At 36.8% G+C, this 108,602-nt stretch overlaps 3 protein-coding genes and 2 long non-coding RNA genes across 6 annotated transcripts; all 5 read left to right on the top strand.

The window, feature by feature from the left end:
- The first annotated feature begins 32,673 nt into the window (after window positions 1-32,673).
- On the top strand, window positions 32,674-68,653 carry LOC121253399. Of its 2 annotated transcripts, none has more exons than XR_005938400.1 (10): window positions 32,674-32,959; window positions 34,339-34,529; window positions 34,631-34,691; window positions 34,848-34,896; window positions 39,434-39,488; window positions 39,565-39,652; window positions 42,702-42,820; window positions 44,893-45,011; window positions 51,672-51,761; window positions 68,193-68,331. XR_005938400.1 is itself a non-coding variant. In XM_041153419.1 (10 exons), exons 1-10 carry the CDS (start codon window positions 32,758-32,760, stop codon window positions 68,357-68,359), a joined length of 1,152 nt encoding a protein of 383 aa, XP_041009353.1. In that variant the 5' UTR covers window positions 32,675-32,757; the 3' UTR covers window positions 68,360-68,653. The 2 variants fall into 2 exon arrangements, 1 of the variants encoding a protein (XP_041009353.1); XM_041153419.1 differs by having other exon boundaries at window positions 32,675-32,959; window positions 44,893-45,022; window positions 68,193-68,653.
- LOC121253419 lies at window positions 52,282-53,548 on the top strand. Its single transcript, XR_005938402.1, has 3 exons — window positions 52,282-52,470; window positions 52,835-52,844; window positions 53,537-53,548. It is a non-coding gene; the product is annotated as an uncharacterized LOC121253419 (long non-coding RNA).
- Window positions 62,831-64,274, top strand: LOC121253409. Its single transcript, XM_041153426.1, has 2 exons — window positions 62,831-63,669; window positions 63,987-64,274. The coding sequence occupies exons 1-2, from the start codon at window positions 63,276-63,278 to the stop codon at window positions 64,019-64,021; spliced, it is 429 nt and encodes a 142-aa protein (XP_041009360.1). The 5' UTR covers window positions 62,831-63,275; the 3' UTR covers window positions 64,022-64,274.
- Window positions 68,654-68,706: 53 nt separating the features above from the next.
- On the top strand, window positions 68,707-69,419 carry LOC121253414. The gene is made up of 2 exons (XR_005938401.1): window positions 68,707-68,792; window positions 69,223-69,419. It is a non-coding gene; the product is annotated as an uncharacterized LOC121253414 (long non-coding RNA).
- Window positions 69,420-89,997: 20,578 nt separating this feature from the next.
- LOC121253390 (protein SHORT-ROOT-like) lies at window positions 89,998-91,905 on the top strand. The gene has a single exon (XM_041153412.1). It carries the CDS (start codon window positions 90,189-90,191, stop codon window positions 91,506-91,508), a length of 1,320 nt encoding a protein of 439 aa, XP_041009346.1. The 5' UTR covers window positions 89,998-90,188; the 3' UTR covers window positions 91,509-91,905.
- The last annotated feature ends 16,697 nt before the right edge of the window (window positions 91,906-108,602 follow it).

The raw sequence follows: 108,602 nt of genomic DNA, 5'->3' as shown, positions 1-108,602 counted from the left end.
TGTTGAATCATTTGAATGATGGCTAGCTTTATCTCAAAATTATTGGTTTGTATAGCTGGCCGCCTTATACTAGATGTCACCCCATTGACATAAGGCATCGCATAGTCTCTTAACCTCTTGTGCTCCTGGTTGACCATATTAACTTAGGAGGTGACGACTTCTTTCTTCTTCTCTTTATTGATCCGATGTAAAGATTCTTTCAATCTCGGGATCGAAAAATGTATGCTCTAATGATTTAGATCGGCGCATGCCCTTCTGATTCCTGAAAACAAAAATACCAAACTGAGATATAATTTAAACCAAATATTATTTTTTAAAACTAAAATAAAATCCAAAGTAGTAAAAATCTAGCTAGTATTAATATCAATAACAAATAACTAATCCCTAACAACAGTGCCAAAAACTTGTTCTTATAAAAATATATTTGCAAGTGCACAGAATCGTAACAAGTAATAAAGTATTTTTAAGAAAATGGATATCTAACCCACAGGGAATATTTTTACTATTGAGTATTGAAATTTACTAAATTAATTACTATTTGGAAAACTGAAATTTGAAGAATAGATTATCTAAATTAAACTGAAGAAAATAACATCAAAATTTAGATTTTAAAGATAATAAGAATAGATCTAGAGCGTTTGATTTTACCTAATAAATCTCACACAATTTATTCTTCGAATTCCAATTATCCCAAGTTGATGATAAAAATCTCTTAACTATTCAATATTTTCTCTCAAAGAATACCAAAAATATCTCAAACTAATAACTTTATATCTCTATGTGAATTTAACTAATTAGAGACTCATTTAGTCATTTGGATTTGTATTAAATATCACACTAATCGCGGTAAAGTATCTCTACTTTTACTCAACTAATGGTGCTTAATCCTAAAGTTTTAATCACAAATCACCTCTAGGTCTCATTATGATTCAATCGATCAAACAATAATTAGTTAGACAATTGCAAGCATTAAGAACAAGGAATAAACACTCAATCATGGAAATATTAAAAAGAAATAACTTAGAATATAAATTGTGTGTTCAATGCTAGACTACATAAAAACTCTAGAAAATAGAATTAGTTCATAATGAAACTGAAAAGAAAAAAAATAAAACTAATGTTTTCGTTGGAGTTAGTTGATAAAGCATGCGGCTCTCACCTCTGCTCCCCAGATTCGCCTCCTTGAACGAAACACAAATGATAAATTCTAGATTATTGAAATCTAAAACTTAGACTCTCTAAAAACTCAGAACCCCAAAAACTCAGAACCCTTATTCATCCCACAAGACGGGATTAAATAGATATCAAAATTCAAATCAGGAAACAAGATAAATGCGGCTACATTCTAGCTTAAAGATCTGGAAAATAGTTTCTAAAGATAAACGTTAACATAAAATAAATTATCCCAAGAATAATGAGATTATCTAAAATGGAAGATTTAGTGATATGCGGCTTGGATTGCGAAGTTCGGGAGGATTTGGTAGTCAGCAGATTTATTGCGAGACTCGGAAGGGTCACACCGAGTAGATATTGTGTGTGCTGACTATAACTAGTATTCTCGCCTACGGAGTGGAAAGACTCCCAATTGGGATGATAGAACCCTCTCGCCAACCTACCAATCGGTAAAGCTGCTCGCCTTTGCTAGTTGTTGCCCACGATGTCGTTTAGGTTAGTCACTTAGACTAGTCGCCCAATCTAGTTGCCCGGAACCTTGCGCCAAGTCTTCTCACCAAGTCTTCGCGCCCAGGTTTTCTTCTTTTGTACCAAAATGCCATCCTTTTACACCAAATTTTCACATTCCTTCAAATCCAAGAAAATAAAGAAAAATATATAGAAATAAAATAAAATCAATTATATTGAAGGAAAAATGATGCTTTTCATAAATAAAAGGGTAATAAATATCACTTAAAAATAACAATATCACCACTCATCATATCCAATCTCAGTCTTGAGCCAATTCATCCATTCTGACAACTCTTTCTGTACCTATGGATTAAGATAATCAATGTCAAGTGCAGGGTTATAGCCCTCTCCACCGTCAGAATTCCCATTACCATCCGAATAGAGTGTGTCATCCTTGCAAATGAAGGATGGGCCCTAGTCAAGATGTGCATCTGGAGTCCCACCTTCAAAGATGCACCAAATTCCTATGCCATCTTGCTTCTCAGCAGTTCTATGATTTATCACTATTTAAGCAACAATTTTAATTCCCTTCTCATGTAGAGCCACAATCAGTACTTTCAGCTCATCCTTATATCCATATTTTGAGGCACCAAGATCATATCGCCTTCCCGACAAGTATCCTAGAATATAACTATTTAGATTGGGCATCTCTTAGCTACTGTATTGTCAAAAGACCTAGCTCAAGATCATATAGATGATAAAAATAAACATTTAATTTTTGGCTGTTTGTAGCTCAACATCTTATTTATATGCACGTTGTTTTTGTTTGCATGTTACTTGAACAATCATACTTCCATAAGAATCATATATAAGTCACAAAGCAGATTGGAAAACCATCAAGTAGGCCAACCCAAAAGCAATTAACCCAACCGTCAACCCAAATTCAGACCACATACTCTATTTTCTAGCTAGAAAAACAGATTGAGACAACTAAACATGGCATCATTTATAACAATATGTGATCAAATAAACCTAGGCCAAAAAAGTGAGGCCAAAATCTGACTAATTATGAAATGATCTTGGCAAGAACAAGAAATTGGAGATACCCTGGGAAGCAACAGATTGAGAGGGAAGAGGAAGCCAGACATGAGTGATTTTAGCATTAGCTAAATCAAGAACAGAGTTCTTCAGTGAATTGTACCATCCTCCTTTATTACTCAATTCCCAATTGAACCCCTATCATACCATATGATTATAAACAATTATTACAATGCAAGAATGTAGATACATAGAAAATACAAAAAGAGAGAGAAAGTGGGTTGCATGCCATGCCTGAAATAGCAAGGTTAGGGCTGTGAAGGAGTGACATAGAGAGATAAAGTGACAGAGGAAGCAGAGGAAAGTTTTAAGATTTTATTGTTTCATACTCATCATCATCTCACCATTTTTCATCTCGTTACATCCATATCTTCATATCATCATGATCTCATCATATCGTCATTGTATCATCTTTTCATATTATCATCATCATTAGTTTTGAGATTATACTCATTAGTTTCATTATTATTATCATTATTGATATTTGTTGTTTTATACTATTATTTTCCTCACTGTATTTTTAATAATTACAAGAGATTTTGTGATGACAGGTTGTTAAAGGATGAAGTTATCTCAAAGTTATAAAATTACAGGTATGATACATACCATTTATTGCTTTTATCCAATAGATGTCTATTTTTATTATTTTTTCGCATTCTCTATTATTACCATTATTGGTGGTTTACTGTCTAAACATCATATATATACAAAAAATATGTTGTATCTTATTTGTGATTTGAGAGATAGGCTAAATAATTAGAGAGAAATAGGCATGGGGGGCTTTTACAATCATTCTGCAAAGTATCCACTCTTCACTAGAATTGTTACATGCACCTACCCTCGCATGGACCGAGAAGGGGGGGATTGGAGCCACCGCCGTCTGGATACTGGGAGGCGGATTGGAGCCACCACCATTAGACCACCCCGTTCAACATCAGATTTTTTACAAAAAGAGTCCAATAAAAACCCAAACAACCAACAAACTTACGGATAAAAAAAAAAACTTAGTCCAATAATAACCCAAACAACCAACAAACTTACGGATAAAAAAAAAAAACTTAGTCCAATAAAAACCCAAACAACCAACAAACTTACGGATAAAAAAAAAAAAACTTACATATCAGAAAAATATCACAAATTTAACAAAAAACCAAAACAAACTTACAAAATTACAGATAAAACGAAACAAAAAAACGAATCCAAGTAATAATTGTGCACAAAACCATAGGTTGCTGTCTTGGGTTACTAATCTTTATTCTCCATGGTCATGATAGTGGATTGTTAAACTTGCAGACTCGTCACTCATAGTCACAGTGGGTCTCTAACATACAGACCCATGAGAAAAATTGTGGTATTGAGTTGTTGAGACCCACAACCAAACTGTGGTCTTACCGTCATAGACTATGGTTTGGCCATGAGTACCCACGATAATGGAGAGAACTGAGAAGTTGGTTTAAAAGATGAGGAGATAAGGCAAATGGGGAGAAGAAGAAAAAAGAGAGAGGAGAGGAAATGGTTGCTATTGAGGCGTGAAAGTCCTAAAGAAATGAGGAAAGGAGAAAGGGGACGGGGTTGGCCTCTGGAAAGGAGAGAAATGACGGTGGAGAGAGATTGAGAGAGAGAAAAATGGTATTTGTAGTTAGGTTTTTTTTTTAATATATATGATATTATGATTATATATATATATATATAATCGGCCGGGACTTGGCACCCCTTGCTGGACTTTAAAACGTGAGAATTAAAGCTCATTCCCCTATGCGACATGCTCTCCATCGCATTGTAGGCCAATGTGTTGAGTTTTACCCTTACCGATTTGCTCGGCTTAGCTCATCATCTTTTCATATCATTTATCATTACATCATCTTTTAATATCTCATCTTCATAAACATAACAATTCATCTCTTTACATCACCATACTCATCATCATCTCATCGTCTTTTCATATCATCATGATCTCATCACGTCATCACTGTATCATCTTTTCATATTATCGCCGTCATTAGTTTTGAGATCTTCCTCATTAGTTTCATTATTGTTATCATTATTGATATTTGTTGTTATATATTATTATTTTCCTTATTGTATTTTTAATATTTGCAAGAGATTTTGTGATGATAGGTTGTTAAGAGATGAAATTATCTCGAAGTTATAAAATTACAGGTTTGATATATGCCATTTATTACCTTTATCCAATGGTTATTAGGATAAGTATTTTAAAAATATTTGTATTTTTTTTCACATTCTCTTTTACTACTATTATTGGTAGTTTACGTTGTAAACATCATATATATGCATAAACTATTATGTCTCTTATTTGTGATTTGAGAGATAGACTAAATAATTAGTGAGAAATAGACATGTGTTTTTACTATCATTTTGCGAAGCATCCGCTCTTTATTAGAATTGTTTCATGCACTTGCCCTCGCATGTATGGGGAGTGTGGGGCTTAACCCAGTGGGTGGGTGCCCCCATCTGGATACCGGGAGGCAGATTGGAGCCAACCACTGTCAAACCACACCATTCAACATCACATTTTTCACAAAAAAAAAAAAAAATCCAATAAAAATTCAAACAAAAACCAACAAACTTATAGATAAAAAAAAAAACAAACTCACATATTAGAAAACTATCACAAAGCAAACAAAAGACCAAAAAAAACTCACAAACTTATAGATAAAATGAAACAAATAAACGAACCCAAGTTATAATCGTGCACATACCCACAGGCTGTCGTCTGGGGTCACAAATCTTTATAGCCTATCATTGTCGTAGTGGATTGTTAAACTTGAAAATTCATCACTCATAGTCACGGTGGGTATCTAACATATAGACCCATGACGAAAATCGTGGTATTGAGCTCTAGAGACCCATGACGAAAATCATGGTATTCAACTGTAGAGACCCATGACCAAACTGTGGTCTTATAGTCGTAGACTGTGGGTTGGCCATGTGTGCTCACGATAATGGAAAGAACTCAGAAGTTGGTTAAAAAGAAGAGGAGAAGATGGGAAATATGGAGGAGAAGAAAAAAGAGAGAGAAGATGGGATGGTGGCCATTGAGGCGTGAAAGTCTGAAAGGAATGAAGAAAAAAAAAGGGTGAGGGGGTGAAGAGCCAGGGCTGGGGGGCATGTCTGGCAGAAAGGAAAGAAATGACAAAAGACAGATTGAGAGAGAAAAAGTGGTATTATAGTTAGGGTTTTCTTATTTTAATATATATGATATTATGACTTATATTTATATATATTAAAGGCCGGGTAGGCCAAAGGCCTAATTTAGCACCTGCTCGCTGACTTTAAAAGGGCGAATTAAAGCTCGTCCACTTGTGGAATGCAGGCGGGTGCAGACCTGCTTTCCACCGGATTTTAGGCGAAGGTGTTGGGTTTTACCATTACCGATTTGCTCGGCATAACTCATCATCTTTTCATATCATTTATCATCTCATCATCTTTTTATATCATTTATCATTACATCATCTTTTCCTATCATTTATCATTATATCATCTTTTCATATCATCATGATCTCATTACATCATCTTCATAACCATCATGATTCATATCTTTTAAATCAACATACTCATCATCATCTTACCATTTATCATCTTATCATCTTTTCATACCATCATGATCTCATCACATCCTCATCTTCATGACTCTCATGATTCATCTCGTTACATCCAAATCTTCATATCATCATGATCTCATCATATCATCATTGTATCATTTTTTCATATTATCATCATCTTTAGTTTTGTGATCATACTCATTAGTTTCATTATTGTTATCATTATTGATATTTGTTGTTGTTGTTGTATACTGGTTTGATATATATTATTTATTTCTTTTATTCAATAGATGTCTATTTTTATAAAATTAAGATAAGTATTATAAAAATATTTGTATTGTCTTTCGCTTTCTCTATTACTACCATTATTGGTGGTTTATATATATATATAGACTATATTGTCTCTTATTTGTGATTTGAGAGATAGGATAAATTCTTAGAGAGAAATAGGCATGGAGGACTTTTACTATCATTTTGCAAAGTATTCACTCTTCACTAGAATTGTTACATGCACCTGCTCTCGCATGGATTGGGAGAGGGGGGGGGGGTGGGGGCTTAATCCCATGGGTGGGTGCCCCCGTCTGGATAACAGGAGGCGGATTGGGGCAACCACCTTTAGACCACCCCGTTCAACACCACTTTTTTTACCAAAAAAAAAAAATTCCAAACAAAAACCAACAAATTTATGGATCAAAACAAACAAACTTCTTGATCAGAAAATATCACAAATCGAACAAAAAACCAAAACAAACTCACAACATTACTATTAAAATGAAACAAATAAACGAATCCAAGTAATAATTGTGCACAAAACCACAGGCCGTGGTCTTGGGTCACTGATCTTTATAGCCCATGGTCATGATAGTGGATTGTTAAACTTGAATGCTTGTCACTCATAGTCACAGTGGGTTTATAACATACAGACCCACAACGAAAACCGTGGTATGGAGTCATAGAGACCCACGGCCAAACTGTGGTACTCATAGTCACAGTGGGTCTCTAACATTCAGACTCACAATGAAAACCGTGATATTCCATGTCCAAACCGTGGTCTTACATTCGTAGACTGCGGCTTGGCCATGAGTACCCATGATAATGGAGAGAACTAAGAAGCTGGTTTAAAAGAGGAGGAGAAGAAGGGAAATAGGGTGGAGTAGAAAAAAGAGAGTGGAGAGGGGGTGGTGGCTATTGAGGCGTGAAAGTCCAAGGAATGAGGAAAAGAGAAGGGGGAGGGGGATGGCCGCTGGAAATGAGATAAATGACAGTAGAGAGAGATTGAGAGAGTGAAAAATGGTATTTGTAGGTAGGGTTTCATTTTTTTTAATATATATGATATTATAATTTATGCTTTTATTTATATATATATTTATATATATTAAAGGTCGGGTGGGTCATAGGCCCAACTTGGCAACCCCCGCTTGACATTAAAACGAGAGAATTAAAGCTCATCGACCATTGGAATGCAGGCGGGTTGCAGACTTGCTCTCCATCGTATTGTAGGCCAAGGTGTTGGGTTTTACCCTTACCGATATGCTCGGCTTAGCTCTAACAATTTTCTTTGGTTGAATATCTCCTCTTGTTCCTTCTCATCCATTAAATAGCAACAAATAGATTACATAGATCAAAAATTCGAAATCTGACTTCCTATCCTAAAGGGATTCAAATCTTGGACAAGATATGTTTCCCATACTTATCTACTAATCTAAATATTCAAATTATAAATCCTATACAGCTGTACAAATCTATTTATACCAGAAATACATAGATAAAACATAGGAATTAATTCAAATAAATATAATCCACTAATACCCCCCTCAAATTGATACTGGTGTATCTACTAGCATCAATTTGCTAACTAGGAATTGATGTCGTTGTCTAGTCATCGCTTTTGTAAATATATCAGCTACTTGAAAATCCGTAGAGATATAAGGAAGAATAATAGACATAGCCTCAAAGGCTTGACGAATATAGTGACAATCCACTTCAATATGTTTGGTACGCTCGTGAAATACTAGATTGGCAGCAATTTGAATGGCACTAATGTTGTCACCATGAAGAGGAGTTGGCTTGTCTTGCAAAAAACCAAGCTGTTGAAGAATGCCCCGCAACCACATCACCTCATAGCAAGCTGCTAACATAGCTCTATATTCAGTTTCAGTAGAAAACTTAGAAATACACTACTTCTTGCATTTCCAAGGGATGAGTGAATCTCTAAGAAAGATGCACCAACCAGTTGTAGAACGCCTAGAATTTGGGCAACCTGCCGAATTGGCATCACTATAAACCATAAGTTGTAGAGAAGTGCTAGCAGGAAAAAAATAACCCACAGTTAGGAGTCCCAATCAAATATATGATAATACGATGAACAGCCCCTAAATGCAAGTGTTGAGGAGTGTCCATAAATTTACTGACAATATGGACAACATATGAGATATCCAGACATGTGATAGTGAGGTAGATTCGACTCCCAACAAGCTTTCTATATAATGTAAGATCAAAAACTAAATCACCCTCATCCTTCCGATACTTCACGTTGACTTCCATAGGAGTATCAACTGAAGTAGTCTCCCCCAACCCAGCCAACTTAACAAGGTCCTGGGTGTATTTATGTTGATTAATAAATAACCCATGTGGTTGATTATGAACTTCCAGCCCCAAGAAATAAGTCAACAATCCTAAATCTTTCATATGAAAGACCTTATGAAGATGCATCTGAACCTTTTGAATAAATTCAATATCGGATCCAGTAATAATGATATCATCCTCATAGACCAACAGACAAACAAAACCAAAATCACTCTTATGAAGGAACAAAGAAGCATTATACTCACTCTGAGTGAATTGAAACTCAAGTAAGGTATTGCGGAACTTCTCAAACCAAGCTCTGGGAGCTTGTTTTAGACCATACAATGACCTTTTCAGCTTACGAACATCATTAACTGAGGAAAGGAGCATACCAGAAGGAAGTTTCATGTAAGTGTCCTCTTTTAAATCACCATGAAGGAAAGCATTCTTCACATCCATCTGATGCAATCGCCAAGACTGAGAAGCGATAATGGCAAGAAGGAGACGAGCAGTCGTCATCTTAGCAACAGAAGTAAATGTCTCGTCATAATCAACTTCATATTCTTGTCTATTTCCCAAAGCTACCAAACGAGCTTTATATCTCTCAAAGGACCCATCTGATCTAAGCTTCACAGAATACACCCACTTACTACCAATAGGTGTCACAGAAGGACAAGACACAATATCCCAAGTGTCATTGGCCGCTAGTGCATCCATTTTTACTTGCATGAAATTCCTCCAACACTCATGTTCCATAGCCTGCTTATAAGAGGAGTGAATAACAATAGAAGAGAGCGTAGCAAACATAGAAGAATGAGATGAAAAACCATACCAATTAGGGGGTTTGAAGACTCTAGAAGTCTGCCAACAAGATAGTGGATCATAAGATGTGTCAAGAGATTGATCAGGAGCCACGGGTGGATGCTCAGGAAGGGCCGAAAGAGCGGTCAGATATGCTCGATGAGATGGTTTACGCCTGATGTAAACACAACCCGGTTTAAATCCAGCGGAATCTGGTGTAGAAGTTGTATCCTCATCTGAAAAATTTGGCAAAACACAAAAAAGAGTAAGGTCTAGATGAGTATGAAAAAATTGTTGTTTGTCAAATAACACCACATTGCAAGAAACGAAAATGCGTTTAGCCTGAGGATCATAACAAACAAAACCCTTTTGAAAAGAATTATAGCCTAAAAAGGCACATTTGACTGATTGAGCAAAAAGTTTGTGTCTTTCATGAGATGGAAGATGCACAAAACAAATACAACCAAATGAGTGCAATTGAGAATAGTTTTGGGAGTGCTCAAATAGCAAAGAATAAGGAGAAACATTATTTAATACTGGAGTAGGTAATCTATTAATTAAATACATAGCAGTAGACAAAGGTCTCGTTTGCATTCAAAACCCACCTCAATTCATCTCTTCTCATCATTACAATTTTCTCAAATTCCCACACAAAATATAATACACAATTTAACTTTTTCAAATCCCAAAACAACTTTCTCAAACTCCTACACAAAATATAATAAATAATTTAACTTTTATTCTACTATTCACAAACCTTCTCAACCCATCTCAATTCATCTCTGAATCCAAACCACTCCAAAGTTTCACACCAAAAGCTAGAGGGCACACACGAATCAATTAGGAGAGCCCGGACAATATCAAGAAGATGACGATTCTTTCTTTCAACTACTCCATTTTGTTGTGGAGTATATAGACAAGAACGTTGAGAAATAATTCATTGATCTTGAAGGAACATTTGAAAATCAGTAGATATATATTCTCCTCCTAAATCGAAGCGAAGAACCTTAAGAGAGGCAGAGACTTGATTAGTGAGATAAGCCAAGAAATGCTTGAATACTGGAAATACTTCATTCTTAGTGCGAAGAAAGTAAATCCACATAAAACGAGTATAATTATCAATAAACGTTACAAAATATTTATAATGATCATGAGATTCTTTCGGGGCAATATCCCACACATCACTATGAATAACATCAAAGGCACGAGTGGCATGAGATCCTTTTGAAGGAAAATGCAAAACTTTACTTTTAGCTAACTTGCATGTATCACAATCAAAATTTGATTGATCAAGAGAATAGGAATATTATTGCCAATTAAACTAGAAGATAACTTATGAAGCATGTGAGAATTGGGATGGCCCAACCGCCTATGCCAATCCTTCATAATCAAAGTACCAACATTATAAGAAATGAAGATACAGACTTTGACTCAACAGATTTTGAATCTAAACATAAAGGAAATAGCCAACCCTCTTTTGGACCCCTTGCGATCATCTTCCCAATCACCTGATCCTGTATGAGACAACCAGAAGAAGTGAATGACACTCTACAATTGCTATCAACTAATTGTCCAATAGAAATCAGATTGATATTTAATGAAGGAGACACCAAAACATTATTTAAGGAAAGCGAAATGTCACCTACGGCAGCGATAGGTAGGGAACTACTATCTGCCGTGTGAATTTTAAGTGGACCAGCATACGGTGAGACATTAACAAGAGTGAGAGGCACTTGTCATATGGTTGGTGGCATCGGAATCAAAATACCAAGGTTTATAGGCTAATTTGGTATTACCTGAAATACCAAAAGCTGAAAGAGCTGAGATGATCATTTGTTGGACCATTTCTGATATAATGGAGGTGGCATTTTGAGAAGTGGAAGCTAGAACATGAGAAAAAGTGGCCAAGGTAGAGTTGGCAGCACTAGTAGCCTCAGCAGCAGCTAAATAAACAGTTTCTTGGCGATGTGGAGGGTGTATCAGGCAATCCTTGATGGTATGTCCTTGCTTTTTGCAATAGTTGCAAGTTTTCTTACAGCAATTTGCAGCGAGATGCCCATAACCTTTGCAACTATAGCATTGAGTAGTACTCAAATCCTTCCCTTTGGTTTTTCCTTGGGCTGCATATGCCACAGGAGCTGGAGTAGCTTGTTCCATGGTTGTTTGGGTCATCATTCTTTGCTCCTCTCGAAACATCTCTCCCAAACACATATCAAGTGGAGGCACATGATCTCGGTTCATTAGATTAGCATGAATAAATTCAAATTCAAGCCTTAGTTTCATAAGACATTTTGCCCACATACTTGCTTCATGAACAACTTGAATATCGGCCAAACTTATTACTGGAATTGAAGTGTATACAATATCTGTATACTTAGCCCACAAGTTACAAAAAGCAAAATAAAACTCCTCCACAGAGAGAGCTCTTTGAGAGAAATTCGACGTCCCTAGTTCGAGTTGAAATCTCCTAGTTGCGTTATTCTAAGTATACAGCTGCTTGAGATGACTCCACATATCACAAGCATTCTTGAATGAGCGTAAATTCAAGATAATATGAGGATCAACAGATCCAAGAATCCAAGACATGACTTGGGCATCCTTGCTTTCCCATGAAGCCTGCTGATCTTTGTCCTGTGGTGCCACACTACTCCCATCAATATGACCCACAAAGTTCCTTTCCTTTCACCAATAGTTGAAATTGAAAAGACGACGCAGCATAATTCTTTCCATTGAGTCGAACCAGAAAAGAATCTCTAATTTCAGAAGACATGATAGACAAGAAACCCTAGCCGCAACCCTTGAGACTAGAGAAAAAAATAGCCGCAACTCTGGAAACAGAAAAACCCTAGCCGAGTATCTGGAAACCAGAAAAAAAACCCTAGCCGAAATCTTAGACTTAGAAAAACCTAGAATTCTTAACCTTTCTCTGAGTGCCATAACAATTTTCTTTGGTTGAATATCTCAAAGGGATTCAAATCTTGGATAAGATATGTTTCCCATACTTATCTACCCAATCTAAATATTCAAATTATAAATCCTATATAACTTTACAAATCTATCTATACTCGAAATACACAGATAAAGCATAGGAATTAATTCAAATAAATATAATCCACTAATAAGCTCATCTTCTTTTGATATCATTTATCATCTCATCATCTTTTCATATAATTTATCATTACATCACCTTTTTATATCATCATGATCTCATTACATCATCTTCAAAACCATCATGATTCATCTATTTACATCACCATACTCATGATCTTCTCACCATTTATTATCTAATCATCTTTTCATATCATCATGATCTCTTCACATCCTCATCTTCATGACTATCACAATTCATCTCGTTACATCCACATCTTCATATCATCTTGATCTCATCACATCATCACTGTATCATCTTTTCATATTATCATCATCATTAGTTTTCAGATCATCCTCATTAGTTTCTTTATTGTTATCATTATTGATATTTGTTTTTGTATACTATTATCTTCCTTAATGTATTTTTAATATTTGCAAGGGATTTTGTGATGACAGGTTGGTAAGAGATGAAGTTATCTCGAAATTATAAAATTACTGGTTTGATATATACCATTTATTGCTTTTATTCGATAGATGTCTATTTTTATAAAATTAAGATACCTATTGTAAAAATATTTGTACTGTTTTTGGCATTCTCTAAAATGACCATTATTGGTAGTTTACCTTGCAAACATCATATATACATAAACTATGTTGTCTCTGACTTGTGATTTGAGATAAAGGCTAAATAATTAGGGAGAAATAGGCATGGGGGCTTTTACTATCATTTTGTAAAGCATCCACTCTTCACTAGAATTGTTACATGCACCTACCCTCGCATGGACGAGGAAGGGGGGCTTAACCTCGTGGGTGGGTGCCCTCGTCAGACCACCCCGTTCAACACCACATTTTTTACAAAAAAATGTCTAATAAAAATCCAAATAAAAATCAACAAACTTACAGATCAAAACAAACAAACTTACATATAAGAAAAATATCACAAATCCAACAAAAAACCAAAACAACCTCACAAAATTACAAATAAAATGAAACAAATAAACGAAACTAAGTAATAATCGTGCGTAGACCCATAGGCCGTGGTTTGGGGTCACAAATCTTTATAGCCCATGGTCGTCATAGTGGATTGTTAAAATTGCAAATTCGTCACAGTGGTTCTCTAACATACAGACCCACTACGAAAACCGTGGTATTGAGTTGTAGAGACCCACGACCAAACTATGGTCTTACCATCCTAGCTTGTGGGTTGGTCATGAGTATCCACGATAATGGAAAGAACTAAGATGTTTGTTAAAAAGAGAAGGAGAAGATGAGAAATATGGAGGAGAAGAAAAAAAAAAGAGAAGAAGGGATGGTGGCCATTGAGACCTGAAAGTCTGAAAAAGTACTCTCCAAATAATAAACTAAACAATAGCCTGAGCAATTTGCTCAAAGACCTAGGAGAATACATAGAAAATAGAAACTCTCCTAGAACAACTCATATCATCTTTTTTCTGGGTTGGGTTTTCTTCATGTGCATAAAAAACCTTTAAATAAAGTAGTAAACAATTGAGCAAGTTGAAAGCCAAAGAAAATCCTTTTTGGAAAGTTTTCTTATAGCCTGTTCAGAATCCTAACATTTGGTGCTTTGTTCGGAACATTTTGCATGAAATTTCATTGTCACTGTTTGGACCTCCAAATGCAGCAGGTTCATTTGATCTATTCTGTCCAATTTTCAAGCTTGTCAAAACAATCCATTTTGGCCTACTAAAAATTGGAATTAGAAAATGTTCATGAAATACAACGTTGTAAAATTTTGAAATTAGCTATCAAACTGTTATGGGCTTAAGAAGCTGTGCAGTGAAGGGGTGCAGTGGGAAGTGAAGAAGGTTGGCTTTGAGAAAGGAAGGCTGACTGTGAAATAGCAAAATCGTGAGTGGTAGTTTTGTTAGTTAGAAGCATATTGATACGAAGTCGTTTTAATTAGTGTTATTTTGTAAGTCCATGTCGTTTTGTATGTGTGACTTACGAGTGATAAGTAGAACGGTACCGTTGGATGAATTGTGTAAGTAATGGAGTGATGTCATTTAGTAGAAATCAGGGGAGTTTTTTATTGTATACAAAGCATTGTCGTTTTAATACATATAAAAGCATCCATGAGTTGGGAAAGAGATCAACTCTGGAACTCAGTGCTTACACACACACTCTCTCTCTCTCTCTCTCTCTCTCTCTCTCTCTCATTCTTGATCAAGTTCTTGGAGGGTGACCACCTCAAATCAGTCATTTGCAAGGTTGAATAAGAATGGCCCATTACAATTACGATTGCTATCAGCAGTCAGAAGGGATGGCAGAAGATACACAGTCCTATGCACAAATTGTAGACTCGATGAATCATATTGGACAGCAAAAGTAGATAGCCATTTTGGTGTAACAATTGGAAGCTGCAAGATTGGAAAGGGAAAATCAAGATAAAAGGTTCTCGAAATTGTTGCAGCATATTTCCAGGATCTCATGTAATTTGTTTGAAGCTAATGGAAAAACTTTGAGAAATCTTCAAGAAACTCAACCATTTGTTAGAAATGATGTTAATGAAGGTGTTGGTGAAGTACAATGTCGTGACATGGGTGAAAGGGCATTCACGAAGGGTATCAAGTTAGATTTTCCAAGATTTGTGGGGAATAATCCATCAGCTTGGATTTAAAGAGCTAATCAATATTTTTTGTATCAACAAGTACCACCTGGGCTGAGGATATTCTTGGCTTCATTTCACATGGATGAAGAGGTTTCAATACGGTTTCAAGATGCAAGTGAAGTTGGAACCTTTCATTCATGGGAGGAGTTCACTCAAGCTCTGCAAGTCAGATTTGGATCATCAGCATATGATGATCCTATGGAGGCATTGACATGTCTGAAGCAGGTTAGTTTTGTAACTTCTTAAAAGGTAGACTTTGAGTTACTATCGAATAGAATTAAAGGCATTTATGAAAAGAATAAATTGAGTTATTTCTTGAGTGGGTTGAAAGATGAAGTGAGATTGCCAGTAAGGATGTTGAATCCCACTTCTCTAAACGATGCTTTTGGGTTAGCAAAAATCCAAGAGCAATACATTTGGAGCACTAGGAGATCATGGAGAAATAATTCTGCCGATTCTCATCAATAATTCTGAAGCTCAAATGCAAAAAAGAAGGAAGAAGGATTTGTGTTACTTTTGTAACGATAAGTGGCATCATGGCCACATGTGTGTAAAGTCAAAGGTGTATTTGTTGGAAGACATGGATGTTGGTAGCAGTAGTGAGTATGGGGTGGAGCAGGAACCAATAATGGATGATTTACATGGGGAATGTGAAGAATATGAAGACATTGCTTCCATTTCATTGCAAGCTATTGTTGGCACCCCCAAGTCCTAAAATAATGAGGCTTGTTGGCCGAATTAATAAGAGAAGGGTTGTGATTCTAATTGATACTGGCAATACTCACAACTTTGTGGATACCGCAGTGGTTGATAGATGTGTGTTGGTTGTGCACAAGGATCAACCTATTCAAGGGTTGCTAATGGAGAGGTTTTGAATAGTAAGGGCATGGCTACCTCAGTAGGAAGACAGATGTAGGGTACTAAGTTCATTGTCAATTTCTTTACACTCACATTGGGGTGTTGTGATGTTATTATGGGAGTGCAGTGGCTATTGTCACTCGGCCTTATATTTTGGAACTTTGTTAAGCTTAAGATGGAATTTTCTTATAATGGGAAGGTTGTTTGTATCAAAGGCCTTACATCCTCTACTACTGAGTTGGTTGATGATAAGGAGATATCTCTACCATTTCTAAGGTAGGATCTAAAGGATTGAGGTTGCAGTTCATGTGTGTGGAAAACAGTCAGGTTTAGAATCATTCTTGTGTCAAAATAGCTGAATTGTTACAGAAGTATAATAAGGTTTTTAATGAACCTACTGACCTTCCTCCTCATAATCTCAAGATCATCAAATTGTGTTGAATAAGGATTCCTTACCTATAAGTGTAAGGCCATATATATACCCTTATTATCAAAAGACAGAGATAGAGAAAATTGTTAGTGAGTTGTTGAAATCTAGTGTCATCAGACCAAGTCAATCTCCATTCTCCTCTCCTGTGTTGTTAGTAGGAAGTCAGATGGGTCTTGGAGAATGTGCATTGACTATCGGGTGCTTAATGAAGCTACTATTAAGGATAAATATCCAATTCCAATAGTTGATGAGCTTTGGATGAGCTATTTGGCTCCACTGTTTTCTCTAAGTTGGATTTCAAATCAGGATATTATCAAATCTGTAATTGGATTTCAAAGATGTGTAGAAGACAATATTTAGAACACGTGAGGAGTATTATGAGTTCCTTGTCATGCCATTTGGACTCACTAATGCCCCCTCAACATTTCAGGCTCTCATGAATGATGTCTTTAAACTATTCTTGAAGTAGTTTGTAATCGTGTTCTTTGATAATATCCTTGTCTATAGCAATGATTTGTAGTCTCATTTATTACATATGGCCACTGTTTTGGAAACATTATATAAGAATCAGTTATTTTCAAAGAAATCAAAGTGTCAATTTGCATGTGAGGAAATAGAGTATTTGGGCCACTTGATTTCCAAGGAAGGGGTGAGAACTGATCCAAGGAAGTTAGACTCTATGGTAAGCTGGACAATTCCACAAAACCCTAAGTCTTTGAGGGGTTTTTGGGATTGACAGGTTATTATAGAAAATCTATTCGTGGTTATGCCAAATAGCTGCTCCATTGACTACTTTGTTAAAAAATGATGCTTTTCATTGGTCTGCAACAACTACTGATTCCTTTATCTCTGCCAGATTTTACTAAAAAAGTTGTGATTGAATGTGATGATTGTGGGGTTGGGGTAGGAGTTGTATTGATACAAAACCAAGATCCACTAGCTTTTCTTAGTCAAGCTCTCAAAGGTAAGAATTTGTTGCTTTTTACTTATGAGAAAGAGTTGTTAGCACTTCTGTTAGCTATTAAAAAATGGAGGCCTTACCTTGTAGATGATTGATTCGAGGTGGTCACCCTCCAAGAACTTGATCAAGAATTGCACAGAGAGAGAGAGAGAGTGTGTGTGTGTGTGTGTGTGCGTGCACTAAATTCCAGAGTTGGCCTCTTTCCCAACTCGTGGATGCTTTTATATGTATTAAAAAACTTCTTTCTACTAAATGACATCACTCCATTACTTACACAATTCACCCAACGATGTCATTCTACTTATCATTCGTAAGTCACACACATACAAAAAGACAAAAAGATAGGGGTGAACACCAACCCTATTGGTGCAGATTTTGACCAAAATCGATGCCAACCGATGGAGGGGATTTGCATAGAACAACCGACCGTACCGACAGATGGGGAGGGGAAATATTGGCCATATTGACTCTGGCAGTTCTCGGTTGGTTCTCTGTCCCCCTAGAGACAAGGTTCGTCTGAGAGAGTAAAGAGAGAAAGTGTTGTAGAGGAGAGAGAGAGAGAGAGAGAGAGAGAGAGAGAGAGAGAGAGAGAGGGAGAATGAGAGAAACTGAGAAATCGGATAAGAGAAAGGAGGGGAAGAAGATGAGCTCAAATAAAAATGAAATCGTTTGGTTTAAAGTCAAATGACGTTGTTTCACTCGTATGGTTTTTTAAATGTGTTATGTGTAAAACGATGTCGTTTGGTTTATTTCACTTGTATTTTTTTTTTTTTTGTATACTTTAAGTCTAAAACGATGTCATTTCTCTTAAACTTAAGTGGAAATACGTCGTTTAATTACAATATATATAAATATATATTTATTTAATTGGCCAGTTCTGGGATTTGAACCAAGTTTAAACCGGAACCGAACCAACCAACGTAGGTTTTAAGGAATTTCTACCGCTAGCCTACTGGTTTTGGCCGGTTCCGTGCTCTGGCGGTAGGTTTGTGTCGGTGCCAGCCAGTTTTCGATTGTTGTTCAGCCCTACAAAATGAGACAGCTTTACAACATTACACTAATTAAAACATCTTCGTATCAATATGCTTCAAACTAACAAAACTACCACTCATGGTTCTACTATTTCACAAAGTCAGCCTTCCTTGCTCAACGCCAACCTTCTTCAGTTCCCACTGCACCTATTCACTGCACAACTTCTTCAGCCCATAACACAAACGACACCAAGCTTGTCTTAAATATCAACATATATGAGTATTTTATTAAGACGAGATCATTCATTCTTCAACTTCAAAAATAAACTTAAAACTTTCTTGTTTCATGCTAACTTCATCACCAACTCAACACTAATCCTTAACTCAATACTTATTTTTACAACTAAAAATAAATGTTTTAACACATCTTTTTGCAACCACAAAACCATTGATCTAAAACCAATTACAGGAAATTTCCTTGTCTTAAAGTAAATTCAAAGATACAATTGAAATTTGATGAAAAAACCGACCAATACAATTTTTTCAAAGCATGGTGTAGAATGCACTGGGATGGTTTATGATTTCTTGAGTAGATAAATAAGTATCCACCATTTAGCTCTCTCTCTCTATCTCTCTCTCTCTCTCTCTCTTAATGGTTGTTGCTAGTTTTTTTCATCATCGTTGTTAGCTTTGTTAAAAGAGCTATTGCAAACATTAGGGATATGATACTAGAAATTCGTTTTGTGAGAGTAAGAAATATTTGAGCTTCTTTTGAAAGATGGTCGACCAGTGCCTACAGAGGATGCAAAATTCGTTATTGGGATGGGCCGCTAGGGAGGGATATTCATGTTTCCCTCTCATGCTGGGTTGAGACCGTGCGGAGGGCCATCACACATCAATCCCCCATTTTGTGCACTACCCATGGGTTGTGCAAAGGATAAAAAGGGACCTAGGGCCAGGAGAAAATGAAGCCCAGAGCCCAAATAATATAAGGGAAATCGTAGGGTGATAGGGAGCCGATGGTCCTGATGCCACTCTGCACATACGTGCAATGATGGAGCCATATCATTGTCGGGCTGACACATGCGCAGACAGGGGGTCACAGTAAAGTAGTTTGTCACCAATGGTACAGGCGGTGCGACCCCTATCACTAGTAGAGGCACGCAACAGAATCCTAGCCCACCAACCAGCCATAAGGACGTGACCTGAGAAGGCAACACCCCGTCAGAAGTAGCAGAGCAATGTCCCATACGAAAGACAGATACCTCTGACACGAGATACAAGGGACCACCTCGACTAGTGGTATAAAATTCGAACCTCAGGTCAAAATTGGCCCATGTGCTCTGAATATACTGAAATTCTTCCAAGTAAGAGGAACACAGACTTAGGCATTGAAGGTTGCCCATAACCCCAAGGCTCAACTTTGCTTGTGTTGCAGGTTGTTGAGCTCACTAACTAGTGTGCGAAACATGTTGTTAACATTGCTCATAATTGAAAGAAGCATAAAGGTCATAAAAGTTATAGCTTTGGGTGTTTCCACTATGAAATGGCTAATGCAAACACTAGAGGACAACACTGTAGAATGGAAAGAAAGATTCGTTTGAACTTCCCATGTTGGTAGCAAAGCATTCATCACCCAAAAGTGCTCGAATGCTCATGGGAGATCCATGGACATATACCCCCGGATGGATGGTTGAAGAAGTTTTATTTTCATCCCAGAAATGGAGGGAAGGGTATGGAAGAGATTAGCCATGGAGCTTCGAGAGGCATGCAGCAACACAGAGTCCAGCTGAGTTAAATGCTAAAATGGTGTTGAAGTCCCCAAATAGAAATTGCTAATGATAGATGTCCCTAAGAAAAGGGTTGCGAAGCCGTTAAGGATACAGTTTCATCAACATCCTCTTTTTTGAAGACCAAAACAAGGGATTGAAGAGGATTTCAAAGCTCTTCTCAAGTCACTATAAGGAGACAATGTAGAAATCCTCTCAAAGATTTTTGTACACCCAAAAGGGAAAGAAATCGTCTCGAAGAGCTTTGGAGTCCAAAGGGGAATGAAACAACTGTTGTGGAGATGTGCCAAACAAAGGGGTTTATTGCGCCACATGCCTACAAAGGTTACATGAGTAAGGAAGGTGGCTCTCCTCTACCGCACGGTCTATATAAATAAAGGAAGGTGGCTCTCCTCCATCGCAAGGTTTATACTTAGGCCTGATTTGGATAGTGAGTTGAGATGGTTTGTGAATAGTAATGCAATATTTGAGTTGAGATAAGATGAGTTAGAATTTGTTTGAGTTAAAATGTCTTATAGGATTTTGGGAAAGGAGAGAGATTAGTCTGACGTAATAGTCACCAACAGCACACAGTAAGTTCTTGCCACCAAATTCAATACAAAACCATATTACATACAACAACCAAAGTCAATACAATAACTGAAGACAATACAACAATCAAATTCAAAATAACAACCAAAGTTGATATATGTCCAGAAAATTACATTAACCAATCTTACGCTAGCATTAAGTTCTTGCGACCTTCATCACCTTCCTAGGACATAACTATGCGTATAACAGCATAACCAGAACAATTATAGTGACACCATACCATATGCAGTTATTGTATTTCTTGCGCAAGTCTTTAGATTTTTCCTTTTCCTTATCCAATAACTCTTGGATATGCTCCATATGCTCCCTCTCCATCACCAAGTTAGCCTCCAATTCTGACTTCTCAGTCTTCAACTCACGACCTTGTATCTAGAATCTATCTAGTATCTGGCCAACGACATCTCCGCACGTGGAGCAAAAATATCATCTACCCCTCCAATTCCGACTTCTTTGTCTTAAACTCACGACTCTGTATCCGGAGTCTATCTCATATATGGCCAATGACATCCCTGCACATGGAGAAAAAGTATCATCTACCCCATGTTGACAACCATGAGTCCAATATAGGCATCTGTAGAACTTCATTTTTTAGTTATCGTTTGTAGTTAACACTTTTAGACGTTCTCGTAGATTGCAACGACAAAATGGGTCATCCGGTGGTGCTTTACCACCCCAGGTTTTTTTTTTTTTTTTTTTTTTTTTTTTTTTTAATCCAAGAGAAAGAGGTCACATGTACAAGAGTGACCTCCTCCCAATTTATTAAAAAACACCCTCACTTATGGCGAAAGAAAACCGTGGTAACAATCAAACCAACCAATAAACACCAAGAAAACATAATTAAAACACTAAACAAAACTAATAAAGAAATCAAAAACCAGAAACCATCAAACCCAAACAGCTTAACGGCGAAGGTAAGGTAAGCCTAATTTATCCAAACGAATGATACCCCTCAATTGCCTAGGCATTGAAGCCTCTCCCTCAAATCTGCAGCTTGGTTAACTTCCCGAAATTGATGCCGAATTGAGAAACTAACACCCTGTAATTCTTGACAAACTTCCTCCGAGAAATCCCAAAGGTACCATACGGAACAACTCCCAGCAAGGACCCAATCCACCACAATTTTTGAGTCACACTCAATCTTCAAAAGAAGATAACCCAGCGATTTACATAAAGCCACCCCCTCTTTAAGGGCTCTAAGTTCAGCCTCATTATTAGTCCCATGACCAAAACAAGCTGAAAACCCCCCTAAAACAGCACCCACACTATCCCGAATCACCCCTCCTCCACCACAGGTTCCTAGATTACCTCTGCAGCTACCATCAACATTTAATTTTACACAACCTGATGCTGGCTTAGACCAAGAAATTGCTCTAGAAATTTTGTGAGTAATGGGTTGTAAGGGCAGATCTAACCTCTGTAAAATTCGCTCATCCGAAGCAAAAAGGAAGCCCACCTTATTATACGTGCTGGACAATAATTTCAGCCAATATTTTAAAGACCACCAGACACTATCAACTGCCACCACACTACCCTCCATGCGCGCACGATATCGTCAATGCCATAACTTCCAGGTAATAAGGCAAGGCAAAATACCAAGGAGCATACCTCTCTGTGAATTTCTCTTTGCCAGCGAAACCATTGAGAAACACATCCCCACCAAGTTCTCGATGTCAAAACCGATATTCCCACTTCCCTTGCTGCTTTGTGCCACAGCTGAGATGCAAACACCCCTGAAATAATACATGATCTAGTGATTCAACCTTCCTATCAGCACAACAATCACATCGGGATGCCATGGAAATCCCACAAGACTAGACCCGTGCATCCACTGGTAAACACCGAAATCTGGCCTTCCACATACAGACCGAAATCTTTTTCGGTAGCACTCTATTCCATATCCATTTCAGAGATGAGTCTCAATCCAATTTAACTCGGATCAAATCCCAAGCACTGGCTGACGAAAAACAACCATCTGTGGAAGGTTTCCACACAATAATATCCTTCCTCTCTTTCCCAGCAGGAAACGAGGACACAATTTCTCCCATAATGCCTGCACCCACCAAGTTTTCAAGAAGCTCAACATCCCAAGTATTGTCAACCCAGCACTCTCGAATTTGAATCAAAGGATTCAAAACTTCTGGTACTCTTAAACATAGCGGACCATTTTCCATCCATCGATCAAACCAGAAAGAAATCTTACCAGTTCTAATCTTCCATATTACATTATCACACACATCCGGCAAAACAGACATAACAGACTTCCAAAATCGAGAGCAAGATACTGTATTTTTAGCAAGTAGTAAGTGCCCACTCTTCGCATACTTAGCCTTGAAGAATCGGGTCCATAGATTATTAACTGCCAAAAGACGCCATGCGAATTTCATGTGTAATGACCGTTCGACCTCATTGAAATCCCGAAGCCCCAAACCACCCTCCAACGTCGGTCTACATACTTTGGACCAAGAAATCCATTTTCTCTTAACATTACCATTAACATCACCCCAAAAGAAAGAGGACAAGATGGAGTTTAACCTCTTCAAAATCACTTTAGGCACATTTAGCACAGATAAGAGATGTGTAGACATGCAGGAAAGTACATGTTTTAGCAAAATCAATCTCCCACCTTGTGACAGTAATTTAACACCCAGCCACCTTGTCACAAATTTTATGTACTATAGGTTCCAGCGAACTGGCCATGTGACGACTAGAAACCAACGGCACTCCCAGATAATAAGTCGGAAACGATCCTTCCGTAAAACCCGATACTCTCAGAAGACTACGACGCCGTGCAAGACTGATATGTTTAGAAAGAAAAAGAGCCGATTTCCCTTTATTAATAATTTGGCCAGACCATTTCTCATACAGATCAAATATTTTAATCAACTTCTTAACCGCCCTAGAATTTCCGTTAGCAAAAACAAGAAGATCATCCGCATAAAAATGATGGGAAATCAAAGGCGCGCCCACCGGACGATAAAATTTCCCAATACTCCCATCCTCAAAATTCCGCTTGATTAATCTCAATAATACTTCCTCCATAAGAATAAACAAATACGGAGAAAGAGGATCACCTTGTCGCAACCCCCTAGAGGACTTGAAAAAACCTTTGTACGTCCCATTCATCATCACAGAAAACCAAGGAGACCTCACACATTGCGCAATTAATCAGCAAAATTTTCCGTCAAAGCCAAATCTTTGTAGGACATCTAAAAGGAAATCCCAGTGTACTCGATCATAAGCTTTAGCCATATCAATCTTCATAATAATATTCCCTCCATGATTTTTCCTATGAAGCGAATGAACCATCTTCTGGGCTAAGGTAATATTTTCAAAAATACTTCGCCCAGGTATAAAGGCTCCCTGTTCCTGAGAAATTAATCTAGGCAGCAACGTCGTTAATCGTCTCACCAAAATCTTGGTAAAAATTTTATAAGCCACCGAACAAAGACTTATCGGTCGGAATTTGTCAAAACTTTTAGGATCCGGAACTTTAGGAATGAGTACAATATATGACGAGGAATAATACCTGGGCAATTCCGTCCCATTAAAAAAATCACACGCCGCCTCAACCACATCCTCCTTTACAATACCCCAACACTAAATAAAAAATTCTGAACCAAAGCCATCCGGACCAGGCGAGCTTTGTCTTGTGATTGAAAAAACAGCATCTTTAACTTCAACTTCCGTCGGGGATGCACAAAGCATCTCATTATCTTCCTGCATAATTTCATATTCTACCAAGCCAGAAAAATCTGTAGCCTGTACCAACGGCACCGTGGAAAGAAAATCACGGAAGTAATCCGTAGCCCCTGCATGAACTTCCTCAGGACTGTCCTGTACAGTACCATCTTCCAGCTGCATCTTAGAAATGAACATAACTTTCCCTTTTTGGTTGAAAAAATTTGTTGTTTTGATCCCCCTCTTGGAGCCATTTTTTCTTTGCTTTTTTGTGCTAAATGAATCTCCTCCCTATTCTCCCATTCAGCAAGTTCCATTCGGGTACTCAGAAATTGCTCTTCTACATCAGGAGTATACTCAACTTGTAGCTGATGTTCCAAGACTTCCAACTACTCTTCAAGTGATTTAATCTTTTGGTCCACTCGACCAAATACTGGGAAATTCCAAGAACGTAAAGCCACCTTCATTTTCTTAAGCTTAGCAGCCAGCCTAACTAAACCAGTTCGAGGCTCTGGTTGCTTCCATATGGCTGCCACACATGGCAGGAAATTTGAGTGAGAACACCACATGTTCTGAAATTTAAATGGCGAGGGACCATAGGAAACTCTCGGCACATCAAAGAAAAGTACCATCGGACTATGATTAGAAGTTTTCCGAGGCAAGTATTCCACATAGGAAGCCCCGTATAAATTAGCAAAAGCGATGTTCATCACCGCCCTATCCAACCTAGCCCACTTTCGAGACCGCCCCTCCTGCCCATTGCACCACGACATTGAGCGACCTAGAAATCGCATGTCCATAAGTCTGCAAGAATCTAAACAATCATTAAAATCCATCATAGACGATAAAGACCTAGGATTACTGCCAAGCCTTTCAACATCAGACCGAATAACATTAAAATCTCCAATCACCACCCATGGATATTCCTCTGTCTGAATGTCATTTAATTCCTGCCATAGCTCCCTACGATCTGCCTGAAGACATTTTGCATAAACAAATGTAACTAACATTCGCGTATTAGCCACACATAACCAACCAGAGAGTGATTGACTCGTGAAGCTGGAACCCACAAAATCAAAACCGTCCTTCCATAACACCCAAACTTTGCCACCTACGACTGCATTACTACAAAAATTTGGTAGACCCAGAAAAAGTGCCAGTTTAGGCATATTCGCCTCCTCCTGAAATGGTTCTAGGACCACTACAACAGCAACTTTTTTTACCCTCACTAAGCTTTTTATTCTCCTTCTAGAATGTCTCAAACCTCTGATATTCCAGACCAAAAAAGTGTCAATCATAGGTCCAGTTTTGATGAGCGAGTTGACACCCGCTGTGATTTTCGTACACTACACTGCAATTTATCCGGCCGTTGAGAATCATTACCAAGCTTCTCTGGCTCTGAATCATAGGCCTTTTCTCTACCCAGGTTTGGAAGTTGTCCCTCATCTTCATCCGAAACATATGTGATGGCTTTCTCAATTCCACGCCCACATTCCCACTCCAAAATTCCATAATTGCACCCCTCTGACCACTCTCGAAATCTATCTGAACAAACACGTCTTCAACCACCAGTACCTCATCAGTAATTATCGGTCTTTCCTGAATCACATCCCTTGCCATATTCACTGGAACATGACTTCCATTCTCAGTTATAATATTCGGTTCACACTCAATCTCTTCACAGTCCTCTTCCTCTTCTACATTTACATCCACCATCAGATGATTCATCTTACCAACCTCTGCCACCTCAATATGGGCTTCTTTCAGCATTTGACTAGATATAGGCTCTTTTTCTCTATCATCTCCTTCAATATCCTTTCCCTTATCACCCCTATCATCTGTCACCATCACCATGTCCCCCTTCTCCACCCCACTATCTATCACCGCCACCTTGTTGAGAGAGATCTTTTTTTGTTTCTCCTGCCAAATATGTTTATGCTTATGCTTCCCCACAGCCTGGTCCCCCTCATTCCTCTTCAAACCTACACGACACACCACTGATGTATGCCCTTGACTATGACACTTCAAGCAATAGAATCCATTTTTCTCATACTTAGCCACTTGCTAGATCTTTTTATTAGCCGAAACAACTATAGGAAAGCCTTGACCCGGGTCTTCCGATAAATCAACTTCAACACAGATTCTGGCCCCAGACGCACGAGTTTTATTCAGAGTAGCATTGTCAGTGCCTAAATACCTTCCAAATCGCGTTGCCAAAATTTGTAAACAATCCTTCCGATACAAGTGCATCGGGAGACCTGGGAGGAAAATCCATTGCGGCGCAATAGGCGATTCTTTCATCAAATCAAATTCCTTCGTCCATCTGAACAAACGGAAAGAATACTCACCAATCATACGCCCTTCACATGCCCATCCATGCACAAAGTCACGTTCATTCCTCATCTGAAGAAGGACATGATGATCATCCATGAAACTAACAACAGGAACTTCCAAAAGGCCTCATGATTTAATAACAGCATTCCTGATCACATCAATGGACGACCGTGTACGCATAAATTTAAGTACAAGAGCAAATTGAAATCATCAGCAGCCTTAGCCATCTCCACCTCTGTAAACACAAACCCTAGTTCACCATCAATGTCAACCGGATATCTCATAGGCAAACGAAAAGAAGACGAGTCCAAAGAATTCGCCATTGCTTGCACGTACGTTTTCTTGCCCGCATCCTCCGTAGACAATCCCTCCGAGGGTGGATCCAACGGCAGAGCCATGACCGCCGCTCATCCAAACCTCGCAAACAGTCGAAAACATGCCGAAACAAGGAAACTCCGGGAAAACCGGAATAACCAAAATAAACCCAAAAGTCGCCTCAGAATCGCCTCAGGGCTGATCCACTCCAGCTTGTGCTAGATGAAACAGTGGAAATCTTTCATAACCTACTGAAATATACATGTTAGTCGAGTATATAAGTCCAAGTCATGGCAGAATTGGATCCAAGCAATATATCATGGCAAATAAACTGGAACATTATGTAAGCATGACAACATTAAGATTAAGACAAAATTCATTTATAGTGATAAAAAGCTTACAATAGCTACTAGAAATTATAGATTCACAAATTGGACGCTACTATGTTGCAAAAACCAAACTTAAATTAACATACAAGCCAACCTAATATCTATACATAAACAACCTACGCTTAATATAGATACAAAGCTGCATAAATGGAGCAGTCCAATGTTGCTTAAATTCTTATGCATGACTTATTCAAGAACTAATATTTCAACAATCATGCATAGAGAAAATTCTAACCGAAAAGCTAACTTGTTAGTTTAAATTATATTATTTTCTTCCTGTTTCTTCGCAGATTAAATACATGGACATTCAATCATTGTTTCCACCAAACTGTGATCATGACCCGAAAATGATAATAATAATTAATTGAGAATACAAGTAGTACATTAATTAAGACTGATAATTTGGATATAAAAAACCAAGTCAATTTGAATGAAAAAAAAAAGTATTTTCACATTTATTTATCAATCAGCAACTGAAGTAGAGTAAAGAGATTGATCATAGAAGCCCATATATGTTCGACCCAACAACTGTGATTATGTTTATATATATATATATATATATATATATATAGCAGCAATGGATGCAAAACCCTGGGTTGTAGCTCCACGCATAGAGACACTAGCTGCTCCACTTCTCCACGAAACAAAAGCCCTAGAATCCCAAATGCCCAGATGCGAAGTGTTGCGATAGTTGAGGGATTTTGATACTAATGAGCAGCACGTTTAGATGAGTGAGGGCTGCTTTTGTCTTTGTAGGTGAAGAAGTTGCACGTGACCAGCACGTGCTTGACTTTCCGTTGCATTTGACGCTGATGGTAGGCGGAAGGGGGGTTGATAAGTTTTGAAAGGTAGAGGGTCCACTATGACGAAATTATTAGTTCGGGGGGCAAATTGTGAATCACATGAAAGTTTGAGGGGGCAAAATGAAATTTCCCCTTAATAAATTGTGTTTTGTGAGTAAACCATTTTTAGAAGCTCTCCAAGAGAAGACTTTCACCTTATTAGGCATCTGTAATTTTCACAATTCTTTCCAAAGTTATTTCTACTGGCCTGAGTTTGAGCTTTCTCCTCTCATATTGTCCTTATCAGCATCTCTGATTTATCTATAGGCACTTCTAACAAAAAAGTTCCCATCCTTCTTGGGTTCCCAGATCATTTTCTCTTCTCTAACTCCAGATGTAAGAATGATCTTCAAGACTTCTGTAACTGCACCTAGTGGTAGTAGTCTGCTGAGTTGATCTACATCTCATCTTCAAGCATTTTCATCAATAAGACTCTCAACTGTATCTCCTTGAATCTGACAACCCTCGCCTCTCCTATATTGCAATAGATTTCTAAATCTTGGAAGCCATTAATCAAACCATATATTTATAGGTTTGCCATTTCCAACTCTCCATCTACCTCCCGTTGCTATGCACTTTCTAACTTCTCAGATACCTCTCCAAGCATAAAAAGGAGATACACCTAACTTTGACTCCATAAAGCTAGTATGAGGGAAGTACTTAGCTTTAAAGATTGTGTAACAAAGATGTACCTTCCTGCATGATTCTCCATCATTGTTTTGCTAGGAGAGCCATATTGAAGGATTTAATGTCTTTGAAACACATACCTCCTTCCCATTTGTCTTCACACATTTTTGTCCAGCTGACCCAATGTATTCTATTATCATTTTGTCTCTGGCCTCACCAAAACCTTGGCATTAAACCTTCAAATTCCTTACAAAGATTCCCTGGTAGCTTGAAACAACTCATAGAGTAAGTAGGGATAGACAATGCCACATCGTTTATTAAAATTTCTCTTCCTCCTTGAGAAAGTAATTTTTCCTTCCATCCTTGAAGATTTTGCCAAAATCTATTCTTGATTTCTAAAAAAGCCTTGTTTTTTGCCCTACCAATCATTAGGGGAAGTCCCATATATTTATTATATTGTTGAAAACTATTAACTCTCCAAAACTCAAATATCTCCTTCTACTTCACAGGACTAATATTCTTACTGAAAACCATTGTTGTTTTGCTTCTGTTAACTTGCAGTCCAGAAATTCTCTCATATTTCTCCTGAAGATTATGAATCTACCTTGTCTCATTCATATTTACTTTACAGAACAAAAGGCTATCATCTGCAAAAAGTAGATGATTAAGTCTAAGTGCTCCTCGACAAATTCTGATGCCTTGGAAATTTTTTGTAGCTTTAGCTTGGTTTAAGAGATTGATGAGTCCTTCTATACACATAAGAAAGAGGAAAGGGGATAAAGAATCCCCTGCCGTAGTTCTCTAGAAGGTTTGATAGGATCCCTAGGCTCACCATTAATCATAATGGAAAAAGACAAAGTTCTTACACACTTTATAATCAAGGCTACCCAAGCTTCCTGGAAACCTATCCTTAACATAATCTTCTCTAGAAAATCTCACTCTACCCTATCGTAGGCTTTACTCATATCTAGGTTTAGAGACATATAACCATCTTTGCATTTTCTCTTATGGCAAAGATAATGTATCATCTCATATGCTACTAAAACATTATCAGTAATGAGTCTACCTGGAACAAGAGTACTTTGAGTAAGAGAAATAACATTAGGTAAGAATCTCTTCAACTTATTTCCTAAAATTTTAAAGACCAGCTTATAAAAAACATTACAAAGGCTTATTGGTCTAAAATCATCAACAACCTCAGATTTCTTCTTCTTAGGAATCAAAGAGATAAAAATATGATTCATAGAGCTTGGGAACTCACCATTATTTAAAGCCTCCAACACTGCTATAGTGACATCCCTCCTCATTGTGCTCCAATATTTTTTATAGAAGATTGGCGCCATACCATCTAGTCTTAGTGCTTTGGTAGGGTGCATATGTTGGAGAGCAGAGTAAACTTCCCCTTCAGAAAAAGTTTGAAGAAGTTCCATATTCATATTAGCATTGACTCTTCCTTCAAGACCTTCCAGAATATCCTTATTTCCCCTTTACGTTGATGTGGTAAACAAGTCATGAAATATTTCAGAATCACCTCATCTCTCCCATCCTCCACCTGCCATCTTCCTTCCCCATCCCTTACACCTCTAATATGGTTCTTTTTCTTCCTTTGGGATGCTTTATTATGAAAACATCTCATGTTTTTCACCTTCTTGAAGCCAAAGGGCTTTTGAATGCTGCCTCCACATTATTTCTTCCCTTTTCAGCCAATTTTGCAAATCCAATTGAGCTTCTTTATGCTCATCAATTCTAGTACAGTGAGAATCTGAATATTGAAGGAACTTAACCTTTCATCTGCTTTGATTGATATTCTTGCTGATGTGACCAAAGACCTACTTGTTCCATACCTCTAACTTTTCACTACATGAAGTTAGTTTTTCAATCACATTCTCCATCCTTGTAACCCTAAAGCTAGCCAACCAAGCCTTCTTAATCATTGTTTCACAATCTGCCAAATCCACCCACAAGATCTCAAATCTAAAAGGCCTCTTCCCAATCCTCTTGAACTTGTCACCATGTAATTGTAAAATAACTAGAATATGATAAGAAGAAGCATCCGTTCCATGAATAACATTAGCATTTGGATAGAGGGTCTTCGATTCAAGATTAGCAACATATCTATCTAACCTCTCACTTATACTTTGGTGATTGCCTCGTCTATTACACCAAAAATCTCCAAAAAAAAACCCCAAAATCATCAAACATAGCTATAAAATCATTCAACTATTTCTCAGGTCTAGCTTTGCCACTTTTTTTTTTTTAATCGTTACTCATAATCTCATGAAAATCTTTAAAAATGAGCCATGCTTGATCGTTGGAAACCTTAAAAGTGTGTATAAGATTCCAAGTTTCAAGCCTATGGTTTGTATTAGGATTTCTATTCTTCCTTAACACAAACATTAATAGGAAACTTAGAAAAATTTGAAACTGTCAAAGTAATCTCTTTCTTCTGGAACAAAGCCAAACCACCAGTACAACCTACACTATCAACAGCAAAACAATTCTCAAAGCCCAAATAATACTTCAACTTTTCTAATTTCTTCATGGCCAACGTTGTTTCTTGCATAAAAAGAATAAAGTGAGCTTCTTTCTTAACTAGGTCTTGAAGGACATATTTGATATTTATGTTAAAATACAATTGCTAAAAAGAAAGAGAAATGCACATCTATAATTATAGTTTTATGCACACGTGTCAACTACTATTTTAAAAAATTAAAATTAAAAAATTCGAACTAAAAAACATGATAAAATAGTGCAAGATGTCGTGATTAAAGTTTGGGAAATGATCAGTAGAAATCTAAATTGGACAAATTTTATGCAAGTTTTTGTAGACTATCTTAAAAAGTTACAAAAAAATTATTTTTTATTAATAGGATTTTTTTTAATAAAGAATTATACAAAATTTATATATTTAATACTTAGAGCACTCACAATGACTTTTGTATTATACAAAAAATATAAATAATTTGAAAAATTGTTCTAAAAAGAAACTCTATCCGATTATATAAAATGAATTGTAAAATACATTTAGCTACAGTATCCCATTCTGTAAAAAATTTTTTATTGTTAATATTTCATTTATTCCCTCATTTTTATTTACTTTGATTTTTATCATATAAGTAAATTCTTTTTATTGTTCATCATTTAAAATACATATATTTCATTTTCTTCTAAAAACTATTTTGGAATTATTTTTAAATCAATTTTTTCATATTTGATTATATTTTTAATTTTTATTTGGCTTATATATTTTTGTTTTACATATAAGGATTGAATTATTTTATATTGTATATAAAAATAAATTATAAATATAAAAAAATATATAGATATTGTAAATTTATTGGTAGAAATAAAATATTTAAAAAGAAAAAAAATATTTAAATAATATAAAAAAATAGATAAACTGATAGATAATATATTGTAAAAGTTAATATGTAAAATAAAAAATATAAATTTTAATGATGTATTTTAAAAGATAAAATAAAAAATTCATTAGGTGCTCTTATAAATTGCATTAACGGAATAGCACGTTTGGATACAGTATCTTGTCCGTACGAAAGCAGTCAAATTTCTCATCTGGTCTGGCTGTCCAAACACCGCCTAAGATGGCAGATAGTTATGCCACTCTCGAACAACGATCGGAAAAAATGTCTCCGGCTAACCTTAAGGACAGTATGGAAGAGCTTCTGAGGTTTACTCTGGAGTCTCATATAAACGAAACCCTACAATTCGATCTACAGCTCTCCAAGGCATTCTGCTACAACCTCCTCAAAGACGACCCCACCGACACCAACTCTTCCCCGATCGGTAATATTTTGAAGAAAGAAAAAGAAATCGATTTTTTTACAAGTTACTTCCCGGTAAAATTTAGGAAAAGAACAAAGAGAAGCAGTGAAAAAAAAATGTGGCGGTTTGGGAGCCCGGAAGTAGAAGAAGTACTCTGAATTTTCAGTTTTTTGGGGGAGGGGGTTCAATAAGTGCTGATTTGAAAGGAAAAAAAATTGATTTGTGGGAGCATATTCTATGTTTTAGGGGCTCGAAATAGTACAATTGGAAAATGGGGAAAAATAAAAGAAATGCGAAAACTTTGTTTAATCTGCTTGGTCACTAACTTGATGTAGGGAAGGAAAGAACAATTAACGATGTTGGCATCTTGAGTATTTGATTTTGTTCAGAACATAGAAAGAAGTTTGGATTACGGATCAAACAAAAAAAAAAAAAAAAAAAAAGGAGAAAGAAAAGTGTTTGGACAACACAAGTATCGAGTATAATATCAAACTAGAAATATGTAACCTACTAATGTAAGGGTAATGCATCAAGTTCACCATAGGAAGTCGATCGTTTTTTATATAAAGAGACACCTTTGGTCCCAGGGACATGTAATGCCCCGGATGAAATGTAGAGAATGAGTAAGTGCTCGTTTATTTGTTGAGTTAAGGTCAGAAAACAAAAGAGCTAAGGATTCCAGATTTGTAAATCGCACCTTTCGGAACTCAATGAGATGAAAGAAAACACGGTTCACTTGGGTCTATTGCATCTATTTCCTTTCCCTTATGAAATAAAGATATAAAAGGCAGAGATTCAAATTTCCAATTAGTTTTATTTCCAGGGTTTTCGTGGCTATTAAATGGAGTGTTAACTTTCAGATTTAGAAAATTCTTATTCACAAATTTTCTATGTATATCTTAGACTCCGTTTGGATGCGAAGAGTGTCTCAAATCATATGTGAATAGTAGTGAAATAGTTTGTGAATAATAGTGAAATAGTTGTGAATAATAATGAACTGTTTGTGAATAGTGGTGAAGTAGTCTGAGAAGAGAACAATTGTGTTCCCAAACATAGCTTTAATACCCTTTGTCATCTGAAACAAACTAGTAGTAATTCATGTCACGAATCATAGTGAAACTTTCTTCATTTTATTCAGGGGTCATGTTATTTATTATTCGTCTGCAAGAAAATGCAAATGAAATACAAAAAAATCATTAAATGGAACGCAATAATCAAATTGAAAGGTCTAGTCATACAATATGCATTCTAGGTCAAAGATCACATTCTGATGAAGCACTTCTGTTACTTCTTTTGTTTACATAATTTCTAAAGAGAGTGGTCCAAATTGATTCTATTTTGATTGTAGATGTCTGCTTCATTAAATTAGAGGATTCTAATTCATCATACTCATTTGACAGATTCTTCTCTAGGAGTCCCATCATATCCTTTATACAAGCAACTAGCATCGTCATTATTAGAATCAATAGATTCTAAAACCTTGTGTAGTTCACACTGCAATTTTATGTTGATCCCCGAAGGAAGCTCCTTTAAGCAGAAAGAAGCTGAATGGCAGAAGCTGGTTTTCCATAAGGGATCTGAACTAGTGAATGTAAGTTTTGATTGATGGTGTTATTTGATGCCAATTTTTGTTGATGTATGAATTGTTGAGGCTCACTTCATATAAACATAACTTATGCTGAATTTTAATAGCTTATGAAGACTGCAGTCCATGAACTTCATGTTCAGGAGCCTTTCTTTTCACAGCTAAAAGGTGCCGAAGTGTTTCTACTGTGAACTCCGTGTTTCTTGTCTGAACATGACTAAATAATATCTATGTTGTAATAGGAGAATTAACTATTTCTATGTTGATTACCAATTATTTTTGAAGCATATCTATCTTATCTGGTAATTTTGACATTGGATGTAGATGGCCGGAAAACAATTGAAGGAAGGTGTGCTGTTGGTGACTACAATAGGTATACAAATTCGATCATTTGTAAATTTACTGATAAATGCTTTTTTTTTAATGCATTTCTCATTTTGTATTGTTAGAGATAATATTCTTGGGTTTATGACTTTATAATGAGGATTTTGGTGCCTAACATGGATATCTAATGCAGTCACCTAATGCAATGCAGAAATTGAGGTATTTATTTTGTTGGTTTATCATTGAAACTAAACTAACATAAAGGCCAATAAGATTAGTTGGGGGTCCAAACTAAACTAACTGAATTTGATGTAACAAGACATAACTAGAGCCATGTTCCACTCCCTATCTAAGAGTCCTCCCCAAGAAGGTTGTCATTGCGATTTTTAACTTGAATGGTTTTTTATCAAATTTTGTCTTCCCAAAAGTAGTCACAATAAACCCATTTAGATTCATTGATTAGGTTGGAGTCTAGATACAAGTCTAGGACTTGCAAACCTCCTGCAAGCCTTTCGAAAAAAAAGGAGGTCACAAAAGTTGGTTCAGATGGTTTTTTCCAAAGGGCTTTTACAGGGCTTGCACACCTTATGCTTGGACAAATAAGTTTCCTTTAGGTTGTTGATCTTGGATTAGGTCAATAGATTAAGTTCAGCCTAAACCACCTCAAATGACATTTGTGGGCTATGAGGGCATGGTGTAGAAGACCGCTAGAAGAGGTTGAGGTATTTCTCTCATTTCATTATCTATGAGTTGACTGATGGGTCTAATTTTAGATTCTGACATGATGTGTGATTCAGGGGCCAGCCCTTGAAGACTTTCTCCTTCTGTCCCATTGTAATGGTGCTTCAATTGCATAACATTTGCAGATTTCTGAAAATATGTCCTACTATAATATTACTTTCATCAAATCAGCCCATGATTGGAGTTGAAGTTGTTCTCTTTGTTCTTCAACAAGTTGTATTCTTTTAGGTGGATTATATGCGGCGATGATCAAATATGTTTGGTCCCGTCTAAAATATGGATATTTGGGGTTAAATCCTTCTTTAATGCCCTCATCCCTCCAGTTGGCTCACCATTTCTTAGAAATATAATTGGAGAAACAAGTCGCCTTCGAGGGCAGCTTTTTCTTTTTTGTTTGGGTGTTTGCCTTAGGATAGATTTAATTGACATATAATTTGAGAAAGAGACATATTGTAATACCAAACATTGGTGTTCTATGTACAAGTAGAATGAGGAAAGCATTGATTATTTTCTGCTACATTTTGAGCATTGATCTTCTTCAGCACTTTTGAGTATGGGGGTAATCGGTCCGGTCCGGTCGGTCCATGGGGGAATTTAAGACTGGACCGAAAATTTCGATCCACCCATTTTCCAGACCGAGATCGGACCGATTACCCCTATATAGATCAGACTGGACCAGAAAGCCCAAAATTACATTCTAATGTGTAGTTTTGCCCAATTATATAGAAAAAACTCAAAATTTTTCCAATTTTGAACATCAACTATTTAACTTTATTTGCACATTTTGTTCTTGAAAATAGCCTAAAGAAAGGCTGGAAAAATTATCCATATCCATCCATAAAAATTAGCAATCATCATAATAAAATTGAAAACAAAAAATAGAGAGAGAAATTGAAAAATGCAATATCATCCAAACTCCAAATAAAAGAAAAAAAATAGAAAATGAAAGGAAACAAAATTATGTATCATTGCATATAACATTATGATTTATCATATAATATATTAGTTAATTGCTAGTATATTAGTTAATAGTATATTTAACATTTTATATGGTCAATGGTAATAGGTTAGATGAAAATTACATAATTAATTTATACAACTATTATATAAAATAATATACTTATCAAAGAAAAAATATAAAATAATATACATGAAAAATATTTAAAAAATATTTAAAAACTATACATACACTTTGGTCGGTCCGGTCTGGTCCAAAAAAGCCACACCCCTGGACTGGACCGGACCGAAAATTGAAATTCTAAGGTTATATGGACCAAAACTGACCAATATACTTATCAATCCGGTCCGGACTGAACCATTCGGTCCGGTCAGGTTTTCTGGTCCGGACCGGTAAACTTACATCCCTACTTTTGAGCTTAAGTGGGTCATCCTTGGCAAGTAGTGGAGTTGTTTGCATGCTAGTGGAGCCCTTTCGGAAGTCATTGAGATTCATAATTTTGTAGGATGGCCCTTTTGTGCTTAATCTTGTGCATGTGGCAAGAGACAACTCTGGACTTTTGAAGACAGCAAGAGGATGGTAACATAGTTAAAAAATACAAACTTCAGCACCCCTTGACTACTTACAACGGTTCCTAACTCTCTAGCTTTCTAGATTTCAAAGACTTGCTTCTTCTTGTCGTTACTAGTTGGGTGCATCCTTTTTATACTTCCTATTTACTGGGTTGCACCTTTTGTGCTTTGAATAAAACTACGTTGAATTTTGGTTTAGTTTATTAACATAAGTATGAATGGACAACATTCATTGCAAGTTTTATTTCAGCATGCTTGTTAATAACCACATTACTTTTCAGAAGATAACCCTTATATGATAGTGTGCAAGTGATGGCATGATATATACATAAAGATGGCATATGCAACAGGATAATAAGTCAAAAAAGGACAAAGGAAAAACAGCATGAAAACCTCACGTCTGAAAACTAAGTGGGAAATGATAGAGCAGGGAAAATTCTTGAAATTTCTCTTTAAGGAGACCATAGATTTATATATCTAGGAATTGTAATTCAGGTGGTCATTAAAGAGTTTGTCTCTTCTTGTTCTATAATTGTTTGTGTGGAAGTATTTTGGGGATCTTAGTACTCTGTTTCATTTGTAAGCTGATTTTATTGCTTGTTTTCCTGCTTGTGCTTCTGAATCCAATGCCGGATGGACATGGGTTTTGGCCTATTTTTTGAACTTCATAATGTAACACCCCGGATTGATTATAGGAAGGTGGTGAATGAGATCTCACATTGCTTAGAAGGGATAAGTTCTTGTACTTTATAATGACGTGTTTGTAGCATTAATTAGTTACTTTGGAGTATAGACTTAGATGTGGTTTGGGCCTTTATTGGATTGTTACAAATGGGATTGTTACAAATGGCATTAGAGATCCAACCAGAAGTCTAGGTCTTGAGCTATGCCACCTATATTGAAATGACCTAATAAGGACTTCAGAGATTTAACGGGTGGAGATTGTAATAACTCGGATTTGATTATAGGCTGGTATTAAATGAGATCTCTCATTGTTTAGGAGGGAGAAGTTCTTGCCCTTTATAATGATTATAAGGGAGTTCAATTGTGTCATTGACAAGTTCTTTTGAAGTATTAGTCTAGATGATGCTTGGACCTTCATTTGATCGTTGAACGTAGAACATGCTTTTCCATCTTTTATTATAACCCATCTTGGGCTGCTCAATTACATGGACTATCTCCGTGTGTGTTTGTTTTGATCTCCAGTAATGGCTGATCCCATTTTAAGAGCTTCTTAATTCTTGTCCCTTTTATGGTGATAACTAGGTGTGGAAATAATACACTAAAAGATTGATTCCCCTCAGTATTTAGGATTGCATGTGAGAAAGAAGCTTCAATGGCTAATTTTATGGTGATAGCTAGGGATCAAATACAGCGGAACATCATATTTAGCAGGGCGGCTCAAGACTGGGAAGTTGGTAGTTTTGAGGAGTTCTTTCGACTTTTGTATTCTGTGAGACCGAGCACCCAAGGAAATGACTAGTTGTGGTGGGTACTGGCAGGTAAAGGCAGATTCTCGGTTTGATTGTTCTATAAGTCTCTCACATAAGTGCAGAACACTCAGTTTTCATGGAAGAGGATTTGGCGGAATAAGGTGTCTCTCAAAGCGACTTTCTTTGCAGGGACAGCTTCACTGGGAAAGATCTTGACGACGGATAATTTGGGAAGACGTGGGGTGATCATAATAGATTGGTGCTGCATGTGCAAGAAGAGTGGTGAAACTGTGGATCATCTTCTATTGCATTATGATGTTGCTAGAGCATTATTGGTTGAGGTGTTCAGCAGATTAGAGTTAGCGTGGGTTATGCCCGCCACAGTGGAGGCGCTCTTGGCTTGTTGGACAAATCTAGGAGGTATTCCACAAATCAAAGCCGTGTGGAAGATGGTTCTTATTTGTATTCTATGTTGCTTATGGTAGGAGCGAAATGACAGGACGTTCGAAGACAATGAGAGATCTTTTGAGGATCTTAGATATTTTTTTGTTAGAATATTATTCATATGGGCCATAGCTATAGATTTTAATTGTTTAGACCTGCATGATTTTCTTGTTTCCTTTTCTTCATCCTAGATAGGTATTTCCTCTTGTATACCATCTTGTGTACTTGGGCTATATCTATTCTATTAATACAATCGTTTACTTAACAAAAAAAAAAAAATCTTGTCCCTTTTTTTTTCCAAGAAGACTTATGGTTTCAGTAAGTCGATTTTTCCCATGTTGACTAATTGATTATGTTTCTGTTGGCTTTGTACGTGTTTTCATTGTACTTCTCTTTTTCTTTATGATTATGCTTACCTTTTACCTTTTATGATTGCAGGATTGCATCAGGATCTTTGATCCTTTTTAACAAATGTGTGATTTTTGAAGTCCAGGTGTGAGTGCTTTTTTTGGTTCATTTTTATTTCATTTTTTTTTTGCTCTGCTCTTTGTAACTCCATAAATTTGTAGGATGTACATCGGTATGCTTCATTCTCCAATATGTTGGGCGCGGAGAGTCTTGCAAAAGTTCTTCCTGGAGTTGCAACCATTGAAGAAGGTAAAAACTTCTATTTGTATTGAGTTTCTTGTGGGTGTGATGTTACGATTTGTTTATTTAGGAAAATGAAGTTTTTTGCTCTGATAAATAGCTAGAAAGGCTTGATTAGGGAAAAAAAAAATAGCTAGAAAGACGCTACTTCTCACAAACATATTGATGTACCTTAGTGAAATTGGAGAGAAATAAATTAATCTTGCATCAAAATATTGCGGTGATCATAGCAAGAATAAAACTTTGTTTTACATTATGAGTACTAGTAATAGCAATCAACAATAATGATAGTAAGAACAATAAGAGTATAAAAGCAATAGGAACAGTAATAATACTAGGTCTCTCCAGGAGTGGAGAGCTGCTACTGGTTCACACTATTTACCGAATCTTGGGAGTTCTTTTGATCTTTTAAAAATTAGATGCTGGTTTTTATTTGGGCTATCTTTCTTATATACATCCTGTGCATTAGGTAATTTTCCTGTGTTGCACTATTTTAGTGAATCTCATTAATGTACAGAAAATAGCAATGACTATAGTAAACGCTGTGGAAATAAACCTGATCATAGGAAAAATTAGCTTTTAAAATCTAACGACCGAAGGAAAGTCCAAGCCACATCTAGGCCTATTATCCAAAAGGACTAGTCAAGGTTACAATTAGAACCTAATGGAGTTATTATAAAGGTCTCTTTCTCAAGCAATGTGGGTCCCATTCACAATTTTTCTCTATTCAATCCAGAGTATTGCAATGTCAAAGTGTATGAATTGGCCTTGTGATTTCTCTCTATTATATAAACTATACAAAGAATTCTATACATGGAAAGAACTACATATATGCTAATTCTATCCCTATACAGTCTGTCAAATATTAAGCTAATTATACTGGAGTAAATCAAGGAAACAAATATGGAAACAAGTATGGAAACAAATATGGACAGCAAAGCTGTTCATTGACATGCAATCTCCCCCCTTAAATCATTATCATCCTCTTTAGGCATCTCATCTTAGGAGGCATGGCTTAGGTTCCATACTTCTGTTTGTCGCTAAGATCATTTGTAATGACCTAAGGAAAGCTCAAGCCACATATAAACCTATACTCCAAAATGACTAGTCAAGGTTAGAATTGGCAATTGGAGCCCATTGGAGTCATTCTAATGGGCTCCCGCCTAAACAATGTGGAATCCCATTCACCATCTTCCTATACTTAGTTTGGGGTATTACACAAAAAGCTTTGCCAATGTTTCAAGCTTATGTGCTAGTCAACTCTGCATGAACTCTTGGAAATCAGTCTTAATACCAATGGAAGGTGTGTAGTAACTCACCTTGAAGTACAACTAAGTTTTAGGGATGTAGGTAGATTAAATGCCATATCATACAAAATGAAATTTATGAAGTGAAGACGTGGAGGGAGTAGAAAAGGAAAAGAGAGAAACTGTGTTTATGCTCTATATACTTATCATGAAAAAGAAGGAAAACAAATGAAATGTTTCTCTTGAAAGTAGCATTATCATTGGAAAATTTGGAAAGTTTCCCTGTGCTTCACCATGATTGAGATTTGCCCCTTGTGCATTTGTTTTAGGAATAATCCCATGTGATATGGAAAATTTGATTTTTGACCCTCTATTACTATTTCTGTCCATCTGACTGAACAGAAACACATGGCAGTTTGTTAGACTGACACATGGAAATTCATCTTCTTTTTAATCTTTGGACCGGACATGGTGATAAACTGGATTTTACACCAACCAATAGGAGGCTGTCGTGTTAGTCTTCAATAACTTTGACAAAAATAGTGTTGCACAAGATATTTTCTCATGAAATATCCTAGAGTCTGACGCATCTTCACTCCATCAAGTTCAGATCCATCTTGATTCTCTTCATCCCCCCCATCTATCTTAGTGGTCACACTCCCTTGGTTTTGTAAAAATCCTTCACAGAGCGAGTCACTCCGTCCTCTTGGCCACTGCAACACATTTTCGGTTTGCTGGTTTTTAACCATTAAAGAGCTCTTGGATGTGCTGCTTTAGCTTATGAACCCAGGTATTGAGAATACTAGCCTTGATGAATCTGTTAGCTGCTTGTCGCAATTTCTTATTTGAATTGATAGATTTCAGAATAACAGAAGATCTATGGTTTTAGTTTCATTCAGTTCAGATGTTGAAGGTGCATAATATAAATTTTCAAGAAAACCCAGTAGCTCAGAAGAAGTAAGTTTTAGTCTGCTGGAATGAAGAAAAATGGTATAGCCAATGAATGTTATCATTGTATATGCGATGTGCTCATATTTTATGAAAATTTGTCCGAAAAGTAGCTTTTGGTGGTGAAAAGTAACGGATTACCACAACAAAACCTAACCTGAAGGACTTCAAGTTCCCCCCCAAAATCACGGCACACAAAAAAATAAAAAGCCATGAAATCTGGAGTGGAAGCTGAACAGTTTTTTAAAACACACCAAACTCACAAAAGTACCAGCACAGGTTTTCAAACTGAGCTCTTGAGACCACAACGGGCGGCATGGATCATGACTATGGTGCAGCAGAACTACGCACAGGTGAGTGAGACTGTCTTGGAATAGGCAAAAGCTCAGGTAACGGGTCATATACAAGAGCAACGCCTAGGAGTGATGTTCTAGTGACACAAGAATATCATGGATGGTCATGCCATTAAAGTCAATTACAATCGACCATTGGAACAAAGTGGAAAAAAAGAAAGTTCGAGTATGCAGGGAGAACACAGGGGGAGTATGCTCCCTGTGTATTTGGGCTATGCCTAATTATGTGAATTAATGAAAAAGATTATATTCTGTGGGCAGGGGAAATACAGTGTTACCTTAGCACAAACTTGTCAATTAAACTATAGCTCTTAAATTAAGCATCTTTTTGGTCTGGAAGTCTCCAAACTTTTTTTTTTTTTTTTGGCTTTGTGTTAAGTTATCTTCATAGTCACTGTGATTGGTATGATTAATTGACCACCGAATAAAGCTGATTTTTGAATTTTATTTGTGCTTCAAAGTGTTTTTTACTTTTATCAGTCCAGGAACAATAGGCATGCTGCTTTTCAGGTGTACAAATCTACAGGAAATTTTACACTGAAGAGATGGAAAGGTCAAATGGTGTTCTTGCAATCTATGTTTCAAAAGTGGATACTCAGCCATACATTTTGTTGGCAACCCTACTTTCTGTACGTGTTTACTTGCTGCCATGTATGATTTGAATATATTATTGCAAGAAAAGAATAACTTCATCCCTTCTAGAAAAGAACGTTCTCCTGATTTCTTGGTATTACTGTCTTGGGTTTCATCATGTCATCTTCATGTTGGATATGTTCACAAGAGATTCATTTTTTTTTTGTCTGGAGGTAAGGAATATATGATAGAATATGTAGAATTCATATCTGTTAAGGTAAATGCATTCTCCCTCCATCCCACAGTCCATATTTTTCTTTCCTTTTGAAGGATCCTAGTGAGTGTCCACTGTTCAAAGTTATAAATACTGACATTTTGCTAATCAACCGCACTTTTTAAAAAAAAATGTGGAGACGATTCTCCTTAAAATCTCAGGAAGATTATTAAAATTTTTCCTTATCAATATACTTATTTTTGGATGCGGAGTATATCCAATGCTTCATGCTTAATAGTGTTGTGGCAGGGAAATTACTGGTAAAATTAGTATGTTATAACTACTTTCTTTTGGTCAAGCAAGAGATGAAATCTAATAATGGAAATTATAAACTGATGACCTTAATTTGTTGGGAAAACAAAACTATCATTTGAAATATGTGTATATCCTGCTTTGTTTACATGCAGCATGAATTCTGTAGCCTTCCAGTTAAAGCGTACAAACTGAATGCTTGGGCTATTAAGTGGAGACACCAAATTAATACATAAAATCCATGTCAAGTCCCAAATGCAAGTGATATGGATTCCCTAACATTTTCAAGTTAAAAGGCATTGTTAACCCCAAGTGGTTGGCCTAAGTGGTGAAGGCCTTCGTCTTGGGGTATCACTCTCTTCAAGGTCCAAGGTTCAACACCTCATGGGTGTAAACAATTATTTGGGGCCACACCTCCTAGTAAAAAGCCAGCGATTTAACCAGTTCCGTGTAGGGAAACTTCCAAGGATGCGGTGCACGAGATTGAGGTTTACTCTACAGGGTGGGTCCAAATGGCCCTGCCTTGGAGAGGTTCCCCAACATAAAAATAAAAAATAAAAAAATAAAAAAAGAAAAAAAAGAAAAGAAATGAAAAAAGTGGCATTGTTTTTATATCATTGGTTTTAGATGTTGGGACTAACAAGCTTTAGTCATGGTAAAAGCTGACTTCTCAAACTTGGGCTAAATCTTTGAAGGCTGAAAATGTTGACATTTCAACAGGATTCAAATTAATAATGCAATGAAATTTTGGAAATTTCGTTGAAGTCTGTAATTATGATGCAATTTCACCATGATAATTTGTTATTTGTTGCTACCAATTCTCACAATTTTTGGACCATGGGGCAAGCGGATCATTTATGATGAAGAGGATGAGCTTCAAGAGGGTCCAATACGTTGTTGTAGCCCTGCGGATATTTCTCTTTCTAACCATACATCCCCGGAAGGATTTTTCTTTGATGAAAAGTTTGAACAAACCAATCAAGAGTAGTGACCTTGTGGACAGCTTTTGGTTACTGAACCTTTTGTACCATTTGAGACTCATGCTATTGCTGTTTGGCTCCTTTTGGTTATTGTAATTTTACTTTTTAATAAGAAAGCAATCATGCTAATTTCTATGTATCCTTAAATTTGGGGATATGTATTTGCAATCATTTTATTGGTTAAGATGGCTTCACTTGCTTGTGGCCTTTTTATTTTATTTTTTAACTTTTTTCTGTGTGTGGCCTCTTTCACATGTTTGCATCCCAAGAATGTACAGTCATAGTGCTTCTGATAACTTTCACATTCAGCTCTCTAGATTGCCTTTTATTGTCTTTTTCCCCCTGTCCTGTCCCTCAAGGTGTTGTTAATGTTCAGCTTGTGATCACCATTCACTTTTTGTTAATATGAACAGTAATATTATTACTCCTCAGTACCTGTGCACCTGCATGCTCGTGCACATATATACACACGTCGTATATCTCTTTCTCTGACTACTTGTACACCTAGTGGCTAGTGCTCCAATGTCCTGATAGATGGAGTATTTATCTTTAGGGTCTGCTATATGCCTCCCATATTCGCAATTTTAAGTGAACCGGACTTTTTATATTTTTTTTTTTCCAGGAATTGAGTTATGGGGGTGTTCAAGGCCTTCTAGGTCTGACACATACCACAGGGACAGTTCCAGATGCACTTCCCCCACCAAGATCAACTCTTCTATCATCATTTATGCTGCCATGTAAGCCAAATGTAAGATTATGAATTAATTGCTCTGTTTTTCAACTGCTTGCAAAAGACTTTCTTCCTTGTTAGAAGTTGTTTTCTTCATAGATTTTGGAAGTGCTTGTTTAATCTTTTAATATCTCTATATTGATTCCTGGCACTTCTTGTTGGTAATCCCGTTACTTTTTTCCTTTTGCCCACTTCTTCTATAGGTCGTTTCTTTCTGTTTCTGTCTATTTTCATTCCTACTTTTGTGGGTTGTCTGGTTGGATGCAATGAATACTGTGAGGAGTTTATTGGTTGATACCAAGGTTTTTGAATTCTCAAGGGATGGTGTGTCTCTGTTCTGATTACAGAAAGAAGCTGGAATGACGTTAATTTCATTACTATTGACAAATTGATGATGAGTTGGCTGGCGACTGGCAGTGATGGATTTTACAAAACATTGCGAGAGGGGTAATCACATTTTTTTTCACAACATTAGTCAAACACCTATGGATGCTACCGGATGATGGTGGAATATGGGGACGGAGCTTAGACGTGGTTTCATCATCATCCTTGAGGGTGTCAAGGGGATGGGCTGGAGAAGTTTCCCTGATACAATCACATCCCAGTGACTGGTAGCAGCAATAGAGATCATATGGTTCTAAGGGAAAGGGACTGTATAGAATTGAGAATACATGGGAAAGATGAGGTCGGGGATGATCCTATCTCTCTGTATACCTTGCCACCAGGTCTGAACAGGGCTGGTTTTTCCTTGCATTGGGTGTCACTAAAAGTGAAGGAGATTAAAGATTGGCCGGCCTCTAAAAGAGATACAGAGTTAAAGAGACTCGCTTGATAAATTGTGATGTTAGAGAGGGAAGCGTAACTAGAGGAAGGACGAAAAGGGGATGGCACTAAGGAGTGGTTTGGATTCAGAGATGAATTGAGATGGTTTGTGAATAGTAGAATAAAAGTTGAATTGTTTATTATATTTTGTGTGAGAATTTGGGAAAGTTGTTTTGAGATCTGAAAAAGTTGAATTGTTTATTATATTTTGTGTGGAAATTTGAGAAAGTTGTAATGATGAGATGAGTTGAGGTGAGTTTTGAATTCAAATAAGGCCTAAACCTTTCTTTATGAAGCCAAAGAAGATTCTTGTGGAATGTTTGGGAGCTGAATGATATTAACAAGTGCCTCCATGTTAAGAATATGCTTTGTCATTGGAAGGTGGACGTCGTTTGTTTGTAGGAAACTAAGCTGGAATTTATTGCTAGAAGTATGATTAGAAGTTTGTGGGGGATATTTATGTGGGATGGACGTTCCTTGCCTTTAAGAGGGCTTCAACTGGTATCCTAGTGCCGTGGGATAAGAGGGTTGCAGAACACCTTGAGGAGTGTATCAGTGGCTTGCTCTTTAGAATGTGGAAAATGGTTTTGCGCGGGCTTTTGCAGGTATCTATGAGCCTAATTTGGATAGCACTAGGAGATTTTTGTGGTTGAGATTGCTAGTATGTGCAGTTAGTGGGACGTGCTTTGGATGGAGGGGATTTAAACATCACTCAGTTTCTGAGTGAGAAGTTGGGAGAGTCTCATCTAAGTCCAATTATGTCAGGATTTGTTGACTTCATGTTTGATTTGTATGGATTTTCCCCTAGGCTAGGGGTGAATTCACGTGGTCCAATAACTGGGTCCTGTCTAGTTTGTACAAATACCAGTCGGGGGGGAGTCTCATCTATGTCTGGCCATGGCGGAATTTTTTGACTTCATCTTTGATTTAGATCTCATGAATTTTCCACTAGTCAGGGGTGAGTTTACATTGTCCAATAATCGGGTTCAATCTAGTTTGGATAGATTTCTAGTTTCTTCATCTTGGAAAGCGCATTTTCTTGAAGTTATTTCAGAAGAGATTACCTTGGGTTTGCTGACCAGTGACCACTATAAGATCATGTAACGCCCCGATCCCGCAGGGATCGAAGAGTTACTCCCTATAACTTAAAATTCACAATTCATCAATATATTTACAAATTCCAAAATATAAAGTCATCAGAATACTACAAAATCTCTTAATAAAATCCGCCAATTGTTAGAAATCTTCTATGAGTAATCCACTATGCTTAAATAATCATCTCACCGATGCTCCATAATCCTGATCCTTAGCCGGACTATTCAAAATCATCTGAAAAATATATAGAGATAAGGGGTGAGTTATCAACAATTCAGTAAGCAGAAGACATATACTAGTGTGTAAATATGAGCATTTACAGAGTTCAGAATGCAGAATAAAATATTTTCTTTCAGATTGCAGAATCAGAATATTATTTTTAAAATGCAGCGTCAGAACATGTTATCAAAATATTAGAGCGAAAGTTCGAAAATATTCATAATCAAAATCCCTTTGGCATAGCATAAACATCACATCACATCTTGTCTTATCATATAAGAACAAATACCATGTTTAACCCCCGTGGTAGGGTTGTGCAAACCTCGGTAGCTAACCGAGCAGAAACAAAATGTGAATCTTCCCTTTATTCATTCTCGGAGCCCCGAGTGTGCACATAGGAAAGACTACGCAGAAAATCACTTTATTTCCAAAGTGGGTGCACCAGAAACAGAAAAGTTGGTACCAACCCGAACAGAGGCCACAGTTTTACACCCGTGGTAAGGTCAAAACAGAACAGAAACAGAAACATAATGTTATGCTAGAGGTTTTTCAGAAATCACATCAGAGTACAGAAAATCTTCAGAACAGAATAAAATCATATCACAACATAATTTATGCAGAAAATTTCATATTCGCTCTCTTTTTCAAAGTTTAGAAACAGAATGTAAAAAATAAGCTCATGTATACACCAGTCATGACAGAAAATACTTTCTTCTTAAACAGAATCTCATGAGTAATGCAGAACAAATAACTAAGGTAGTTCAAATTTATTTTCATAACCAAATATGTATATTTTCGAAAAATCAATTTCAGCTCATTTTATTTTAATGCAAAGTCTAGCATAGGAATCCTACTTACCTAGACTTTTTAGCTTATCAGAAATTCTCCAAAGCAGTACTAAACAAAAATCAATCGTCACCTATAAAATAATCATGTAACTTCCATAAATTTCCAATCTACGAATTTCAATATCTAAGCCTAAGATACTAAAATCACCTATTTTATTTTTCCTCAAAACCTAAAATTCTTATAATTCCCAAAATACCATCATTTCCCAAAACTATCAATATCCACTTAATCGAATTCGTACCGAATAAGAATTTAATCGAGCAAGTATTAAGATAATTATAGAACTCAATAAAAAGTAATATTTAAAATATCTAAAATACCAACAACATTTTATAAATAAATAGAATACATTGGCTACTAAAATTTTCATAAAATAAGTCATGAAAAGCTCATCTCCTAAGAAAAACAGGTTTACTTCCTTTAATTAACAATATTATCAAAATATTATCTACACAAATATAATATTTAATGAGACTTAAAACAAAACCCATTTAAACATAAACCCAAAAAAAAAAACCTCTCACCTGAAAACATAAATCCGGGAACTTTCCATATATATATATATATATATATATATTAGGTTAAAACTGGTAAGTACCCATCCTAGGTTAAAACTTTACACATATATATGTATATATATATATATATATAAATACACCTTATGATAAAAAAAAGCTAGCGATGAACATAAACAAAAACATATGAATAATAGAAGTGTAGCGGCGGCAGAGACTTACCGAGAGAAGTTTTGAGCGGCGGAAAGTAGATAGGGTGGGTACACTAGCGAGCTGGGCACGGTGGCGGCAGAACACTGGTTAGAGAGAGAGATCAACTAATGAGAGAGGGAGAGAGAGAGGTTACGGGATGAGCAAGCGAGCGTGAGAGAGAAAACAGAGAGGGAGATTACCGTGAGGCGGAGGTGGCGTGAGGCGGACCTTGGGTGACGGAAATCTTTGCCGGCAATTTCTGGGGCCGCAACATGAAGGAGCTCTCGGTGGGCAGTTGTCGCAGTGGCTCAAGGTAGGAGGAACACATCCTCTGTTTCGGGAGTGAGGAACAGAGGTTTTTGCGGGATGGCTAATGGTGACTACACTAGTGGGTTCACGTCTGGGTCACGGTGGTGGCTTATGGCAGCGTTGTGGAGGAGCATGCAACGGCTTGACCTCCTTGGGAAGCTGCAGTTTCCGTGTGATGGTTGAGTAAAGCCGTGAAAGTGCAGACTGTTTTTTGGCCGTGCGTGGGTGAGTCTCTTGCCGTGCGATCCGTGGGCTCAGCATCTCACGTGGTGCTACCCCGTGGTGATGATCTTCCTCTGCTGGCCGTGGGTGGTGCACTGCATAAGTGCACGGTGGGGGGTTGCACGATGGTGGTTTTTGTGATTGTTGTTGCATGTGGAGTGGCCGAAAAGCAGTGCATGGTGGCAGACGGGGAAAGACGGCGGCAACGGGGTGGCTGAAGAGGGCAGCAGCGGCAACTTAATCTAGGGTTGAAGATGAACGGTAAAAGCATAAGGGATGTGCAAGAACTATGAAGTTAACTTTGGAATATATATAGGAAACAGAAAAATAAAATAAAATAAAACCCTAGAGAAAGTAGGAAGGAGAGACGTGCATGAAGTGGGTTGGGAAGGAAAAAAAAAATCTCGTGGATTTGGGCTTTATGGTCCATAAAAAAAATGTACTGAATAAAAAAAAAATAAATGGGCTCTTTCTTAAATTTTCTCGGCCCAAAAAATAGTACTTGAAAAAAATTTTAACTAGGTTTTTCACATACTTAACCCAAAATATGTAAAAAAAAAACTTGGCGCTAGGCCCGGGTGTTACAGATCAGGTTGGATTGTGGGGGTATCCATGAGGGTCACAGATGCTTCAAGTTTGAAACATGTGTTTAAAAGCTGATGCATTTGTGAAAAAGGTGAGGCATTAGTGGTCATGTTATTAGATTTCCGGCAGTCAAGTTTTATATTGGCAGGCAAGCTTAAAGTTTTGAAGAACGACTTGAAGAAGTAGAATTTGGAAGTCTTTGGCAATGTTGATAGCTTGAAGAAGTCTCTTCTTGAGGAGTTGCACGGCTTTGGGTAGGGAAGAGATGAGGGTAGTTTTGGATGAGGAGATGTTGATAAAAATTCATGTTGCTACCTAGACTTGAGAAGGTAATCCTGATGGAGAAAATAATCATTTGGAGGCAAAAATCTCAGGCTCTTTGGTTGATTGAAGGGTATAAGTGTACAAGTTTTTTCCTCGGTGGCCAATTCACATTGGAGAAATAATGCCATTGAGATGCTCCACACTGAAGGTCTTGTTCTTTCGGACCACTTTGAGATCAAGGCTCACGTTGTTCACTGCGATGAGAGACTACTTAGAACAATTTTCTTGGAGGCCTAAACTTGATGGTTTAGCTTTCGAGTCTATTGTTCTTACGAATGCAAATTGGCTGGAAAGACTATTCGAAGAGGAAGAGGCTCATCAGATGATAAGTGGAATGGCTAATGACAAAGTTCTAGGACCGTGGCTTTTCCATGGAATTCTCAAGCTTTTCCATGTCACAAGGGTTTTTCATGAATTTTATTATTTTAGGAAGTTTGAGAAAAGCCTTAATGCGAGTTTTATTGCACTCATCTTGAAAAGAGTCATGGCCTCAGATGTGTAGGGGTTTTGCCCAATTAGCCTTGTGAATGGGATGTACAAGATCACATTCGAGGTTCTTGCTAACCGCTTGAGCACGGTCATGGAGAAGATTATTTCAAGGTCTCAAAATGCCTTCGTCAAGGAGAGACAAATTTTAGACTCGGTGCTCATTGCCAATGAATGTTTGGAGTGTAGAATCAAATCTGGAGTGCCAAGAATTTTATGCAAATTGGATATAGAGGAGGCTTAAGACTATATGAATTGGGAATTTCTATTTTTTTTTTGCTTGGGAGGCCCATTTTCGGGAGAGGTCAGTTATGCAGATCAAGCTTGTGTATCCACAGCCCTATTCTCCTCGTTCTTGGTGAATGGCACCTCTTTTGATTTCTTTAAAAGCACTTGTAGATTGAGACAAGGAGATCTGTCGTGTCCTTTCATTTTAGGAAATTTACTGTTTAGATCCTTAGTATTTGCGTTAGAGTGAACACCTGTGGTTAGGGTCAAGTGTCAAAATGGTCAGCACTCAGTCTCCTAACAAAAAAGTTGATGTGTTAGCTATGTGCCACGTCATGACCAATAAGAAGAGGACATGTGTCATATTTTTAGAGTCAACGTTTAAAAAGTTTAAAATACGTTGCATGCCACATCAGCATAAACAGTAAAAGTATTAAAAAAATAAAAAAAGTAGTAGAATTGAAAAAAAAATAAAGATAAGATTTTAAAAAAATAAAAAATAAAAGCACATAAAAAATAGAAAATTCTTTTTGAAAAAGTTAAAAAATTTATAGACTCATTTAAAATAATTAATAAAAATATAAAAACAAAATAAACTTACAAATTCTTTTGAAAATAAACCAAGTTAAAAAACTGCCTTGGATGGCTTCGGTTCTTGTGAAAAACAAAATATATTCATGCTTTGCTTATTGAATAGCTGAATCACTACCTAATTTTGTAATTTTGTCATTTTATTTTCATCCTTATTCTTTTTTTGATAAGTTATTTTCGTCCTTATTCTAAGAGGGCTTGATAGAAATTTTGTCCTTCCTTGGCTTCAGGTTGAAGGTTGTACCTTGACTCATGGAGCTAGGGCTTTGGCAAAGCATGCTAATAGGAGTAGTAGTAAATACTGGGGTACTTTGAAAGGAAATGGTGAGTATCTTTTTGAATTTACTCTTTTGAGATGAATTTATTTTCTCCTTTTCTTACCTTGGTTTATTCTATTACAAGTTTGCATACATAATCTAAAAGCGAAAAAATGTAATATCCTTCTTGTTCTAAGGAATAGTGATGCAATAAATTCAATAGAAACCAATAAGAATTTTAAAGGAAGGTGAGACAAGTGGAAGACAAGGAGGAGAAGGAAGAGAATGGGGAGGGGGAAGAAAGCAAGGCAGAGAAAGGGTCATCAAATTATTAACTCATCAGAAGTATATGACAACGGTGTTGGGGTGTATGTAGAGACTGGTTTTGGAGCTAAAATCGAGAAACAGAGTATTTTCTTGACGTGTGCTCAACGTGAGCTCGAGTAAAGCTCAACCCGTGAGTTCGCTTGACGTGCGCTTGATAATGGGCTCGAGCGAAGCTCCACCAGTGAGTTCACCCGAGTCCCGTGTGACAGTGAGCTTGAGCGAGACACAAACCCTAGTGTTTGCTCGACACTCCACTCGAGCGAAGAACGCAGATTTTGCCATATTAGGGTTTTCAGCGCCGTTTACTATATATATGTTATATTAACTTGTTTTGTACGACTTTCAGCATATTTTGAAAGAGAACAATTGTCTAGTGAGTGCATATTGTGTAAGAGAGCAAAAAGTCCTAGAAAGTGTGAGTTGAGATTGAATGATTGTAATCTTTTCTAGTTAATAAGATTTCTGCAGCTCTATAGATGTAGGCAATTTGCCGAACCACGTATATTGTGCGTCGTGTGCTTGATTGTGATTGTTTTTACTTTATTTTTCATTGTTGGTGTGTGTATTTTGCACAACAATTCACAACAAATGGTACAAGAGTATGTTCAAGTAGACTAAGGAATTAAACCCTAGTCACACTTGGGCTAATAGCCCACTAGATGAAATAACATACAACCCGAAAGTAACATAACCCAAAGTCCAATAAATAAATAACATGACAAATTCACCACACAAAATAAATGTAAAATAACAAAAGTGGCGATAACATAATCTCCAGCTCTCAATCACGAAGCCAGAAAGTCATTGGTTGAGATTTCTTCTGGTAGCAACATCAATTCGCATGTAATTGGTGGCTTGTATTTGATTTCCACACCAAGACTTTCGTGTCTGGAAGAACTTGACCTTGTCGAGTGTAGCTTCTAGCAGCTTTGGAAGTACTCCAACAAGTTAAGGTCAAGCTGTTACAACATGTCATTGGTAATTCATTTGCAGTGTATTGACTCCCCAACAAATTTGGAAGTGTTGAACAACTTCGTTCTTGGCGAAAACAACATGCTTATCCAAAATAGCATCAATATATTCTGGGTTGGTTGAAGGGGTAGTTGTATGGGATCTGCAATAGGATTTGTTTTAGGGTATGGGACTGTTCCTCAAAATGGTTGTCCAGGACAGCTAGGTGGCCCGTTAAGCAACTAGATCCTCTACCTTAATGTTGAGCTAATAGCATGGTTAAGGCGAATCTCAATGGCGTGCATTTGGTCCAACGCACTACAAATCTTTGAAAGGCCCAACACTACGAACTTGCAATTTTTGATTGAATAGATCTAGGTGGGAGCTGTTCAGGTTGAATTCAAACCACAAACTAATCACATATTTTAAATGTAGTGCGACACCTACGTGAATCAGCCCGAATTTATATTGGGCATCATTCACTAGGATTTGTATACATATATCATTCTACAAGGAAAATGCCGTGCAAATGCTTTGGGAAACTTTTTTTTATAGGCAAATTAGATTAATAAAATTAATAAAAGGTACAATAGCAGGGGCTTCAAGGTACAACCCTTTTTTCATAGGCAAATTACGTTTTTTTTATACCCCCTTGACATTCTCTTTGTACAACCATAACTCAAATGACATTGTGTGCTTAGAAGAAACAAAGTTGAAATTTATTCCAAGAAGAATTGTTCGAAGTTTATGGAGCTGTACATATGTGGATTGGATTTATCTTGCATCTGATGAGGCTTTAGGAGGTGTACTAGTTATGTGGGATAGAAGAGTGGTGAGAAAGTAGAGGAATTCATATACACAGTGTCATGTTCCTTTAAGAATGTGGAAGACAACTTTTTTTGGGCTTTTGCTGGTGTTTATAGGCCAAATTTGGACAGCAACAGAGGACTATTATGGGAAGAAATAGCGGGAGTTCATAGCTGGTGGGAACTACCTTGGTGTATAGGTGGTGACTTTAATATTATAAGATTCCCAAGTGAACGTACAGGGGAAAGTAGGCTGCGACCAGCCATGATGGAATTCTCGGAGTTTATTTTCGATTTGAGTTTGGTGGATATTCCCCTCATAGGTGGAGCATTCATGTGGTCCAATAATCATACGGGGTCTATATTGATAGATTTTTAGTTTCATCGGAATGTGAAACTCACTATCTGGATGTTTGTCAAAAGAGGTTGTCTCGCCTATGTTCGGATCATTTCCTTATCTTGTTAGATTGTGGTGGCATTCAAGGAGGGCGTTGGTACTTTAAGTTTGAAAATATGTGGTTGAAAACTGAAGGTTTTGTGGATATGGTTAGGCAATGGTGGTCTTCTTATCAGATCCATGGCACACCTAGCTTTGTCCTTGCAGATAAACTAAGAGTTTTAAAAAGAGATTTAAAGCTTTGGAATGCTCAATCAATTGGCAATATAGGGGATTGCAAAAAGTCCATGTTGGAGAAGCTATAGGAGTTAGAGTGGATACAAGAGGATCGGATTCTTTCCTTGGAAGAATTATCTCGGAAGTCAGAGGTAGTTTCAGAATCACAGAGAGTTATCTTATTGGAGGAGTTTTCTTAGTGCCAAAAATCAAGAGTATTATGGTTGAAAGAAGGGGATCAAAGTTCGAAATTCTTTTATAGAGTGGCCAACTCTCATAGGAGAACCAATACTATTGAGATGTTGAATATAGATGGTGTGGCTTGTACGGAGGCCATTGTGATTCGAGAGCATGTTGTTGATTTTTTTGAGCACTTGCTTACCAAACAAGTGAGGTGGTGGCCAATGTTTGATGTACTTGTCTTTGAATCCAAAGAGCAGCAGAATGTCCCTTGGTTGGAGAGGCCATTTGACGAGATAGAGGCTCATGGTATGGTAAGGAGAATGGTCGAGGATAAAGCACATGGCCCTAACGGATTCTCTATGGGATTCTTCCAAGCTTGTTGGGATGTGGTGAATGAGGATCTAATGAAGGTGTTCCGGGGAATTTTTGTTGGGATGTGGTGAAGGAGGATCTAGTGAAGGTGTTATAGGAATATTTTTCGGTTGGAAAATTTGAGAAAAGCCTTGATGCCACTTTCATTGCACTTAATCCGAAGAAGATTGGGGTATTGGAGGTGAAGGATTATCGACCTATTAACCTTGTGAATGGGGTGTATAAGATCATCTCCAAGGTGCTTGCAAACCGCCTAGGGAGGTTTCAAGGAAGCTTATTGCAAAACCCCAAAATGCTTTTGTAAGGGGTAGGCAAATTCTGGACTCAGTTCTCATTGTCAATGAATGCCTAGATAGTATATTAAAATCTGGCCAATCGAGGATCCTATGCAAGCTGGATATTCAGAAGGCCTATGATCATGTCAACTGAGAGTTCCTACTTTGTTTGCTTGAGAGGTCTGTATTTGGGGAGAGATGGCGCTCATGGATTAGATGGCGCATCTCAATGGTGAAGCTTTCAGTTCTAGTAAATGGTAGTCCTGTCGACTACTTCAACAGCTTCCGAGGCCTAAGGCAAGGGGATCCTTTGTCCCCATTCCTTTTGTCCTTGTTATGGAGGCACTTAGCAGAATGACTTCAGCCTTGGTTAACAGTGGCTTTGTGGATGGATTCTTGGCTGGTGACCCCAATAGCAGTGCTCTTAACATTTCTCAATTGTTGTTTGTAGATGATACACTATTATTTTATGAGGCAGAATAAAACCAGATTTAGGCTTTGAGGGCACTTCTTCTTTGTTTTGAAGCGGCATCAGGTTTGAAGGTGAACTCTGACAAATCAGAGTTGGTGCCAGTTGCTAATGTTCGCAACATCCAGCAGTTAGCTAATACTCTTGGATGTAAGGCTTCCTCTCTTCCTATGAATTACCTTGGTCTTCTGTTGGGTGCAATCTCAAGGGCTAAATCGATATGGGATACAGTGATTGAGAAGATCAAATGTAGATTGGCAGGTTGGAAGAGATTGTACTTGTCGAAAGGTGGTAGGATCACCTTAATCAAAAGCACTCTTTCTAATCTACCAACGTATTTCTTATCGTTATTCCCAATTCCAGCAAGCATGGCATTTGTGATTGAAAAGCTTCATCGCGATTTCCTTTGGAGTGGTATGGGGGATGATTTCAAATTTCATATGGTTAAGTGGGGTAAGGTACGCTCTCCAATCTCTTCTGGTGGATTGAGAATTTGAAATATGAGGTTTTTTAATTGCTTACTTGGAAAATGGTTGTGGTGATATAATTTGGAACTGGAAGCCTTATAGAAGTCGGTGATTGATCGTAGATATGGAAATTTGTTCCGGGGGGGTGCACTAGAGAGGTACGTGGGGCCTATGGTGTGGGAGTCTGGAAGCACATTAGACGTGGGTGTGGGTGTGGGTGGAGGGTCTTTATTCAGCATCTAGACTTGTATTGGGAGATGACTCTAGAATAAAATTTTGGAGTGACTTATAGTTTGGAAATAATACCCTTTTGGATTTATTCCCCGCAGTTTTCATGATTGCTTGCGAGAAAGAAACTTCAATGGCTGATCTTATGGTGATATCTGGTGATCAAGTCTAATGAAACATCAACTTCAGTAGGTGGCCCAAGATTGAGAAGTTGGCAGCTCTGAGGATTTTTTAGCCTTCTGTACTCCTTGAGACCGACCAATCAAGGAGTTGACACGCTGTGGTGGGTACTCGCAGGTAAGGGGAAATTCTCAGTTTGCTATTTCTATAAGTCTCTCACGCAATCACAAAACAATCAGTTTCCATAGAGAAGGATTTGGTGAAATAAGGCGCCTCCCAAAGCGGGTTTTTTGGACAGCTTTTCTGGGTAAGATTTTGACGATGGATAATTTACAAAAATGTAGGATGATCATAGTAGATTGGTGCTGCATGTGCAAGAAAAGTGGTGAGACTGTGGATCATCTTCTACTGCATTGTGAGATTGCTAGAGCATTATGGGATTTTTTTCGATAATTAGAGCTAGCTTGGGTTATACCCGCTACTGTGGTTGCACTTTTGGCCAGTTGGACAAATCCAGGAGGTATTCCACAAATCAAAACTGTGTGGAAGATAGTTCCTATTTGTATTCTGTGGTGCCTATGGCAGGAGCGTAATGACTAGACCTTCGAAGGCAAGGAGCGCTCATTAGAGGAACTTAGATCACTTTTTGTTAGAACTTTATTTCTTTGGGCCATAACTGTAGATTTTAATGGCCTTGGTTTTCGTGACTTTCTTGTTTCAATTTCTTCTTCCTAGATAGATGTTACCTCTTGTATACCATCTTGTATATTTGGGCTATGCCTATTTTTATTAATACAATCGTTTACTTATAAAGAGGAAGGGTGAGCTTCTCCCTTCCTCTAGCTGAGTTTGGGGCTGGGGAGTTGCTGGTTGAGTTTTGGGATGGATTGGTGGGTGGGTGGGTGTTAGAGAGAAAAGAGGAGGGTTTTCATGGAGAGCACATAATCGATAGCAGAAAATGAGTCTTCAATAGATTCTTCCTCTATCTAATGCTTTGGGGGACTCAAAAACTCTAGCATGCAGAGGCATTGGAATATGATCTAAAGGTTTCGTTGGGTTATAACCATACACAATTTTAAGTGCACTAATGCCTATTAAACTATTGACGGAGTTATTGTATGCAAATTAGGCTGTAGGCAGAATTGAATCCTGGTTCCAGTAGTTGTCTCCCACTAGACATTCCAGATGGTTTCATGGAACAAGATTGGCCATCTTTCTGGTAGGCAGAGGAGTATTTAAGCTTTGTGCCAACCATGTGCTAGAGGGTTTTCTAGAAATAGCTCACAAATGTAACATCTCTATTAGACACTGGTTTTTGTAGGATTATATAATTTGACGACATCATCAAAATATAGCTTTGCAACTTTAGAGGAGTTTAAGGCCTTGTTGCAAGGATATTGATGCAGGGGATCCAGGTCTGATGCTGCAAAACTGCTAGATTCTATATTTGTTTCTTAATCCTTTAGTTCTTGGTGACAACTAGTTTCCAGAATATTCTTAATTTTTTCCGGCATCAGAAATGAAGAGGATCATATTAATAAAAAACACTCCACTATCACAAAGATAGAATAGATGTGTCTTTAGGGTTTGCAGCAACCCGGGCACTAAGTACATACTCTCAAAGAGTATTTTCATTATCCAATATGAATAATAATAATCACTTCAAAATGACTCTAGACTAGCCTTTATTTACCCTTAAAATTGAAGACTTTAAAATAAAATATAACTTTAAAATTAATCCTACGCAAACTCTAGTTAAACCCGAATTTATTTAAAGGCAAACTCCTAATAACTATTATCTAGTTCATAAAAGTCGTAGTTATCTTAAATACTCATTTTGAATTAAATCTTTATCTAAAATACTGAATAAGTTTATTCAGCCATTTTTGCTCGACTGAGGCTCGAGCAAGTTGTCGAGCGAAGTCTCTACTGGATTCTTGCTCAACCAAACGTTGGGTAAGTGTCATCATGCAAACTCTCTGGAAGGATCTTGCTTGACAGAGACTCGCTGGAGACTCAAGCAAAGTCTCGAATTGAGCCATTCTTGCATGATTTTGCCCCCTTTTCAAGCCATTCTTGTCCTCTAAACTATTTTATACCTTTGGTAGCCATGCACCTTGCATCAAATCTGTAGGATGCAGAGCTTGTTGGAATGGAGTAGATATACATCTTGAGGGTCATAGCCATTTACAATAGCATGTTGTCCATTTTGTAGGACTATATCTCTCTCTCCAAAATTAGGATGCGGTAAATTATTGGGATTGATCATATTTACATAGGCCATGTAATTTTTTAAGGAGACAATAAACTAACGAGTCAAATTATTAATTTGGTACTCAAGGATTAACTTTCAAAAAAATTAAGGAGACAATAAATTACTATACCTTAGTTTTTTATGAATATTTAATGAAGAGCCACATTTATAGTTTTAGTTAATTGATAACGTCAGTAAATAATTAATATATTTTTTTAGAAGTATTAATATAATATTTATAATTGGTAGGAATTGTGAGGACTTGCGGGATAACTGAAAGACAATTCTTGTTGGAGATAGGATTTTGTTATTTCCCAATGCATCCCTACCCTAGCTCTATATAAGGAACCTCTAAAGGGGTGGCAGACCTTAGCCAAGCTTGTGTGTCACAGAAAGAGAAGTTAGAGAAAGAAAAATTCTTTCAGGTCTCCTTTATAAATTGATAAGCATATAGAGGGAAAAATTTATTTTGGGTTCCCAAGCTTTGTATTACATGCGGAGAAAAAACTTCAAGGAGGACCTCACCTTCACGTGGCTGAAATCTTCGTTGAGAATAGGCCACAAGTTATTTGATTTATTGTCTGTGCGTGCTTCAATGTATGATCATAAGAAATATTGGAAAATACCCAATCTTGTTATTTCAATTATGTTCAGGTATTGGAATCCATGGAATCTCTTAAGCAACCGTCTTCATTGGCTTCCCATTCAAACTCTATGGGCTTCTGATGTTTAAGACCTTTTCTTCTGCCTCCCTTTTCTTGGTTTTGTTAATGGGCTTACAGGGTAGAGAGTTGAGCTGGATCTTCTTACCCTTAAAGGAGCACAAGTTTGTGAAAGCATAAATTGTAGCATCCATATAAAAGAGCTTAGGACTAACCAAGATTATTTGTCCCGCAGTAATGGGGATGACATCAGACTACATCTCGTCCTTGTATATGGTTTGGATCACCCACGCAGGCATTGTTTTTCATGGTCCTCTTCTTGACTTGCACACACTTTCCTGTCAATGACAAGAGCCTTTTTCGCACAATTGGCAAGAACATGACCAAAGCCTTGTCATTTAAAGAGTTGAACCCGATGACTCAACTTAGGGGTTTCACTAACCACCCCTTGCCTTTGTTATCCTTAAAACAAGCAGTGCCCATTAGGATTGAGTTCAGCAAGATTCTAGTAAGGAACTAGGGTTGGGCTCTAACTCCAAAAAAGTCGGAATCCTAGCTTCCGAACTCTGACTCTGAGTTGGAGTCCAAAATCAACTCCCACTTCAAGAAGGCCTAAACACTGGCTCACTTCTGCCTTCTCAGAATTAAGAGTGGAGAAGGCAGAATGGAGTGGAGTCAGGGTTCATTGTCAAAATTTTCAAAGGGTTTACCAAACAAATACCAAACAAAAATCACTTCCACCAAGAAGAAACAATCAAAGGGAGGAAAATCAAAACAAACCAATCAAATATGAATTTACAACTAATTTAGAAACTACAATTGATCCTTAAAATTTTGAATATTAACCAAACTAATAGCAGAGCACATAAAAAAATTATAGATTCCATAATATTCCAACATCCACCATTGCTTAAGTTGAAATACTGAATGAAAATTGTTGAGGATTTACGTGATGGAGAAATCATTGGTAGAATTGGGGCTTTCTAACCTCGTAGTTCGTCGCCGGGCCAAGAAATGGTAGCTTTGGTAAAGTGGCCTCTGAGCTTTCAAGAGCAGAACAAAGGCTTGGCAACATATTCGTTTTAGCTGAAGGCTAGAGCCCGGTGCGAATTGGCTCTGCCGCCTGAGGATTTATCGAGAGACTAAAGAAATGAAAGGGAGAGGCGCCATTTAGGGTTAATATTGAATGGCACCGTTCAGGACTAATGTTAAATGGTGCTGTCTTAGAGGTTTAAAGGCTTGGAAAATAACAAAACTGCTGTCAAGTAGCTTGAATTCAGTCTTCATTAGTTGAATAAAAAAACATCATACCAACTAAGCTGTGTCCAATCTTGAAAACAATATTGGACCATTTAATTAAAATATGTAACTAATTTATTTTAATTCAAAGTTGGAGTCAAAGCCAGACCTACGGAGTCTCGTTGAACTCTGAAACCCATCACCTACTTGGGATTTGTTATAATTAGAATTCCTTTTTTGACTCCGCTTTGAGTTGAAGTTCAGATATTTTGCTCAGTCCTAGAAGGAACTACTACCCAAAGGTTGAGATTTGCTTTCTGTGTTCCTGGTGACCGTGCGTGTTGTAAACTGGAACTTGTTGACCCTATCATTACCTAAGAGCATGGTATACGCTTGGTCAAAGGTGGTAATCCATGGTGAACAAGTTCCTTCCTATGATTATCATAGCGACCTTCCTAAACTTACACAAGGTTATAGCCTCATCTTTCACTACACCACACATCAACTTATACTCAAAACATTTTGCCAGATTATTCAACAGATCTAAAACATTGCCTCAATTAGACAGGTAGACAATTCTCTTAGTTTCTGCTTTATTTCTGTGCAATCAGCAATAGTGAGTTCTTTGACATGCTGGATCTTCTAGAGTGTAGATCCGGTGGGCAGGGCCACACATCTCAATTCAAAGCTTGAATTCAATACAAAACCCTTGTATGGGTTAACATGATAAACATTCTCTCTCTCTCTCTCTCTCTCTCTCTCCCCCTCTGGTATTCAGTGCAAATCACAGAGGGATTTTGTGTCGAAGTGGTCTAGATTCTTACAATCAATCTTTGGTGTGCCTCTGTCTCCAATTACCTGCATTTTGTTTAGGGTGTGGTTTGTTCCTTCAGACGTGGTTTTCTTTTTCCTTGTTCATCTTATTCTTTTGTTAACTTTCTGAGTTTTCTTTCAGTTCTCATAATAGTAAAGTTCTTATGGCACCTGAGAAATCGGGTAAAACGCATGTGGCAGGGATGAAATTTGGGTGGAAGTTTGGTTTCGGTACTTAAATTTAATTCCATGGAGCTGCATTTAGGAGTGATGGTGGTGTTGGCTGTGGTGCCTTGTGACGCTCTTCTGTGGTTGAAAGATAGTTAGCTGTCCGACTATTACGGCATGCATATAGGAGGTGGCTCTGCAGTTGTTTGGTGTTAAACGTTTGCATTATTTATCACCATTTTTCTCAAATCTCCTCTGAAATAAAATTGGATTACTAAACATAGTAATTAATTGAGGGCTTTTGAAGAATGTTTTTCAAGTCTAGCAAATTTAGAGGAGATTAGTGAGGTTTATAAGATTAGAGAGCGATAACTAGGGAGAAGAATTAAAGGGAGTTTCGGACATATGCTTTGATACCAAATTTTATTCAGTACAATCAATAGAAACCAAGAAAAAATGGGAGGGGAAGGGAAAGGCCCATGGGAATGGGAATAGGATAGAAAGAAGGAAGAGAAACAACCATCAAGTTCTTAATTCATCAAAAGTATCTGACAACAGTACAAAAAATAGGTTTAAATAGACTAGGAATTGTTGAAAAGTTTCCAAAATCTGTCTAGTCAACTCTGCTGTATTCTAGGAGATATTGGGTGTAAATGTGTGAATATTCTAGGAGATTTAGTTTCCTTAGAAGTTAGCATTTAATTTATTCTTTCCTAGTTTATTCTTTCCTTTTTTCTCTTCAGCTGTAATCTATATATACTGCCTTGTACCTATATTTCGAATTTTAAATGAGAATAATTCCTACAAATTACTCTCTCATTCTAGATGGTATCAGAGCAAGGTTCCTTTTCTGATTCATCTAAAAATCCTATTCCCTCTGGCAGCTCAAATCAGCCCCTAATATCTTGGTTTTTCTTCCTTCTTCTTCTTTGCCTTTCTCTTCTGTTGCTGTCAAGCCTTTTACCATGGTTGATACTTCAAACAAGGCCAAATCCAAAAACAAACCAGAACCAAAACCTACCCATTCTGAACCCTACTCTGTCCAAATCACAAACATACGACTGAATGAGGCAAACTTCCTACGCTGGTCACAATCAGTCAGGATGTATATTCAAGGGAGAGGGAAGATAGGGTACTTGACTGGTGAAACCAAAGAGCCCGAGAAAACAAACCCATCATATGTTATGGGATGCAGAAAATTCCATGGTGATGGCATGGCTTGTGAATGCTATGGATTAAGAAATTAGTGCCAACTACATGTGCTATTCGACTACAAAGGAGCTCTGGGACAATGTTAGTCAGATGTATTCTGACCTTGGAAATTACTCTCAGATATATGAATTGCAACAGAAAATCAGCAATACTCACCAAGGAGAAGGCAGTGTGACCAGGTATTTCAATGTTTTTAAGGGACTTTGGCAGGATTTAGACTTATTCAATGATTATGAATGGAAAAATTCTGATAATTGCAATCATAATAAGAAGATGGTAGAGAATGCCAGAATTTTTAAATTCTTGGCTGGACTTAATGATGAATTTGATGAAGTTAGGGAAGGATTCTAAGGAGACAGCCATTACCTCCACTTGGGGAGGTATTTTCTGAGGTGCAAAGAGAAGATTGTCGTCGGAATGTCATGATGAAAAAAAAGGAGGATGAAACTGTGGAGAACTCTGCTTTAGTTGCTGCCAACCCTGCTCCTTATTGTGCTACTAGCACAGATCTGTCCACTGCCAATATTTCTGCACAGCGGTCCTATTCTAACCAAAGGAGGTTTGAAGATAAGCCTCGGGTATGGTGTGATTATTGCAATAAACCATGTCACACTAGAGAGACTTGCTGGAAACTCCATGGAAAGCCTGCAAACTGGAAGAGCAGCAAATCTGGAACCTCTAGCAGCAACTATATAGCCCCTAGAGTCAATGAAGTAAAGGCTAATTTCCTAAGTGCTGAGCAGGTGGATCATCTTCTTCAATTGCTGAAATCCACTCCTACATCCGGTCCTCCTACTGGTTCCTTGGCCCAAACAGGTGATACCCCTAGTACCTACTCTTGTGGCTTAACTCTTGCACCATGGATTATTGATTCTGGTGCATCCGACCATATGACTAGTACTTCACAATTTTTTCAATCTTATTACCCTTGTCCTGGTAATAAAAAAGTCAGAATTGCAGATGGAAGTTTCTCATCCATTGCAGGAATAGGTTCTGTCCAAATCTCTGACAAAATTGAACTAAAATCTGTCCTTCATGTTCCTAAACTTGCTTGTAATTTGTTGTCCGTTAGTAAACTCTCACGAGATTCTAACTGCAGTGTCATATTCTTTGATTCTCATTGTGAATTTCAGGACCAACTCTCGGGGAGGATGATTGGCAGTGCTAGGATGATTGATGGACTCTATTATTTTGATGAGACCCTATTCAACATTAAACAAGCTCAGGGTTTGAGTAGTAGTAGTACTAGTTCAATGCCTGTACGAGAACAAATTATGCTTTGGCATCTTAGACTTGGACATCCTAGTTTTCTCTATTTAAAACATTTGTTTCCTAGCTTATTTAAAATTGTTGATTGCAACTCTCTTCATTGTGATACTTGTCATTTATCTAAGAGTCATCGGAACACTTATCAATCAAAAGGTTATTGTGCTTTAAAACCTTTTTATTTAATTCATAGTGATGTTTGGGGTCCCTCCAAAATCACTACTGCATCTGGAAAAAAATGGTTTGTGACATTTATTGATGATCATACACGGTTGTGTTGGGTGTATTTGATGATTGATAAATCTGAAGTTGAAAAATTATTCAAGGATTTTTATCATATGGTTGAAAATCAATTCCAAACACAAATCAGTATTCTTAGAAGTGATAATGGTACTGAATACTTTAACAAAAGCTTAGGAACTTTTTTGTCAGCAAAAGGTGTTCAACATCAATCTACTTGTCGTGACACCCCACAACAAAATGGTATTGCGGAGAGGAAAAATCGTCATTTATTAGAGGTTGCACGTGCCCTCATGTTTTCTATGCATGTTCCTAAATATTTATGGGGTGATGCTATTTTGACTGCCTGTTATCTCATTAATAGGATGCCTACTTGTGTTTTAAAATACATCACTCCTTTAGCCTGCCTAAAGGAGCTTTTCCCTACTTGTCGAGTAACATCAGATTTACAACTAAAAGTTTTTGGGTGCACTATTTTTGTTCATATACCAACCCATCTTCAGTCCAAACTTGACCCTAGGGCAAAAAAATGTGTTTTCCTCGGATATGCTCCTAATAATAGAGGGTACAAATGTTTTAACCCTATTACAAAGAAAACTCACATCAGTATGGATGTCTTTTTCCTTGAAAAACAGCCTTACTTTAGCCATAACTATCTTCAGGGGGAGAAAGAGAAAAGTGAAGATGAGTTCTGGCAAACTTCTAATCTTTTTCTAAATGTTTTCATTGACATTGACATGAACATCCATACTCCTTTAAAAGGTCAGGAAACAGAAAATTTATCCAGTGAAAATAATGGAATTCCTAGTCTACCTGTACAAGGCATAAGTGATTCACAACCAGTGGGAGAAATACTTCCAGATATTACCTCATCTGAACTTCGTGTTTATACTAGAAGAAGAGATCGTCAAAATAATAGAAATCATTCTTCCAATCCGGAGCAAAGCCAATCATCATCACCTTTACAAGTTGGTCCTTCCAATACACCAGGTAACTCTTCCACTCCTGCTCCTTTTAAAGACAATTCTGCTGATCTAGACTTATCTATAGCCCTTAGGAAAGGAGTTAGAACCTGCACCACACATCCTATTGCCAAACATCTATCCTATCATAGACTTTCTGATACTCATAAGGCATTTACATCCAATATTTCTCACTTGTTTATTCCAAGAACCATTCAGGAAGCCTTGGATCACCCGGAATGGAGATTGGCTGTTAAAGAAGAGATGAATGCACTAATTGCTAATGGCACTTGGGAAATTGGTGATCTACCAAAAGGGAAGAAGACTGTGGGCTGTAAATGGGTATTTACAGTCAAATTCAAGGCTGATGGTAGTATAGAGAGGTACAAAGCAAGACTTGTGGCAAAGGGGTTCACTCAAACATATGAAATTGACTACCAGGAAACTTTTGCTCCTGTAGGCAAGATGAACTCAATCTGTGTGTTACTATCCCTAGCAGTCCATTCAAACTGGCCCTTGTATCAATTAGATGTGAAGAATGCCTTCTTAAATGGAGACCTAGAGTAGGAAGTTTTTATGGATCTACCACCAGGATTTGAAGGCAAAGAAGGCAAGGGGAAGGTGTGCAGATTGAGGAAGTCTTTAGATTGACTTAAGCAATCTCTTAGAGCTTGGTTTGAACACGTTGGGAAGGTAATAAAGAGTCACGGCTACTGCCAAGGTCAAGCTGACCACACTATGTTCTATAGACGCACTGGTGGAGGCAAAGTAGCTATACTTATTGTCTATGTTGATGATATTATTCTGACAGGGGATGACAGTAATGAAATTTACAAATTAAAGAAGATTCTTGCTAAGGAGTTTGAAATCAAAGAATTAGGTAACTTGAAATATTTTCTTGGCATAGAGTTTGCAAGGTCAAAGAAAGGTATATTTGTTTCCCAACGAAAATATGTTCTTGATTTACTTGGAGAAACAGATTTTTTAGGTTGTAAAGCTGCAGAAACACCTATAGAGCCTAATCTAAGACTCCAACCAGCTAAACCTGAAGAAGTAATCAATAGAGAACAATACCAAAGATTGGTAGGGAAACTCTTGTATCTCTCTCACACATGGCCTGACATAGCCTTTGCAACAAGTGTGGTAAGCCAGTTTATGCACTCACCAGGACCTGAACATTTTGATGTTATATACAAAATCCTAAGATACATAAAGGGGACTCCAGGTAAAGGCTTATTGTTTGGAGGTCATGGGAGTTTACAAGTTGAAATATACATTGATGCAGTTTGGGCTGGAAGTGTCACTAATAGAAGATCAACTTCTAGCTATTGCACATTTGTTGGAGGAAATTTAGTAACATGGCTACACAAGAAACAAAATGTGGTGGCAAGGAGTAGTACAGAGGCTGAGTTTAGGGCTGTTGCTCATGGAATTTGTGAAGCACTGTGGATTAAAAGATTGCTAGAAGAGTTGAAAGTTACTAGTTCATTACCAATGAAACTGTATTGTGATAATAAAGCTGCAATAACTATTGCTCACAATCGAGTTTTTCATGACAGAACAAAACATGTGGAGGTGGACAAGCATTTCATCAAGGAAAATAGATAGGGGGGTAATCTGTTTGCCCTATATTTCTACAGCTGAGCAAGTAGCAGATATACTTACAAAGGGACTGCCTAAGAAACAGTTTGAAAACTTAATCGGCAAGCTGGCTATGGAAGACATCTTCAAACCAGCTTGAGGGGGAGTGTTGGAAAGTTTCCAAAATCTGCCTAGTCAACTCTGCTGTATTCTAGGAGATATTGGGTGTAAATGTGTGAATATTCTAGGAGATTTAGTTTCCTTAGAAGTTAGCATTTAATTTATTCTTTCCTACTTTATTCTTTCCTTTTTTCTCTTCAGCTGTAATCTATATATACTGCCTTGTACCTATATTTCGAATTTTAAATGAGAATAATTCCTACAAATTACTCTCTCATTCTAGAGGAATTAAATCCTAGTCACACTTTGGCTGATAGCCCACTTAAGAAAATAACACAACCCAAATTCTGATAAACAAATCATACAACAATAAAGTAAAATGCAGAATAACAATTGTGGCAGTAACAGCCTCCAACTCTCAGTCATCCAGACGCAGTCATTGGCTGAGCTGTTGCCATCCATGCACGCATGACTGGTGGCCCCTATCTAGGGTTCACACCTGATAGAGAGGTGCTCACAATGGTATTACATCAATCATTATTTCCTCATGCATTGTGGAACACAAACTATTCTTCACTCTTTATGTTTTGCCTTCCGAAACTAAATATTCAAATTGTTAATCATTAGACTTGATTATTTTAAATGACCTCTTATGCTAGCCTGCCCTTGAAAACCAAGACAAATCTGAATGAAAGGAATCAGGTACTTTTTAAAGACACAAAGGTGGAATTATTTTGATTGATAGGTAGCCACAAAGTAATGGATATTGGATAATATGAGATATTTTTCTCCATGAGCACAGGCATGCCTACCTTAGAAATCTTTATTATACCGGTTTGAATCCTTGTTTAGATTAGAAGAGATTCATGCATCTTCCTTTTTATTGGTGCAAGTTAGATAGGAAAAGCAAAGACTATTCAATAAAATAAAGGTCTGACCTCCTAAGCAATATCTCTTGCATCATCCCATCTAGCAATAAAGTGCACATTGATTGAGTACTGGAAATTGAAAAGTTTTACGCATTAGAGGTCAGTATAGCTGTGGGATTCCTTGAAAATCAATTAACTGAAGTACATTAAATGTACAACATGTTTCATATTATCTTTATATTGTATTTCTTATGTTGTTTATTGGCCATTGTTTTCCTCCTATTAATTGTGCTCTCTCCAGATTCTGACAAAAATAAGCTTGCAATGGATGTCATACGTCACTTAATAGCACATTGTGGCTGGTTGAATGTGCATATTGTCCCACCTCATGGTGTTGTCTTTGAAATAAGAGTCGCTGGTGGATATGGTGCAAGGTGGTCTAAAGATGGAAGTGAGGTATCTGTTTGACATCAAATGCATATACTCTACTGGTTTTGAATTATTTGTATTTGGCCCAAAGGATTTGTTCCTTGCGCGAGGATGCATGCGTTTTTTCTGCTCTCTTTGAATTAGATACATAGGATGTATAGTCATATATTTTTTCTTTTATCAATTCTCATTTATTTGGCGTACTATCCAGAGAGAATATGTCAATAACTACTTTTAATGTACTTGTAAGATACTGTTAATGAGACAGGTGGAGCTTAAGCATATGATATGTTCTTTGGTAAAACAATAAAGAAAGGCTACTATTGCTTCTCATTTCAGTTTATTGGATTTCTGGAGCCGTACATGGAAGACGGGATTTCTGGAGCCGTACATGGAAGACGGTCACCAAAGGGATAATGCACTAATTTTGTTTGGGGGGAGTTGTTTTCTTTAGCTCGTTTGATTTGGATAGGTATGTCAAACGTCAAACAATTGTTCCCCTTGGTATGTCTGTTTTTGTTACAGCAGTACACAAATCTGATCATCTTTTTTCCCACTGCACTTTTTCTCGTCAGCTGAAATTGACTGGGTTTGGTAGTTAATGGTTGATCTCATGTCTGATGTGTATTTGAAATGCATTGTTGTAATAATTCCTGGTGCAATGAACTATCACAAAACCTCTCTTGTACCAATGATGGAGTCAGCTGTATGATTGCTGCTAACACATATTCTCTTTCTGACATTTTTAATGTCTGATTTTCGTTTTTTGTTGCTGTCATAGATCTTCATGCATATCTTCCACTGTTGTTTAGCAAATCATAAATCTATCGTTCATAGTCATTTTCTGATGGTTATTTTTTCTCGACATTATCTTTTACTCTCTCTCTCTCTCTCTCTGATAGGTAAAACAACTCATGCATCTGGATGGGATTAAAACTTATAACCTCAACCGCCACACTTTGTTTGTGGACCAGAGATTTCATATAGTTATGTGATTACTGGTTTTTCCTGTCTTCGTTATTTTCATCACGTTTCATCAGAATGAGTACTGAGTTTTATTCGTTAAAGTAATTGCTTAACTACCTATAATTCTGGTTAATTGTTTTCACCTCGTACAGAAAATCTATCCTTCAGTCTGAATGAATTGCATCCGTCACCTTACACATTGGCAACAATCTCCTAAATTGTTTTCATCTAGTTTAATATAAGATACAGTATTGCTTGAGTGCATCTGAAACTCGTGCTATCAAGTTTTTTATAATAACTATGGCCGCTAGTACAAGTAGCACTATTGTTACGCTGTCACCGTTTAACACCGTCTTTCACATCATGCCTTCCATAGGCATTTGATATGTTACACACCTCTTGAAACATGCCACCCCTTCCATCGGTATAGAACTGGTAGCAAAATCCATAGTTGAACCACTCTTAGATCTGCAGTATCATATCTATATGATAACCATTACTATATCTGTTGATTAAAGCTGTCACCATCCCTCAACATGCTTTCGTTAACATCTCCATGGCTCTTGGATCTGCTTGGTCACATCTACCTAATAACCACTACTGCCTCTATCCAATTAGGCGTTGCCATCACCTCAACGTGCTTTTGTCACCATCTCTAGCACCACTGCCGGCAGTTCCTTTAGTTGCTCATGATAGGATTGAAATTTTTTTGTCTAAGCGAGGCTTAATTTGCTTTATTAATTCTGAAGTGGCAATATCCATTTGAGTTAGGCCTGGTTTGTTTTCACAACTCCTTTCAACTCAACTCATCTCATCTAATCATTATAACTTTTTCAAATTTTCACATAAAATAAAATAAATAATTTAACTTTTTCAAATCTCAATACAAAAATAATATTAAAAATATATATTCTAATAATATTTTATTCAACTTTTAATTTTAATCTTAATTCATCTCATCTTATCTTAGTCAAATTAAATTTCCACTTGCCCAACTAGTTGAAGTTTTAGAGCATTCTATAGTGGGCTTGGCAAAGCCACTGCTTGGCTATATTCTAGTCAATTCCCTTCAAAAGCATTATATAGCGAACTAGTTAATGAACAATAAAGATAGCTAGAGCTATTTTCAGAGGTCAAATATGTTTAGCCAAATATGTTGATGATTCAATTTCTTTGCTTTATTTTATTTCTTTTGTGTCTTTCTAAGCTCTCCTTGGTAGAACTGAAGCTCTCTAGGTACTATATGTTTTGTTGTTATTAATGTCGTGTTTTGTATGCCTTTGAATTGGGTTCCAGCAACTTGGGTCTTCAGTCTTTCACATGCACAATTGGGCAAACAAGGAGAGTGGGAGGCCTGGTGGAGGCTCCAATGTTAAAATTAGTATATCTCCTTAGTAGTTTGTGTATGAGCTTGGAGGAATCAAAGAAAGTTCTTTGTACATAGAGATCGACTTTTATACTTGATTTTTGGTGGGGACAGCTTATCCCTGACTTTGAAGAGCCTATGTCATTTCTACTGTTTATTTAGTCAGAATATTTTAATGCGGAGTAGCTTCTGGGGCGGCGTCATTAATGCGGCGTGGAGTCCGGGGGTGGCGCCATTAATGCGACGTGGCTTCCTAACTAACTTTACTCTACAGGTGTTCCCTGTTGAGACCCTCCATGCCTGCTATCAGAAGATCAAGAGTTCTCTATATTTTTCGTTCACCTGCCTGTGTAGGTTCGCCGAGGGGTCTGCTTTATCCATGCATGGGTTGCTTCGTGGGTGGGTTTTGCTCATGGGCAGAGTACTCCGCAGAGGCCCATTGGCTCCTTTTGGAGAAGGGTCGTTGGGCTTGACTGGACTATCTGACTTATTTCTCCCGTAGACTTGCTATATAGGCCGAAAGGGGAGGAAAACCCCGCTTACAATTGTTATTAGAGAAAAAACAAATCAATGGAAAAGTTATCACATTACATTTAGTTGGTGTATGTTTGCCAAGTACTCTATATTATGTTGTTAACTCTTATTGTGTGTAGTATGTATGTATTTGTATTTCATTCCATTCAACTCAATTGAAAACAGTGTACGTTTATAAGTAATTCAGTATTGCTACATTGCATTATATTATTTAAAAAAAAAATGAAAAAAGAAAGCGGGAAGAAGAATTTCCGTTCATTCGAGCTTTGAAGAATTTGCTTCTCACTTCCATACATTCATCACCATCATTATAATACTAAGATAATAACCCACCCATTATTGCTCTCTTTCAAAAAAAAAAGTCCATAATAACATAATAATAAACTATAATTAATACTTAAAAACATGCACCCAAGTGAATAAATATACTAGTAAAAAATACTTGGTCAAAAGTTGTTAACATAAATAACACTATAGAAGAACATAATAATAAACTATAATTAATACTTAAAAACATGCACTCAAGTGAATAAATATACTAATAAAAAATACTTGGTCAAAAGTAGTTAACATAAACTACACAATAGAAGAACATAATAATAAACTATAACTAATACTTAAAAAAATGCTCCGAAGTGAATAAATAGTACAATTAATTAGACTCAAGAAAATCATATAGCACAATATATTAGATTTAAGAAAATCATATAGTACAATTGATTATATTTAAGAAAATCATATAACACAATTAAATCATATAACAAAAAAATAATACCTTAATTATATAATTATCTGTTGTTTGATATATTCTTGTATCTTGAATTGTTGTTGTGTATTACATGAGAGTAATTGTATGTTGCATAGAAATAAACCTTAGACCCATTTGAGAGTTATCAATCTCATTGAACAGTTGATTGATAACTCTTGAATTGTCCAGATTGGATAATTTGGGATTATAAGATCATTCTTGCAAACTATCCAACTGTATCTGTTCACGTCTGACATTATGATTTTAGTAGAGTCATCCCTTGTTGTTCTCCGAATATGCAATTTCGGTGATGGTGCATTGACGTTTTACTTGTCGGTGCACACAACCAAAAGAGCATATTTGGAGAACTCTGGGGAGATGCTGCCGAAATTTCGTTAGACGTGACAGATAATAGTTGATAGATGGACAACTATGATCTTACAATCTTGAATGGAATAGGACCAACTACCTGGTGAAATGAAGAAATTACATAATATGTTAGATACATGATTGCTTGTTGATGCCCATGTGACTGCTTGTAATAGGGTATTACGCATGGATAAGAGTTGGATGCGAGTTAAAGATCGCTTGGGTGAGGATTACAATATATATGCTGATGGTGTTAAGAAATTCTTAGAGTTCGCATGTTCTACAATAATGACGAGCGTATTAGGCCCATGCCGACAATGCAAAAAAATTTGCATTATCATAAAATGGATTGGTGAGAGAGTGTCTGTTTGTCAAAAATATTAACTAAGGTTATACTAATTGGGTCTTACACGGCAAACTATATCCAACGCCATTCAAGCCTCCACATGAAGAAGAAAACATTGATGAAGATGTATAGCTAAAGGTTGTTGGTGATGAATACGATGAGGATATGAAATAAATACTGAGTGACACTGGTGCGGGAATGTTTATGAATGAAAGTGATATGGACACATCAAATTCAAATGATGTGGGTCAAAACACTTTTGTACGCTTGTGAAATGATTCACAGCATGAGTTATATCCAAGATGCAGAAGGCACAGTAAGTTGTCATTTACAGTTAGACTGATTCACATAAAATCCATGTACTGATTATCTATTAAGGCTGTCAATATGTTACTCGAACTGTTTAAAAAGGCACTTCCATTAGACAATATTTTACCTAGCAAGTTCTATGAAGCAAAACAGTTGAAACAAAGACTCAGGTTTGATTACAATATAATACATGTATGTAAGAATGACTGTGTATTATTTTGGCGAGAGAATGAGCAATTGAACAAGTGTCTTATTTGTCATGAATCAAGATGGTATCTAAGAAGTAGAATGTGCTGCGAAAGGTCATACACCACTTTCCATTGATACTTAGATCACAACGGTTATTTATATCATGTGCAACGGTTGTAGACATTACGCGACACTCATCATCCAGAGTTATGAATGATGGTGTCTTGTCACATCCTGTTGACTCTCAAATTTGGAAGGAATTTGATTTGGAACACCCATGGTTTGCTGAAGAACCTCGTAATGTGTGACTTGGGTTGACAAAAGATGAATTTAATCCGTTTGGGAATATGAGTACTAGTCATAATACTTAGTTAGTTGTACTTATGCCATATAATCTACCACAGTGAGAGTGTGTGAAAGATCCATATTTCATGATGAGTTTGCTAATTCCAGATTTGAGATTAACAGAAAATATATAGACGTACACTTACAGCTATTGATTGCATAATTGAAAGGTTTGTGGGAGAATGTGGTCCTAACATTTAATTCATCAACAAACAAGTCGTTCAAGATGCATGTTGCCGTGTTATGGACAATAAATGATTTTTTCGCTTATGAAAACTTGTCAAGTTGGAGTACTTAGAGGAAAATAGCATGTCTGACTTGTAACAAATATACTCAATCTGAATGGCTTATGTATGGAAGGAAACTATACTTCATGGGTCATCGTCGATTTTTACATGGTGACTATAAATGGCGTGAAAATTCTAGGATATTTGATGGCACTGTTGAATGGGGGCACCTTCCACCGTATTTGTCTGGCAAAGATGTACTTGCACAATTTATAGATGTTGGTTGTAATGAATTTGGTAAAAAGTAACGGAAGAAAAAATGAACTGCTAATGAGTTGAACTCTCGTACTAGTCGACATTAAAATTGCAGCATAGTCTCAATGTTATGCATATTGAGGAAAATATATGTGAGTCTGTGTTGGAAACATTGATATTAATTGAAGGCAAAATAAATGATACATTAAACTCATGGAAGGATCTGAAGCAGTTGAGAATAAGATTGGACTTACAACAAAGTGGTTCATCTGTCTACATGCCAATTGGGTGGTATACAATGTCAAGGAATAAAAGGGCCACATTTTGTGAATGGCAAATAAAAATTAAATTACTAGACAATTGTGCCTCAAATCTAACAAGGTGTGTACGAACAAATGACTAGAAAATTACTGGATTAAAAAGTTATTATTATCATGTATTTTTGTAATGTATCTTGCCTATTGGTATTCGTGGGTACTTGACAAGAGATGTGCGTATGGTTTTGACTAAGTTGGGTGCATTTTTTAAAGACATGTGTGCTAGAACATTGAATATAGAAGCTTTGGATCGTATGGAATGAGAAATTGCTATAATATTATTATGTAAGCTGAAGAGTATTTACCCACCGTTATTCTTTGATGTTATGATTAACTTTGCCGTTTATTTACCACGTGAGGCTTGACTTGCAGGACCAGTCCAGTATAGATGGATATATCCCATTGAACGGTTCTTTGGAAAGTTGAAACACACAATGAGTAACAAGGCACGCCCAAAAGGATCAATTGTAGAAACATATATTGATGATGAGTGGCATACATACTGTTCCAAATACTTCCATGGAGTTGACACGAGATTTGATCGGCCAGAAAGAAACTATGATGCTGATAAAGCAAGACAACGAAATGGATTTTCTGTATTTTCCCAACAAGTACGTCCATTAGGTGTAGCGCGTGCTTATGATTTGTGCGAAAAAGAGTTCGAGAAAGCTCAGTAGTACGTGTTGAACAATTGCCCTGAGATAAAGAGCCACTTGAAGTAAGTTGTCATTATTTGTTAATTAATATTGCGATTTACTTAAAAAATTGTAAGAATATAAGTTATTTGGTTATCTTCAATTTTAGTGATCTTATTAATGTGCTCAAAGAATTAAAAGTAAATGATATAAACCAGAAACATGAAGAGGAGTTCCCGAAATGGTTTGAACAACGGGTAATGACATTACAGATGCGAGTTTGCATTATCAAAAAAATTTATTAATTGTTTATTTTTGTATGTTTATGCTTTATTCAATATGTAGGTTGTATAAATTCATGCGAGTAATCCAAATGATATATCAGACGAACTGTATGCATTGGGCGTGTGACCCCTAGAGATGCGTTGCTCAATATTCTGCAAGTATTTCTCGAGAAAGTAGGTACCACACAATAGACTGAGAATGCTGCAGAAAAACACAAAATAGTGTGTCCTAGTAGAATGAAGTCATGATGGAGAAAATATTGATTTTTATAGGGTTATGTTCGATATAACTGGAATGAGATATTTGAAGAAGCTTGTTGTGTATCTGTTTAAGTGTGATTTGTGGGATTTAAGCAATCTTTGAAGGGGAATCCGTGATGATGAATATTTTTTAGTATTAATACATCAAAAAAAGGGTATGAAGATGATTCTTTTATTTTGGTTTCCCAAGCATCTCAAGTATTCTACTTAGATGATGTTGAGTTAGAAAATCAATGGCAAGTAGTACAAAAGTTTTCTCCAAGAAATATATATGATGTTATCTCTAAGATGGAAAGACAAATTGAAAAAGAAGATAATCCTTCTACTTAACAAGCATACCAAGAGAGTCAACCCGTCTTTAACTTATTTGTGGATTTAAGCCAGTATGAGATGATTCCATTACATAGGGAAGATATTGAGGCTGAAATTGTTGATACGACAGTTGAGCAAAATGTTGAGTCATCTGAAGTATCTATAGATGATGAGGGCGAATGGTTAAATGAAATTGATACAAATGATTGACCAGTTTTGTGTTCACATTACACTTCATGACAAATCTTTTATGTAATGCATGTATTAATGTTTCGAAATTATGCCACCGAATAGGAAGGAAGTTTGCATCCCATCTCCAACTGTTCCTGACTCTCTGTCTGACTCACCACTAGAGATTAACTTTATAGAATAAGGTAAAAATATAATACTCATTTTGTTTCAATTAAGGTCATAAAATAGATATATTACATCGTTTCTAACTATCATTTACTTTGTTTCTACAACGAATATTATATTTTATAGAGTTAACAGTACAATCTCGTCAAAGTCGAGACACTATTAAAGGCATGATTTTGGAAAAATATCGTAAGCTGGATAAGATAAAGGTTAACATTACTGACGAACATACCAGAGGTGAAGGACAACCAGCAGTTTGGCTTACATCGCATGTGGGTGCTCTTACATGAACTTGTGCACCTTTGACTACGAATTAATGGCAGAAAATCTCCAAAAATGTAAAGAACTTATCAAGAAGGATTGTTTGGTAATGTTTAAATAATTGATTTATATTAATAATATTTATTATGTATGAAAAAATTAGAATATTCTCAATGATAATATCTCTGTGTATATATTTTTTTTAATGATAACTTCGAACTAAATTTTGGTAGGAGAGGGGAGTGTAAGACTGTCGATGAGATTATATGTAATGCATTTCATAAATATAAGGCGATGTGTCATGAGCATTATAATAAGTTTGAGAACAAGGAAGATGCACACCAACATCTTTTTCAGAATGTTCGACCTTCTAATTGGAAAAAACTTGGTGACATGTTTGAGGATCCATCATATAAAATAAATTAAATGAATTTTTTTACGTGTCCTATTTATAATTTTTGCTTCCTAATATTTACAACTTCTATATAGGAATGAAATTCTATAAACAAAACAAATAGATCGAAGTTGAAAATTCATCATGTAGGCTCTACAAGAGTCAGATACCAATTATGATCTGACAAAATTATATATTGCATCACATACTGATCATAATGGAGAGTGGACTCATTCCGATGCCCGTGAAATTATATAAGTATTATAATCTGTTTTAATTAAACATATTTGAATATTTGTGACGATATTAATTCTTTCTCTTGTGTGTAGGATAAAATGGTTGCCTTACGGGCTGAATCTGTGTCAGATCAAAATTCCTCAACAAGTGATGTTAAAATTTTTACATAAGTTTTAGGTCAACGTTCATGATATTTGAGGGCTTTGGATCGCTGTGTAAAGCCTTCTAGCTTTTCCTCATCGTCCAGATTTGCCTCTAACACTTTTATAGTGTTAGAGAAAATGAATTTTAATATCGAAGAATTGACTATGAGGCAGCATGAGTTAGATGCTCAATTAGCAAAACAAACAGACATGGAGATGTGCATGAAACAACAACAACAACAAGAGTTCAGGAGAGAGATGCAACTCCAAATTCAGATACTTACGCAACAGTTCAGGTCTCCAAACAATTAATTTACATTATACGTACATATTTTAGGATCTATTTATGTACAAGAAATGCTAGTACTACTGTTTTATTTATTTTGTTCGCACTTATTACACTACTTTTATGAGTATTGAACAAATTGTAATGTATTTTTTTAAAAAATATTATGTATGTCTATTTGGTTTTTCATTGTTGGATAAAATAAAATAGTTACAGTTCTAACTACCAAAATCTATTCGCACAAAATAGTAAAACCATTCGAACATTGATAGTGAACATTTGAATGTAATCGATATTAAATGTACAAACAATACTTGAAACCGTTCGATCGAAATCAATCAACATGAAATAAACGTTCGAACATCATCTCATAACAAATCGTTCAATCCTATCATGGTCCGATCCAACGTCTTACTCAACACGTTCAAACATATTTTACTATTCAACCATCAAATTGTTTGTTCGAACATTTCCTCATGCCTATTTGGTCGAACGAACTTGTATCGATCGACCGCTCACGAAGACGTGTTCAAACATATTTTGCATTCAAACATCACGTTTGTACCATTCAAATGTGATTCAGGGACAAAATTCAATCGTCCCAAAAAAAATTATATGTATGAACGCGATCGAACAGTTTTGCTCAAATTCGTTCCAAAAGATTTTTTTTTTAAGAAAAAATTGATATTTTCGTCCTAAAATATATTTATGAACACTGTTATTGGAACGACCTTGGGATGATTTTTTTTATCCCAATAAATTAATATTTTGGGACGAAAATTTCCATCCCAGAAAACCACTTATGTTGTAATAAAACCACTACAACTTCTATTGTAGTAAAACCACTTCTGTTGTAGTGGTTTGGGAAGGAAATTATTTTTAATGATCTCATCTAAGTGTGCAAACATGGCCTTAATCTCCAACCATTTTATTATTGTTCATTGTTTTTTAATGACTACTTGCTCGTTTTTAATGGCTAGTTACTTTTTTTTAATGACTAACAAAAGAATGGCTGTTTAGTTTGCACTTCAATGGTAGTTATCACATGAATCTCCGTCTCTTGCTCTTCCACTCCACACATCTTATTCCTCTCAAAATCGTTTTGTTTATAATTATATCTAATTTACAATACTATGACATGCACAATTTTTGAAGCAGAAGCTTTGTTTTTGTTGAGCCACGTCATTTTCTCCTCCATTAAATGACCACGAGTTTAGTCATTTAAGTTAAATATTATTTGAAAGGTCATGAAAAAAAAAATAAAAAAACACTAGACAATTTGGAAGTTTAAAAGTTCAAAACACTTTATATTTTTTTCCTCTATAACGCTTAATTCGTCGACTATTTTCTCAATCTTATAATTTATTACTGTTATAATTGAGTAAAAAAACTCGATAATTAGATCAGAAATAGACTTAAAAATTAATAATGCTCTTGTGCGACTAGTTTTTCATAAAAATGGATCAAATGGTTTAGTGGCATTGATCATGACAGTGGTGGCAATTTGGTCATTTTATAAAGTTAAAACCAATACCAGAAACAGAGAGCATATATAATAATCATGTAAAAGATTAATGCGACCAAAGTTAGAGTTGTGTTAATTAGGTTTTTTAGGTTCTTACACAACTCTTCAAGTACTAGTGTGACGTTTTGTACTTAAAACAAGTCATGTTTAGTAGTATCGGTGAAAATAGGTAGTCAAAGTAGTACAACAATGTCACTTGAACTCGCTTTTGATCATTTTTAACCAAGTATATATGCACCCAGCTGCGTCATGAAATACTAGTAGTAGTTCATGTTTTTGGGTGTCATCTTTGTTACTGTTTTATTAGGTTGAACCAAACAATACTTCAAATTAAGTACTACTTTAGTTAAATCAGATACTGTTTATCTTTTCCATTAATATTGTTCTCGTTGGATTATATTCATGAAATCTATTTATTTTGTCAAGGGGAGTTTTGGAAGGAAGAACGTACAGCATCCTGACCACCTTGTTTCTATTGTAATATCATTAACGTACGTAGGTCGAGATCAGACAAGATCAATCACCTTTCGATCGAGTATACATTTGATCTATAGCTAGCGTTCATAATCATGAGGCGAGGGGCTCGTAACTGCACAACCTACCTGATCAGAAATTGTGGTTCTTGATTGATGATGACGATGACGATCGATGATGAGGGTCATGACAAGGGTTGCTAACCTTGCTGCTTCAGCGATCTATATTGTTGCATAGACTTGGTGTACGTGGCCATTCGATAATGATAATGACAACTTAGTTAGGATATTTTCTCTCTTTTCCAATGTTTTTATTTTCAAAATTCCACCTTCTGGCCTGGGGTTGTTTCCAATAGCTAGCCATAGTACCCCTTACTACCCAGTACGTCATACCATGTCAATGTTGTTCAAAAAGCCACTGTTCTTTCTTTCTTTCTTTCTTTATATATATATATATATATATATATATATATATATATTACTTCTCTTTGCTCAGGAAAAAAGGGGGAAGAGAGAGAGAGAGAGAGAGAGAGAGAGATATCATGATGATCTATATACGTTTTGCTTGGAACAGGCTGATCATGATCTCAACAAGTTCATTTTCCTGTCCCCATTGGCTTGCATCTGACTAAATATATCATCAGTGAGCCATCCAAATCATATCTCCTTGGGAATTTCTAGCGTATGTTTTTATCTTCATGTGGTCGATCTGTTATTTTGTTTAGATATATATGTCAGATTCTGGACGGCATATATCATACATTAGCTAAAGACATTTTCTCATGTTTTCCCCGGTTGTATTTTAGAAGATCATAGAAGCAGTAGTACTTCAACATGATGCATTTTGAAGATCCGTCATTTAGTGTTTGTCTGGCATCGAACATGGTGTCATTTCTTCTTTAGTCTTGTTTCCTGATTCTACTACCTTTGGGATGTAGTGCCTTTGTTCCAACTGGGATGCTTATCTTTCTTTCTTTCTTTTTCTCTTATATCTTCTGTTTGGTTGCAAGTAAACTCATGAGAAGACCCACCAGCGGCATATCACTAACTAATTTTAGGCATAAGTGCGCATGACCTGTTGGCACTAGCTAGTCCTTATCTTTCCATTTTCAATTGTGAATTATATGTGATTAGCGCTGGCAGTTTGTTACATCATGACTTGCATGCGAACTTGATACGAGATACAGGGTTAGAGTACTCAAGCATATAGAATAAGATCCGAATCAATTTGACAACAAATCCGATTTATTCAATTAATAATCCTGTCATTTCCGATTCAACCACTGTTTAGCCTGCAAATTGAAGCCTTTCCCATATATAGTATAGTTTTCTTCTGTACGTATTGTCTCAATTGAGGGGCATGATCCTAGCTAGAGGATATATCATGTTTTTGTATTGAAAGTTTTTTATGTGGGGCTTCCCTTATGAAGTACCATCTGTTTATGGTGACAACTCATAACAAGACCACACTAGTTGCATTTGACTTTATGGTCACTGAAGTCACAATCATTCGCTTTTGTGAAATTGTCTCGAACAAGAGTACTTGTGCTAGATTTGATCACATGAAGACGTATATGCCAATAATGCTACTGGCATTAGAACTAGCTTGCATTTCTACTGACTTTTGATTGACGGACTAGAGGATGAGTAATGTTACATACAATCGTAAAGTGCGCAAGCGCCGTGCAATCGTTTTGAAAAAGAGTGACTGGGTCCACTATAAAAAAATTAGGTTTTTTTTTCTATCTGTGTCCTGTATTTATTCACTTTTTATAAAAGAGATTGCACAGCGTTTATGCACTCCACGACTACAAATAACATTTCTCCTAGAGGATATCTAAACAAAATAAAACAACAGAAATTGCTTTGGGTGTTTTCAATGAGAATTCCTAAATTATAAATCATAAATCTAATCCCTAAATTTATCTAGGGTTTCTAATTCTTCAAATTTGAAACCCAATTAAAGCCAAAATTTGTTTATGGTCTCAAATTCAAAACCTTAATCCGAAACCTCTAATAATTTCCTCAATTTGAAATCCATTTAGTAATCTTCTTATTCAATAATTAAATAAAATATGAATCCATCTATGATAATTTAGATTGGGATTCCAAATCACATTAAGGTTTCACACTGAAACTCTATTTCTAATTACCAAATCATGAAAGCAATTAATTAGAGGGCAGAGCATTTACTTGATTGTTGAAGGCTAAGAGCTTCAGTATGGCACCGACCCCATGCGGGAGAGAGAGAGAGAGAGAGAGAGAGAGAGAGAGAGAGAGAGAGAGAGAGAGAGAGATCTTGTTATAGAGAAAAAAGGAGCCAAAGTAGGAGTCATTTCCCTTAAGAAACTAGGAGTCCTAAAGCTCATTTTAATTAATTTAAGAGTCCTAAAATGAATGTGTATGTATATCTCCTCACTTATCTTCCAACCTTTATAAAAGGTATCTTGTGGTCTTCAAAGTTCAAATTGGCCAAAACCTAACCTACCTTTAAAATTAAAATTAAAACCCTAGCCTTCTGTGAAACCCTCAAGCTCCGCTTGAAATTTGATGGAGATTGAAGCATCGGGACATGCAATATAAGGTTATATACTCCTGTACATGATAGATAATATGAAATGCACCTAGCAGGCCTATACCAATATGCAATAATCACAATGAATTTTTTTTTTTTTTTCAAACATAAGTTGCACCAGAATAAACATTAATGCATAGTTAGATTCATCATTCATAAAAACATGACCTTAACACAAAAGAGACATCGTACTAAGGCATGAGCTCCTAAATTACCAAAATCCAAATAATCTCATGACTATAGACCGAATTGCTAATGCAGCTCTGCTATTAAAAGTAAGATTACATTAAGAAATTGGAGAATGGACCTCAACAAGTCCTCTAAACTATGCATTTCGTTAATTGGCCTCGTAGATCTGGTACTTATTTCTTCATTTCCACCTGGAATGGCTTCTACCATTTCAGAAAAGAGTAGTAGTTGAGACTACCACGGTGAGATTTTACAATCTTAGAAAGTTATATAACTAAGCTACCATCAATTTGTAAAGCATGCAGAATAATAAACATAACATGTATGCATGATTCACACGAACTTGCTTTTACAAAACTTAACTTCAATGACATGAGGGTTTTCATATTTCATAACATATTTGCTTTCATAGAACAGATTTCGTTTATTCATATTCTTGTTCTTACATATTATAAAAAATACTCAAATAGAGCAGAATGCCTACGACATGAGTATTTTTTTATTTCATCAGAGATACTCAAACAAAGCATAATGCCTACACCATGAGTGTTTTATTCATTTCATTAAAGGTACTCAGATAGAGCAGAATGCCTACGCCATGAGTATTTTATTCATTTTAGAGTGGACATGGGAGTTCCACTAGGAAAATCCCCCATCCTAGCATTTGGATTCGTTATAAAAATATAACTTTCCATACTCAAAATTCATGATAGAATCGTATGCTTCATGACATATGTTCGTGCTATGTCATAGATATTCATGCTTATGACAAATGACATCATCGTATAACATAGTTATAACAAATATAACAAGAATTTAGATAAAACATTATTCACTTTGCATAGAGTTTACTATCTAGCATACTATCATACATCGAGAGTAAGTTAAGCTAACTTATAGAAATAATTACGTTTAAAATTTGAGCAGTAAAAACGAGAGATAGACTAATTTTAGAAAATCTCACTAACACGGAAAATTTAAGAATCTACACTCTTAGAGCATTATTTGCAAAATTGCCCCTTAACTCTTTGAAATTTGCAAATAAGCTCTTAAACATTTAATAATTGCAATTGGGCCCCAAATTTCACCAAACTTTACAAACCTCAAGCATTTTTAATCTAAATCCATTTTTTACTACATGATTGCATGACTCACAACATCCCCATATTCATATGGTCCATGAAAAGGAACATGTTACAAGTCTCATGTCACATGCATTTGGGTTGCAAATTATTTTCAAAGAAAAGAGTCTGTACATGTTTATCATAATCCCGAATGCTAGGATGAGGAAATATCCTGGTGGAACTCATTTGTCCACTCTGAAGTGACAAAAATAGAGTGGTAGTCCTTTGGTCGACAAAATACTGTCGGCGAACCTCAAATGGATCATTGTGGAAATGATACCGGAGAGGGGTAACACCTAAAGCTAGTGAGTGTCTCACATGTATTATATGTGATGAAAGTGAAATATGTGAACTACCTCATAAGTTAAAAATTATGACGTAGTCACCACGGTCAAGTGCGCCGTTGGATGATGCGGTAAATAGCGGGAATCCAACGGTGCATAGAGGAACCGTGAGGTCTAACTATATGTTATAAGAAATTAACAAGGCAATGAGTTTAAAGATATGATACATATTTATTGATCAATATAAAAAGATGGAAAATATGTTTTATTTTAAAGGTCAAAGTTGCACAAGAAAAGTTTTACATCAAGTACATGTCCATGTATTTGTTTCATAGTTTGCCTTTATATGCCTGTGTTATCTGTTGTATGTTGTGTTTATTTACTCAGATTTTTTCGAAATCTCACCGTAGTAGTTTCTAATACCATTCCTAACCTGGAATGGTAAAAGTTGTTACAGGATAGGAAGAGACCAACCATGGGAAAGCACAAGAGGTCAACACCCTGGATAGTCAAGGAGACCCCGAAGAGCCATGAGGAGCTCGTCGAAGCCATCCATTGTGGAAAAACTTGAAGCCGCCGACCAGTTTATCACATAAGTGTTGCAGCTCTTAGAAGAACTAAGGAGGATACTAAACAAGGACAAGGCAGAATAAGGATGGCCTTGTATGGTTTTGTTTGAGGGGGATCTCAGAACTTGTAGTAAAAAGAAAAAAGTGAAAAAGAGGATTTATGGTTTATGATGGAGATCTCTTTGTTTTGGGAGAATTCAAACAATATCTATTTTAGAAATATCTTGAACAAGTAAACTCTTTTGGGATGACTAGCTTATGGTACCATGCTATTTTCACAATTGATATAAATCTTATTTAGTTCTACATGAATTTTTTCGATGTGATTTAATGCACATTGTTAGATTATAATAGGTACATTGCATCCTAACTATCATGTGCGGGGTATGTAGCATTGAGTTACATGTTCTGACACTTTACTCACCGTCCAATCCCAAGTAGAGGTTAGGGGCGTCAAAATGGACAGTGCAATACATCTAATGGTGTGAATGTAGTCTTAAAGGATGCATACCCTGTGGCAAGAGGCCACTAAATCTTGTGTGAGGTTAACCCTGTGAGACGAAGGGGAATAAAGGGCGCACAATCCACTTAGGGGTAAAACCATACATGCAGGTTTCAAGATACTACGAACAGTGGACAATAATAAATGTGTAGGTTTTGGATAAGACAAAATAAAGATAAAAGAATGAGCCCATTGATAAATGCTAAATTATTTTATGTCTTCTTCATATATATATGGCTTATTTATTTTTAACATTGGGTTGATAATTGTTGCAATCCTTGGTAACACGTCATTTTGATTAAATTAAATACTAATATGTCCATGTCATTCAATAATTGCTCTTTGCAAACTGATCATAATAATCTGCTTATTTGTTCAAATTACTAGCACTGAATTCACTTACTGAGTTGTTGAGCTCACCTTTCCCTTCATTATTTTTTAGATGGAACTAGATAACAGGATGGCTATTGAGAATTTTACAAGCACAATAGTCACCATCATTGTAGATAACCATATACAGTTACTGGATGAAAGAATGAGAACTTACTCCTGGGCAACTACCCATTCTAAGATAATAATGAACGGTCAATGGCAAGAAGTGTGGGGAAACCCCTAGTTTTCCCTCCAATCACCCAATAGTGGAGTTATATCAGCCACCAGCCATCCTTACCATAGTAATCCCAGCCCTTCCACTAGAGATGTCTATCCAAATTCTCCCATGGAGGATCTATCCCTTGAAGAAGGGGATCTGTGTGGGGCTTATCCCTAGGAAGGGTAGAAATATTGTCACGGTTGTCTGAGATGGGAAATTTTGTTATGTAATACTGTTAAGTAGCAAAAAATTTTGTATCTCTTGTTAGTCACTCAAACACAATCCACTTTTTGATATATGGTTCATCCTCGAATTCTGTTGCGATGTTGTTAACATATTCACTTCCATTAGTCAGTTTTGTAAATGCTCGCTACCAAGCCAGCAGTATGGAATGTAAGTGTTTGCCACTTGGTGGGCAACGTAAGAAAATTATTGTCCGTCAGCTCGACAAAGCAGCATTAGGAAAAATATTGCTTGTATGTTAAGTGAGCATTACGAGATCCAATTGCTTGCCACACAACAAGCAACATGGTGAATGATGGTGCTCGCCATCTTGGCGAGTAATAAGGAGTATACGGTAGGCAGGCATTACCACAGGTAATGTGTCCACCTCAATACAAGCATTGCGAGGTTCAGTTGCTCCCCAAGAGGTAATAATATCTGCCATCTCGATGACCAACATAAGTGGTAGTGGTGCTTGCGATCTCAGTGAGCAACCTACTGGGATAAAGCTCGTACAGTATGCAAGTAGTACTACAACACAGTGCTCGCCATCAAACAAGCATCATGGGTACAATTATTGCCTCTCAATAAGTGAAGGCATAACTGAAGTAAAGTGCTCGTATCTCAGACGAGCACCTCGGGAATAAAATGGAAAGGGATTCAGATGAGACAAAAATGATAAATATTATTATGAATTTTATGAAAACATTATTGGAATATTATTAGTCTAACTATTTATTTATCTTATTGGTAAAAAAATAATTATGGGCCTTGACACCTTGCCACATATGTAAAATATGGCCTCTGTTATGAGTGCACTCACTTTGGAGACAAAGTAGTTTATGTTCTGCTTGGCTAACAGCAGATATGCACAACCCTGCCACAAGATAAATATGCCCTCTGTTTCTGTTTCCGATGTTGTTTCAGTTATCATTTTGCCTAAGGTCTATTTCTATATTATTACTGTAATGAAATGCTTCTAAAATATTATGGTTATTTTCTAAAATTTGTAGATTTACTTTTATGGGATCTTTTTATAGTTAAAGCTGCATTTTTCATAAAATATAAGATACCACATGATCTTTTTCTTAAAGGGCAAGGCTACTCTGCCCCCATGCTTTTTTTTTTCATATTTTTTAATATATTTAAATATTTTTAAAAAATAAAAAAAATACACCAATACATTTAAAATTACTTTCTTAATGATCACTAAGTAAAAAAAAAAAAAAAAATTATACAAGTGATCAAATGGAGCGGTTCAAATGGGGCGGCACACTATCTTTTTTTCTTTCTTAAAACAAAAAAAAAAATAATAATAATAATAATAAAATAAAATATTGCTCCCTCCGTGACTGTCCACGCGCGAAACGAGGGGTAAAGGTTAGGGGGAAGGGGACAAGTCCACTCAACTCCTTGGCGTGTGCTATGCGTTGGATGTAAGTAGTGAGAGCTCCCTGATCTATCCCCCCGGCCGCCTGCTCATGTACGTACGCAGAACATGAGTCTCATATTGGAGGACCCTCCTCTACAAGGCCCGAATTACACATGGTTGGATTTCATGGATGGATATACTTAATAACGTCATTGATTTAGCTTACATGAGTGCCCTATTAATCATGACCAGTTTCAACCATAATAATTTTTTTATGCAAATTAATAGGAAAAAGCTGGTTGTAGTATTGATCAAGTGCTGTAAAATTATACTACTACTCTCTAGACTTGCCCCCATGCATATACATATAATTAATAATGATATTTATAAGTCTCAAATGTACAAAGTTCGTGTATGCCTTTTATAAAAAAGTAGACCCTACCATAAAAAGTATGAAAAACTCAATTTTTCTTGGTGTTATCCACTTTTTTACAAAAGTCTTGCGCAAAGTTTGTTCATAATTTAGAACTTGTCATCCCTAACATTACGTGACTATACATACATACACTACAAGAAAAACGGACTTTTGTGGTCATTTAATTGCGGCGAAAATACTATTTGTGATCAAAACAGACTCATTTTAACTATAAATAGTCATTTCGCTGAAATTAATTGACCACAAATAAGCAATTTTCTTGTAGTGATATATATATATATATACATGCATGCATACATATATAAATACATAGAGACATACATATATATGTATGTATGATATGAACCCTATATATTTCGTATAAGTTGAAAAAATGTGGTGTACGCGACAAGGAAGGCTGCAAAATCATGGACCACCAATATGGAAGGAATCGCCCTTAAAAAAGCAGATCATCTTTTAGAAAGTCATATAAAGAAGGAAAATAATGAAGAATAAAGATGAATGCATGATGCCGAGGCGAAGCCATTTTCTCCAATGATTGAATGTTTTGAAATAGAGAGCTTCTCCACCATGCACGTACCTTGTCGTCTTGTTTAATCATTGAAGGGAATAACCTTCACTTGGATACCATTCAGTTTTTCTTTATTCACTCGCCTTCTAAAAAAAGCTTGTTTCTTTCTTCTTTTTTTACATGAATGGAAGATTTTATTATTATTATTATTATTATTATTACATATGTTCCTATAAATGTTAATTTTATATTTAGCCGCCGCAAGAATATGAAGGTTAAAAAAAAACTCCTGAACCGGGCCCAATTGTTTTGGTATTATTGAAGACTTTGAGGGGTTGGAGTGTTTGCTTTCTTGTGTTTCCATAAATAAGAGGATGACTTCATGAAAAATGTTTTCATTTTCTTGTTTAATGTTGGTCGATATATATATATAGGATTAGAAAAGTGCATGATACCTATATTAATATTCCATATAATATTATTGTTGAAACAACAAAATTACTTAGTCTATGATAGGAAATTATAAAATAAAGAAAATGAAAAAATGTTTTAGCAGATTCCACAAAAATAAACCCACAAACTGATATGGCCGCTTGAAGTGGTTCATTAGATTGAAAAGTTACTTCTATTCTACGTCAGTTTGTAGATTTATTTTTGTGGAATCTATTTGTGGTTGTAGCAATTCTCAAATAAAATTATACTCTTTTTCTCTCTCTCTCTCTCTCTCTCTCTCCCCCTTTATAGAGGAAAAAAAATTTCATAAGGTTAAAATAAAAATCTATATAGTTCAAATAAAAACACCTATCTCTCTTATTCTTCAAGAAAACTCAAATGGTTGAAATAGGGTTACAAATGTTTGTTTTTCTTAAATAACCGTTGTTATCGTCGCAAATAAGCCGACACATAAGATTATATATTATATAAAGAAAAAAAAAACAAACATGCTGAGTACTGGTGCTAACTAATAATATGTGATGTGACAATCAAGTTCAATACTTAATTGAAAATTAGCTAGTTATATAACTACGTACAGGGTCACCATAAGATGGCGGTGGAGCACACAATATAAAGCTACAACTCCGGCCTGTAGAAGAAATTCTATATATTTATTTTTGAAGTTTATTAGTAGGTAACATTCAGGGAGATGTCATGCATGACATTAATATTTTAATCCTATTATTATTATTTGGAGTCATTTCTTGTACTATATGCATGCTTATATATTAATGTCGTAATACATCGTCACGGCCGTCGTCCTCTCGCTATCTCATACATATATATAATTTAAGAGACAATGATAACAACATATACAAAGAAATATGTCATGTGTCTGTGTGAAGGCACAAGTTTTAAATGATATGATATAATTGCTGTAACAGTAATAGTAAAGTTGACAAAGTTGGCTTAGGTATAATCTGAAAGCACAGTACTAAATCCCAAGAATCTGTCAATTTCAAGTGCCACACAGCGTTTATCGTCATCTATTTGTTTGATTTAACTGGGAAAATATGTTGTTTGTTATTTCTTCTTTAGCTTGATCTAGTGCTATTTAAATAATGGAGATTCCTGCATGATGTATTATTTAATTAATGGGAATTAATGCTTTATTCCTTGCCAAACCAGTTCCTGCAACCTACACAAACTTATTATAATAACAATAATATATATTGACTAATAAGCAGCTTTTTGTCTTATAATCTGTATATATATGATTGAGAGCAGTAGTAGTACTGCTGCAGGCAACTCAATGCTACATGAATCATCTCATGATTGTTCTCTAATCTTAACCCACTTTGTAGATATTGCATGCTTGCTAGACCTCATCAAGTTGACCCTAAACATGACTACTAGTCTAGCTCTAATTCCTCAGACCGGCCTTTTTGCAAAGGATTAACCCATGAGGAAGACATTTTCTAGAATACAGTGGGATCAGGACTTAACCATATGACATATATATAGTTTATTTTCTATTTATCATGTAAAGATCAAATAGAACCATAACTACATGAGATCCTAATTAAGTCATGGTTGCAATCTTGGTGTTTTTCCAAGCATATATATATATATATATATATATAGTTTCTTCACTGATCTATAGGTTTGTGAAACCCGGAAAAACATGATATGCTTTTGTTCATAAGTGCATCCTGATTTAAATTATAAGCCTTTAAATGTTAATTAATGTGATACAAAGCCATTAAAAAACTGGAATATTGAAAATGACCTCAAATTTATAATATAATACATACGGCTTTCTACATCACAGAGTTGTACTTGGCCATTTCTAAACTTAAATGAAATTAAGCTTAGCAATTGTACTGCCATAGAGTCAAAGGGACTCCCCATCAAACTCATGGACATAACTCTTTTCACTACTCCAAAAGAAGCACCGCTCTTCAGCTACTCCAACCAGAAGATCAGCAATGTTCTGCAGGCAGCAATAGACATGCAAAGCAACAATCAGCCCCAGAATAGCCACACATCAACAAGCCGATCATCGGACTCCGGCGAGCTGCCTAGTGCATCAGGTAAATGGGCCTCAAGGCTCCTAAAGGAGTGTGCAAGAGCGATATCCGACAAGGATTCTGGCAAAATCCACCATCTTCTATGGATGTTGAACGAGCTTGCTTCACCTTATGGAGATTGTGATCAGAAATTAGCATCTTATTTCCTGCAAGCTCTATTTTGTAAGGCGATGGGGTCCGGCCAACGATGCTTCAAAACCTTGAATGCAGTGGCTGAAAAGAGCCACTCCTTCGATTCAGCTCGGAAATTGATACTAAAGTTCCAGGAGGTAAGCCCATGGATGACTTTTGGTCATGTAGCTTCAAACGGTGCTATTTTGGAGGCATTAGAGGGGGATACCAAGCTTCACATAATTGATATAAGCAACACCCTTTGCACCCAATGGCCTACTTTGCTAGAAGCTTTGGCAACAAGAAATGATGAAACCCCGCATCTAAAGCTCACTGTTGTTGTAACGGCTAGCACAGTGAGGTCAGTCATGAAGGAAATAGGCCAGAGAATGGAGAAGTTTGCAAGATTAATGGGAGTACCCTTTGAGTTTAATGTAATAAGTGGATTGAACAATTTGGGAGAGCTCACAAAAGAGGGACTAGGTGTTCAAGAGGATGAGGCTATTGCTGTGAATTGCATAGGGGCCCTAAGAAGAGTGGAGGTGGAGGAGAGGGGAGCTGTGATTCGGATGTTCCAATCACTTAAGCCTCGAGTTGTAACCATTGTTGAGGAAGAAGCTGACCTTTCAAGCTCAAGGGATGACTTTGTGAAGTGCTTTGAAGAGTGCCTGAGGTTCTATACATTGTACTTTGAGATGCTAGAGGAGAGCTTTGTCCCAACTAGTAATGACAGATTGATGTTGGAGAGGGAGTGCTCAAGGAGCATAGTTAGGGTTTTGGCTTGTGATGATGAAAATAGCACTGAAGGAGAGTGTGAGAAAAGGGAGAGAGGAAGCCAATGGTCTGAGAGACTAAAGGAGGCATTTTCACCAGTTGGGTTTAGTGATGATTGTGTGGATGATGTTAAGGCATTGCTGAAGAGGTACAGAGCTGGATGGGCACTTGTGCTACGGGCACAAGGAGATCATCATGAATCAGGAATCTACTTGACATGGAAGGAGGAACCTGTGGTTTGGGCATCTGCATGGAAACCCTGATTGATGTTATAAATATCGGTGATCAGAGAGCTAGGGCAGCCATTGCTAGCTAGCTATAGCTAGCTAGCAGCTAGCTCTAGAGTCCAGTCAAAGTACTTTAGCTCATGGCATCGATCCATATCATGGAGTTTGAAGCCCTCGATCGATGATCATGAACATATAATTATTGTAAGGGGATCCTGGTCTGGCAGCCTTTCTCTTTTTCCTGGCTACCTTATATCTTGATCGATGATCTCATTCATGCATATTTGTATTTTTACATTATGTCCAAGTTTTCTTCTGCTTTATGCTTTGGAGTATGTGTTGCTTCTTTTTCTCTTTATTTCATTGCTCTTGTTTGAAGGTGTTTGCACTTGTGCCTCGCTTTTATAAATTCCATGGCATCGTGTTTCGCGTTTGGATTTCTTTCTCATTTCTTTCCCTTGATCTTTATCTGTTGCTTGATTAATTCCGTAAAACAACCGCGTGCTAGCTTATTATACGTACAAACATATAACATTCGTACATACGTACATATATATATATATATATATAATATATGATATATATATGTGTGTGTGTTCGCGCGCGCATATTTGAAGTTGAACTAGCTTTTGCTCAGGCCAAAATGGCATAGCTAGGGTTGAGACTTGGTTTCGTAATTACAAGTATTGCCAAGGATTTGAATTTTAGTAACGTTTATGGGCGGAGAGAGCAATAGCATATTAATGTCGCTCTTGTAGATTACTTATGTAGTTTGGATGGATGGATTTGGGAGGCAATTTTGGATTTGGGTCTTTAATCCAAATCCCTTGTTTGGATCGTATATCTCAAATCTTGAATTTAAAATCATGATTGATTTGAAATCCAAATCCAAATTATTCAAATCTAAATTTAATATTTTTATCCAAACGCATCCTAATAATAAGTAATGAATTGATCTTATTAATCGATCATTCTCTAATGCATGCCTAGTTAGATCATAATTATATACAACGTACGTTAAAAATAAATACATATCATCAACACACAAAAAAAAAAAAAATCAATTCAAGTGGATGACTATTTTCAAAGCTAAACAAGTAGATAGGAGGGGAGGTGCTTATTAACGATGTTTCTTCAATATTCTTCTGTATTTTTTTTTAAATTATTCTCGTCAGTCATTATATATTATTCATACTCTATAAAAAATATCTATTTATTCTATAAAAAACACTCTTACATACTTATATAAAAAAAATTATAGATATAAAATATAAGATTGAATAATGACTTATGCATAATAAAAAAAAATATTAATAATTGTACGCAGACCCATTTTTATAATTTTGACGATTTTTTTTTTTTCCTCCTTTTGAGGAGAAGATCGATCAAGAGGAAAACGACAACTCTCCCTATGAATATTCATGAAATCTAGAGATTATAACCACAAAAACAAGAAGGGATTGGCCAGAAAAGTTTCCGTAGATGATCAGTGTGGCGTACGTGGCCGCGCGCGTGGGTGTGGAAGTATACAGGAAAAAAAAAAAATGGACATAAATTAATTAAGATGAAGCTGGTCCCAGGAGAGACGACCATGGTGGCAAGCAGCAGTAGCCCAACTAGCAGTACTGAATCCCATACTACGAGTGATCTGAACAGCATATAATTTGCCTTTAATTACCAGACTGATCATGTTCCGACTTTTGGCCAACATTGAGTAGTGGAAATCCACTTTTTTTTGTACCACTTTCAGACATGACTGCATGCAGCTGGCCTTAGTGGTAATGTGACATGTCAGTTCGCCATCGATCGGCCCTTGATCTCATGATCATGTTTTTATATATGCTACCATGCATGCAGCTTGTAATTTATCATGACATCCTCTTTCGATCATGAATTACAAATGGGAATTCTTCTTTTTTTAATTATTATTATTATTATATATATATATATATATATATGCATCATGTGCATATAAATGAATTACAAATTCATTGGGTTCCTTATTACTTAAACCTTTTTATTGTTAGGGATAAATACTATTTTACCAAAAACATACAAGTACTATTTTACCAAAAATCGATATTCTTCTTGAGTAATGCTACATAAAGTCATAGAGTGTATAACTATTATGCAGTAGCTTTAAAAAAAAAGTGGAGTTCATTATTAAAAACTTAATTTTTTTATGTAATTTTTGTATTTATTTATTTTTTTCAAAATGATTGCACGGCGCTTGCACACTCACGATTACAACTATCATTTCTCTTTCTTCTTCAATCACGTACTTGTATGGAGAGTCCAACGTAGTACGTACCAAGATCTCCAAATGGAAAGGTGTTGCTAATTTTACATAATTAATATCGATTCATAAATAAATTTATCTATAATATATAAAAGTAATGTTAAATGCAATCTCATAATGTGCAAGAATATATGCAATATTATGAGTTTGTAATTTATCCATAATCTTTATTTTTCCTTTTTAGACTTCTTTAAGCGCCTTGTTTTTATGGCACCCATTCTGTGTATAAATATATATAGGACATGCATGTAAATTCCATTCAAATTTTTTAAAAAGAAAAAATGAGAGGGTGAAGGTGAGATCATCTAATTCCCATATCATATATATAACGCACGCATGCATGCATGCATTCTGTCTAATCTAATCACTACGGGTGATACATACATACTGAAGATCAAGAGAGAGGAAAGTACCAGTAGAGAAAAGAGATGTGAAAATAAAGCCTCCCGCTCCCGGCTACCGTCACCATTTATTTTGTTTTTTATTTTTTGTTTTTTACTCTATGATTAAAGAATTATTCTTTAATAATGTTGTAAATTTTTTAAAATATATATATATTTAAAAGTGTTAAAAAATACATGTAAAAAAAGTAAAAAAAAAAACACATCAAAATAACTAGCAAGAATCAAGAAAATAATACTCTCACTATTGATTCTTACAGCTTGGTATTACTGCTGAAATTTTTTATTTTTTTTTTTATTTTTTTTATATTTAATAATTAAGAAAGTATTTTTTAATAATATTGTGATTTTTTTAAAAAAATATATTTAAAAGTATAAAAAAATACATGTAAATAAAGACAACAAAAGAAAAAAAAAGAACAATTATACCAACGGTAGTTGGGAGCGGTGAACGAAGCACGATCCTTATTATAATATGCAAGTGTATATGTGTATATATAGAATCATGTAGATCATCATGTCCTAAGACTAAAAAAACATGTAAGAAAGAATACTTGGGCCATGAGCATTGATGCTTAAATGCAATCCAATACCAGTGCCACTCCTTCGTCTGGTTAGCCGAGACCAAGTCATGCATCGAGCCCATGAATACTGAATCGCTTAATCTTCCGCTTAATATATGACATATCAACCTGGGTTATAAGAAGAGTCGACCAACAACAAAAGCTCTTTATAGATGGCTTCGAGTGTGCTTCATATTATTATTATTATTATTATTATTATTATTATTATTTAAGAAAGAGATGAGAGTCACCTGGCCATGAGTGACCCCCTCTCAATTTTATTAAAAATTTTCACTTATGGCAGAGGAAAAATGTGGTAACAAGCAGGACACATGAGACTTACAGATATTCAATAAAACCATCTTAGGCATCAAAAACCAGATGAATAAAACCAACCTAGACAATAAATCTAAATCAATAATAAAAGAAAAACCAAATCTAAACATGCCTATTTTAAAAATCAAAATAACAGTTAAGACATGAAATTAGGACAATCCAGTCTATCAAGGCGAAGTATTCCTCTCACAAGTCGAGGCAAGTGTTGTTGCCCTTCATAAAAAGAGTTCCTACCCAATTCACCTTGCCGCACTAAAAAATCCGACACTTAATCACCTTCTTGAAACTGATGCACTATCAAATAATTTAACCCCGGCAAAAGCATTACGTAACTCTTCCCAATAGTCCGATAAATACCATAAATTGTATTTTCCTCCACGAAGCTAGTCCACAACAGCCTTAGAATCGCTTTCAATAATTATATTAGAAAGATGTAATCTTTTACACAAAGCAATTCCATTGGTAACAGCCCTTAATTGAGCTTCAATATTAGTACCAAGACCAAAATGAGCTGAGAAAGCTCCCTGCACCATACTGAATTCATCTTTTATTACTCCCCTCCTCCTGAATTTCCCAGATTTCCACTGCAACTTCCATCACAATTTAACTTAAACCAACCAAAAAGGGGTTTCTTCCAGATTACCATAGAATGCCGATGATGCCTCTGTTATGGAATTGCAACCTGTAGCTCCTCCATAAGTTTCAAGTCCTACATAGAAACTGGGCTAGAGAAAGTAAGCTCCCCAGGAAAAAAATGAAGCCAAAACTTCACAGACCACCATAGCCGAGTAGCACTCTCCTACATCCCTTCCATTCTAGCTTTGCATCTTCTCAACCAAAGTTGTCAAGTTATTAAACGTAGCAATAGCCCAGTCAAAGTACCCTGAATTGATGATTTTCTAGCACAATGGAACCATACCATAACCCTGGCTCTCCACGTCATCTGCCTCATGCACGGAACGCCCAAAGTGTTGCTAGCAACCTCCCAGATCTTCGTAGCAAACTCTCCTGAGCAAAGAATATGATCAATCGTCTCAAAGGACTTACGATTACAACAATCACATGCTGATGTTAAAGCAACGCCTTGAGTCTTCACCCTCTCTTCTACTGCAAGGCACTGAAAATAGGCTTTCCAGACACAAATAGACATATGTTTAGGCATTAATCTATGCCAAATCCACTCTTTCCATAACATATGGTCCCCCATTTTACGAATCACGTCCCATGCTGTTGTTGTTGAAAAATTACCATCCTTGGAACGCTTCCACACAAAAAGATCAGGCCCTGATTTACCCGTACGAGTAGTATGTATAATCTCCCTAGTAGCCTCCTCCCCAACTAATTCCATCAATCGTCCCACGTCCCAAGAATTATCTATCCAACATTCATTGATCCGAAGTTTTGAGTTTGCAATCTCCTCCACCCTCACTGAAAGTGGCCCCGACCTAAGCCACATATCATACCAAAAAGTGGCATTCCCTTCTCTCACTAAGACTTTGACATTATCAGAAACCTAAAAGAGAATAGAGAGAATTGATTTCCATAGCCTAGATCCTCTGTTCCTCTCAGCAACTAAAGAAACATGGCCATGCTTAAAGTATTTTGCCTTGAAAAAATCAATCCATAGGGAGTCCGTGGACATTAGTCTAAAAGAAAACTTCATATGGAGCGCACATTGAACCTCCTTGAAGTCTCTCAAACCCAGACCCCCCTCCTCCATAGGCATACACAATTTCGATCATGATTTCCAATGCATTTTTAGAACTCCATTAGCCGTCCCCTAGAAGAAATTTGATAGAACAGAATTAATGCGAGCAATTGAGGCCAGTGGAAATTTATCACTGACAGCAGGTGAATAGGCATGCTCAATAAAACGTGTCTCAACAGGATCAACCTTCCTCCTTGAGAGAGTAGCTTGAATTTCCATCCTACTACCTTTTTCTGGACTTTGTGCACCAAAGGTTTAATAATTCTAGTCGTTAGTTGCACCGACACCAGCGGAGCACCCAAATAAATAGCGGGAAAAAAACCTTCCGTAAAGCCCGTTAACCTCAAAAGTGCACATACCCGAGTTGAAGAAATATACTTGGACGGATAAAGGGCCGATTTTTCTTTATTAATCAATTGCCCCGACCACCCTTCATAGATTCCAAGAATCTCAACAAGTCTCCTGATAGAATGCTTCCCACCATTCACATAAATTAAAATATCATCCACGTACAACAAATAAGAAATCAAAGAAGCTTCAGGCGGATGATAAAAACTACCAATCCTGCCTTTTTCAAAATCCTTTTTTAGAAGTCGCGTCAATACTTTTTCCATCACAATAAATAAATATGGAGAGATGGGGTCTCCCTGCTGTAAACCACGAGTTGGTTGGAAAAAGCATTTAAAGGTCCCATTCATCATCACTGAAAATCATGGTGACTGCATACATTCCCTTACTATACTGCAAAAATTAGGAGAGAACCCGATGGCTTTAAACACCGTCAATAAAAAACCCCAATCTACTCGATCATACACCTTAGCCATATCAATTTTCAGCAGCACATTACCACCCAAAATTTTCTTATTCAATGAATGAACCATTTCCTGAACAAGCGTAATATTTTCTAAAATACTTCTACCTGGCACAAAAACACCTTGTTTTGGAGACACCAGTAAATGAATAACCCGAGTCAATCTTTTTACTAGAATTTTTGAAAAAATCTTATAAGCCACCGAACATAAACTAATGGGACGGAATTTATCAAAACTCGAAAGATTTTGCACTTTCGAGATAAGAACAATAAATGATGAGGAAAATAACCTGGGCAATGGCACACCACGAAAAGATTCTTGCGCCGCCTCTTTCATATCATGTTTAACGACATCCCAACAAGCAATATAGAAAGCCGACCCAAACCCATCAGGGCCTGGACTACTTTGTTTAGGAATGGAAAAAAGTGCATCTTTAACTTCCTCCTCAGATGGTGCCATACACAACATCTTGTTATCAACTTGCGAAAGAACTGGATTAATCACCAGAGGATAAATCAGCTTGCACCACCCCCGTGTCCCCTATGAGAAACTCATGAAAATATGAAGCGGCACCATTATAAATAGCCTCGGTATTCTCCAACACCCGTCCATCCGAAAGCACCATATGAGAAATAAAACCTTGTTTGCACCGATGGTTTATCACTGAGTGGTAAAAACTGGTATTCTGGTCCCCTTCCAGTAGCTAAGTTTTCTTCGCAATCTGACTAAGGCGTGTTGCCTCTCGGTGCTCCTAGTGCTGCAATTCAATTTTAGTAATCAACAACTCAGCTTCGACCTCCTGTGAGTACCCAAGCTGCAATTGGTTTTCAAGATTGTCCAGTCTTGCTTCCAGGTCCATTAAAATAACATCCACCCATCCAAACACATTTATGCTCCAAGCACGAAGAGCCATCTTGGTGCGTTTTAGGCGGAACGCCAACTTCAACATACCCGAAACCAACTCAGGCATTTTCCACACCTCTTTCACATAAGCCATGAAACTTTCAAGTGTACACCACATATTTTGAAAACAGAAAGGTGATGAACCATAAGACGTGTGAGGCCTATCAAAACTTACCACTATCGGGCAATGATCTGAAGTGTGTCTCCTTAAATACACCAGTTGTGCAAACAAAAATTGAGAGGAGAAAGCATTATTAATAACCACTCTATCCAACTTGGCCCAACTTCTAGAACTTCCTTCATGCCCATTACACCAGGACATGTGATTCTCTCCGCTAGATAGATAAAAAAGACCACAATGATCTAAACAATCATTGAATTCCACCATAGACGCCAATGGTCGAGGATTGCCACCTATGCGTTTCGAATCATACCAAATAATATTAAAATCCCCCACAACTGCCCATGAATGATTCGCCACCTACACCTCTTCTAGATCACGCCATAGAACTCTTCTTTCAATTTGATTACATTTAGCATAAACAAAATAAATGAGAATTCTTTTATTATCCATCTCAAACCAACCAGTAATCATTTGTGCCGAGCAACATACAACCTCAAAAGCATTAGGGATCCTCCAAAAAATTCAGAGCTTTCCCCCTCTACCTCATTAGAGAAAAAGTGTGGAAAGTTAAGAAAATGACCCAGTCTTGCCATACATGCAGTCTCCACAAAAAGCTCCGATATCGCAAACAAAGAAGCATTATGCTGTGAAACTATTTTCCTCAATATTTTACATGACCTTCCTAACCCCCTCACATTCCAAAAAAATATATTATCAATCATAAGATAGTTTTTTAGGACGAGTATGGACTCGTAGAGACTTTCTGACTACCTTGTATGAATTCTCTTTCAACTTCTCTGAACTAGTCGTTGGCTCCACCTTCGAAGCATAGCCTTTAATTTTCCCCAATATTAACTAATATTCCCCTTCCTCCTTGTTCGAGACAGAACCCGTCCTAGCGTCAACTTTCTGTATCTCCTCAGCCTGAGGCAATTCATCCACAGCCACTGCACTAGAATTAGGCACATGTGGCATTGAAAAGGACGTCGTGGCCTCCCTCTAAGGCCTCAATATTTTACTAGTTAGGCCAGGATCAAGACCACACCAAACCTCCTCACAATCCTCCTCACTACATTGAGAAACATTATCGTCTTTGTCATTCCTCTCATCACCATTTCCATTTGATTTTATTAAATCATCATTTATTCCTCCATCCATATCCTTTCATTCTACATCAGAACACGTCACAGCCTCCCCCGCAACTATATTACTGGGATTTTTCTGATCCAAAATTGCCTGTTTGGTATTCAGTTCAATCCTACCCCGTTGCACTTTTGGTTGCCACCTCTATTTTTCTTTTTGCTTTACTTCCTCTTTACGTCTCTCACAGCATTATGCTGTGAAACTATTTTCCTCAATATTTTACGTGACCTTCCTAACCTCCCCACATTCCAAAAAAATATATTATTAATCATAAGATAGTTTTTTAGGACGAGTATGGACTCGTAGAGACTTTCTGACTACCTTGTATGAATTCTCTTTCAACTTCTTTGAACTAGTCGTTGGCTCCACCTTCGAAGCATAGCCTTTATTTTTCCTCAATATTAACTAATATTCCCCTTCCTCCTTGTTCGAGACAGAACCAGTCCTAGCGTCAACTCTCTGTATCTCCTCAGCCTGAGGCAATTCATCCACAGCCACTGCACTAGAATTAGGCACATGTGGCATTGAAAAGGACGTCGTGGCCTCCCTCTAAGGCCTCAATATTTTACTAGTTGGGCCAAGATCAAGACCACACCAAACCTCCTCACAATCCTCCTCACTACATTGAGAAACATTATCGTCTTTGTCATTCCTCTCATCACCATTTCCATTTGATTTTATTAAATCATCATTTGTTCCTCCATCCATATCCTTTCATTCTACATCAGAACATGTCATAGCCTCCTCCGCAACTATATTACTGGGATTTTTCTGATCCAAAACTGCCTGTTTGGTATTCAGTTCAATCCTACCCTGTTGCACTTTTGGTTGCCACCTCTATTTTTCTTTTTGCTTTACTTCCTCTTTACGCCTCTCACCAACCCTACTCACCACGGAAGTATGTCCTTGACGGAAGCATTTTTGGCAGTAGAAACCTTCTTTCTCATACCTTGCCTCTTGCCGAATACACTTAGTGGAAGACAGAACAATAGGGAAACCTTGCACCAGTTCCAACGATAAATCCACTTCAACACATATTTTTGCTCTCGATGCTCTTGTACGATTGAGAGTAGCATTATCTGTTCCAAGATAAAGTCCAAACTGAGTGGCTAAAATTTGTAAACAATCCCTTCTATAAAGATGCATTGGTAACCCTAGTAGATAAATCCATTGTGGAGCCAATGGAGATTCCTTGGATAGATCAAAATCTTTTGTCCACTTGAAAAGCCTAAAAACGTAGCCCTCCATCGTTCGGCCTTCACGTGCCCAGCCATGCACAAAATCACGTTCATTTTTCATATGAATAAGCACATGATATTCATCCATGATGCTAATTATGGGAATCTCCAGCAACCCCCATGTCTTCACCACCGCCAATCGGATATTATCGATTGATGGCCTTGCACGAATAAACTTCATGACCAGCGCAAACCTAAAGTCCTCTGTCGCCTTCACCATTTCAGTCTCTAAGAAAATGAATCCCAATTCACCATTGATGTCCACTAGAAAACGCATTGGAATTTTGAATCCAGAGCATTCTATCGACTTAGTCATTGCCTGAGCATACGAAGAACCACCAGTAACAGTTGGCCCAGCCGACAGGGTCGCCGTCGGAGGGCCAAAGGGAGCCAACATGGCTAACCCTAGGAGCAAAAACAAAACAAAAGTCCAAAACAGGAAACTCTGAAAGAACCGGATTGCTAAAAAAAGACTTTCCAAAAATCGCCTCAGAATCGCCAGACCCCTAGTGGCTGTCAATTTCTTGCATCCCAATGTAACGTTACGCTTAGACCTTTTTGGTTTCATATTATTGATAATCATATATATTGAAAGATCAACATGAGAGCTGAGTTTTGGCCAAACTCCAAGCCCCTTAGAAAATTAGAAATCCATATATAATTTAAATGGTATTTTCGACTTCATCTTCTCAGTTCCATTTTTGTTGCACAACGACATTATGGGCATGTCTATGTATCTGTATATCCATCTACTTATTGGTGTGCATGTGTTTCTTTCTTATGGTGAAAATTGGTTTTTAAGCCTTTGTATCTCCGTTGTAGTCTAGCTAGTTCCAGGTTAGGATACACTGCTCTCACCCAAGAGACTCGGTCCCAGAACCAAAATATAAATATATATAAGAAATTATATTTGCAGTCGTAAAGCACGCAAACGCCACGCAATTTTTTTTTAAAAAGTGAGTAAATATGATACCCACATGAAAAAAAAAACTAATTTTTTAATATGATCAAACTTTTTTTCAAAGCACCAATTAATGTTAGGGACCTCGGTCAAGTCCCTAAACACTATGTTCTCCTCGCCAAAGGTGGCCTTGTGATGACCGAATCCTTGTTCTTCTCTTGCTTGGTTCTCGAGCAATTGTGGTCAAGATGACTACTTGGGTACGGTGAGGTTAGGTGTTTAGGCTAAGATGGGTGTATGGAGTAGTGGTAAGGGTCAAGGAGTTGTGTGGGGTTCAATGAATGTAGTCGCACGGCACTAGAGTGAACTAGGGTTGGCGCCACTTGGAAGATGGAATTTAGGGTTTGGAAGTTGGGTGATGGACGACTAGGGTTTAGGTTAAGTGTATGGAAGATTGGAAAGTATGTGGTCGGCTAGGGTTGGCCGACAAGGCTAGGGAGAGATTTTAGGAAGTTGTTCCTAAAATCTAGGGATTCAATTTGGAAAGGGTTGGCCGAGTATGGAGAAGTGTTTACGTCAACTAGGGTTCCTAAATTATAGGAACCTAGTTTGGTAAGTGGAGTGTTCGGCTAAGGCAATTCAAATTAGGCAAGAGGTTGCCGAAATTTGAATTCAAATTCTAAGGGAAGTAGGGTTCGGCTAGGGCAACAAAGATGAAGCAAACAACTTCCTAAAATGGTCTTCGGCTAGTCCATGGTCATGCGGCGCAAGGCCTTGCGCCACACTGCCAGTCCACTCAACGCGCGGACGCGTGCACCTGCCTAGCCATGCAGCACCCCAGCAAGGTTAGTGGCATGCCTCACGGCATGGCAACCAGAGCACGGCTCCAGCCCGTGCCGTGCAGAGCAGGCCAGTGGCATGCCCACCAGGCATGCCATCCAGCACATGGCTCTAGCCCATGCCCTGCAGACTCAGCACCTAGGCCACCAACCTAGGCCATGCCGTGCACCACCTTGGCTCACCATCAGCAAGCCATGCTGCACCACATAACCATGGACCAGCCGAAGACTACCATGCTACAACCTAGCCATCATGGGCCATGCATGCCACGGCTAGCCTTGGTCCATTACCACTATTTTTTTATTCCTTTTATTTAATTAATTTGATTTAATTATTTATTTTCAAGGGACCTATTGGGAGTTTCCACTTTGTATTGCTTATAAATAGGACATCTTTCATTTGCTTTAGAATCTTTTGGCAAAACTCCTAGAGGGAAGACTATTGTTTGAGAGATCACAAAATGGTGCCATTGCACTTGGACTTTTTGGGTGAAATCCGTGAATCTCAAAGAGAGAATCACACTTTGCAATTCTTTGAATAAGTGTGATTTATTTATCTTGTTATTTGTAACTTGGTACAATTCGTAAATCCAAGTTGTTCGTATCAATATATGAGGTTTATTCATTACTTGTGCAATTCGGAATCAAGTCTTGAATTATTATTGTTTATGTTTAAATTCATTCAAGTTCATAAGTATTTGCTTGTGTTCTTGAGTGTTCTTCATTTTATTCTTGGTGTTCTTCGTAAGTTGCTCTTCCAATCCAATTCTTGCATCAAAGTCGACCAACCCTTGTGTTAGTCAACTTTACATAAATTGTTTGCTTCATCTTTGTTGCCCTAGCCGAACGCTACTTCCCTTGGAATTTGAATTCAAATTTCGGCAACCTCTTGCCTAATTTGAATTGCCTTAGCCGAACACTCCACTTACCAAACTAGGTTCCTCTAATTTAGGAACCATAGTTGACCCAAACACTTCTCCATACTCAGCCAACCCTCTCCAAATTGAATCCCTAGATTTTAGGAACAACTTCCTAAAATCTCTCCCTAGCCTTGTCGGCCAACCCTAGCCGACCACATACTTTCCCATCTTCCATACACTTAACCTAAACCCTAGTCGTCCATCACCCAACTTCCAAACCCTAAATTCCATCTTCCAAGTGGCGCCAACCCTAGTTCACTCTAGTGCCGTGCGGCTATATTCATTGAACCCCACACAATTCATTGACCCTTACCACAACTCCATACACCCATCTTAGCCTAAACACCTAACCTCACCGTACTCAAGTGGTCATCTTGACCACAATTGCTCGAGAACCAAGAAAGAGAAGAACAAGGATTCGGTCATCACAAAGCCACCTTTGGCGAGGAGAACATAGTGTTTAGGCACGTACTTAACATTACTCTTTCTATATATATGTATTTTAGAGGGTCTTTGTTATGAACATACATGTATCTTTTCTTTTGGATTTTGTTTTGATTTGCTCATTTTTTGTCTTTGAATATTGAGCTTGAGTTTGTGTACGTGGTGTCAAGTCATGAGAACCGTTTTTTTAGTGGGATTGCTCGTGCTTATTTGGCTGCTTGCGATTGAGTCATCTGATCATTAGGTTGAACTTATATGATTTTCACAGATATATATTAAGAATTAAGGCACTTAAGACATCAATGAGGATAGAATGAAAAAATTTCGACCCAAGAGAAAATTTATATATATACAAGAATACAATAGTTTAAGAAGAGTTATTTCAACAATCATCACTCTTCATTTATGTTAATTATGATTTCTTAGCGCGACTCTTCCAAACATGAGAATAGGGCTTATTTGGTTCCTTGACTGCACTCAACTCAGCTGAGTTCGGTTCAGATTTAGACATCTTCTAATAAACACTCAACTCTCAAGTCACTAAATTCATCTCAACTTAAACTTCTTTACACATAGGACCTGCAACCTTTTTCAACTTTCTATAAATACATCTAAACTCATCTTACGTGAATCCCACAAAACTCGCACCACCATCTCAACTCACTACTATTCATAAAGAACTCAACTCAACTCAACTCAGCTCAACATCCAAGCACAGCCTAAGTGTCAGCTTTCTATACATATCAGCTAATTGTATTAAAAGCATCTTCCAAGACTCTACAAATTGTATTAATGGATGTCAATCATCGTCTATGACTCTACACTCTCTGTAGTGTACCAAGAGTTTGGGCTACTTTAGACATTGATCAAGTATTATTAGGTATTTTCAGATATTTCCTTCTTAAACATTACTCAAGCATAAAATACTTTTCAATTTCAAATATTCAATTTTTTTATCTAATCATTATCTAATTATTATCAAAACACAAAACTCAATACAACTTCCTCAAATCTCCAAACAAAACACAAAAAATAATACAACTTTTTCAAAGTTTAAAATAAAAATTATATTCAAACAATTATATTCAAACAATTTTTTTATTTTATAATACTTTTATTCAACTTTTTCTTTTTCCTTTCTCAAAACTCAATAAAAAAATTTTAAGTCAAACAATTTTACTACTATTCACAATCTATTTTACTACTATTCACAAATATTTTGAGAAATTCTAAGTGTCCAACTAAGCTCTTCATCTCTCTTCCTTGTTTGATCATTATCTGTTACAGACTCGTCCACATCAGCAACAAACAACCCAAAGTTAAAGTCCTCCACTGCCCAAAGACCTATTTAAAATAGTGATAGTGATATGTGATAAGTTTCGTTTACTTCAATGTTGTTTATTTTATCTCATTTAGGTTATCACATTCATTTCAAATTCAAATATGTAATCTTTTAGGATACCAAACTATTGTACAAATTTATTTCTTTAAATATAAGCCAATACCCTGTTAAAGGTAAGGCGGATATTTTATCAAACACCTAAATCTCTTCATGGTATCATGAGCCACAATGACCAACATCTAAATCATCATTGCCTCTTCATCTCCTAACTCTACCTCTGCTCTCATTCCCTCCCCACCAACATCCCTTACCTCTCATCCCTTCATTTCCATTAAACTCACTTGTGGGAACTTTCTGCTCTTGCATGCCCAAGTTGTTCCTTACTTGAAGGGCACTCATTTATTCAACTGTGTATATGGTTCTCTTCTAGCACCACCTTAGCATATTTCCATTATCTAGAATGAAAGATCACATCTTATTCCAAGTCCTACATTCAACTTTAGGCATTTTCAAGACCAACTTATTCTGAGCGCTCTCACCTCCTCTCACTTAGAATAAAATTCTTCTCATGTTGTGAAATGCACCGTTTCTCATGACATGTGGCTTGTTCTAGAGTGCATGTTTGCTTCCACCTCTCATGCCCACACCACCCACATACACTTCCAGCTCGGCACCCTAGAAAAGGCAAACATGTCCATCTCTGATTACTTTTAATAATTCACTAACCTCACCAACACTCTTGACGATGTAGACTAACCTCTAAACAACTACGAACTTGTATCCTTCCTTCCTGGCCTAGGGTCAAATATAATTCATTCTTGACCTCTATCACCCCTAGAGTTTAACCTCTATCCATTGAAGACCTTTATGGTCACCTCCTCGCTCATGAGAAGAACTTGGAGCAGCATCAAGCCGCAGATGACTTAACTACAACTCATGTAAACTTTACATCTCGCAACTCCTCCAATTTTGGTGGTCATGGCAAACGTCATAGCTTTTCCTCCCACAACGGACGAGGCAACCATCAGAACTTTTCCTCTGGAACCAACCGCGATAGGAAGTGTGGTTGTAGTTCTTCTTCCTCTTCCAATAGTCCTCACCCTGTTTGTCAAGTATGCAACAAAACGGGCCATGTGGCTTTAAATTGCTACCATCGCTATGATAAATCTTACTAGCATTATTCTTCTTGAACACAAGCTTACCTATTAGCTCCGCAAAGTTCCACCAATGCAAACCGGTATTCAAGTTTTGGTATCACGCATCACCTCATCTCAAATTTAGCAATTCAATATGTTCAAGCCGACGAATACTCTACACCGTCCATGTTAGCAATGGTACTAGTCTTCCTGTCCATCACATTGGGACCACCCAAATCTCTACACTCTCTCTTACCTTACAACTCAATAATGTGTTACATGTCTCACATATTCGTAAAAATCCTCTTCATGTCTAGCATTTCACTAAAGATACTAACTCGTTTTTTTAATTTCATCCATCACGAGTAAAAATGGACTCCATCAACTCTCTTCTGCTACAAATAAATGTGTTCCATCTACCTTCTCCAGTGAACACTCCACTCTCTCTATCATTTCAGATTGACCATCGTATCCATCGTCAATCATAGTTTCCAGAGCCTCGTACCTCTATGTCTTTGAAATGCTTTGCTTGTTTGAGCTTGGAAAGATAGAATATACCTTTTTCTACCTCTTTAACTCAATCCACATAGCCTTTAGCATTAATCTATATGGATGTTGGGACCCTGCTCCGTTTGTTCAAGCATTGGCAAGACAAGAAATTTTTTTTTTCCCTTTTAATGCATTTAGTAATTATTCATGGCTTTATCCTATTTCGCTCAAAAGTGATCTTAGTTCTGTTTTCTCAAATTTCAATTATAAGTCGAATGTTATTTCAATAGAAAAATCAAAGTTGTCCAATTTGATTGGGAGGTGAATATCAATCTCTCAATAAAAATTTTCAAAATCAAGGTATCAATCATCTTGTCATGTGCATCGTATGCACCAGCAAAATGGTGCCATTGAGAGCAAGCATCGTCATATTATGGAAACTGACCTTGTCTTATTATCTCAAGCAAATGCCCTTCAACATTTTTGCAATGATACTTTCAGCACAATCTATTCTTTAATCAATTGCATGCCTACCCACACTCTTCAAAATCGTAGTCTGTATGAAATTTTTTTCATTTCCACCTGATTATTCTTTTCTAAGAGTTTTTGGCTGCACTTGTTGGCCTAATCTTCGTCCATACAGTGCCCACAAGTTCCAACCTCGTTCTCTCCCTTATGTTTCTCGAGGTTATAGTCCACTGCACAAAAGGATGTAAATGTCTCCATATTTTCTGTGGACATATCTATATCTCACGTGATGTTCAATTTGATGAAATTATTTTCCTTTTTAAATTCTCTGACCCTTGCCCATCATCTCCAACTGGTTACAATGTCATCCCTCTTTAGAGTCTAACAAGCATTATTAACCCTCTAGCAGTACTATCTCCGACCTATCCTTCATTTGAAGATTATGATGCACCATAAATTGGCAGCCTAGACACTAACAATCCAAACACTTGTCCAAATCCACCAGATCCAAATACCCTTCTCACTCTTTCTTCCCATTGCCCCTCATTGTCCTCCCGTCTTTCAAACCCTACTCTCTCTCTTACTCAGATATATTATATTCATCTACTAAAATCTAACTAAAATCGGTGCACCCTATGGCCGCCTATTCCAAAAACAATATTACAAAACCTAAATTTCTTCTAGACAACATGATCTACTACCCAGTTCCGAAGGCTCTCCTTGTTGAGAAGTCACCACAGGCACTTGATCCCACCTACTATACAACAGCCTTCAAAGATCCACTATGGTGTCGTGGAATGAACCTTGGATTTGGATGCTTTGTTAAAGAATCAAACTTGGACACTTATTCCTCCTTATGCAGCTTCCAACATTAATAGTTGTAAATGGGTGTTTAGAGCTAAACAACATGCTAATGGCAATACAGAGCGGTACAAGGCTCGACTTGTCACTAAAGGATACCATCAACAACTTGGTATCAACTTCAGCAAAACCTTCAGCCTCATTGTCAAATCCATTATAGTACATATTGATCTCTCTTTGGCTATCTCTACTAGTTGGATCAT

The sequence above is a fragment of the Juglans microcarpa x Juglans regia genome, chromosome 1D (genome assembly GCF_004785595.1).
Source record: "Juglans microcarpa x Juglans regia isolate MS1-56 chromosome 1D, Jm3101_v1.0, whole genome shotgun sequence".
NCBI classification, from domain to species: Eukaryota; Viridiplantae; Streptophyta; class Magnoliopsida; order Fagales; family Juglandaceae; genus Juglans; species Juglans microcarpa x Juglans regia.
Note: the sequence above shows the minus strand (reverse complement) of the source record. Positions and strands in the feature narration are given on the sequence as shown.

What these genes read in the sequence shown, in the direction of transcription:
- LOC121253399 (XM_041153419.1), top strand. Translation starts at nt 32,758, where the DNA reads ATGGCAGATAGTTATGCCACTCTCGAACAACGATCGGAAAAAATGTCT. An exon ending in AGGGATCTGAACTAGTGAAT is followed by an intron (nt 34,530 to 34,630) that starts GTAAGTTTTGAT and finishes GAATTTTAATAG; the next exon opens with CTTATGAAGACTGCAGTCCA. An exon ending in GCTGTTGGTGACTACAATAG is followed by an intron (nt 34,897 to 39,433) that starts GTATACAAATTC and finishes TTATGATTGCAG; the next exon opens with GATTGCATCAGGATCTTTGA.
- LOC121253409 (XM_041153426.1), top strand. Translation starts at nt 63,276, where the DNA reads ATGATGAAAAAAAAGGAGGATGAAACTGTGGAGAACTCTGCTTTAGTT. An exon ending in TGGTTCCTTGGCCCAAACAG is followed by an intron (nt 63,670 to 63,986) that starts GTGATACCCCTA and finishes TGTGAATTTCAG; the next exon opens with GACCAACTCTCGGGGAGGAT.
- LOC121253390 (XM_041153412.1), top strand. Translation starts at nt 90,189, where the DNA reads ATGGACATAACTCTTTTCACTACTCCAAAAGAAGCACCGCTCTTCAGC.